At 36.3% G+C, this 144,179-nt stretch overlaps 3 protein-coding genes across 3 annotated transcripts in view; 1 reads left to right on the top strand and 2 right to left on the bottom strand.

Annotated features, from left to right (window-relative positions):
• Window positions 1–15,325: 15,325 nt before the first annotated feature.
• LOC131431343 (uroporphyrinogen-III synthase-like) lies at window positions 15,326–16,749 on the bottom strand. The gene has a single exon (XM_058596994.1). It carries the CDS (start codon window positions 16,642–16,644, stop codon window positions 15,889–15,891), a length of 756 nt encoding a protein of 251 aa, XP_058452977.1. The 5' UTR covers window positions 16,645–16,749; the 3' UTR covers window positions 15,326–15,888.
• A 7,406-nt stretch (window positions 16,750–24,155) lies between these two features.
• On the top strand, window positions 24,156–129,706 carry LOC131431341 (putative odorant-binding protein A10). The gene is made up of 2 exons (XM_058596993.1): window positions 24,156–24,828; window positions 129,147–129,706. The coding sequence occupies exons 1-2, from the start codon at window positions 24,630–24,632 to the stop codon at window positions 129,287–129,289; spliced, it is 342 nt and encodes a 113-aa protein (XP_058452976.1). The 5' UTR covers window positions 24,156–24,629; the 3' UTR covers window positions 129,290–129,706.
• A 14,069-nt stretch (window positions 129,707–143,775) lies between these two features.
• The window catches only part of LOC131431340 (chitinase-like protein Idgf4), a 1,865-nt gene continuing 1,461 nt past the window's right edge, over window positions 143,776–144,179 (bottom strand). Inside the window, exon 3 of the mRNA XM_058596992.1 lies at window positions 143,776–144,179. This exon is cut by the window's right edge and continues 193 nt beyond it. Within this exon, the coding sequence (XP_058452975.1) occupies window positions 143,898–144,179 (282 nt within the window). The 3' untranslated portion in view covers window positions 143,776–143,897.

Below are 144,179 nucleotides of genomic sequence, written 5' to 3'. Positions count from 1 at the left end.
TTAAGTAAGGTGACCAAACTAAGCTACAGTATTCTAGTACTGACCGAACATAGGCAATGTATAATGTTTTAATTGTATACGGATCGTGAAAACAGTAACAAAATCGCTTTATGAATCCTAGCATGTTATTGGCTCTGTTTATGATTGTATTATAATGGTCAGCAAAAGTCATTTTAGAATCTAGTATTAGTCCTAAGTCCCTAATTCTTTCGCATTTTTGAACTGTTTGACTTCCAAGAGTAAGTATCAAGTCAGGCGTATTTCGTTTTTTACTGAATGTTATTCTACTGCATTTTTTCACATTTAGTTGAAGAAGACTTTTGTTACACCATGTATAAAAAGAAAGAATTTCTTCTTGATAAACCTTGGCATCCTCACTTTTCTCTATTTCTAAAAATAGTTTTATATCGTCTGCGTATATTAGAATTTTTATTTTTTTTAAAAGAAAGGAAATGTCGTTAACAAACAAGATAAATAAAAGAGGACCTAAATGAGATCCCTGGGGGACCCCGGAACTGACGTGAATGGGGCTCGACTTTTTACCCTTAAATTTTACAATTTGTTGACGATTTGTTAGATAAGATTCCAACCAATTAAGAAAACCTGGTAAGATTCCCAATTTCTGTAATTTGAACATAAGCATGGGTATGTCAACACGATCGAATGCTTTGCTGAAATCTGTATAAAGAGCTTCAATGTAATTTCCCGTGTCCATAGCGGTCAGGGTATAGTGGACGAATTCAAGCAAATTAGTAGTAGTGGAACGTCCTTTGACAAATCCATGTTGCATGTGAGTAATTCTATTTTTTATTTGACTAAACAGTTTGTCATTAACGATCGTTTCAAAGAGCTTCGGAATGCAAGAAAGAATAGCAATCCCGCGATAGTTGCATATGTCTGCTTTTTTCCCATTTTTGAAAATTGGTATAAGGAAAGAGTTTTTCCACGTATCTGGAAAAACTCCCGACTGAAGCGAATTATTGAAAAGCCAGCACAAAGGGGTTGCAAGATCTAACGCTAATTTTTTCATAAATATGGTTGGAACCCCATCAGGTCCGGCAATTTTAGAGACATCCAATTTGTTTAGGGCATCTAGTATGTCTAGCACTTCGATTTGATTTACATTAATATCTTCAGTAAACTCTGGAAAGAAATTAAAATATTCACGATCGCGGTCATCTTCAGAAAACTTCGTGTAGATTTGTTGAAAAAATTTAGCGAAAGGATTACAAATTTCTTGTGAGTTATTACCAATGAATCCCTGAAGATACATTCTTGACGGAAAGTTTTCTGATTTCAATTACAACGACGATGGGACCCATCATCATCATTGCAGCGTACTGCCCTAAACAAACCAATCTTCGAGAATGTACGTGTGCATCATTGAAGCGAGATTTGGCTATGCTCACTCGACGACAGAACAAATTCATCATTGCTGGGGACCAGAATGCACGTCAACAAAAAAACAAAAGTGGGGAAACAAAAGACAGAATCGAAACGGATTCGTACTTGCCGAAGATTACGAAGCTGGACAGTACAACATCCTCGCTCCGGATCAACCAACGCGACTTCCCAGATCGGGAGTTCATTCCATTTTGGATATATTTATCAGCAACATCGCCATAGACTGTTCTCCGGTTGTCTTCAACAAGCAATCTTCCGACCACTTTCCAATAATATTGACGTTGGGATCTTCACCAGAAACAGTGCCTATTCAACCACGGAGGAACTATTATCGCACCGATTGGGTCCAATTTCAACAAATCGCCGACCAACTTATTAATATCGATTTGCCACTTGATTCCCCGATGGAAATCGATGCGGCCCTATCTTCCTTCCAGCATTCAATCACAGTCGCTCGTGATAGGACGGTTCCAGTACAACATATGCCGAGTTCCTCTCTTCAAATTGACAGTGTCACAAAGAAACTCATCCGACTTCGAAATATCTACCGGAGGCAGTATCAACGAACTGGCATCCTAGATAGGAAGACTTCTTATAACAACTTAACTAGGATAATCCAGGAAAGGATATCTGAGCTTCGCAACAGTAACTTCCAGCATAAGCTTCGAGAAATTCTCCCACATTCAAAGCCCTTCTGGTCCTTAACGAAGGTGCTTAAGAAAAAACCGAAGCCTATTCCTCCTCTGATGTCACCCCAGGACGCAGCTGAAGGAATACCTTTAATCACACCAGTAGAGAAGGCAAATGCGCTAGGCCAGCAGTTTGTGTGTTCTCACAATTTAGGACTCAACATTGTTAGTCCACATGAAAGAGCCGTTGCTGATAGCGTAGCTGAGGTTGACCAATCAGACAGCTTGGTTCATGAGGAAAGTAGAGTCACTGCGAATTAGCTGATGGCTATTGTGAAAAAATCCAAAAATATGAAGGCCCCCGGTTTCGACAACTCATTCAACATTGAGCTGAAACATTTGAGTATTCGCTCATTTGTCTTCTTAGCTAAAATTTTTAACAGGTGCTGGGAGCTTGGTTACTTCCCTTCAAAGTGGAAGTTAGCTAAAGTTATCCCAGTTTTGAAACCGGGGAAAGATCCTTCCCTTTCCAAGAGCTATCGGCCCATCAGCTTACTCTCTGCCCTAGCTGTTTGAAAAGTCAATACAAAGGCGAATTCTTGCTTTCGCAGATGAACAGGATATATTTCTGGAAGAACAGTTTGGGTTCCGGAAAGGAAGATCTACCATCCACCAACAAATCAGTGTCCAAAACGACTGCCATGGCAATATTGAATATTGAAAAGGCATTCGATAATGTGTGGCACGATGGACTGGTGTTCAAGCTGCATCGGTATAATTTTCCCATGTATCTTATTAAAATTATCAAAAATTATCTTGCAGATAGAGCTTTCCAGGTTTCTCTGAATAATGCAGTTTCAGAAAGATTTACTATTCCTGCTGGTGTACCCCAAGGAAGTATCCTAGGTCCCATTCTATACAACATTTTTACATCAGACATCCCACCTCATCCGGGTGGTGGTGTTCTGTCACAATTTGCTGATGATACTGCCATTCTTTACAAAGGTCGTGTCATTAATGCTCTGAAGAATAAACTACAGACAGGTCTGGACGCTCTAACTGAATATTTTACAAGCTGGAAAATTGTGATCAATGCAGCAAAAACTCAGGTCATCTTGTTTCCACATTCAATATCTCCAAAGCTTGTTCCATCAGACGAATGCCGAATACGATTCGGTGATGAAGTCATTCAATGGTCCGATGAAGTTACCTATCTAGGACTCACCTTGGACAGACATCTGATATTCAGGTCACATGTTGACAAAATCGTTCAAAAATGCAGCATACTCATTAGGTCTCTGTATCCGCTGATTTGTAGAACATCTAAACTGTGCCTGAAGAACCAGATGGCTGTATATAAACAAATCATCTACCCCGCAATTGAATACGCGGTCCCTATTTGGCGGGGCTGTGCACGAACACACAAACTTAGACTTCAGCGCATTCAAAGTAAGATCTTAAAGATGATTCTAAATCTACCCCCTTGGACAAGGACTAGTGAAGTACATGAGATGGCCTCCCTGGATATACTAGAACAAAAATTCGAACAATACTGCACGAAATTTGAAGAGAGGTGCTCAATCTCTGAAATACAAATAATTCAAAATTTGTACGTATTAGGTTAGGGATAGTTATAAGTAGGTAGATATATATTAATAATTAAAATAAATATTATGATTAAACATTAGTATGTAAAACAAGAGTAACTAAAACACCTATTATTAATAACGAATCGTATGAACAACAAAGATGAAAGGCCAAAGGGTCAAAACACTTGTACTGTTAAATGTTGATGTAATACACAAAAATAAGATTAATAAACAGATATTTTTGCAAAAAAAAAATTCCTACCATTTGCTGAGCAACTGTTCCCGAAACAAGACACACGAGAGCAACATCGAGGACCTGTCGTCTCACTCGGCCGTATGAATAAAACGTAGCATGCTTGAATTTCGGTAGTGAATGCTACGTGTGGATCACGTTCCTGTCAAAACATGCTACAAACTGTAGTATTTACTACAAGTTTTCTGTAGGTAGCTCTAGAGGATGCTACTCGTGTGTTTGCTGATAAAGTGAAGTACAAAAATTAAAAAAGTTACATTTTTACAGATGTAAGTAGGTTTCTTGCTTTGTGCATGCTTATGCCAGCTTTGCCGGCTCTGTGGAAGTAGCATTAACTACATGTTCGAACTTGTTTTTTATTCATACCAAAGCGCGTTATACTCTGTGGACTTTGTTTTTGAGAAGATACTACAAACAACATACTTTACTACATTTTATTCATTCGGCCCACTGTTACCCGTTCTGCGAACAGGAAAGGAATTTTAGCAAAGGGGCTGTCCGTACACCACTGCCAGTAGCAGGTATAAAATTAAATGTGATGTGAGAAATAGCGTCATTTAAGTTAAAGCAGCTACTCTGAACGCATGAGACACCGTCAGCACGATGATACCGAAAACCGGTAGAAAGGCAGCCAAAAAGTCTAGCAAGGCCCATTGAAAGCACTTTTAAGTGCTAAAGATCATCCTAAAGAACTAGTTGAATTTTGTAGCTTTCCAACCATTTTCTGAGCAACTGTTACCGAAACAAGACACACACGAGAACCATCTCAGATCTCAATATTTCCTACCAAAAGATTCATCAAGATGGAAATTAAAATAATTTGTACCGTCACTAACACATTCAATTACGAACGGTAAGGCGAAAGTTTAAGTGATGATGTTGAACACATCTTTATACTAGTATGGGGTCGTGTGAAAATATATCATGCGAAACAGGGTTGGCATATATATACAGATTAATCTTAATAATAATGATAATAATAAAAATAATAATAATAATAATAATAATAATAATAATAATAATAATAATAATAATAATAATTATAATAATAATAATAATAATAATAATAATAATAATAATAATAATTATTATCGACCCACCATGCAGCTTATCATCGAAAGAATTTTTGGACGACATCAAAGCACTGTGCAATGAAGCAATAATGAAGAAAGAGCAAGTCCCTCAAGCTCATCCATGTATTGCTGAAGAAATGGGAATCAGTGCCCAGTATGCTAAACCTTCGGAAGAAAAAGCTGACTTGAAAGTCACATCAGGCTGGCGCTTCATCGGCAGCAAAAAAATATGGAAATGCGACTGGAGCGAGTATGACAAAAAACAGCGCACTCGACGACTGCAAGAAAAACAAGCAGAAAAAGCAAACCTCAGACGAAAACATCGGAAGCGGAAACAGCAAAATAATACAAATTACAGTATACGCAGTAAAAACAACAACTACACCAACAACAGCAAACACGACAACAACAACAACAACAACAACAACAGCAGCAACAACAACAACAGCAGCAGCAGCAACAACAACAACAACAACAACAACAACAACAACAAAAACAACAACAACAACGACAATAATGTGCACTACAACAGCAACTTGAACACTAATAGTAACAATACCTGCCACAACAATAACAATAATGTGTCATTACAATATACCTTACCCTTGGACAAAGACTTACTAGCAGCTGCACGGGTTCAATTCTCCGGGAATCCAGGTGCAGATATTGCCTCAAAATTCATAAATTTTCAAAAAGGTGAAACAATCAACCCTTACAAAGGAACAAGAAGTATTCAAAACAACACTACTCCGGTCTTAGGAAGTAATGACATCGAAGCTGCACCATCCACTAACTATATGAACACATCTTCAATATCACAGAACATAAATACGTCTGCAATATAACAGGACATGAATACAGACAGCCAATTCGAAATTGATCCAATGCGTCCTCCAATTGTACGCCTTACCTCACAATCTGCAAATGGCGACGAACGCTTCTTAAAAGCAAGGCTTCGTGACCCGAAAATAATGCACGTCGTCCGTCTGTATTTGTCATACATGAAAAATCAACAACCTACAGTATGCATCGAGGGTATGACACCAACTAGTATAAAAATGCTATTAGCATCAGAAGGCCTTCCAACAACACCTGACCACCTCCTACGAATCTTCATCGAAGTGCATCAGGAATATGGAATGAAACCTAAGGAAGCGCTGGCCGACCTGGACTCTTATGGGAAATTTTTGACAAGTGAACGTACCCGCCGACTCCAACTAATCCGGGAAGCCGAACACAATTTTACAAGGCCGAATTTTCGGAAATAACGACGCCCTTTGACGAAGGAATAGAAACAGGAATTAGTAATGTAAGTATTCTAGAATTCTCAAAAACTTCTTCGCTTCACAGACAAAATGTGACTGAAATTTTGCTCTATTGCCAAAATTTCAACCGCATGAAAAGCCCGGCCAAAATGAAAGAAATTCACCAAAATTTAATAACCTCCTCTTTCGACGTAATCCTTGGAACTGAAAGCAGCTGGGATGAAAGTGTAAGAAGCGAAGAAGTATTTGGAAATAATTTTAACGTATTTCGGCACGACCGAAATTTATCTCTCTGTCAGAAAAAATCTGGAGGTGGAGTCCTTATAGCCATTAACTCTTGCTTTACTTCTGAAGAAATTATTACTCCTAAATATAAAGAATTTGAGCATGTATGGGCCAAAGTCTTAATATTGGGAGAAGAACATATTTACTGCTCTGTCTACTTCCCACCCGAAAATGCGAACAAATTCTCTTTTGAATTATTCTTTCAATCTTTAGACACAATTATTTCGAATATGGAACCTGAAGTAAAGCTTCATATTTTTGGCGACTTCAATCAACGAAATGCGGACTTCATTTCTGACATTGAAAATGAATCAATCTTACTTCCAGTCGTAGGAGAAAACGAAACATTGCACTACTTTTTCGACAAAATTTCTAATTTTGGCCTACATCAAGTAAACTCCGTAAAAAATCAACAAAACGCATATTTAGACCTTCTTTTCACAAATTGCACAGAAGACTTTTGTGTGAATGCATCAAATCTGCCATTATGGAAAAATGAAGCATTTCACACCGCAATTGAATATTCATTATTTACACACAATGCATCCCTTCCCTACGACTTGGAATATGAGGAAGTGCCGGAATACAATAAAATTGACTTTGAAGTAGTCAAGTGTAGACTAAGTATAATAAATTGGCGGAACATACTGAGTACAGAAGGAAATGTCGACGTCGAAGTAAACAAATTTTATCACATTATAAACAAAATATTAGCCGAAACTTTGCCTATGAAAAGAAGAAGAAAAAATCATAACAGCAAATTACCTGTACGGTTCAATTCACAACTAAAACATTTGAAAAATAGGAAACAAAAAGCACACAAAACTTACAAACAAGAAAAAAGTGACGCTCATCTTCAAAATTACTTAAATCTATGCAATCAACTTAAAATAGCCATTAACACAGCACATGAAGAATATAACCGCAAAATTGAAAACGAAATAAAGACTTGCCCTAAGAACTTTTTTAACTACACAAAAACTAAACTAAAAAGCAACAATTTTCCATCTCAAATGCACCTCGACGAACATGTAGGGAAAAATACTACAGAAATCTGCAATCACTTTGCAAATTTTTTCCAAGAAGTATATACATCTTATTCAGAAACTGACCGTGACCGTGAATACTTCTCTTTCATACCTGCATTTTCCAACTCCATCTCTGTAAACTATCTATCAGAACATGACATTTCGACAGCACTGAAAAACTTAGACGCCTCAAAAGGGCCTGGACCAGACAGTATACCACCAGTATTTTTAAAAAATCTTGCTGAAGAACTTACACTACCACTACAACTACTTTTTAACCTATCACTTAATAAATGTACTTTTCCTAAAGCATGGAAATCTTCCTTTCTTGTACCAATATTTAAATCTGGTGCAAAATCTAACATTCGGAACTACCGTGGAATAGCCATTATCTCATGCATTCCAAAATTATTTGAAAAAATTGTAAATGAAAAACTTTTTCATCAACTTAAAAATGTAATAACAAACAAACAACATGGCTTTTTTAAAGGCCGCTCAACTACAACAAATCTCTTAGAATTTATGACATTCACTCTGAATGCAATGGACGCCGGAAACTACGTAGAAACTCTTTACACTGACTTTAGCAAAGCCTTCGACCGTATTGACATACCATTACTTCTACACAAACTACAAAAATATGGCATAAAACATACTCTTCTGGAATGGCTCAAATCATACTTAACGAATCGTGTACAGGTAGTCCGCTTCCAAAACATTCTGTCTGAACAAATTAATGTAACTTCTGGCGTACCTCAGGGTTCTCACTTAGGGCCTCTCCTTTTCATTTTACATATAAACGACATTTCCTTCATACTCAAAAATCTGAAAGTGCTTATATATGCAGACGACATGAAACTCTTCATGGAAATCAAAAATATTAACGACGCTGTAATATTCCAGAACGAAATCAATCTATTCCACATTTAGTGCTGCAAAAGTCTACTCCAACTCAATGTAAAAAAATGTAACTCAATAACTTTCAGTAGGAAAAATGAAACTATACCTATAAACATACATCTAGGAAATCAACTTGTAGAAAAATGTAAAATTGTAAGAGATTTAGGCGTAATCTTAGACTCCAAGCTCACTTTTGTGGAACACTACAATACCATAATCAATAAAGCTAATAGCATGCTGGGCTTTATTAAACGCTTCAGTCATAACTTTCAGGACCCATACACAATAAAATTATTATACACTACATATGTCAGACCTATTTTGGAATATTGCAGCCTAGTATGGAATCCATACAATATTATTCACGAAGAACGCATCGAATCTATTCAAAAACAATTTCTTTTATATGCACTTCGTAAATTAAACTGGACAGCATTTCCTCTACCATCATATGAAGCACGCTGCATGCTCATCAATATACATACACTTAAAGAACGCCGCGACTTTGCAATGCTTTATTTTATCAGCGACATTATTTCTCAACGCATTCAATCAGCTCCATGATTATCGCAATTAAATTTTTATATACCTAGCCGTCAATTACGTTCCAGGAAATTATTTTTAGAAAAACAAGCTAGAACAAATTATGCAAAATTCAGTCCAGTCAATCGAATAATGCGCCATTACAATCAATACTGCGAACATCTTGACCTTACTATGTCTAAAAATCAAATCAAATCTCAGCTTTGTCGTAGAAATAATGCGTAGTATGTAAGTGAACATTGTAAACAATTTATATGTAGTCTACATTTGCTTGACGAAATAAATAAATAAATAAAATTATTATAATTTTTATTATTATTACTAAAGTTATTATTAAAATAACTCTACTCTTGCATACCAAAGATCGTCGATACATTTCAGACCAGGGCATCGCAATTGTCTCGTACTGAAATTTCGAGAAGAATCAGATATCTTCGAACTTCATAGCTTCAATACAAATAAACTACAAATTTGTCGTACCTAGCCTATATTAGCAAATTAAAAAGAAATTGTTTCGAGTTTGGACTATATAATTGTAGAATAGTAGCTGTTTAATGTAACTCATCTGTACCTTAATGTAGGTGCATCGCTTCAAACTCTATTAGTGAAAAATGGGAAATCTTGCACAATTCATACAATCAATCAACTAACTGATATTCGGAAAAGTGATGGGAGTGTGCCAGTTTTTTCGTATTCACGACATTCAGTTATGTCTCTGACATTACCCACCCGCCCTTTTCTGTAAGGTTATCTAGGGCCGGTGAAACATGTTAAGTCCGGGTGGGTAATTTTTTGTACAGGGAAGCACGACCCTGAATGGTGCAAGATAGATTTTTTTAATAATATTTAGTTTCGATACAACTTTACACGCGACGCTTAAATTCGAAGCTTAGAGCGTTCATTTTGAATATAAGGGCAGCATTCTGTGCCGTATAAACTTATTCGAAATTGCACTAAACTAAACTCGTGCATCTAGTACTGCATGATAGATCTTGTCGAGCTGAGTGGAATGGTACATAATACTAGTGGTCTCCGAAGTCCGATCAAAAGTTATGGAAGATTGAGTGAGCAACAGTTCTTTGTTGAAGAACGATAGTTCTCTAATTTTTTCAAAAGAAAGTGTATTAATTACTGTACGTCTTGAAACCGTTGCAGTTTTCACGAATGCATTAAAAATTGTATATATTAGTGACCTCTGAAAAAGTGCACAAAAGTGTACGATTGCTACTTAAAATTCATGCAAACAAATCGCTGCATTTCCATTTAAAAGTTTGTTACCAACGAAATATAATCATTTGCTCTCGTACGGTTTTTGCGGAAACATTTAAAATTTCTTGGAAACGGTGCAGAATATAGAAAAACCCACCTGAGAATGTCTTCAAAATTTAGTTGAGAATATTCTGTGAAATTTTCAGAATGATTCATTGAGTTTAGCGGTCGTGTTGTATTTTTTTCGAACTGAAAAACTGCTAAAAATTGGAACGCTCGGAAATGCATACCTCTACTTGTTCATCGAATATCTCGGCTTTGAAGGCTTGTATCATAAATCTACCGTGACAAAGTCTAGATAATTTAGTTTAGATGCGATTAGTACATAAAAACATATACGAGGTCTGTTCAAAAAGTACCCGGAATTCTCAATTTTCTAAAAAAATATTTATTTATTCGTCTACATCTATATGGTCCCCTTCAAAGTAATCCCCCCTAGATATAATACACTTATGCCAGCGTTTTTTCCAGTCTTCGAAACACCCCTGATAGTCACTTTTTGTAATGCTCTGTAGCACTCTCAGCGATTCTGCCTTTATCTCTTCAATCGATGAAAAACGCTGTCCTTTCATGGGTCTCTTCAACTTTGGGAACAGGAAAAAATCACACGGAGCGATATCTGGTGAATAAGGAGGTTTAACAGCTCCTGACCGATGGTAATGCGTTTGTTTTTTTGATCAAAATTCAGCAGTTTTGGAACGAATTTTGCTGCCACTCGTTTCATGCCCAAAACATGTGAAAAAATATGATGGCATGAGCAGTGCAGTAAAACTTCATTCAATTCAATTGAAACTGAATGTGGAACACATTGACGATCTCTCCACTGCAGTAAACTTCACTCTCTGACACACACAATGTTTGCTGACGGCCCGAACGAGCAGCATTCAGTTCATCACTCGTTTCTCTTCAATCGAGACTCAGTTTAATTACCGTCAGTTGATCTCTTGAAGTAAAAAAATATCTCTTTCAATAGTGTGAGAGCGGCCTTCAAATGAGGTTCACGTAAACATTCGAATTGGTTCAACATAATTGATGAAAGACTAATCAGATAGCTGAAATATCAATCACAGAATACACATAAATTAATTGTTTCCTCCTTCAGTTTTCATTTTTAATACTTTACTCCATTTATAATTCTATTCGTTCAAACTTGCTTACTACCAAGGGTGAAGGCAATGAAGGAGCTACACTACTTGGCACTCGAAACTGAGCAAGCAAAACTTCAAATGACTAGGTACGATTAATCAACTGACGATGAATTCCGGGAGCTTCACTTGAAAATGGCAGCAAAAGTCAAATGAATTAGTAGGGATATGCTGACGGTCAGCGGCCATAAATTTCATTTTCATCTTATATTATTCGATTGAAAATGAAATTTTACCGCACTGGGCATGAGTCAACTGATATGCCAAATTCATCAGCAACTTCTCTAATGGTGATTCGGCGATCATCCATAATCATTTTTTCCACTTTTCCCACATTTTCATCGATTATTGACGTGCTGGGTCGACCGGAGCGTTCGTCGTCTTCAACGTCTTCGCGGCCATCTTGGAAACGCTTATACCACTCGTAAACACTTGTTTTTTACCTTTTTTTATACATATAAAAAATAGGTATAGAATTCGCTCAAACTTTCGAAAATTTTTCCGAGGCCCGGAGGGCCGAATGACATATACCAATCGATTCAGCTCGACGAACTGAGCAAATGTCTGTGTGTGTGTGTGTGTATGTGTGTGTCTGTATGTGTGTTGTCAACTAAGAGGTCGAGATCTCAGAGATGGCTGGACTGATTTTGATCAAACTAGTCGCACGATAATACCTATTCAACAAGCCATAGATTGCTAAAATCCGTCCATTTTTAACGGAGATATCGAAATTTTTGTGTAAACGACTTTTCCCCCTATTCCAGCAGTAGGAGTTTTGAGCGCTGTATGACAAAGCAATGCTTGGGAGCAACGGAAAACACGATTTTTTATTCTATTACATACAATTGTTTCTAAGTACCAAAAAGACTGTGTACAGCATCCTTTTTCATGACAATTTGCCTCGGACCGATTTTAGCACGGCTCGTTTTTGGCAACATAATCGTTCGAATATGACATATATAAACCAGATGATGGCAGATTTTTTTTTAATTATATTGTTTTAAACTACTTACAGCAATAAATGCTAGAAGAACATAACATCAATATACCATTCGAATCAGTTCGTCGAGATCAGCAAATGCGTGTGTGACAAATAATTTCACTCAATTTTCTCTGAAAATTTCTTTTCTACAAATTCAAAAATATTGCAACTTATTTGTCATATGGCCATACGAATTGGTTTGGGTTATGCTGGTTCCTGAATACCGGCTCTGGAAGTACCTTAAATTACCGTAAACTCTAAAGTGGAACTTACATATCATGGCATGTTTAATCGATTATCACGCTTCTAGATTTAAATTCGATTGTATTTGCAGTTTCGACATTACAGAGTAATGAGTGATTACAATCTGAAAACTTAAACACCGAAGAATATTCATGCAAAAAACACATGCGGATTGATAAAAAAAGGTATCATCTCACTCCTAGGTGGATTAATCACGTTTTTCATAGCAGACTCACCGTAGGCTCTCTGTAACATTTCGCACACTTGGTTACACTTTATTTCATTTTTCACGCAAAATTTAATACAAATTCTTTGACTCTTCAATTATTCCATTGTTTAAACTAACAAAAATCGCTCAGCTCAAAAAAACACGTCTACACCAGCCGCTACAAGACGAAATGTAAACAATGAATACAGCTGAAAATTTCACTATACATTAGGGACATATGTACCAACACAATAAAAAAAATTTTGACCACCGGACTCTCCAGACGCGCGCAATTAAAAAATTCAGGGAACTTTTTGAACAGACCTCGTATGTTATCGCGATAAAAATAAAGTATTGGATTTTTCTGTGAAACAAAATCAGTTTCAATGCATCCGCCATTTTTTTCGCTTTGGTTTTCTGATACCATTCTGAAAAAGGAGAGAGAAATAAAATTGACTCGACAAGGCTGCCAAACACACAGACATTCAATCTTTGTGAAAGTTGAATATTTTTTCATTGTTCATTGGAATCCATATAATGTCCAACCCATACGATAGATTAATGTGATAAAACTTCTCATCAAAATAATAAAATGTATGCTGGCAACCCGGTACAGTTTGCTCTTATACGAGAGAGTACAAGAGAAATACGATGCGCAAAGGGAATTGAGCGAGCCACGTGGTCGATTTAAAACTCAACACGTGACCCTCTGTCCTCAGCAGAGATGGCATTTCACCAGAGTGATACACGCTAGAGTCAGATTTTTGTCACACCGAGGATGAAAAAAACGAAGCACCGCACAAAGAGGAAAGCGCACTTCTTCTCAGTGTCGAATAGACAGCATTTGAGTGTGTGCTTGTGGTTAAAGCAGCTGGCGCGAGTGAAACACATTCTCTTCGCATGAATCGCTCACACGCGCTCTCGTCTAAATACACCCAAGTGACCACTGGCGCGTGATGGTGAGCGAACACTTCTGTGAACTTCAATTAATAGAGAGTAGATCTGGCCTTGCTATGAAAAATTTGCAAGGAAAACAGAAAATTTTACGATAAATTGTTTTATTTTGCTGATTTTGCGTGTCCACGCTTCATCTACGAAAACCATACAGCAGAGTGCTCACCGGCGTGTACACCTCTGTGAAAGTATCTGCATCCACCTCAGAGAATTTATTAGCTAATGCTCTAGCACTTTGGTGCGATTCAGTGGAGGAGGTAAAAGGAAATAAACAAACGCACTCATGATGCGTGCACACTTTACACAACAGTGGTGTATAAATGTGAAAGAGAAGAGCTCTCGTTGAAATTGTCAGTGCGAGGGGAGAAATTTTACTTGCTCTTCGTCACACAGAGGAGATAGACATCTCTGGTCCTCAGACCTTAAATGAACTGTTTTGCCCATTTTAAAATGGAACACTGAATAAAATTCAGTGGCGTATTTGTTCTATTAGTAAGTCCTGTGTTCATTGGAGCCAGGACATCCTTTCAGTTGTATAATGTACTTCACTGCATGATGATGACAATCTACTAAACGTTCATTAGGCTAGTTATCTTTTATTATCAAGGGACGTGAATTTCGTTGGTAATGAACGGGTCTTTTGAGTTTTCGAAACGAAAGGTATGGTTAACAATATACGATTGCGTGTAGAAAAAAATTAACTGAAGAGATCGCGTAATAATACAAAAGCAAATATGCATTGCTACGTAGAGCTGGACATGTAATAAGAATGCCAGACAATAATATAGTGAACCGATAGGTACAGAAACAGGTCCAGTGAACAAAGTGGATTGGATCAATTGGGAGTGCAAGAAGGATTGGCGACCGAAGTGTCCAGATAGACTAGTTGAAATGGTTGATCGCGTTCAACGTTTAATTATGTATTAAATTTTACTTTCTGTTGATACTAAAACTATCGAACACCTACGAATTGAAATTATTATCCATGTTATTTATGTTTTGTATTAATACTACTACTATAAGTTAGTTTGAATGCAGTTGGAGACACTATTTTGGTAACTGAAAAACAAAATTGATAAATTACCTACCTTCAGCTCAAAATATAAGTCAAGAAATCCCCTCCCCCCACTTCCTCTCCTATTGAACTACTCTTCTTCCCTCGAATCCCACCCCCCCCTTGAACTCCCCTTTGAATGATTCCTGCGCACGGGCCTGAAAACATTTAATAACTCAAGGTGAAATACAAAAAAGGTCTAGTATAATCACAGAAAACATGAAATAAAATTTCGTTTCACATAACACAGTTACGATTGGATTTGAAATCATAAAAAAACTATAGAAAAACGGAAGCTTTAATGTTTTGGTACGGCTAAAACGAATGAAAATCGACCTAAAAAATTATCAAAACGCGGTTTATTTTAAGAATACTGAATGCTCAATTCCTCTATTGAAAGCACTCAACAGCACTACGGAAGTTCGGTGTTAAGTACAATTTTAAATATTATTTAAAAAATACATTTTCTACACACACAGTTTTCTGATTGAATAACACGTTACTTTATTGTTTATATGACTGATTATCTTAAAATATAGATAACATTTAATAGTTATAACTGAAAAAACTACTCGAAAATATATGTGAACCAAAACCAGGCTAATGCAAGATATTTATATTTTCTATTGGAAGCAGTTTGGGAAGATCATTCGGACGCTATTACACATTTATAAAATTTCAAACAAATCTAACACATCTCGTCTAAGGAAGTTTTGCAAACTTATACCAATTATATTGGAAAATTGTTCCTAAGTCACAATAGCAAAAGGATTAACACTGCTTGGTTTCTCGGAGAATGCACCAACACTTCAATATCAGTCATTAACCAACTCGAAACTGTTCTACTTCGTTTATTTTAATAGACGGCATTCATTGTTCGGCGTAAACCACGTTTCAATCTAAAACAACTTCCAACAACTATCATTTGAAGCCACTTGGCAAAATAGATTGGCTTTTTATCAGTTAATTTACAACACTTGGATGTACTCCTATAAGACTAAAAATATCATATATTTTAACAATAGGATTCATAATTTATGTTCTACAAACTACTCAACAAGTGGTTAGGAATCTAGTAAAGCACTAACGACATACTCGGGCGAGGGTTTCTCTGCAGTCCTGTGTACTGTGTAGCCTTTGTTTTCAATTGCCTTCTTGGTACTAGGCCCGATAGCTACAATCTTACAACCGCTGTGATTCAGTTTGTGTCGCTCAAAAATGGCCCCACAGTAGTCGATGCCAGAGGGACTGAAAAACAAGAGGAAATCTGGAGCGGCACTATCGCGAAATAAATTGATCAAACTGAGTTCCAGATCTTCATGGGGGATAGTTTCATACACTTCAACGCAATCTATCGAATAACCATATTCTGATAATTTGTTTTGCAAAACATCTTGTTTCAGGTTTCCACAAGGAAACAGAAACGGTAGTGTTATGGTTTTATTGTACAGGTCCGTTTTCATCACATCCGCTAGGTTACTGGCATTTCCCGAATGCTGCCCTTTAGTTTCCAGTTCCAGTGAGGTCAGAATAAGATCATGGGACGGTTCGCCGACACAGTAATTCTCCAACGTTTTCCAATCGTCTTTCAGTCTATGCCCTCCGAGCGCATCCCGTACCGCAGTTATGCTTCGAGGACTGGTGAAAATCAGCCCGGAGTATTTGTACGGCGACAACAATCGATCTCGCAGAATGTCGAGATTCTTAAAGCAAAAATCTAACGTTGGAATAAAAACGGGCTCGAAGCCGGCTTTCTGCAGCAGTGCGGTGTACACTTCACTGTTGTCGTTTTCGGACTTGAGAATCACAACTTTTTTCATGGCTAGATGCACTAATTGTTAAATATGTTGTATAGAAAACACGATGGAAAAATAATCCTCGTCGGACACTAGCAAAAATGTTTTTGTTTTCGAATTTGTTTTCAATCACCTTTCGTGTTCATGTGGGTGGTGTCAAATGCAGGCCGTGTTTCACTTGCTGTCAGTGTAGTTTTCAAAGTGAAGTGCAGATGGCAGGACGGCATTTATTTCTTTTGAAATGACCGGAGGGCAATGAGTCTACTGAAGAATCGCAACAAGAAAACACCAAGAGTATTCCAAGAGCATAAAGTCTTAATTGAAATTGATGATAGTCAAAAAATACAATGAAAATTAAATTCAATTACTACTTGAAAATTGGTAAACTCAAAAGTTCTGTTTTGTTTTTTTTTTGCATTTTTTTATTCTGCTTAAAGCACTTTATGAGTATAAATAGTTATTATTCGTTTCTGATTGTCCTACGGCTGATATAATAATTGGTTAAGTTGGTACAAGCCCGTAGAATTTTTCTATCAGTAAAAATAGAATGCAGTGTTCACACTCATTCACTTTCCAACAGTAGTCACAAACAAGATTGAAATATTCCATCTACGAATGTCTCATAGACGGTTTTTTCTTCCAGTTTCAACAATGTTTCAATCTAAAATCACAAAAAAAATTACAGGATCGCATATGAACTGTGTGGAAAAATTGCTCAATCAGTGTGGTGAATAATTGCCGATGTCGCCGCAATCGACGCTATTTTGGGTGCCGCTTTCACATGAGACACTATTTTGGGTGCTAAATTCACTCCACGTAAAATTTCTGTTTTGCGATTGGTTAAAATGTTAAGTTTGTCTGATTCAATATTTATGTCTGATTCAATTCTAGTGTAGGACATGGAAATGAAGTTATATTCTACATTTAGGGAGATCATGTGAGTAGTGTTCAAATCGTTGTAGTTGAAATTTTTAATAATCATCTCTTTTCTTAACACATATAATATATATTATAAATTCCTCGAAGGCTTGCGATTACTGTTTATGAAAATTTATGATTTGAGTTTCTTTCTGTCGAAAAACAAAATATGTGGACGAAACTGTTTCCAAATTCAGTATGCGGATGTTGCGTTATACAATGCGCTTTTCGTTGTATCACTCACGTACACCATGAGTCACCTACGATGACCAACTGACAACTTGCTATTTTTTTTTAAATTTAAGTAGAATTGAAGCAATTGTAGCTTTAAATGGTAAATTCTGGCCATAGTTCCGATGCTCTTGTGTACCGTCTTATCTTATTTCATGTGATACCGTTTCGCCGCGATTTTGGCCTTCGGTTGCGCCTGTAATACTTAGTAATACCAAAGACAAATAATAAAGACCTGAGTGTGACGAAGAACATTTGAAAATACTACTTTTATATGGACTACTTATTAGGAAACATGGTTCTTCGAAAGAAAGAGCGGAAATTGATTTACCGAACCAGATTATCGTCGAAAAAAAGAACGTCGAATGCTATATAAATTTAAGGTATTGTAAATTTACCAATTTTACAATTGAAACGACGCTTATGAGATAATTTTGACCATAATAATGGCCGTAGTTATCACAAGAGTGTTATCAAAACATTTCCAAAATGTTGGCAGCTTGTTAAGTTTTACATAGTTTTGACAGGTCGCTTGCTCGCTTGGAACAAACCTGTCATTCCAAACGACCAACTGTCGTCCCTCTGATATTACAGGTACTCTGAACCTGGAATAGAATTTTGAATCTGAATCTGGTTCTAGAGCTTAGCTTTGTATCTGGAACTGAGTACTGAGCCTGGACCTGAAAATGAATTTTCTTCTGTAATACTGCTTTATACCAAACATTTTAGAAAAAATTGATTTCAAGTTACTTGTGTTTATCTCATACAACTGAAAATTTTATCATAAATTGCTGACCATATACCCGATGACAAGGAACAAAAAATAAGTAGTTGTGTAAAGTACAACACGAGATAGTTCCGATTGAGTTCTACTCATTCTTGTACTGCAACATTTTTGAAAAAGCACCCCATATTAAGGGATCACTTTTTCTAAAACATTTTAAAAACCATTCAAACCGAAATCAAAACAAATCGTTCATCAATCAGGCATCCGAAGAGTGCACTTCGCTTTCCAATGGGTTTTACATAAAAAAAATTAATTAAAATCTCTACATTACGGGAGATTCAATTTTTAGATTTTCTTTGTCAAGTTTCACTCCAACAAAGACATCATATTAACAAGATATCCAGCTCTTACATTTCCCGAACAAATCATTGGCAACATCCTTTTTTGCGAGCATGTCGCCCCCAGACGAGCCCGCATCGAATCTTATACATAGAAGTAGAGGAGAAAAATGTCAAATTCGTGCGCGCCAAAATAGCAGGGTTGCGCACCTATACAATTGACATGATATGTTGAATGTGATGCCGTGCGATGGCGTTGCTGAACTGAAGATTGACTTCGCTCCAAGCTGACAGGGTCTGACTCCAAGAACAGCGTGATCGAAAGAACAACACCGGTTTCGTTAAATGTTTGCGTAAATATGGCGATCGGAACTCAGTAGCGCTTTCAGCTTAACGTCAGTGTAAACTGTCTATTGGACGACCGTGTTTTGCGACGTAAAATATTGTTGATGTCTAGTCTATGTTTTCGTTTATGGTAATACTGGATGTTCATGGCTTTCCCTTTTTGCGAGATAGATCATGAACAGTATGTCATGGCAATTCAAGGAATTTGATGCCATGATCTTTCTGGCTCATTGAGAACTCGAGCCGGATTCAGTCCGTTGCTGGCAATTTATTAAGTTTTCTGTAGTGTTTTGTCGTGAATACGACTTACTTTACTATGGGGTGCCTTTTCAAAATTTGCCCTCTGAGAGAGTGATAAGTTTTTGATCGTGAATATCTTTTGTTGTATCTAACGAATCAACATAATTTTTGCTACATGCCTTCGGAAATATGATCACAATTTTATGATAAAATATTCAGTTGTGTGACATAATCTCAAATAATTCAAAATTAAACTTTTCTGAAATGTTTAGTATAAACGAGTATGAAAGAGGATGATTTATAAGGCGCGTTTGCCTTTCTCGTATTTTTAAAGCTCATAGCTCAGTGATTTGTGAAAGGATTTATATAATCTAACTACCAATAGAATCGAAATTTTTCAACTTAAGCGTGTATTGAATTGAAGTATTTCAATAGTACACTATTGAAAAACCTGTCTCATTTGACCCATGTCAACACCAGCCAATCAGAACGCGTTCTGAGGAACAGAACAAAATATCTGCTGCTGTACAACAAATCGTTCGAGGAAAATGTTCCGAACAATGTTTAATATCGTAGTGAGTTCCACAACTTGGTTCTTCTGAAAGGCAGGAATGAATCCCGTACAGCATCCGGACAGTTTCTTTCAATGAAATGCAAATCCGAAAAGAAATAATCGACATTAAAATTCTGTATGCGGCTATTTTTATAGCCGTTAGGACCGCCCATTAGTGAAAAAGCTACAAACGAAATCAGGTAAAAACAAACCTCTCAATAAAAATTGGATCAGTTTGGATTCTATCGCCACTGCGAGCAGATGTATTTTGTGTCGTTTGCAAAGCTAGTTTCGCTTCCGACAAGAGCGATTACGTCACAGCTGCCAGTCATTTGCATTGGCGAAAAAGCAACGGTGGAGAGCATTACAAAAAATCAGCCGTTCTAATGGCTCTAAAAGTTTTCTAAAGAACTATTAGGATTTGTTGTTCGCAAATCGAAAGGAAATATCCTCAGTTTAGTGCAAATCTAGAACAGTTTGGTTAGATTTTTGCACTTTTCGCTGTGTGAAATTCACAGTAATCGAGATCAAGTGAAGCCTTCATTGTTTTTGCGAAAAATGTGGAGAAGGGGAATGCTTGCATAATTCATACAATTGATCAACTAATTGATATTCGGAAGTGTTAAGGAACATGTCAGGTGTTTTCGTATTCACGACATCCAGTTATGTCTCTGACATTACCCACCCGCCTTTTTTGCCCGAGGCGTAATCTGAAAGTGCACTAACTGCATAATATTTTTCCTAAATTTCTATTGTGTTCTTCGCCGTTTTACCGCTCAAAAATAACGCTTTACCTTTTTATAAATATAAATAATATGTATAACATTCACTCAAACTTTGGAAAACTTTTCTGAGGCGTGCGGAGTGCCAAGTGTAATATATCAATCGATTCAGCTCGACGAACTGAGCAAATGTCTGTTTGTGCAAAATTAAGAGGCGTGTTTCTCAGAGATTGCTGAACCCATTTCGACCAAACTGGTTGCAACTGGGAGGTCTTCCTAGAAGTATTCCCTATTGTTTATATTTTAGATCTTATATTAGAAATTGCTCATTATCTCATTATCTTGAAAATGATTGACTTCAGGAAGTGTACACAGGGTAAAATCCATTGCCGGTACCATGATTAAGAAGTTATAAAAATCATGAAACATGTATTTCTATGGGATCATGCCTATTATTGAAGATTCTATGAGCAAAATGATGAATTATTGCTCATGATATGAATCATTTTGCACATAGAATCATCAATAACAAACATGATCCCATAAAAAGACATGATTCATGATTTTCATAATTTCTTCATCATGGTACCGACAATGGTTTTGTATTCGTGTAGTACTGGACTGGAGTGCACATCCAAATATCGATGATTGCACGTACTAGTTTATTGGTTGTGTGATATTTGCAAACCTTTCAATGCGTTATTTGCATAATTGCAACGTTTCAGCCATCTAGAATTTCTAAATGTAAGTTGAAAATTAGTATGACATTAATTTCAAAAACCTACTTGTCAAACACGTTTCGAACACACAATTTACATAGCGACTTGAAGGAATATCTACAAACCGAATTTAGGAATTGTTAAATATTTAATATTGATATTCACTCATCAAGCGTGGACAAAATGTATCTATAATTCCTGCAAAAATTCATGAGAATGGTAGAGTATTATTCACTTATAAAGACTGTTCCAGAAAGTATGGACGCATTTTGATTTCGCTGTAAATAATTCACAAGTGTTAGATATTCAAATTTTATTCGATATACTGATAATATTAGACTACAGTATATTATTCTCAATATTTCCTACTTAGCCATTGTAGACTAGCTGGCACACCTTCTTGTGAACGTTCCTCATTAAATTCCGTACAGACTTCTTGGCGACAAGTTTTGACACTTTCTCCAATTTTTTTTTTCGAACTGTTGAATGATTTCGACTGCCGAGACATGTTTCCTAAGATGTGACTTCGTTAATGCCCAAAGTTCCTCAATTGATCGAAGTTGTGGGCAATTCATGTCTTTTGGGACGAAAGTGACATTTTTGGTAGTATACCATTCTACCGTTGATTTCGAGTAATGGCAAGAAGCAAGATCTGGCCAGAAGACAACAGGATCCTTGTGGCTTCGAATCATGGGTAGAAGTCGTTTTTGTAAACATTCCTCGATGTATATTTCGCGGTTCATTGAAGCAATGGTAATGAAGGTTTTCGAAATCTTACCGCAGCTACAAATTGCTTGTCAGACCATAGCTTTCTTATCAAATTTTTCGACTTCAATCGATGTCTCGGACTGGTTTAACACTTGCCCTTCTCGCACCGTATAATATTGTGGTCCCGGCAAGGATTTGTAATCGAGTTTCACGTAGGTTTCGTCGTCCATGATTATGCATTTCAAATTTCCAGCAAGAATCGTATTATACAGCTTTCGAACCCTCGGCCTGATCGATGCTTCTTGTTTCGGACTACGTTTTGGTTGTTTCTGCTTCTTATTGGTTCGAAGATTCAAACTTTATTTAGCACGAAGAACATTTGATTTCGAAGTGCCCATTTTTTTGGTCACATCCCGAACTGAAACCTCCTTCTTTTGCTCGAACGCCTTCAGTATACGTTTATCCAACTGAGGGTTAGCAGGACCTTTTTTTCGACCCGTTTTCGGCTTATCCTCAAAGGTGTTATCCTCACCGAACTTCCTGATTGCATTTCGCACGGCTTTTTCACTTACTCCTTCCATTTTTGCTATCTTTCTCAGTGACAGTCCGCGTTTTGTGCACCATTTGTACACAATTTTTCGACGTTGTTCTGCTGAGAGTCCACGCATTTCGAAACAAACTAATGAAAACGAATAAACAACTGCACACAGTTAGAGAAGAGTGTAAACAACAGGACGCAGCCATAAAAATTGACAGATTCTGAACCATTGCGAAATGGCAGCGGTTTTTGGTTGCGTCCATACTTTCTGGGACAGTCTTTACTGATATTGCTGATAATTCGAGCATTACGTACACGTTTAGAGAGGCCTATTTCTTCTAACTTGCTTTTCGGTCGAAACGGAATGTATGAAGTCAAACTCCTGTTCACATATGAGAATCAACAAGCCACACCCCAGTACTGTCAAAAACCTATCCACTTTGGTGAGCTTGGTAAAAATTTGGGGAAAATAACTCATATGACTATTGCTGATTGATATATGACAATCCCCCCTCTATCTTTGGTTTGAAGGTACTTGTGACGTGTGTTTGCTTCTTTCCTCCTAGCGAGAGACCAGCTGTGATTTTAGTACTAACATCGTAACCCTAGTCGGTAATTCAGAGTGTAAGGTACTGGTCAAGCAAGATAGATGGGGTACGTTTGAGCCCCGGTCCAAAAAGACTCTTAGAATCGGTAGCACTTCATACCACTTTGGAGATAATCTCAAATTTAGATAAGTGTTAAGAGGGGATGGAAACTGTCTTCTTCCGTTATGGGAAGTGGTGATTTATGTTTTATAAAAGCGTCGGTAGCCAGTTAGGAATTCATTCTACATACTGACAAAATCAAAGCTACGTTCAAAGTTGTTTGCATGAATGTATAAATCCCAGAAGCAAAGGCCATACCAGCAACAAGAAACAATGGGTTAAAAATCCCAAGAGCTTTTCTTTTAATTTTATTATCACTGTGCAGTTGGATCAGAGCTAAAATCCATTAGCAGGGATTAGTTACATATCAAGCATTTCACTGTATGCTTATACATAAAGAAAAAAAACTAACCGTAAGAGCACTACAATCATCCGAAAGATTACAGTTGATGGAAATAACTGCACGCTCATGAAATCCTTATATCCATTTAAGCATACATGGCAGAAGATTTCCCAAGTAGGGGGCAAATCTCTCCTGCAGTACCTTCGCCCAGCAGGCGAAGTGGGTGGCTATGGGTGAGGAACAACAAGTGACTGATTTGGACTGGCTATCACACTGAATTACAGTATATGACATAGACAGTCAGGCGGCGATATTCGAGCTGTTGCAGACATTTGTTTTGGAGTGCTAAATGTTACTGCACGTGATTCCAGTCGACCATGTGGTCCTGAAAGGAGAGATATTTCTCTCCTGTTTAAATAAACGTGGTCCTTGGCTCTCTGGTCTGTGCTCTCATTCTAAAGTACTTACTACCGAATCTCAAGAGAAAGCATAAAACATAACGCACCGTTGAATCAAACATCAGTCTACCATTGACCGTCGTGAGACTTGGACAGTCTTCCGAAAAAAACAGAGCTCAAGAATCCAGGAGGGAATTTCTCCGTACGATAATAACAATCATATCATTCGTGTTTCATATCACGTGAATAGTCACGACTCCGATATCAGCTGCTGTTAGTGCGGTTCAGTGAAGCCAACATCCGGCGTTGTTTTATTTTGCTAATCTAATCAACAGTGTGCCATCTGACGAAAAAAAAACGTGATCTAACTGTGCTAGTGGAGTTGAAAGTACGATATCATTCGCGACCAACAGCATAATTGGGTCTAATTCAATGCTCGCCTGAGGAGTATCACCGGCGGCCCTTGAGTGGATTGTGTATTCTCGGCTTAATAAGCGCGTAGCTTCTTGAATCCTCGGCCGGCTAACGAGAAGGCTTAATTCAATAATTGGTACAAATCAGTGGCGTTGGAGATTGAAAACGATGAGTTTGATAAAGCTGGTTATGCTGCCGACGGTGGGGATTATCATCGTGCTTATGCTGTTGGGGTGGCCTCAACCGACGGAGGCCAACGACAGTCAGAATCTCAACCGACTGCTGAACAACCAAGTCATCGTCAGCCGGCAGATAATGTGTGTTCTGGAAAAAAGCCCGTGCGATCAGTTGGGACGCCAGTTGAAAGGTGAGGCTAGTGTGATGCGTTTATTTAGGATAACAATCATTAAATTGTGATTTGATATCGTTGATGAGTTACAAATCAAGTTAGGGATATATTTCATTATTATTTTGTCCATGCAAACTATTGGAACTGGTGTACCTTTACTTAAATCATTGTTGCTTTGAAAATAAACGTTGCTGACTGCTGAGTTTAATCTCGAAAAAAAAAAACAATAGTTTGTGTATTTACCATTAAACTTATCAATTTTGAATCAACCTCAGAAATAAATAGAACAACAATCTGGCAAACACGAACGAAGCAGGTGCATAAAAATAACCCACATTTCAAAGGCGAAAACCCACAAAAACAGGCAGCATGGTTTACTCATGATTCTTCGCATATCTTCTCCGTTTTATTTTCGACATTTTGTTCTAATAAAATTTTTATCACAAGGCTCAAGGAAACAAATTACGAAGTAATGGCATTTCATATATTATCGATCGCGATACGATGAAGATTTTATGATGAATAACAACATTTTCGCCTTATGATCTCTAGAAATTTTACTCCAAAATGTGGCAGGCAGGAACATACAAAAATTCCAGTTGAGACACAAGGAATGCGTGATGCTCTCGGCTGCTTTGTTCAGTTAATCAGTCGGGCTAAATCTGCAATATAGGGAGTAGGACAAACATTGGAGCGTTAATTTTGTTTGTGTCTCACGTGAATTTTTAGATTAATCTTCGATTGTAAGGCCAAATTCAGCAGCTAGAAGTTCTATATTCTGGCATACGGCGCCGTTCTATTTTTTATATACTTGAAACACGAGTAATACACTTAATGGGGCTACCAGTTTTTCTTGTAATAAAATCCAGATTAAAATTTTAAAACTGACATAAATTATGCATCTAGAACTAGAACACTGCTAAATATGCCCTAAGAACCAGCGACTGACACTTCCGTTTTGTTCGAATATCCGAATTGAAAAGACGATGAGTTAATTTGAATGTCGCTTACTTCGATTGCACATTAGGTTCAGTATCCATGGATACAATCTTATGAAACTTTTTGAGCTATACCGCTATACCGTTGCTCCTGGTTCCCACATTATCAGATCCGAATGGATTCCGAATCGGCGAGAAATTTTCATTCGGAATTCCATGTGGAAATCATGTGGAATTCTGAATCAATTACAACTCCAGTGCAACAACCGATTCCGAATGAATTTCGCCTACAACCGGTTGATTCGGAAATCTGTCGGAATTTAGTGAGAAGATGCGGACTGAATTGTCAGTTCGTCTTTTTCTTCTTCTTTCCAGATTTTGCACGTTTTCGTGCTGATTTTCAGTTTTTTGTTAAATGAAAACATCACATAACTAAATATACAAATTTAAATCTTCATGTTTTTTCGGATATACACACACCAAAAAAATTTGAATAATACAGGTGACTTAATTCTTCATACGATGTAATTCATAAAGACCTAATCTGTCAAATGACGGAAAATCTTATTTGTAATGACTTAATGTTAGATGAGCTCTAATTTTACTGGTTTCGACTGTAACTTGCGTTCTGCTAGCAGGTGCGACTGTATGAATTTAAATGTTGTTTTTACCAGCCATGCAGATGTGTGCTTCTGTGGCTCAGTCGATTAACAGACGTACTTGCGATCCAAAGATTCTCGGTTCAAGTCGCAGCGGTTGCTCTTCAGTCTTCTTTTTTTATTTCAACGAATTTCATGTCATGGAGTTTTAGACACAATATTAAATGTTCTTCCACGTGAATTTGCGTGAACTGCGACGCTCCATTTATGTGCATCTAATAAGTTGTAAAATCACAGGGATTTTTTTAAGTGTGCAGAACTTATTTACTAACCAGGTCTTCTTAGAATTCCAACATAAACTGTTAAGGTTCGCTGGAAATTAACAAAACGGCCTACCTTAGTCAGCATCATCCATTCCTAACGCTCGTATCTGTACTGTATTTCACAGTATTGTACTGTATTTTCGACCCAAATACTGCGTACTGTTTTTCACTCTTATATGTACTGTATTTTAATCTGTACTGTATTTTTACACTGCAGAGTACTGTATTTTTCACAGTAAGAATTCAAACAGAATTTCAACTCAAAAAGCAAAACGTCAGAATGGCAGTGACAACACAGAGTGATTGTGAATGTGAATGTAAGTTCATGCAAACAACAATTTTTTCATTAATCATTCTTGTTCAGAGGGCGTCAAAACAATTTAACGAAATATTGATGATTAAAAAAAAGAAAAAAAAATTCAACCAAGAAGAATCATACGATTCTCAAAAAATGTTTGATAAATAATTCGTTCTATTTTTTTAGTTTCCGTCGAATTTAAAAATGCCCTAAAAGGAAAAAAAATATTGAGATTATGAAAATAAATCATTTGATAATTATTTGTTTTAAACGATTTGACTTGTGGAGGCGTAGAGCCAGATTGAGCTAGTTTTACATTTGATCAGTATCTAACGAAGAAGAGATTCAAAAAATGATATGCGAATACAACTATTTGATGAAAACCGCAAAAAATGCTACCGCATAAACGCGACTTGAACTCGTAGCTAGCTCCTATTCGAGGAAATCGTTTTTCCAGTTTAGCTACCCAGCATGTGAAACACGCGAAAAAACAGACTAATTGAGGGCTGGAACAACTGGCGTAAAAAAATGAACGAATATTCAATGACATTTATAATGCCACTGTCAATCTAGCACTGAACCGATCGAGCACTGAAAAATCATGCAGTCGAGTAAGAATTCATTGCGAATTCCGTCATTTCGATAATGTGGGTTTCTTCCTAAAGATTGTCTGGCAGGAGCCATACCATTTTCTATATATAACGACATTTTTTTCACAAATTGCACAAAACAAGTACCGTTCGATGCTTTGTAATTCATTAAAATTACATCATTTTCATACTTCCTAGAGTAATTAAAAGTTAGGGCTTTTTTTATCGAGCCAGATGGTATAAGCGAGCTATTACTATTCCCACTTTAGAAAAGAGTGAGGGTGGAGTCGATTTTTTATTTGTTGTTTTAATCGATATCTGAGAACAAAATTTTAAAGTTTGTTCTTTGAATTTTATTCTCAACTTTCTTTGCGTTTCGCCTTCGGCTCGTCAGTGCTTAAAGCAGTTCAAATTGAACTGCCATCTCGTGCCTAGCAGTTCAACTTAAACCGCTAAGCAGACGCAAAGTCCACACTACTTATGTGACCCTTTAAGGATATAACACTAGGTGCCATATCCTATCTGACGTCTCGGGCGTAAACGAATGACGACTGGCTACTGGTCGCCGCAGAGTTTGAACATTTAGGGGTTTTTTGTTTTGTGCAAAAAAGCACATATTTAGTTTCAACTTTCTTTGCGTTTCGCCTTCGGCTCGTCAGTGCTTAACGCAGTTCAAATTGAACTGCCATCTCGTGCCTAGCAGTTCAACTTAAACCGCTAAGCAGACGCAATTTTATTGTTCTTTGAAATTGCTTCACACGATATAAATCAAACTACTGATCCAATCGACATGAATCTTTTGGTCGCCGATGCCACTTACTTTACTACGAAGCGCCATTTCTAAATTTACCCCGTACAAGAATGGGTAGAACTTAATCGTGAATATATCTAGTCGCTTTTGAAAAATCATTTATTATTTCCTTTGTATTTTCTTGTAGTAAAACATTACAAGAATATTCTATGAAATGTTCACGCCTATCGGAACAAAACTGTGCTTAACTCATACTGCGAAGAAGTAAGAGCTCGGCACACAGGCCCAAGATTTCTATTTCGATCGACTTAAAAACTTGACCAAACATTCTTGAAATGTTTCATAATAACAAAATACAAAAGAAACAATGTGATTTTTTAAAAATGTTAGACCCTACAGGCTCCCTAGAGTAATACATTGTTTGCTTCGATTATATAGACAGAATCCGTGCAGTAAAACTTCTTTCAATTCATTTGAAACCGAATGAGAAACACACTGACGTTCTCTCTACTGCAGTAAACTTCACACTCTGACACACACACAACGTTCGCTGACCGTACCGAACCGGCAGCATTCAGTTCTTCAATCGATTTTCTTCAAATCAAAGCTCAGTTTAATCACCGTCAGTTGATCTCTTGAAGTAACAAAATATCTCTTTCAATAGTGTGAGAGCGGGTTTCAAACGAAACGTAAAGATAGTAAAGATAGCTGAGGTTTAATGAGGTTTATGGAAACATTCGAATTGGTTCAAGATAATAGATGAAAGATAAAACAGGTAGCTGAAATATCAATTACAGAATACACATAAATTAATAGTTTACTCCCTCAGTTTTCATTTTTGATACTTTACATCATTCATTATTCTATTCAGTGCTGGAAACTGCTGACATTTTTTTTTGAATATCTTGTGCTGGAAACTTTCACGTCTGCTACTATCCGGGCAGTCACACATGAATGCCGCGCGAACCATACAGATGAAAGTCGCATGTGACAGTCATGGGCGAGCGCTTCATGAATGTAGTGGTCTTACTCGTATTGGGCGATGAATGTGATGAAAAAATGACAGTCATCAATAGAATCGGCTGTATTTTGTTTTCGGTGTGAATTTCATTACTGGTAATAAAATTTCATGAAGAAATTCATAATGGCGTCAATAATGACGGTTTTCATCTCGATACTGTTCCATCAAATGGTTAAAATTCAAATTGCTGCTGTGGAGGCGATCAAATATCGTAGTTTTAAGCTTTGTCAAGATGCTTAGGGTTGTCAAAGAATGCACCGTTCCAAAACATTATTTTTTCTTCACAGAGAGTCTGAGTACAATTGAAGCCATTCGCTCAAACGCTGCTGGCAAAAATGAACCGTTTTTCTTGGGCGAAATAAAACAGTGCCTGAACGTGATATTGAATAATAATTATCAAATCACAATAGTTTGGGTCCCGGCTCATTACTGCACTCCAGGCAATGAAAGAGCCGATATTTTAGCCAAACGTGGTGCTATTGAGGGTGAAATTTATGAGAGACCGATTGCTTTCAACGAATTCTATAGCGCGTCTCGCCAAAGATCACTTGCCAGCTGGTAAGCTTCTTGGGATAAAGATGATCTGGGTCGGTGGATGCACTCAATTATTCCTAAAATATCGATAAAGGAATGGTTCAATGGTTGTCCAATCACTACATGTTAGATGCACATCTCCTTCAAATTGGACTTCCCGAGACTAATCATTGTGCTTGTGGCGAAGGTTATCGCGATATTGATCATATCGTTTAGGTGTCGTGCGTGGAGTATCGTGATGTCAGATCTCAACTAATAAATTCCTTCCGTACCCAAGGTAGACTATCCAATGTCAATGTGGAATAAAAGTGGTGAGCTGATACAAGCAAACCTGAAATAGTTATAAGATCATGTACAAAATAAATGTATTTTATTTAATGTATTTTATAATAGCAACTCGCTTGATAAAACAGTGTTTAGATTAACTAATGAATACCAACATACTAAAATGATATTCTAAATGTATTAGGTTTAAAGTACTATGTATTGTGGATGTCACGTTGAAGAGAAACTTTTGTGTATTGCCTATGAAATAAACGTGTTTATGAAAAAAAGTTAAAAATATATAGAATATGTTCAAACTAACGAAATTTTTTCCGAAGTGTGAAAAAGTATGTCATTTTTATTCGTGTTCATGTCATCTAGTTATGTGTCTGACATTACCCACCCGTAATTTTTTTTCAAATTAATTTTTCTAGATACCCAATCGATTTTTTATAATGTTTTCTTTAACACTATTGTATACAATCGACAGTATCTGAGTTACAAAGATTTGAAAACAGTGCGTTTGAAAAACACATTTATCTTATTGCAAAATAAGTTTCAGTTTGCCATACTGAAGACCGGCACAAAGTTTCATCCAAATCCGAGTATGTAAACACTGATGACTTGCTACCCATTTATGGAATTACTCACCTACTGCGTCGTCAATTTGTAAATGTCACTGATGATTTTCCGACGAAATTGCCACGCAATGCCGGTGATTATTCTGAAATTGAATTTCTCGAAGAAAGGACGGGTATTGCGTGATGGGTAAGCCATAGAGCCAGCAAGTGTTTCTGGCCTGAGAGGCGAATGACCACAAAACATACAATTTCTCAGATAATTTTGATTCAGCTCATGATTTATGGTTCCTGTAAGAAGGAATAGAAAATAATTCCTTCTCTGTAGCTACATACGAGCATCAAATCGTAAATCCATTCATTTGATCTCACACCGGAAATGGGAAAGAGGATGTCGAAAAAATCCGGTTACAAAAAAATAGTCAGAACATGAACAGGATTGAATCAAATATAATTTTCATATTTACGTCTCATTTATATATTTACTGAAAAATTTTAGCGTTCCGATGATTATTCAGTGCTCTTTTGCAACAGCTTCTACTGTGGAAAGAACAGAATTTCTAGGTTTCTTAATTTAACAATTAACGATTTTTTTTTCTATGAGGAAGCCCACCTACGATTGCCACTGGACAACCTTATGATAAAAAAAGAACCGGAATTTTAATTTTAAAATTCCCGCGCTTGTCCAATCGGTAAACTTTTATTCTCTCAACGTTGGCAACACTTTTATACACATTCTGTCAAATTTTGACGCATATCGTACGATTAGTTTTTGTTTGGCGTCTATACAAAGAAGGTTGAAAAATTTTTGTGTGGCGATTTTTATAATGGATGAAAATTTAGAACAGCTCGTCTTCAAAGCGCCATTCGGTCGATTGTTGTGCGGCTTCGACGTCATATTCATAGATCCACACCTCATCACCAGTTATGATGCATTCGATGAATGTCGGGTCACTATCTGCGTTGGAAATCATCTCTTTGGCCGCATCAACACGACGCTGTTTTCGAATGAAATTCAGCTTTTTTGGCACCAGCCGAGAAGCGACGCGTTTCAAACCCAAAACATCAGTTAAAATGTGTTCGGCTGATCCATAAGAGATTCCCAACAACACAGCAATCTCTCTAATCGGTACAGAACGATTTTGCAACACGATTTGCTTCGCCGATTCAATGTTTTCTTCAGTAACAGATGTTGCTTTGGGATCTCATCATGATCCAAGCTTGTACGACCACCTTTGAAGCGTTTATACCACTCGTATGCCTGTGTTTTTCCTAGACACTAACATTTTCAACGTTTCGGAACACTTAAATCCGTTTGCAACACAAAATTTTATGCACGCACGTTGTTCTAAATTTTCATCCATTATAAAAATCGTCCACGAAAATTTTTCAACTTCTTTGTATAGACGCCAAACAAAAACTAATCGTACGATATGCAAAATTTGACAGAATGTGTATAAAAGTGTTGCCAACGTTGAGAGAATAAAAGTTTACCGATTGGACAAGCGCGGGAATTTTAAAATGAAAATTCCGGTTCTTTTTTGATCATAAGGTATTTCTCGTTTAGTTTCATCACGCAGATTTTATGCGTATTTGTCACATAATGCAAATTGTGCAAAACAGCCCAAAAACACTTATAATCCGGCATAACAAGAATTCACTTTCGCGTCTAGTTTAAAACTTTCATAAGATATGGATGAGTAAATCAATTGAAATAACGGCACCGGATTTTTTTAAATTAGAAGCAATAAGAATCGTTAATGTAAACAGTAATATGTATAATGTTTTAGCCGGGATTCGCGGGTTCAAAACGCAGGGCACTGATTCTGTACGTCATTACAGAAATGCGCACACACAGATTAAAAAAAAAACAACATCTCTTGAGGGTGTATCGAAAATAAGCTATCCACAAACTTTTCTTTCAAATTATGATAAGAAACGATATTTTATTCAAACTAAAAATTGATCCATTATTGTACGAGGGTAAACTTGAGGATAATAAAAACCGGATGAAATTTAAGTTATTCTTTCACGAATTTCCGAACTTTTGATCGAACACTCTTCATTAAGTTCCAGACAAGTGTTAGCATCGCATTTTTTGGACACTTGAGCCCAAATTTTTGGAACTTCTGCATGTTCTCAGCTGCCTTACCAGTCTTCTTGAAGACCCTCTTCACGATTGCCCAGTAACGTTCGATGGGTCGAAGCTGAGGGCCAGTGCGGTAAAATTTCATTTTCAATCGAATAATATAAGATGAAAATGAAATTTATGGCAGCTGACCGTCAGCATATCCCTACTAATTCATTTGACTTTTGCTGCCATTTTCAAGTGAAGCTCCCGGAATTCACCGTCAGTTGATTAATCGTACCTAGTCATTTGAAGTTTTGTTTGCTCAGTTTCGAGTGCCAAGTAGTCTACCTGCTTCAACGCCTTCGCTCTTGGTAGTAAGCAAATTCGAACGAATAGAATTATAAATGGAGTAAAGTATTAAAAATGAAAACTAAAGGAGGAAACAATTAATTTATGTGTATTCTGTGATTGATATTTCAGCTATCTGGTTTGACTTTCATCTATTATCTTGAACCAATTCGAATGTTTACATGAACCTCATTTGAAGGCCGCTCTCACACTATTGAAAGAGATATTTTGTCACTTCAAGATATCAACTGACGGTGGTTAAGCTGAGCCTCGATTGAAGAGAAACGAGTGATGAATTGAATGCTGCCCGTTCGGACTGTCAGCAAACATTGTGTGTGTCAGAGAGTGAAGTTTACTGCATTAGAGAGATCGTCAATATGTTCCACATTCAGTTTCAATTGAATTGAATGAAATTTTACAGCACTGCTGAGGGCAATTTGGTGGATTGATATTTTTCTCATCGAAACTTATACCCTTTTCCGCAAGCCTATTGAAAGTGGTTTGGGATGGTTTTAACACTGAATTCCTTCGCTTCGCCAATTTTCGCATAGTAATACCCTTCTCACTTAGCCATGTGTTCAGAATCTTAATTTTCACTTCCTTTTCAATACGCGACACTTTGAAAATGCAGGATTTCAACCGGACAAAGAAGTTAACAAACGAAAGCTGACAGCCAAACGCACAGCATGCTGTGATCTGAGCATAAACAACCATCACAAATACATGCGTACAACAAATGTATGTGGATAGCTTATTTTCGATATACTCCTTATGACAAATTTTACGAGAAGTTGTTTTGCACAGAAAAGTTGTACTGGGTCTACTAATAGTAAATGATACTTTTATAAAAATCAACTTAAAATTGGAAAATATTAAGTTCAATACCTATATTATTACTATTACTATTATTATTATTATTATTATTATTATTATTATTATTATTATTATTATTATTATTATTATTATTATTATTATTATTATTATTATTATTATTATTATTATTATTATTATTATTATTATTATTATTATTATTATTATTATTATTATTATTACACGTCATAACTTTTATTAACAATTTTAAGCAGTATCTCATACCTGGTAAATAGAGTAATTCTTCAAACGACAAAAAATTCCAGCCATGTATTGACGAAATCAAATATGGTATCGAAAATACAAAAAAAATACTGAACGCTATCTCTTAGGTCGATTTTCACAATCGATGTTTTTTTTTTTGTGGCTAATACAAGTAATGCGTCTTTTCACTCTTCACGGTGAACACACAAAAATCGCATCATGTTAAAAGAAAAAAATGACAGGTGTCAGATCCGCCATATTTAAGTCGCAATATGTGAGTAAGTGTTTCATTGCAATACGGCTGAGTAATATAATTTTCAATGATTTCGGGAGAAGTGATGAGAATTGTTTGATATAAACATATTTTCGAAACCACATTCTTAGTTCTTTCGGGATTACGGAATTCAATAGATTATTGCCACTGTGCATAGATTCGAGAGATTAAATCAACATTATTGCATTAGTTTAGAATTTTAACGCCACTGTAACAGACATACAGAGCTCTAATTTAATAAAATTTGTTTTTTAGGCCTGATACAAGGATTTTGGGTCAGTTTAGTTGAAATCGGATGGGTTTCCCAAACTTTTCTGCTGATAATTTCAGGAATTGATGGATTAATGATAATCAATTGGAATATTAACAGCTTGAGTATTTACACGACCTTACTGAATTTTTTTTATGAACATTACAACTCACTTCAAGAAAAATTAATAAACACATTAATAAATTGTATTGAAAGTAGGAATGAAGCTTCTCAGAATATATTAAGCTTAGGAAATCAATAAATCAGACTTAAAATATAATTGAAAACATAAGGAGTGTATCGAAAATAAACTATCCACATTTATTTATTTATTTATTTATTATAATCGACAGAATATGGTCCTAATGATAATTTCTTGTAATATATACAAAATTTCCAAGTATCCTATTGCGTGATAGATTGAAGTCAAATCCTAATTAAACGCGATTGAATGATCTCTGCAAGCCAACAATAGCATTGTTAGCACCGTAGCTAGTTCGTCGTAAAGGAAGTCGAAGAAATGTACTGTTGCGAAGAGCACGGGATCGGACGTTGATATTAATTTCGCGGAGCAAAGCAGGGCAGTCAATCTTATTGGTCAAAACGTCTGATATCAATAAAGCACGTGCAACATCTCGACGAACTTGTAGTGTATCGAGACCGATTATTAACCCGCGACTTTCGTAGCTTGCTAGTTGGTGAGGATTGTTCCATGGTAAGCGCCGTAGAGCGAAGCGAATGAATCTGTGTTGTATCGATTCGATTCTATGAGCTCCGTTTATGTAGTGAGGGCTTTAGAAACGATATAGCTGATGTGTTGCTTGAATGTCAGTTGTTCATCGAGAAAGACAACATTGTCTTTAACACACGTCGTTCTGACTATTGGAGACCCATCCAGAAAGTAATAAAAATGAAAGGGCTCTTTCTTCTTCGAGAACGTGATGGTCGAGCATTTGTCAGGATTCAATTTCATACGGTTTACTTTACACCACTCGGCGAAGATCAACAACTGTCTATGATGAAAACCTGCATCTACTGGGCCTCGAATGTAATTGTAGATCTTAACGTCATCGGCAAACGATAGACGAGGGCCCTCTGGAGTAAAGTTGACGTCGTTGAATTACAGTAAAAATATTAAAGGCCCGAGATGGCTACCCTGCGGAATTCCGGACGAAGCGATAAACGCTTTGGAAACGTGATCGCCGATTTTCACTGCTAAACGACGATCTATAAGATATGACTGCAACCATCGAAGGATGTTAGAGCCGAATCCAAGTCTTTCCAATTTAGCGATTGTTATATTGTGGTTTATTATATCAAAGGCAGAAGAGAGATCGGTGTAAATAGCGTCTGTTTGTAAACTTTTTGACATACCATCAGTCACGTAGCACATGAATGACAATAGGTTGGTGGTTGTGGAGCGCTTAGGCATAAAGCCATGTTGAGTGTCGACAATATATTGCTTGCAGTGGTTGAAAATCGGTGTCAGAATAACCTTTTCAAACAGTTTAGGAGCTGCACTAAGCGATGTGATGCCACGGTAATTGATCACGTCTTTTTTGTCACCTTTGTTATACACTGGGAACATAAGTGATGTGATGTGATGTGAAGTGAAGCCACCATCAGTTCAAGGACTTGCCAGTGGATGCGGGTAGACTTACAGTAGCCCCGATATGACTCATCCATTCACCTTCTTACTATAGCTGTTACCGAAAAACGAACAAAAAGGGTTGGGCGGATACGTAAGTAGAGTCACTTACTCGTATTCCGCGGGAATAAAAGATGCTCTTCCAACCATAATATCCAGTGCATGGATGAAACATATCGCTATACATGCTTGAACCCGCCTGATGGTTTGTTTGAGAAGGGCGCGTCAGACTCATGTCAAACCTTCAGAAGGAAACAAGTTTCCTTCAAGTGACTTGGGCTGGCTATCCACAATCCCTCGTCCAGTCATCAATTCGTCCGATGTCCTGATGCTCCCTCCTCTTTACGCCCCCGTGCAAAATGTTTTATATTGATAAATACAATGAAACATAGTGTAATGAAATTAATATAACATAAAATGATATAATAGATTACAAAATAATATAATATAACATAATATAATATAATATATTTTAATTAATTATAATATAATACAATGTCATACAATATAATATAATATATTACAAAACATGATGTAAAATAACAGTTAATGTAGAGTGTCAGTTATGCTCTTCTATCTTCGCAATACTGCAGGAAGTAGCATATTTCTCTTCTAATAACAATAATAATATCTACATCTATAAAAATAATATATGTTATTATTATTGTTGACAAATTAATAATAATAACAATCAATATAATTATGAAAATAACAATAAAACCCTTCTTAATCCACCTAGTGGTGCGATAATGCCTTTCTCTTCTTTCATAACAGTCTCATGAAAATATGTTTCATACTTTTATTAAATAATTTTGGATACTAATTTTGACACCAATTGATTCAGATTGATTCGAGTAGGTCACAAAAGCATGCTTCAGAGTTTATGTCACACAGTCAGCATCATTTTTCCAAACTAGTGCTTGACATTTGCGTTGCCTATTTGTATAAGAACAGTGATGCTAATCTAAAAAAAGCCTTCTTAGTCCACTTAGTGGGATTTTCATATATCTTGAAAAATCACCATAGGGGGGAGTACATGAAATTTTCGAAATCGAAAAAAAATTTTTGATGCCAAACGGCTTAGAATTGCATGAAACGTCAAAATATAGTGTCATCTCGAAAAAAAAATTTTTTGAAAATATCGACTTTTTGGGACTTAGAAAAAATATGAAAATTTTTCTAAGTCCCAGAAAGTTGATTTTTTCAAAAAAATTTTTTTTTGAGATGACACTAAATTTCGATGTTTTATGCAGTTTTAAGAGTTTTGGCATCAAAAAAAATTTTCGATTTTGGAAATTTCATGTACTCCCCCCTATGGTGCTTTTTCAAGATCGATAATTGTCAAACCTTTACCACCGGGCAGCACCCCTTAAGCATGTCCGATTTAGGTCAAATTTTGCATGAAGGCTTTTTTCGAGGTGCTTAAACTTTTGAGCACTAGAACTTTACGAAAATAGAGTTGATCCCAAAATTTTGGCACCCTTATATATACAAGAGCGGTAAAAATCAACGTGTTTTGTCGGTTACGTCACTTATACCATCATATATCTGGAACCAAAAGTCACAACCATTTGATCTTCGAACTTGATCAACGGCCCGACAGTAGCTTTCAAACGAGCCCAAGTTTGTTAAAATCGGATCAGCCATCTCTGAGAAAATTGAGCGCGTTCAAATACAACGCTTTTTGTCGGTTACGTCACTTATACAATCATATCTCCGGAACCAAAAGTCACAACCATTTGATCTTCGAACTTGATCAATGGCCCGCCAGTAGCTTTCAAACGAGTCCAAGTTTGTTCAAATCGGTTCAGCCATCTCTGAGAAAATTGAGCGCGTTCAAATACAACGCTTTTTGTCGGTTACGTCACTTATACAATCATATCTCCGGAACCAAAAGTCACAGCCATTTTATCTTCGAACTTGATCAATGCCCCGATAGTAGCTTTCAAACGAGCCCAAGTTTGTTAAAATCGGTTGAGCCATCTCTGAGAAAATTGAGCGCGTTCAAATATCTTCGAAAAGTGCACACACATACACACATACACACATACACACACACACACACACACACACACACACAGACATTTTCCGATCTCGTCGAGCTGAGTCGAATGGTATATAACACTATGGGTCTCCGAGGCTCCGTTCGAAAGTCGGTTTTTCCAGCAATTCTAATACCTTTCTATAGAGAAAGGCAAAAACAATATAATATAGTACAATGAATTATATAATAAATAATAGAATAAATAAAATGATATGTTGCGATATGCTATGATATTATATTACTTGAATTTATATGTCATTTTTCATCCTCTCATTCTGCCATCAACGCATTCCATAGACCATTTGTCACCAGTGAGAACCAAGCTCACCTTGTGACGACCTTGATATTTAGTTGAAAGTTACTTTTGAAAATGATAACTTATAAGGAAAACAAATTTATATTTTGCGCAGAGGTACGTAGTACTACTCATAATAAACCCTATAATATAATATAATATAATATAATATAATATAATAAAATATATTATAATATAATACAATATAATGTGATATAATGCAATGCAGTATAATACCATACAACATAGTATATAATAACATAAAATAGTGCAAGACGATAATATATGAAATAATATGCTATGATACAATATAACAGTTAATGTCGCAGTGTCAGTTACGCTCTTCTAATAATAATAATAATAATAATACATGATGTAATAAACAACAGAATTATATGTTGTAATATACTATGATAAACACTGCATTTTAGGATGGGCTTCAACCTACAAACCATTTCGCACCCTCTCATTCTGCTACTAACGCAGAAGGCGATAGCACCCAGTCGACGCCGTTCTATTGACGAAATGTCATCATAGACGCTCGGGGAGGCATGAGATAGGGACTTGTGAGGACTAAGTTATCTCACCATTTGACGACCATTATACACTGGGAACATAAGTTGGGAAAAACTTCTTTAGAGAGTGACATCCGAAATAGTCGACAAAGGGGAGCAATTACACATACAAATACATACATTTGTGTTGTACGCATGTTTTTGTGGTGGTTTTTTATGCTCAGATCTCAGCATGCTGTGCGTTTGGCTGTTAGCTTTCGTTTGTTTACTTGTTTGAGCGGTTGAAAATCTGCGTTTTAAAAATGTCGCGTATTGAGTGGAAATTAAGGTTCTGGACACATGGCTAAGCGAGAAGGGTATTACTATGCGAAAATTGGCGAAGCGGTTTGGAATTAATCATGCCAGTGTTAAAACTATCATTAATAAGTTTGAAGAACACTATTCTATGGATGAGCTGCCAGGAAGAGGCAGAAAACCCGGTTCTTCCAACCTGAAACTGGACCAGAAAGTGGTATCTGTAATCATGAAGAACAAATCAATGTCAATGCATGATTTGGCCAAAAAAGCAGGAACGAGTGCCGGAATGATCCAACGGCGAAATCAAGAGGCGAAATCACCTGAAGACCTACAATAAGCAGAAAATCTCGAAAAAAAGTGTAGAACAGAAGAAGCGAGCAGCAACAAAAGCCCGGAAATTGTATTCGCGTCTTTTGCAGAGTCCGGATACATGGGTTTTGATGGACGATGAGTCTTATGTAAAGGAGAACTAAAAAACCCTTCCAAGTCTACAATACTTTACTGTCGTCGTTGGTGAGGGTTTGAGCATTGCGGACAGGTCGATTCAAGTGGAGAAATTCGGTCAAAAGGTACTGGTACGGCAAGCAATACGTTCCTGTGGTTTGAAGTGAACAATTTTTTACACTACCGGAACTATAGATGCAGAAATCTATCGATCTGAGTGTCTCCAGAAGAGATTGCTGCCTTTATTAAAGAAGCATAGTACACCTCCACTGTTTTGGCTGGATTTGGCGTCGGCTCACTATGCCAAAACCACTCTCAATTGGCTTGCGGAAAAGGGTATAAATTTCGTTGAGAAAAATATCAATCCTCCGAATCGCCCTCAGCTTCGACCCATCGAACGTTACTGGGCAATCGTGAAGAGGGTCTTCAAGAGGACTGATAAGGCAGCTGGTAACATGCAGGAGTTCAAAAAAATTTGGGCTCAAGCGTCCAAAAAATGCGATGCGAACACTTGTCCGGAACTTGATGAAGAACGTTCGATCAAAAGTTCGAAAATTCGTGAAGGAAAAACTTAAATTTCATCCGGTTTTCATTATGGTCAAGTTTAACCTCGTACAATAAAGGATAAATTTTTAGTGTGAATAAAATATCGGTTCTTATCATAATTTGAAAGAAAAATTTGTGGATAGCTTATTTTCGATACACTCCTTATTTTGTAACACTGAACAGCAAAATAAAACGGGTTTGCTATAAAAAATAAACTACCCATATGGTGAGATGCATTACCGAACACTCAATTCATAATGGATGCGCCTACTTTAATGAAATCACTGCCTACTTTAATTTAAATTACACGTGTCTTAGTTAAACAGAAAGGTCATTCTGTCTGAAAAAAAACTCATCACTTTGGCAGATTCAAGCTCTCCAGTTTCAGCACGGTACGTGGCTGGGAGTCTTGTTTCAAAGGACGCTCTGGGATGTACGAATCCTGGTAGCCAACTCCACATCCTGCCAGACTATATGTTGTTGATAACGTCATGTTCACGATGGCATCCGATTCGGACTGAATCACAGCACAGCAATCCAATGAAGGACTTACTGTTGATTGCACATCAAACGATCAACAACCATGTGTGAGTTCGGAATCGTCAATAGTGGCGAATTTATTTTTTGCTTCGATTATGGATGTTTCATCTTTATTCTTTGTGCCGATGTTGACAATCGTACCCAGTCTGGGTCGCATCACGTGGCAACGGCCCCCTCGCCTACTGCGATGTTCGCTCCCTCCATTCAACCATATTGACGCAATCGTTCGGTTCAACATTTTGTCTGTTTGTCTGCGCTTGGCATTTCTCAATACCTCCTAATAATACTAATCTCTTCTCAGTATCCTTCTGGAAGCCGGTCGGAAGATGTGACACTGTATTACGTGTCCTCGGTAACACCGAAATCACGTTGCTTGCGTAGTAAGCTTGGCACGCTGCTTTAAGCGCTCTTTGAAGTCATGCAGCCATCCGGTAGCAAAAGAGTGAAAGGAAATAGGTTAACAGCACCCAGAAGGAACGAGGCAATTTGAATGTACGGACGACGTCGAACCGCGCCGTTTTTATTCTTCCTTTGATGATTGCCATTCTATCACTAGCCAACGTCAGCAGGACCTAAAAGCAAGAACCTTTCGACTTCTGGCTGCCATCAGATCAGCCGAACGGGCGAGAAATTGGTTCGAGTGGTAACATCTTGAGGCGATGAACTTTTGCTCCATGGTTTGCAATACATTTGGAGGGATATTTTTTGTGAGGCAAAATGATACGCTGCTCGCTTTGCGATGCCAAATGGTTTCGAATAGAACAGTCGGTTACTGCACAAAGGAACTGTCGAGTAATTTTGTTTATTCAGTATTTATTTGAGGAGCTTTAGTCTGCTACCAGCCGGAGTGATCTCAATCTTTGTTATACAATCATATTCTATGATTGCATTATTACTTAACTGGTGGAAGAAATTAAAGTAGTTTTAGATTAGCAAAACATTCAATATTATCACTGCCAACGAGAAATAGACCGAGAAGGGAGGTAGTCTAATACAACCGTTGCCAAATCGTCAGACGAAGGATTCGAACCTACAAATTTCAGGCACAAATCTTCAAATAACTAGGGGAACGTGCCACTTGGGCCAATTAGTTCTGGTGCTGATAATGGAGAACAGAACAAGATGGATAAGAATTCGATTTTTTTAAATAGTCAGAGCGAGATTTCCGGTGTGAGATTAACAGCAGGTAGTATGTACAGTATGAACTTCAACCGACCCGTGCAAAGTATCATTCAACTGTTTCTCGCTACTTAATCGGGTTGCTTTCCGGAGCAGGCTTCCCAGCAGTACTGCTTTTCAATGACATCCGCCACGAGATAGCATGAACTGTCGGAGCGCAAAGTCGAAAGCCCAGTCTACAATATGTGTGAAGCATACGCCGAACTGTAATGGCAACAGCGCTCGCATGCCTAAATGAATGCTGTCACTGAGACAGTTTGTACTCGCTAGATTGATGAGAGTATTCTATCCGGAGAGTAGTCAAACCGAACGGGCTGTTTGTATCCTGTTTCTTTCTGTTCGCTCATTCGCATAAAATGTTACGGAGACAGCCTTTGAAAATCGAAGACATCCTTTGATTTTAAGGGCATTACTGTTACGAAGGGCTGTCGCAAGCCGGCTGTCTCATCAATGTCTCTTGAAGCAATGAACCGGCTGTTTCTGGAGACGAGCCGTGGGTCATAGTGCGCTCGCACTATTTCGGCTGCCTCAATGAAATGGTACTAGTACATACGATTGCGTTGTTGGGATTACCTTTGCAGGAAACTTTAGTAACGTTTCATTACAATACCATTGTGAAATAAAGAAATTGTTTTAGATTTATATATACTGTCGGCGAAGGCAATGAATTTTAATAACTAACGAATATTAAAAGATAAACACTGAGTTTTGTGTAACGGCTCATATGTATATATGAATTTCTAAAGTATTGATCCTTACTGCTTCCTTCTTATTCCTAAAGAAACAGATACACTTCCATTCATTAACAATACTCCGAAAATGTCTTATGCACCCTTATTCTGAATAATGACGTTTGATTTTTGGATCGAATCGTAGCTACTTTTCACAACTAATTAATTATGTAGTGTATTTAACGTTACTCCACCAATAGTCGGCACACTTTGGTACCCGTGCCTCACCGATTTCGTTGAAACTATAGAATATGATACTCTGAACCCAAATAAGATGTTTGGTGCACTTTGAATAGTTTTCGACCATAAAATTGAATGGGCAACTTTTATGTTTATATGTGAACATGTGCTTTCAGATTTTCGCTAAAAGTGTTTTAAAAAGAAAAATATAATGAAACCATTATTTTTCCCAAAAGCATCAAATTTTTTGGTTTACCCCAAACTTTGTTACAAATTTAGTATTCTCAATTGTTCTTTTCCACATAGGAATCAATCAACTAATAGCTTAAATTTATTTAAAATAGCTTAAATTTAGTTGTTCATTTAACATTCACATAGGTTTTGCCAGCAGTTGAAGGAATGAGAATATAAAAAACGTTGAGTTCTTAATTTGTTACTACCTTTGAGAACAGATCTTCAATAAACCTCTTTTGTTTTCATAAATATCACAAAACTAGAAAAATAAGTTTATAAGTTTTTTTATGGAATTCAGTGCCTATTAATATAGCTTCATTGCGGCTTAAATTGACTTTCCCTTTGCTCTCATTGCAAGTTTCTAAGTACTCCCCGGACCTTGTAATTGAGCTCTTTTTCGTTGAGGTGGTAGATCTTTTAGTACCATCTACACAAATACAGGGTCCGCAACCATGAAGTTGATTGGGGGAGCTCGCAGATAAAAAGTAGTTCAACAGATGGTTGTTTATGTGAAGAAAAGTTAAGAAGAAATTTTCATCGCAAATCATTTAATCATCGCAAATCATTTAATTAAAAGCCTTCCATTTAGTTTCATCCATATTCGACTTCTTGTTTCGAAATTAAGGGATGATCAGTACCAAAACTGGGAATTTAAAAATTTAATTTTTGAATTTTAAATAAATGAAAGACAAATTCGTGTCATATACAGCTCTTAAATTCTGTTTCTCCTAGGATAACTAAAACAATGAGTTTCTTAGGGTCGGAAATGACTGCTACAATATTATTATTATTATTATCATTATTATTATTATTATTATTATTATTATTATTATTATTATTATTATTATTATTATTATTATTATTATTATTATTATTATTATTATTATTTTCATTATATCTTTTATTTATTCCCGGTTTCAAACTTAATTGTTCACCGGGGATTTACACCTACATTTTTCAGAACATAATTTCTTTTTAGAAAGAAAACTGTTAAATATGTGCAAAGAACTCGGCTCTCAGAAAGTTTGACTATTTAGTTACAATATTTATAGTTCCAAACGTTTGATTTTTTTAAATGCAGACACAAGCTACTAAGGCAATTAGATTTTAGAAAATTTTCGACATTATTAGACTTTTAACTGCGGAAGTCGGATCCGAATTAAATTCAATAGTTCGCTTTGCTATTCACGAATAACTTTCCTTTTCCGTGAGGGCGTGAGAGTCGACTCAAACAGAAAACGAAAAATGTGTACGAGAATTGTAGCGAGCGCATATAAACTGGATGTGCTGTTTGAAATTTCAATGCACCGCATCTTCTTCTGCGTGCGGCTCGTGATTGCAACATCTACATTTCCAAAATTGGATTGAGCGTAAAAGCACATAAAGGAAATGATTGAGATACTTCTAGAAGTTTACATGAAATTGTCCTTTTAACTGTAGATATAAATTTGGGCCTCAGTTACTTTTATAGCAAGTATTGTGGTAAACAACGACATTAAGTTAAAGATTTCAAAATATACTGACACAAGCTTCTACTTGATGAAAGATACGCTTTAACCGAGTTTTAAATTTTACAATGTAAAGTGACAGTTTCAACGTGTGTAAAAGTCGCGAACTTCTGGTAGCTATGACCAAAATAATGTAATAGTTAATATGCTGTTTCTGGAAATAAGATAATTCTATGCATAACAGGAAGAAAATGATTCAGCAGATTATCAGCACAACCCTATATCATATAAGTAACCGTACTATATCCGATTTTTTTTTGGAATATATTCCAGGGTAATAGAAACACCATACTATTCATATATAGAAGAGAACTTGATATGTATGGAAAGCTTGAGACCACATTACTCAAGAAAGACATTATTACATAACTTGGGGAATTAAAACTTTTTTTCTAAATAAAACAAAATAAACATTCGAATCTGTTACGGGCAACCATGCTGCATTCCACGCTTGGAAACATATTTTTTTGAAGAACCGGAATTTTTCATTCAGTTTTTGCATTCAAAGCTTTGTTGTACGGTACCTGAAAATAAGATGTTTCTGGATGATTTTTGCCTTGCAAATTCCGACTCCAAATTTTTCACTCAAGGTTTTTATTCGATTGGTGGTTCAACGTATAACGAACTTAACGAGCCAGGTTTTGTATGTTTCATTCCTGACTTGAAAGAATTCTTAGTGTCCGTAGTATTGCAGCACTGGCCATGCAAAAATCCCGTAGACTTACAAGTCGACTGCAAAGCTAACGCTAACGAGTATCGAATACGGAATCTTTGATTTGAACATATCTTTCGCTACGAACATTTATTTACCGTTAACATATAAATCTAAAATCTGATTCAATTGGCTTTTACACTCTTATATAAGGAACGATTGCGCCTTTACTATCCTGAAGGAAGAGATAAAGAGGATGAAAATAATGCTCCACGCACATCAGTACGCGCATACACTATGAATGTTACAGCCCACAAACCGACCGCAAACTGCCTGAAAGGAGCACGCCGAACTGACTCAGCTATTAAAAAACATTGCTCTTTAATTAATCGATCTATCAATTCATAGAAGATCGACCAAAATATAAAAATTAACTTTCATTAAAACCAAAGTCCGTTCTTCAATCCGTTTCGTATTAGGAGTTTCGTATATTATTAATTATCAATTATATTGTTATCAATGCCCTACCAACGGTGATTGCTATGCGCAATGATCAACCGCTGCGCAAAGCAATCACCAAAGGCAAAACTAAAACCCACATGCTTGCCTCGAATCTTCATAGCAAACCAAGAGCAACAAATTTGAACCGCACCGGTTACTGTCGCAGACCTGGTCAAGGGAGAGTAATATTTTGCTCTCGACAGAAACAACGCAGTGACTGATACCCGAAGCTTACTGTCGCAACAGCGAGAACTTCATGCTTCTTCGGCTGTCGTGGACCATGACAAAATGTCTTACGATGGAATGAACTGTCGAACGAAGTGAATGACGGCAACGTTGGCTGTACAGAACTATTTGTCTAAGGGCTGTCGTGATGAAACCTATCACAAGGCTGTCATGGAAAGAGTAGCATGACATCCTCAATAATAATGTCGCGCGGCGGTACATTTGGGAAGCCTGTTCCGGAGTGTGTTTGTCCATCTGCAAGGCTAGCTTAGTTGGTTGAGCAGAAGGTTGCAAAGTAGAGTTTTCCCTCTGGTGATTCTTTTTCGCAGTATCAATCGAAATAGTTGAATCATTTAAAGTTATTTTTAGAGCACCAAAACCACAAACCATCAAATGAATTTGTATTCAATGTATCAAAAAACAAAATTGAAAATTAGGTATGGGCTTAATAGACACTTCGAATCAAAATGCTTTTAAGAGCGAGCTTTTTAAATGTAACAATCATAAGAGAAAAATGGAATATTTGAATATATGCAAGTAAATCTTGAGATTCTTTCGATGAAATGAAATAGTTGAGCAGTCAGAATAAAAGCCTTTTCTTACATTTTTGAGGAGAAAAATATCAACTACAATCCTTCTGTTTTAGTTTCGATGAAATTAGGTCTTTGCGGCATGGTAGAATACGTTTAAATATGTACTCTTTCTTGTATTCTCTTCATTTGATCCAAAAATAATGTAATTATTCATCCACCTCTGCAAATTGCTTGCCATATCAGAACTTTTCAAGGGAATCGTTCAACAAAAATGAGTTTATATTTTTGCGTGTCTTCTTTTCGAGCCACCAAACTTATCGTTATCCGAGATATCTAGGTTTGCTATAATTATACTCAATACTAATACGCTTACTGTGATAGTTTCGAACAGGAATCTCTCTCATGGAAACGTTAGAGGATACAGTACATAGTTGATTTATTAAAATACAACTTTCGAGAAATGAGACACACAAAAACTACAGTCGAAAATAGATTTTTTGTAAGTCAAAACACTTCCTGAAACACAAGAAAATCATTAGTTTGTTAAAATGAGTAGAATGTATTTATTCGAACCAAAACACATTGTGCCTCGTTTTCCGGCTTTTACAGGCTATTCGGTACACAAGTGGATGAGAAAGAAGGGCCAGTGTCATAAGCGTCTTGGCACGATGTGGATAAAAATATTTGCATTTTACTAACTTGCAGCAGCTTGTTGGAATGGTTGTCGAGATCATGAAAATTTCTGTTCATAAATTTATCATGGCCAACTAGTTAGGAAAAACCATATTACACAGTATCTCTAATCCTCAGTTGCTCAAACTCAATTGAAATAGTTATTTTGGTAATAAATGGATCAAAATTGTTCTGCAATCTATTTTCGGCTGTAGTTTTTGTGTGTCTTTTTTCTCGAAAGGACAATGTATGGAACATTTGTAGAACTAATTTGATACTATTATTTTTCTGAAGAAAGTATGTTGATACGATAACGCGTTTAAGAGTTATGCAATGTTTTTGAGTTTTTTGAAGGTATTTTTAAAACTAATTTAAATAAGTTAAAAAAATAACACCCTTCCAATTTTCTCTTAAATTTTTACTTTGACCTTTCAGAAACAGCATAGGATACATTTTTATCGATCTGGCATCTAATGAATATTGATATTTGAATCTTGGTTAGTTTTTGATAAAAAACCTGTTTTAATCCACCTAGTGGTGTAATGATGCCTTTCTCATGTACATATAATACTGTGGTATTCTATTTGTACTTCCGGAACCGGATACTGGGAACCAGCATAGCCGGAATTGGTTTGCTTAGTTGCCTACTGATAATGACTATCGATTTGTGTAGTTTTGAGACCAGATTAGAAATTTTTTTACGTTTTTTGTTTCGCCGGTTTAAGTGACGGTGTACAATATTGAACACACTTTACCCTATAACTCCGGAACCGGAAGTCGGATCCGGATGAAATTCAGGAATTCCATATGGGACCGGAAGACCTTTCATTTGAATCTAAGTTTGTGGAAATCGATCAAACCATCGCTGAGAAAAGTGAGTGAGATCCATTTTGGTATATATGACCACTATTTCCGGAACTTCCGGAACCGGATACCGGGAACCAGGATAGCCGGAATCGGTTTGTTTAGTTGCCTACTGATAATATCTATCGATTTGTGTAGTTTTGAGAACAGTTTAGGAAATTTTTTACGTTTTTTGTTTCGCCGGTTCAAGTGACGGTGTACAATATTGAACACACTTTACCCTATAACTCCGGAACCGGAAGTCGGATCCGGATGAAATTCAGGAATTCCGTATGGGACCACGAGACCTTTCATTTGAATCTAAGTTTGTCAATATTGGTTCAGCTCGACGAACTGAGTCGAATGGAATATGACACTTGGCCCTCCGGGCCAATTTTCACTAGTCGGTTTTTCAAGTGATTGCATAACCTTTCTATATGAGAAAGGCAAAAAACAATCATAACAATTTACTGGTAGCTCATATGAAAAGCTTGGTTGAACAAAATTATGCGCAATAATTAGTTCAATAACTCTTCTAAATACAACTTTTCGGTGGAACGTTTCACAAAAAAGTTAGAATAAAAAAATGATTTTTCAGGAACCACACTACTTTTACTTGGGAAAATTGATGTAACTCGATCAAATGAAGAGCTAGAGAGTTGCTAGCAATAAAATTTTCTACAACTTTATTGTACAACAAAATGATTTTTGAGTTCAATTAAGAAAGTTAGATTTCAGATTTCAATCTAAATGAGGATCACCCTAGTAACTTTTTTCATCAAAAGGAGCGCCATTTGATAACAAATAACTTTTGTGAAGACACCAACTACAAAAGACTAATATTTAATAGTGAAAACATTTTTGTCACGCTAATTTCCCGTTTCGGACCATAGTGCATTGTTTTTATAAATAAGCACCGATAATAATTTATTAAAAATTACCCTACCCGTCTGGAACCTGTTTTTCCGTGAGATTGTTGGCTCACTGACCCTCCTAAACTCGAACATGTTAGCTACGGCGATTGAAACTTCAAGATTACTCTGTTTCCGTACTGTATTAGATCAGTAGAACTTATCAAATTTCTGTTGAATCGACTCAACTGATAAGTTCCGTTAAATACTGACTAAGAGAGTTCTGAACGCCGCGGGTCGAAAATATTCAAACAATGCACCGGACAAATAAAACCAATAACGATGATTCCGCCAAGAACAGTGACACCGAACCAATGGACGGGATCGTTAATAGCGAACCACTGCTTCCCCTTCATTCGCTGGATAGCAAAGAAAATGCCTCTCCCCCAAGGAAGAAGATCACAACTAGATCCAGCAATCGGAAATATAATTTTGTTTTCTTCCATTGTCAAACAGACATGTTAAGTTTAACCTCATATGAGCCGAAATAAAAGAAACTTTATGAACAAAAAAAAACTAAGATCTCGGCTTCTTAAAAAATTATTCGTTCTCACAATAGACCTATTCAAACGCTGTTGGTTTCAGTTTTACTAGCACCGTTGGTTGCGTAAATGTAAGTTGCATAGATCTAATTATGATGAATTAATAAAACGTATAATCTGCATAGTAATAAAGGGTGTTCCGAAGAAGAACATTTTGAAATCGATTCGATTGATGCCAGATTCGGTAGAAACAGAACCGAGCAACTGTGTTGCGTAAAGAATGGCACAGACGATTTCTCAGGAACTGTACACAAATATCCTCATTGATAATCTCGGTTGTGTAGAAAATGTCGGTTTTCGAGCTACAGAAACAAATGGCCCGTCACAGAAGATATTTTTTTGCTTACTTCGATAGTAAAATTTGTTTATGTTACATATCGGGTAGAAGTGATTGCAAACCAATAGCAGGTTCTATTATTAAAGCCAAACATCTCAATGGAAGAAATTAACATTATTTAGTTTTAAATAAGAGTTAAAATATCAAAAATCATAACAAAGTCTGCATGGGAAAATAGCAACCAAATATCAAATTCTATCATTGTTATATCAAAGCATGAACAATATACTTATAAAAGATGTTTTTTCAGTTACTGAATATTCTAGCACCGCGAAAAGAATAATATCATAAGCATTTTTTTATCTGATTTTGATCCAGTTTTTTCAATTATATTCTATTTGAAGTTAGAACTACGGGATAAATTGTACTTAATTGAATTGAAATGCCTCATCAATTACTATATAAGATATATTTTGATAATTTTGACGCTTAACAGATATTGTACTACTTCTTGATTCCTTTGATTGAATATCAAGAAAATATCAAGTATCGCTATGACATCAAAGTATCCTCTTTTAGTTGTTCTATAGTCCTGCCCAGGAAGCTGTGTAAGGCCCGTAGGTCGCGTATAACCACGTGTCTCGCTCTGCGTATTACATTTCTCTCCATGCTCTCTCGCATATGCACAAAATTACTCTCGATGGGCCGGGTGACCAGAAATGTTTCAATATTTTCGATTACAAGTTTGCATAAAATGTGTCTGCACCCAATAAAGCTACCGCTTGTTTGGCAGCCTTCACTTCATTTTTATCGCGATAACATATATGTTTTTATGCACTAATCGCATCTAAATTAATTTATCTAGACATTGTAAGGATAGATTTTTGATCCATGCTTTTGAAGGCGAGATATTCAATGAACAAGTGGAAAGACGGCGTTTACAGCTATGCAATTCTTCCTTCAGAAAAAAGACTTTCCCGACCGCTAAAGTCAATGAATCATTCTGAAATTTTCACAGAATAATCTAAACTAATTTTCTAAGAAATTGTCAGTTGAGTTGATATTCGTTACCGTTTCTGAGAAAATCAGATTTGAAGTGTGAAAATAGATCTCTAAAACGCCCTAAACACACTGACCTTAAGGTCCGTTTTGTCGTAAATTTGATCATCCTATACCACACAATCAAACTTCGTCATGCATAGCTTGTAGTCTGACCCTTATTTTGCTTATCATCTTATCATCAAGCTGTTTCCACTTGAAAATATTTCTGGCAATCGATTCATGACTGCCGATAAACGCTTTTGTTGCATAGGTGAAAGTTAATTGGATCACATTCCCAAATTTTCCCCTCTTGGCGTGGAAGTAGCTAGGAATTTCGCAATGCACACGCCAAATCAACTAACCGCACTTTTTGCTGTCCGCTCAATTTTCTCGGAGATTCAATAATTGAAAGCTACTCTGTTGAGCAATTCTTGAAATGGGTAGCAAATCAATAGATTTGACATACTCCGATCTCGAGGAAACTTTGTCACTTTTTCGAGTAGTTGTAGCTCAAAACCTGTAATTGATATCCAAAAACAAATTTAAACAATTCAATAAGGGTTCTACTGAAAAAAAAAGTTGAACGCTTTTTTCAAGAGTTTTAAAACAAACCAAAAATAAAAAGGCATGACATTCATTTGATTATTGTCTTTTGTCGAAAATACGACTTACTTTACTGTAGGGCACCTTTTCGAAATTAACCCTCTGAGAGAGTGATAAGTTTATGATCGTTGTTGTATCTAACGAATCAACATAATTTTTGCTACATGCCATCGGAAATATGATCACAATTTTACGATAAAATTTTCAGTTATGTGACATAATCTCAAATAATTCAAAATTAAACTTTTCTGAAATATTTGGTATAAACGAGTATCAAAGAGGATAATTCAAAAGGCGAGTGCGCCTTTCTCGTATTTATAAAGCTCATATAGCTTTCACAGTGATCTTGGAGAGGATTTATATAATCTAACTACCAATAGAATCGTAACTTTTCAACTTGAACGTAGATTAGTACACTATTGAAAAACCTGTCTCATCTGACCCATGTCCACACCAGCCATTCAGAACGCGTTCTGAGGAAGAGAACAAAATTTCTGCTGCTGTACAACAAATCGTTCGAAAAAAATGTTCCGAACAGTGCTTAATATCGTAGTGAGTTCCACAATTTGGTCCTTCTGAAAGGCAGGAATGAATCTCGTACAGCATCCTGATAGTTTCTTTCAATGAAATGCAAATCCGAAATGAAATAATCGAAATTAAAATTCTGTATTTTATAGCCGTTAGGACCGATATTTTTATAGCCGTTACGACCGCCCATTAGTGAAAAAGCTACCAACGAAATTACGTAAAAAGAAACCTCTTAACAAAAATTGGATCAGTTTGGATTCTATCGCCACTGCGAGCAAATGTATTGTGTGTCGTTTGCAAAGCTAGTTTCGCTTCCGACAAGTGCGATTACGTCACAGCTGCTAGTCGTTTGAATTGGTGAAAAAATAACGAAAAGGGGGACAACGGTGGGGAGCATCACACAAAATCAGCCGTTCTAATGGCTCTAAAAGTTTTCTAAAGAACTATGAGGAATTCTTCTTCGCAAATCGAAGGTAAAAATCCTCAGTTTAGTGCAAATCTAGAACTGTTTGATTAGATTTGTACACTTTTCGCTGTGTGGAATTCACAGTAATCGAGATCAAGTGAAGCTTTCTTTGCTTTTGCGAAAAATGTGTAGAAGAGGAATGCTTACATAATTCATACAATTGATCAACTTGATATTCGGAAGCGTTAAGGAACATGTCAGTTGTTTTCGTATTCACGACATCCAGTTATGTCTCTAACATTACCCACCCGCCTTTTTTAAAAAACGAGAAGCTTACAGCTATAACAATTTAGAGGCTTTTTCAATAATTTGAATTGTTGTTAAAAAATTGTAATTTGAATGCTAGAATATGATAATACAGATCAAAAGGCAACGAATTGACTCATGGTAACCATTCACTTAAAAGCAACAGTTCCCGAGATAATAATAAATTCTGTTTTTTTTAAATTTGTTGTTTATTTTTTAATTCTTGAAAAATGCAAACATTTATTCTAAAGTGTATTGTTTGTTTTCATTTTCTAGAGTTTCCAATTAATTTTCGGTAACTTTTTCTTGGACACCACTCAGAAAAAAATTACGAATTTTACTGGTGACGATACATTTCATAGCTAAGGCAACGGCTCCCTATTTCATCTCATTTGTAAGGACGTTACCTCAAAAACCCGATTCAGCCACTAAAATCACTATAACTATGGTTCTATATTCGTCCTATCAATTAGCAATGGCGATAGCAATCAAAATAAAACATTAAACTATTACACTCTCAAAATCAAAATATCAATATTCTTTCTAAAAGGGCCGAATGCCAACTGTGAGAGAACACACAATATTTTTAAAACTAGTTTTGAATAATTTCGACTTTTTTGGGTCGTTTTCGTTTCCTTTCGTTTTACGTTTAAAATTTTACTATAAGTTTAATCTGGAATGGCCCTTTTAAATATATAAAAATATCAGATAAACAACCGATAAACACACACACACACTTAACAGCGTTATGTTGACATATATCGGAATGAAACCAGTGCTACTAGATTTGCCACAATGGTTATTTGATTAGTATTTAACATGTTCTTTCTGGTAATATTCGTGGAACCGAAACAGTTTTAAACAAAAAAACTTGATCAATGGCCCGACAGTAGCTTTCAAACGAGCCAAAGTTTGTTCAAATCGGTTCAGCCATCTCTGAGAAAATTGAGCGCGTTCAAATATCTTCGAAAAGTGCACACACATACACATACACACACACACACACACGCAATTCTAATACCTTTCTATAGAGAAAGGCAAAAAAACTTGTTGATGAGATTTAGAAGAAGAAAAACAAATTTCTGTTTTGTAACATTATGAGAAAACTTGGCAACCTTGCGATACTAAATGAGATGAAAACAAAGCGTAATCAAGTGAATTCAGAGAAAAATTTTCATTTCATATTTTTGAAGCCTTTTATTGCTTGTCGTGTAATTTCAGAAATTTTTATTTGTTAATTGCACAAGTTTTAATTGTTAATTACACAAGTTGCAAGTGAACATTACTATTTACGAAATCATCCAACATTCAATAGTGGTGTAATTATGTGAAATAGTGATAATGTTTTGTGCCGAATCGATTAGTAAATATTCAGAAACGTGACGAACTGTAAAACTTGAGACGAAAACGTTTCCTAAATTGAAAAGTAAGTTTATTTCACATGGAAAAAATGAACACTGAAGCATTTAAAACCTTTTTTTAATGGGAAAGTATGACAATAGCTTGAAGAAACATTTTGAAACATTTTACAGTTTGGTTCAGGCAGGGCCGGTGAAACATGTTAATCCCAGGTGGGTAATTTTTCGTACCGCGGGGAACGACCCACCATTTCTAAGAATTGTTGTATAAGTAAAAATTATATTTATCCTTTAAAAGGGAAAGTTCGATTTTTGAATTAAATTTTGTTTCGTTGTAACTTTGCATGAGACGCGAAAATTCGAAATCGGAAGCGTGCTTCGTCAGGCACTCTAACTAACCAGATCTTTTGCAGATTTCCCAGATTTTGTCTGATTTCCCAGTTCTTTATGGGTTTTAGCCTCTATACGATAGGTGGTGAGACCTTTTTTTTGCTCGCTGAAAATGAAGTCCGGTCAAAATTTCCTTGTATGTAGTAGATCCAGACAAATCCAGATAAATTTTTGAATCAGAGACAGATTTTTGAAAAAAATAAACTGGCAACTCTGGCCACCGGTGTTTTTCAATGGAAAACGCCATAAGAATCCTTCCAGGTCGGGACTCGAATGAAAGAGTCATCGTTGCAACTGAATCCTGTTTTGAGACCATGGACAATTCATCCAATAAGTAAGGTATCTAAAAGTTAGAAAAAACAAGAACGATTGCATTGAATTTAAAGGAGATTATGTTGATTAATAAAAAAAAACTTTGCACATGAATTGTTCCTAGTTAGTTCCTGGACTTTTAATAATAATACGGTAATATCGAACCGCACAGAGTGCAAGCCGATTCGATACTGAATCTTAATTTGTGTGAGTGATTTTCTTAAATGCGAGCGCGCTCATTGAAGAGCAGAAATCTTCTGGAAACCGTGAACTTGTGTATACGAAACAATGACAATGGTTTGGCAAACAGAGAAAATTAGACATGGTTCGTTATTAATTGAAGGTGTAATGATATCGAAAATCAGTTAAAAATGGTTGAGTACGGTTTCATTTCCATTGATGAGATGCTCAAGCTTGACTTCTCTTCTAGACGGTGAATGGTAAGTTACTAAACGACTTCTGTTTGCTCAAATGAACCTTGTCACATCTCACCTTACTGTTGTATATCTTCAAATCCTGACTCTAACTTGAGTACTAGCATTCTATAATTTTGATTTCATTTATTATTTAGAGTTACAATAAAAATATTCTTATTTGTATAAACAATACAAATATTACCATTGTTTTTCGCTTGAAACTTCAGGTGGGTAATTACCCACCTTTGGAATTTTCGGGTGGGTAGCAGTACCCACCGTACCCACCTCTTTCACCGGCCCTGGGTTCAGGTACGTTGTAAGATATGATTCATGTTTAAAGATTTGAGATGAAGGGATGAGATGAAAATAGGAGCTCAGATGAAATAAAGAGCCGTTACCCTACTTAACTTGTCAAACGACGCAATATTCCACTTGTACAGAATTTTATAGGCTATGGGTGTAATTTGCACTCGACTACCAAATGTCGCTGTATGGATTTATATGTATCAATTATTCACTAGACAGATATGTGCTTCTGTGGCTCAGTCGATTAACTGGAGTGCACAGTGGTTTGAATCGACAAAAACGTGAACTTAATTCTCTAGCTGCTAAACCGTTGATCCGATATACATAGTTTCTTTGGAGAACTCATTCACAAAAATATACCTCGTGATTTGATCACAATAAAAAATGTGCAAAGCCTACTACGATAAAAGTTCATTTCAACAACTTTATTCCCCTAAGAGATAGAAAAATGATGTCTTCTACAAAGTTTTAGAACTTCTAACGAGAAAAAACTTTGCCGAAGAAGCTAAAGGTCTAACGCATATAGTTTCGGATATATGAAGCGATTTCGTTTGAAACTACTTAAAATCAATTTTTTGTATTTAACTTTTTTGCAATTGCTTTCAGTGTCTACTATGTTCAAGACAATTACTTAAAACGTAAAATTACACATTTTTGTTGAAGACTGTGCACAGTTTGGCTTTTTCTCTAAAAAGTTATTCAACATTTAAACATATATATACACTAACTTTAACTACTAATAGGAAGCAGGGTCGCAGACCAAATGGCACATACTTATACTTTTTCTACAGTTTAAACCAAGTAATATAAAGTTACTAAGTGTGTAGCGTGGCCTTTTTAAATTGAGTGAATGAGAGAACAAAATATAGAGTGCTTTTTTGACCATTTTCTTAGGAAAAACGTACATCAATAAAATTGTTTATCTTCATATCACGCGTTATTTGTGACTCCTGCAAAGCTCTTTTTAATAAACTGAATCTCCTGCAAAGCTCTTTTTAATAAACCAAAAATAGACGTTTTAGTAAAAAAAGTGTTAAAACGAATGCTCTATTTTTTATACCTGGACTGCAATCGGTCGATATCACAAATAACGCGTGAAAAATTGAATCAATATGAAAAATTTTTGGATTCACCTAAACTGTAAAATAAAATAAATTCTTTTTCTAAAACTAACCACATCATATTCCATTGCAGCGAAAAATGTTATCAACACAAAATTACCTTTATCAAGGTTATTTAAAATATTAAATAATTTAGTTTATATTGCGTGTCACGAAGTAAAGTACAAATTTTTGTTCACTTCAAAAGCGAAAATTCATGCATTCTGGTTGCATGCTTCAATTCGTCAGCCCAAACCCGACTGTGTAGCAACGGAAATTGGCACATAGCCTGGCCAAACGGGAGCGGGTCATTGCGCCGAAAGCCATTTCGCCGAAAGTCGTTTCGCCGAAAGGGTCATTTCGCCGAAAGGGTCGTTTCGCCGAAAGGGAAATTTCGAATGCATAATTATTTTTTATGCCTCCTGTATAACTGATGTGCCGCAGCCACATAACCGAAGCCAAGATGGCTCGGCGGCATAAAGCCGCCGAGGCGACGCCGGCTGAGTTGGCCGCCGACCCGCCGTCGGAAGCGGCGGCCTCTTGCATACAAACCTGTAACCGCCTCGTTTGCCCGGTCTACTCAAAGCTAGGTTTCTTTGCTTTAGTTAGGTCCGAACGAGCGGTAGCGAGGTCAGACAGCACACGAATCAAATCGATGTGGCGAAGCCGCATTAAATATTTGTTTATTTAGTAAACGGAAAATACCACATACATTTGCTTGGTAGATACCTATGGAATTGCTTTGATGATTAGTAGTCAACAAGTTTCTTTGGGAACTCCGTTCTGAGGTTCATGAATCAATCTTTATTCAAGAAGTACAATTGTAGGTCAACAAAACGGGCGTCACGTTATTATCTTTAATTTGTCTTTATTTTGAATCGATTCCCATTACGATTTTAAGACATTTGTAGGAATCGGCGAAATGACCCTTTCGGCGAAATGGCTTTCGGCGAAATGACATTCGGCGAAGTGGCCCATTCGGCGAAATGACATTCGGCGAAATGACTTTCGTCGATATGGCATCTTGTTTAGGAAACCAGTGTCCCACCTGCCGAGCTCTAGACTCAGGCCATGAATTTGTGAACTTGACTTTTGGTTGCATCGACCGACCGTCGAATTACTTTTCTATAGAAGCCTGCAGGATGATAAATTGGAAATTTGCATGCATAGCTACACTACATCAATGCTTAGTTTTCATTGGAAAACTGGAAAATTTGTATCATCGATGTATCGCATGTGGAATTAGGAAATAAATGGGATAATAAATGATAGAAAATTTTCAATACAGACATGATTTGAATGCCGAATCGTGGAGCATCTAACTTTTAGATTTATATGCTCTGTAAGCTTTCTAATGGCTGCAATGGAATGGAAAAACAATCCTGTTTATATTCTGAATCCGTATCGTATCAATGTTCAATTGAAACATTGATTATCAGAGCATCTGAGAAACTAAGAAGCAATAAAAAAGCAATTGTCAGAACGATTATTCTTTTTCGAAAAAGTGCAACTTTTTGGTGGGTGGCAACAGTTTTTTCAGCTACTGCAAACTTCTGAGTGTCCATCGATTTCCTGTTTTTGATTTTTCAGATCCGGAAGAATTTTGCCTAAATTAAAGATGTTTTCAGCATTTCAAGCTGAAATTTCTCATCATTCTACCTTTGGAAGATTGTCTTTTCAGTGTTAAACTTTCCTAAATGTGGAACCATGAAAAAATCAATTCTGAGATTCTGAGAATTCTGTTTGTCATCAGGGGAGTTTTCGACCATTGCTGAAATAAAAGAATTTCCCGCATCATGTTTCAATACGATCCACAGGATAGCAAAGGAAAGAATTGATTATTGGTTTGACATCGAAATTTCAATTTAGAACATACTTCGGTTCGGTAAGGTTGGAATCAATCGACCGTGTAGAAACTGGAAGTGTAGAGAACCTGAACCCCACGGACTGTTCTTCAGATTCAACCCTTTTTGTTTTTGGTCCATTTTGGTCCGCTGGCTTGTAGCCTGTCCACATGCGATGTGTTGGGCAAGTAAAACCCGGTTCGCCTCGAACCTTGGTCAGCGAAAGCTGAAAGCATCGAAAATTCACTGTCCTTTGGTGGAGCTGGAAATTTGCAATTTTCTGTTTCATTTCCTCGTTACCATTACCACAGACCGTATGAGTTTTAATGCTGTGCAAAAACTCTGTTACCGAATTACGCTGTGATCTATGATGGAAATGCCGTGTGCCCATATCATGGGCAGAGTTTTAATGATCACATGCGGCTTCAGGTCATAAATTCCTGCTAATTTAGCACTGACGCGTGAAATGTGTTGCAGTTAATGTTAAATCATTCATTGGAAAATGGATACCGCATATGAAACGTATTTAAATGTTTGTCATGGTTTGTTATGAACCACAATTTAACATTCCAACACCATTTAACGTATGAACGAGTAAATCGTGTCTCCACGAAAAAAAAAACAAAACAAATATTTGCTGCATCATTCCAATGCTGAACTTGACCGCATATATTATGCACATATGTGCTTCAGACGTTTATTTTGGAGCTTTTAGGTTTTCAGAAGAATTTTTGTTTAGGAATGTGCGCGTCTTTTGATATAATCAATGTGTTCATCAATCCACCTAGAAGTGAGTTGAAAAAAATGTTTTGCACACATTACGAGATAGAGAGTTTATGTTTTATTATTTAAAAGATAAGGCCTATTTGCGTACAAGCTTTACGTGGCCGATTGAGCCGATTTTTTAAATAATTTTTTTTTAGTTGGATCTCGTTGTCACCCTTTTTCTAGTGGGAGAGGAGCTTCCATTTCCCTCCTGCGAGGATTGAGGGGCACTTCTATCGTGGTTCGTCTCGTCATCCATTGCCGCATCGATGGTATTGTTGTCGATTTCCGTCTTCTTTTCGTTGCAAGTTGCTGTAGATGCGCCTTGTTGTACATTGGTTGCAGTTGCTGGTTTCTTGGAGGGTAGGTTGGTATTTGCAGCTGGTGTACTTTGTTCTATAGGGGATGATGATGGATTCGTTGAAGGGTTGGTGGCTTCATTGTTATTGGTGGCTGTCACAGGTGTACTGGGGTTGCTTGGGGTTGGTGTGAAGGAAGCACCGTTGTCCTTTGGTGTAGTTGACTCCTTGTCCGGTTTATCACATGGCTTACCGTAGTGAACAGCTTTTTGGCAATATTGACATGTGGCCATCTGATTGTCATAGGTAACAAGTGATTTGCACGGTATTCTTGTATCCTGACCGAATGTCACATAAGAAGGTATAGGCCTCCTCAAGCTCATGAGTAACAAACGTACGCCATTTAGAATACCGGGGAAAAAATTCTTCCACTTTTATTTTTCGATAGAAAGAATCTCTCCGTATTGGGACATAGTTTTGCGAATATATGAATCGGTGACGCTTGAATGAAGATCATGCACACGCACTTCTTTAGCACAATCTTCCATATATACTGAAATGTTATACTTAATGTTCTCATGCTCCACATAGTGCACATTGTTATTGTCTTTAGCGAATTGAATTGCATCCAACTCTTTATTAAACTGGATGTAAACAACATTATTCGTCTTTTTGCATTGAAGTAAATGCACACGTTTAATGTCAAGATGCATTTGCTCCTTAAGCAAACCTTCAAGTTCTCGCATCGAAGGTCGAATTTCGCACTGTCTGAAGTCAACAACAATTGAATTCTTTCGTACCGGCGGTAGCTTTTGTTCGTTTGGTTCACTCATTTTCAAGGTCGTTCTATTGTTCACTACACAATACTGTACTTGGTTTCTTTCGTCCCGATGTAAGCGGTTTTGTTTTCTGGACTGACTTGGATGAGATGTGAAAGCGAACTGAGCATACATTTTATTATTTTGATGAGAAGTTTTATCACATTAATCTATCGTATGGGTTGGACATTACATGGTTTTCAATGAACAATGAAAAAATATTCAAGTTTCACAAAGATTGAATGTCTGTGTGTTTGGCAGCCTTGTCGAGCCAATTTTATTTCTCTCTTCTTTTTCAGAATGCTATTAGGAAACCAACGCGAAAAAAATGGTGGATGCATTGGAACTGACTTTGTTTCACATAAAAATACAAGTCTTTATTTTTTACGCGTTAATATATATGTTTTTATGTACTAGTCGCATCTAAACTAAATTATCTAGACTTTGTCACGGTAGATTTATGATGCAAGCCTTCAAAGCCGAGATATTTGATGAACAAGTAGAGGTATGCATTTCAGAGCGTTCCAATTTTCAGCAGTTCTTCAGTCAGAAAAAAATACAACACGACCGCTAAGATCAATGAATCATTCTGAAAATTTCATAGAATATTCTCATCTAAATTTCGAAGACATTGTCAGGTGGGTTTTTCTATATTCTGCACCGTTTCCAAGAAAATTTAATTTGAAACGGGAAAATAGCAAAAAACCTACCACTTGACGGTACTGTCCTCAGCCCTTAATGTTCTGGTGCTCCACATAGTGCACAAATCAGATTTTTTTTCTAGTTTTTCATTTTTCTCTTTTCGTCGTTTTGAACTTCTTATAGAGTTTGTTAAAACCAATTTTTTGGTAACTGGTAGCATTCAGGTAGCGTTTTCTGAACTGAAATTATGAACAAAACTAGTTCAAAAATAGGTTATTTTCAAACTGCTAAATCCAAGATTGAGGCAAACGAAAACAAAAATCTGTTTCTTGCATTTGATAGAAAATACTTTCAAAAATGTTTATAAAAAAATGGCGGAAGAGATATTTTTTTAAATTTTTTAAATTGTTTTCAAACTTTGTTTTTTTTTCATTAAAATATGCTCTCTCGTGTAACGCATCGATTAGTTATACATGAAAATAAGGTATTTTGGTCTTCTAAAGTGTTAAAACTAATTCAGCTGCATAATTGGGAAGATGAAGCTCACTCACGTTGGTTGTTATTCTATTTGATAATGCTATTATTGGATCTGACGTTCAAAGCAATCGTTTGAATACATCCTCCAGATTCACTGAACGATTGAATTTCCGCGAATGGATTTCCCTATACACCCAAACCTCCGTTTACATAAACTTTTTTTACATTACCTCTTTTTACGTAACTTTTTTTGCGCGAAAATACCAAATAACGTAATCTTTTCTTACGTTGAAAATTCCAAATAACGTAAACTTTTTTACGAACCTACTTCGTAAAAAGAGCTTTTTGCATACAATGAAAATTGTTTCCGGCTCATTTATATTTCATGAAAATTACTACAATATAGGTATTTTCGGAAAGGATTTGATGAGTAGATGTCGGAAAATGATGTTTTAGGTGGTTCTGAATTTCAAGATGGCGACTTCCGGTTTATTGATATTCCTTGAAAATCCTTATAATATGGGCTTTTTTGGATCGGATTTGATGAGTACATGTTGGAAAACGATGTTTGCGTGAAACGATATAAAGAGGAACTGTTAGTTGCTAATTCAGGTCTGTGAAAAAGTCACCAAAATCATTTTTAAATCTAATTGTTTGACTCATTAGTTTTTTGTGATTTACCGGAATGAAATTATGGGGAAACTAATCAACAGCTCAGAGATTGAAATAAGTCAACGAAAACGGAAATAACAGTTTTAACAGCAGTTAAAAACATGAATCTATTCAAATAAATCATATTTACTACAATACTGAAAATGAAATATTAATATTTCTTTCACCAAAGAATGAACCTTAAAATATTTACATCGAAGCATTTTCATCAATTTATGTGTTTATTTAACAATTCGATTGTAAGTGTCAAGCTAATATTTTGTTCCTGAAGTTTATTTGAAACAACTTTCTTTCTAATATTGACTCGTAAAATCCATTCCGGAAGTAACAATATTATAAAGTATTCGACAGTAAGTCATAATTACTCAAACAACGTTTACTAAGAATTGTTCTTTAAACATCATTCCGAAAACATTCGTTTTGCTACGGGTTTCGAGAAACACCATCTTGGATTTTGAAATGACTTTAATCATCATTTTCCGACATCTACTCATCAAATCCTAAAATACCCATCATGTAAGGGTTTTCAAGGAATATCAATAAACCGGAAGTCGCCATCTTGAAAATTGATGCTGCTTAGAACATCCTTTTCCTGTAAATACTCACAATTTTCGTTGCATAACTATCCAATATATTATACATATCTATACATATACATAAAGATAACTTTTTTCACGTTGAAAATTCTAAATAACGTAAAATTTTTCTACGTCATAATTCGATTTACGTAGTCCCGATTATTACGTAAATGGAGGTTTGGGTGTACTTCCGAGTGGATTTATTCCGACATTCTTGAAAGTATTTTCTATCAAATGCAAGAAACGGCATTTTTACGTTTGCCTCAATCTTACACGGAACGACCGAAATTAGCTCTGCGCCTAATTCGTTATCCTGTTTTTGAATTAGTTGATTTTAACAACAAACTTTTCAAAATAACTATGAAATTAGTGAAAATTGAGAATTTAATTTGCTGGAAAAAACTCTTATTTTTAGAGAATGTGTTTAGTTGGCGAATATCCTAGACAAAAACCAGCAATATTTCAATCCAACACCAAATTTTCATAGACAACTGATTTTGTTATTAAAATCAGAAAATTTGTTTCTATTTATCTATCATCACCATTACTGAAGGACAGCACAAAGAACACAAAAATTAAATTGGGTTTATTACACAAGTTTATTAGCTAAAAACTCATGAGAAGTGTCAAAGCAAAAACAATCCAGCTAAAAGGGACACTCTTGTTGAAACTGCTTGCAAATTGTTTTGATGTTTTTCGCATGCGTTACGAGATATCCATATATAAGTTTCTAAACCGATATGTAAATTTGTGAATTTGTGCGCATTTGAAGCGATTGTGCGTAATAATGTTTTTACGCGGAACAGTGAAGTGAGTTTCGAATGTTGCACTCTAATTGTATATGTCAAATGATGTTGTTTGTATTTTCCAACCTTCCGTACTACGCCGTCCGATGTACTATTTGAATTCGGTTTTTGTTTTCCGAGTGCTCAAAGTTTTCAGATTTCGTGAAGTCGAATGGAGAAAACAGCGTTTTAGAAGAAAAATTTTAAAAAGAAGTTTATGTTTCGTTTATGTCTTTTTCTCCAATACAACATCGTATTTATACCTGCCAATATAGAAAAATCAACCGCGACTGAAAATTTCTTTTCGTTAGTAGTGTGCCATCTAGTGGCTAGTAGACATTAAGGTGTTAACGTTTTTTCAGTGACAGAGCGCCATATAGCTGCAAATTGCAGAAACCAATTCAACCATTTATGTTGGTTGAAAACAACGTTTTATTTCTCCAATTCAACTAAAAAATTAGTTGAATGGAAATGAAGTGTGCCTTAGCTAAGAAATGACAGCTCGTTTAATTGCTGAATTCAACTAAAAAAATAGCTTTGCTCATAACTTCGGTTCAGAAAAAGCTATCTGAATGCTACCAGTTATCAAAAAATTGGTTTTAAAAAACTCTTAAAGAAATTCAAAATTACAATAAAAGAGAAAAAATAAGCTAGAGCAAAAAATCTTTTTAATTAGACACCCTAAGTTGCTCTTACCATCTGCAATTTTTTTGGTATCCGTGACATTAGTTTGATTGTATTATTGATATTTATATTTCGATAAATTCAGGCTTCGAATATTACTGGAGTGCTTGTTAAATACTAATGAAATAACCACTAAGGCAAATCTACTAGCACTGGTTTCATTCCGATATATCAGCTGTTTTTCAAAGAAGGTCGAAACTTACAAAAGTAAACAAATCGAGTTTCTCTCTCCTATCAATAAATGCTTCAAAATCCTACAATTTCCCCAAAAAATTCGGATTCCGCAAAAATCACAATTTTAGTAAGAACTATGAAGGGCGAAACTGTTATAGCATTTGTTTACGTAAGTTTCGTTCTCGGTGTTCCATGCAAACAAACAGGGCGATGCTATTTATTTTCTTTATTTTAGATGTTTTCCGAACTGGAAATAGTAAATGAGAATATTAAATTACCCGCAAATTTGTCTAAGTCGCGGAAACTAGCCAATTTTACGAAAAATGCGCAAGGGCGTAACTTCACAGTTCACACAGGAAGCATACAAGTAAACAACTCGAAAAAGGGCGAAAATCTTTTTATGTTGATTTATTCAGTTGATATATATGGAAAGTGGTAAAATTTGCATGCCTTTTAAAGGTAAACCAACAATTCGATACGATAATTTCTAAATAGGATTTGAAACCAAACTCGAAACATTCATCGATGTTTTTCTGCATTTGCTCGCCCTTCATTGAAAAACAGCTGATATTTCAACATACCGCGATTAAGTGTGTGTGTTTCATCGGTTTTGCATCTTATATTATCATATTTTTGAAAGGGTTAATCCAGATTAACCTTACAGTGAAATGTTAAAGGTGAAACGAAAACGATCCAATAATATTTAAAAGTCGAATTGGTTTCAAACTGGCTCTAAAAATATAGTGTGTTATTTCCAAGTCATCCTAAATAGCTACCGGCAACGCATTTATCACGAATTATTCTTGTAACTCGAAATTGTTACAGCTAAAACCATAAAATTTAATAAACTGAGTTTATTCTAAAATAGCGGCAATGAACAGTTGAGTAGCTCTAACTTCCTCTCTTGCATATTTTTGCATGGTCCTTATAGAAAATATTTAGAATTACTTTTCATATTTAAAAAAACTAAAAGTACTCCAACTTTAGTAGTTTTCTCGTTCTACGAGCGCATTGAAGCATCGAGTACTTTCAGATAAAATTAACAGCTTTTTTAAGTGAACCATAAATCGAATAAGATTCTTCCGCCGGCTGCCTACGTTGAAGCTTTCAAAATTGACAGTGCGTTACAGAATTTGATTTGCGTTTTACTTTCATCAGCAAAGTGAAAGTAGTTTTTCTTCTCATCTTCGCGAACAGCGAAGACGTTATTTCCATTGGAATATTCACTAGGGTGACACGAACTTTGGTTTCAGCGCAAGAAAACTTTTCGCACACCTTGCGGAGTTTATTGGAGTTATGCAAATGTTTGACCCCAATTGGTGGAAATATACATTCGCGTTTGTCGTTCAAAGTTTTTATGGGTTTCATTATGGAATACTTAATATTTATAAAACAAATCTAGAGGTCGTCTAACAGGCTTTTAGTATGAATCATTTCAATATTCAATATTATTCCGATTAATCAAAAGTTAGGAAATAAGGGATTGATTCAGCTTAAGAACTTTATGAAGTTGAAGAATAGCATTCTAAGTAGCTCGTTTTCAAGTCATCATGCACACTTAAAAGTTCACACACATTCAATTAAACGCCCTTCTAAACAGTAGTATGTTGACAGTTTCGCACCTAGTTTTAGGCCGCAAGTAGGTTTACGCGGAATTAGACTGAACTTTTTATAAAATTAGAAGGTGAATTTTTCAGATACTGGTTTGGTTGGGATGTTTTACCATACAACATTGTACCACCCTAATATTCACTTTAAATTGGATTGTACTGGTTGGGGATACTGAATCAGCACTAAAGTGACGGTTTAATATCTACCTTTATCCGGGCATCATTTGCCCGAAGATCGGGCTGGCATAGAAAATGAATGAAAATTTGAAGTAGTTAAAATAAAGAATGCTTTAGCCTTGCACCAAAATGTAGTGATATTTTGGTTATCATTTCATGTTTGAAAAACAATAATGATACAAAATATGGACTGTTCCAGAAAGTATGGACGCACTTTGATTTCGCTGTAAATAATTCACAAGTGTTAGATATTCTAACTTTATTCGATATACTGACAATATTAGACTACAACAACAGAATATTATTCTCAACATTTGCTACTTAGCCATTGTTGACTAGCTGGCGCACCTTCTTGCGAACGTTCCTCATTAAATTCCGTACAAACTTCTTGGCGACACTTTTTTCCAATCTTTTTCGAACTGTTGAATGGTTTCGGCTGCCGAGACATGTTTCCTAAGATATGCCTTCGTTAATGCCCAAGTTCCTCAATTGGTCGAAGTTTGAACGCAATTTGGTGGATTCATGTCTTTTGGGACGAAAGTGACATTTTTGGTAGTATACCATCCTACCGTTGATTTCGAGTAGTGGCAAGAAGCAAGATCTAGCCAGAAGAAAACAGGATCCTTGTGGCTTCGAATCATGGGTAGAAGTCGTTTTTGTAAACATTCCTTGATGTATATTTCGCTGTTCATTGAAGCAGTGATGATGAATGGTTTCGAAATCTTACCGCAGCTACAAATTGCTATCCACACCTTAGCTTTCTTATCAAATTTTTCGACTTCAATCGATGTCTCGGACTGGTTTAACACTTGTCCTTCTCGCACCGTATAATATTGTGGTCCCGGCAAGGATTTGTAATCGAGTTTCACGTAGGTTTCGTCGTCCATGATTATGCAGTTCAAATTTCCAGCAGAATCGTATTGTACAGCTTTCGAACCCTCGGCCTGATCGATGCTTCTTGTTTCGGACTACGTTTTGGTTGTTTCTGCTTCTTATAGGTTCGAAGATTCAAACGTTCTTTAGCACGAAGAACATTTAACTTCGAAGTGCCCACTTTTTTGGCCACATCCCGAACGGAAACCTCCTTCTTTTGCTCGAACGCCTTCAGTATACGTTTATCCAACTGAGGGTTAACAGGACCTTATTTTCGACCCGTTTTCGGTTTATTCTCAAAGGTGTTATCCTCACCAAACTTCCTAATTGCATTTCGCACGGTTTTTCCACTTACTCCTTCCATTTTTGCTATCTTTCTCAGTGACAGTACGCGTTCTGTGCACCATTTGTACACAATTTTTCGACGTTGTTCTGCTGAAAGTCCACGCATTTCGAAACAAACACGAATAAACAATTGCACAAGTGGTTAGAGAAGAGTGTAAACAGGACGCAGCCATAAAAATTGACAGATTCTGAACCATTGCGAAATGGCAGCGGTTTTTGGTTACGTCCATACTTTCTAGGAAAAAATTCTTTAAATTGTTTGATTAGTTCAATTAGTTACTATAGTTACTCAAACTTGTTTGGAACACATTCCACGCTCCCTTCGTGACGGTTCAAAAAATATTGCAACTATTTTTCACACTGCAAGTGATCTTTTGATTTCTAGGGTGAAGTATCCTGAAACCATTTTTACAACCCCATGTCGAAAAATATTTAATTTTTTAATCATTTCAACTGTGTATGTACTTCAAAAATGGGCCAAGAACCATTGACACAACGAAGCACATAAAGAAGCACTTTTTGTTAAATAAAAAAGTGTCAGTCTATCAATACTTGTCTTACTAAATAAAATGATCTTCATAATCGGTCTGAAATGCTAAAGTTTATACGCAATATTTGAAAACGTATTATTATTATTTGTATTATTTACTAACAATTGAAATGCAATTGCGTATTTCATCAACTTTTGATGATAATTTGAGGTAAACACTAAAATTGAATACTATTGAATATTATACTATAGATCTATGACTACTAATCTGTGGTTGATAAAAAAACTCAAGTGTGATTTATTTGAAAAATGTGTTTTATCCATTCAATTTTAAATAAATCATTGTATTTACGAATTACCAGGCAAGTCAATTGAGCCTACTTGTTCTGACTTGCAAATATAAAATATACACTTAGGTCTCTTTCTACGCGTAAGAAAAACATTGCAAAAAACCGCAAAACGAAAGAATTTTTTTAATGTCAAATGTCTTAAAAATGCATGAAACTTCCACATCTGGTGTAATCTCAAAACCAATTTTTTTTAATACATTTTTTTAAATCGACATCAAAACTTTAAAAAAATGAATTTTTATACCGAATGTCAGAAATGCATGAACGTTTAGATAGAAAAAAAATCACAAAAAAAAATAAATTTAATCACAAAAAAAGGAAAATAACAATTTTGGTACATAGAGAATTTGAGACTGCGTAACTTCGGAAATACGCGAAAAAAAAAACTGTTTTAGAAATGCATTAAACGTCGAGATCTGGTGTAATCCGAAGGATTTTTTTTAAAAAAGATTGAAAATTTTCTAGTAGACTTAAAAAATTTTTCGGGATAACATAAGATCTCGGCGTTTCATGCATTTCTAAGACAAAAGAAGAAAATCGCGTTACTTCTGAAATCCGCGTAAAAAACCACATAAAAACTGCGTAAAAAAGACCTCAGTGTATGTGAAATCATAAGTATTTAAACACTAATGTAACAATTCACTTTTCTTTTCGAATAAAATAGAATGAAGTTTAAAAATTTAGGTCCTAATTTTAGAGATATTCTATAACATCTTACTAAAAACTGGTGATTGCTTACGCAGAAAATAACAAAATACATTTGAGTAGAGCAGGCCCGTACCCAGGATTTCGTTTCGGGAGGGGCCCAAAGATAAAAAAATAATGTTACTGAAGATTGCTTATGTACCTAATTTTTGGTGTGCCTTTTACGGGTGTTTTAATAGACCTTACCTTACCTTACCTAACAGCTATAGGCCTGGGGTGTCCTTTGCTGTATCAAGCATACGTCTCCACAAAACTCGGTCAATGGCTGCTCGTCGCCAGCCACTCAAGGCACGGATGCTTCTGAGATCACCCTCCACTTGATCGATCCACCTTGCTCGCTGGCGAAATGCATATGTATCCAATTTTGGGTAGGTACACACTTCGAAAAAAGTCTGTGATTTAACATCTTATTAGATGCACATAAATGGAGCATCACTGTTCACGCAAATTTACGTGCAAGAACAGTCAATATTATGTTTAAAATTTCATGACATGAATTAATTGAAATAAAAAACATAATGGCAGCGACCGCCGTTATTTGAACCGAGAATCATTGGGTCACAAAGTACGACCATTAATCGACTAAGCCACAGAAACACACATCTGCTTGGCTGGATAAAGATGCCTTTAAATTCATCCAGTAGCACCCGCTATCCGAATACACATTACTGTCGAAACCAGTAAAATTCATGCTAATCCAACATTAAGTAAATAAAAATGAAATTTTTCGTCTTTTAACAAGTTAGGTCCTTATAAATTACATCGTATGGAGGATTAAGTCACCTGTAAAATTCAAATTTTTTTGGTGTGTATGTTTTTTTCGAAATCGGGTGACTTTTGACTCAATTTTGGGTATCCACAAATGAGCGTGTACATGGAAAAAATGACATTTATTAGACATGTAAATCAATAGTAATATAGAATTTGTAATATTTTACAGAAATTGATATCAGTTGAATTTGAAAATTTTAATGAGAATCATCATCGATGATAAATTAAACTTGGTTTCTCAATCTCAACTTAACTTACAGTTTGGTTTTGCTTTTAAAGTATATAGAAAAAAAAGAACTGTTAAGTAACATGAAGAAAATGCAATTTTACAAAACATTTTTATCTGCATAGAGAAAAATAATGAAACATGCAGAATAATCGGTGGTGATGTGAACAAGCTTATTACTTGAAAAAAGAATAGTATCGAAAATCACAGTCGATTTAAAGTTAAATTCGGTTGTCTTTATTTTTCAATTATTGAAGATGTAATTTCGAATGAATGAACTAATCTCAGAAGAGATTGAAATACCAACTGCACAGTGCATAGGTTAGTACGAAGAAAGAAAACTAAAGAAATTTCGAGTGTATTGTTTGCAAGATACCAAAGTTGATTTCAGAAGCATTTCTGGCAAAGCATCCCGCGTCACTGAATAGTACCACGATGAATGCATTTGATGAAATTAGTTTGTGGAAATTTCAAGTTAAGTTGCTCTCGGCGGAATACTCATCCATCCGGAAGTATTCCGTCGTTTTGGCAAGAGTCTGATGGGAACATCAAAAGCAAAAGCTCGCCAGCAGTCGACGACATCTTCGTCATCTCGGAATACTTTACCACACACAAATCCACCCACTTGGTTCCTCCCGCATTTAGGCGAAGTTTCTGAGCGGTACCCATCGCTTATCACTTTCGCATAAATATTTGATCAATCATAGAAGCACAGGGGGAGGGTAGCGAACGAAATTGTAATCCGCGGAGAGTCGAACTCAATTACCGAGCGATAAATTATTATTTCACGCTCCAACGAATCAGATTTGGATTTCTAGTTTTTCATGGGAGCGCCGACGGAGAGGGTAATGAAGTTGTGTTTGTCTTTGATTAAATATTTATGAATATATATATGTCTACCAGTTTGCTAATCATAATGCTAAGCGTCGTCTGGGAAAAGAATGAGAAAACGATATCCGAGCAGCACTGGATTAACGAGAGAAATCGGAAATGTTTTGATATGACGTGCGTCAATTCATCTATCCCGCATCAGCGAACATAACAAATTGGCCCAAGTGGCACGTTCCTCTGATTAGGTTCAAGTGTAGGCCTCTTCTCTCGAATTCATTACAGATAGAGATGTTTGGTAGATGTCGTTTTTTTTTTTAAATATTTAATTTAGATCTGATTTGTGTGAATTACTCAACGCTATACTACTAAATTGATTTTGTTTCTTGTTCAAAAGACTGTGCTTTCCTTGACTACCTATGAAAAACTCGTAATATTGCTACACCGGTTCGGAATTCGGAGCACAAACGTTAAGAGACACATCGAAAGTCCATGATCCTACCTCATAATCTGAAATACATCTCAGTCTTCCATGTTTTTGTTGTGAACTGTAAATTTGAACAGTTAAGACTGGTAGCGCTTTAATTTTATTCCTATTCTCAAGAATCTGGTTTTGACTCTGACATAACCCACCCACCGTCTAACGAACGTCACCGGGTTATAAACTATCGAAAAATAACGATTTTCAGGGTATTGATATTCTTTAAACACATCACAAAAGTTTCGAACGGTACGAGAAGCGATCGTAGAAAGATTGTGTTTGTAGTTATTTTTATGTTCAAGCTAATCCAATAAACTTCAAGTCCCATGACTGTTTGCAAAGAATAGTGAACTTTATCGATTTATGTTTATATTAATACTCATTGTTTCTAATTTTACTGCAATAGGGAATAGGATAATGAGAGAAAAAACAACAAGAGTCGCCTGTCTTTGACTGAGCATACTTCTACTTGGTGGACGATGATTTTAGTCAGTCTGTCAAGGTCATTCGACGTGACTGACAACTAGCAACTCTTGTTGATTTCGTTTGATGACGAAACTAACCCAGTTCCAGCCCCAACTGCTGTATTTTTTTTTTGTAAGTAGTCACAGTGTGTGCAGTCCCTTGCTTCGGTTCTACACTGGACCCTTGATAAGATTTGCTTCTATGAGGTTCTATTTTAAATCAACACACAGACGTTCCTAGGTTATGGTGCCCACTTGGTCACTGTTTTGTTTGTGCTGATTCAAATAGATTATATAAAATTGTCCTTATAATGTGTGGTTGTGTTTTATAGTTTAGTTGTTGTTTTTGTAATGACAATGGTCGTAGATCTGGTTTTGTGATAACGTAAATTGTGGTATGTGGTTCTTGTACAGGTGTGTATGGAATAATGTAGTGGTAATAATTGTAATAGTAATGTAATAATGGTAATAGTAATAACAATAATAATATTTTAAAAGGGTTTACCTGTTGGGTATTTGATGTATTTTCTTTTACATACTAATCTATACTCTTGCGTTATTTATTCGTTTCGTTTTTATATTTCTGGTATTCTGCATCATTCTTTTTCTTTTTGTCGTGAATACGACTTACTTTACTATGGGACGCCTTTCAAAAGTTTTTGATCGTGAATATCTCTTGTTGTATCTAACGTATCAACATAACTTTTGCTACATGCCATCGGAAATATGATCACAAGTTTATGATAAAAAGCTGTGTGACGTAATCTCAAATAATTCAAAATTAAACTTTTCGGAAATTTTTGGTATCAACGAGTTTGAAAGAGGAAAAAACATGACGCTTGTTTGCCTATCTCGTATTAGCTCATAGCTCAGTGATCTAAATACCAACCGATTCGAAATTTTTCAACTTGAACGTATATTGCAACTACGTTGAAGTTTTTCAATAGTACACTATTGAAAAACCTGTCTGATTTTATCTATTTCAGCACCATCCAATCAGAACGCGTTCTGAGGAAGAGAACTTTTTCACTTTTTCTATCATTTTGTGAGCAACGACTATAGAAACAAGACACACACGAGAGTAACATCGGGCCGAGCACACAGCGTTACTACACCAGAAGCCTGTCAGCTGAAGTCATCAGTCGTCAAGGAAGAGCTGCTCAGTTAGATTATGGGAGCAATATCGAAGACTTCAGACTGAAAAGCAGCGAGCGGTAGTCGCAGCCGGGCCGCGGTCACACAGCAAAACCATACCAGAAGCCTGTCAGCTGAAATTATCAGTGTACATGCAAAGAATCATCTCGAATCTAAATGCAGATCCTGTTGGTCGTGACAATTCAAAGCACTTTTCAGTGCTACAGTTCATCATAAAGAATTAATTGAATTATCTCTTTCGTACCAAAAGCATCAGATTTATCAAAATGGAAATAGACAAAGTTTGCACCGTCACTAACACATTCAATTACGACTCACGAAATGTGAAAATGAAAGTATTGACGTGAAACACATCTTTATACTAATATGGATGTCATTTGGAAATATGCCGTGCGAAACAGGGTGGCCACGTATACAGATTAATCTGTATTTTTATTATAAATAACTGTACTGGTTATTTCATAATATTTAATTGTGTTTCAGAATGTTTAATGTAACTAATCTGAACTTTAGTTTAGGTGCATCGTTTTAAATTCTAGTAGAGAAAAAGAGGAATGCTTGCATAACTAATACCATTGATCAACTAATTGATATTCGAAAGTGTTAAGGAACATGCCAGTTGTTTTCGTATTCACGACATCCAGTTATGTCTCTAACATTACCCACCCACCTTTTTTCTTTCTTCTTCTTTCTTCTTTTCCAAGTTAAAGAGCTTCTCTGAGTTCGATTTTCCAGTTTTCTCAGTGTGAATAAATTTCATATGGAATAGAAATGTTGTGTTAGTAATTATTTATACATGCAATTTACACATACATATACCTCTACATATGCACGCAAACATACTCACACACATACATACATACTATTATATTCTAATAGATTCTGACTATCCAATGTGTCCAATGTGCCAATAGTCATCTCATTAGTAGTGTCACCATGTTATTTAAGCGATTACTCGAATTTCAATTAATGCGTTGTGACAAAATGAATTGAATGAACATCGTTTGACAGCTATCAGTGGTTTGCTCATATGTTCATTCTGTATTATTTTATTCTATTTTAAAATATTCTATCTCATTCCACATTATTTCATGGTACACAAACCACCAATAAACGTCAAAGATGGACTGCATTTACCGTTCGTTTGATGTCATCGTGTGAAACCCAATTGGGATACGTTCACTCAATTTAATTTCCACTTCACTCTGGAATATAAAACAGAGCTCAGTTAAGCCCTACCGGCCTCTCAAACCCCGGATGTTTGGAGCGTAATGAAATCAACATCTTATTCAAGTCGTTCCGTATTTCATTCATTAAATTCAATAATTAAGCTAAAGCTGTAACATATATCTATATTGAATTCTAACTGTAATTGATTGTATCTGATGATGTTTGCAATACCGTCAAGCCCACCAACCACGGGAGGGATGACGAAACTAACCCAGTTCCAACCCCAACTGCAGTCAAATCCATACATTTGACAGCAGTTAGAGTCGAAACTGGGTTGGATGTTGCTTCAAGCGAAAACGCTATCTGATACCGTTTTCGTTTTATAACCTATACGCGGGCAACTCTGAATCCGAGTAAAACGAACACGTGTTACGCGCCCTAGACAACAACTCATATAAAAAAGAAAAAATAAACAAACTCGCATGGATGCGTGGTGCGACCCGAGAAAATTTTCAGAGCGAAACTACGCGATTGTAGTCCGATCTAGAGCGACACCAGGTTGCTAAAACAAACTCATCAAAAGTTGTTTTGGCGACTCTGGGTCAGCTCTCGGGCTGCTCTGATCAATAAACGAAAACGGTATGATTCCATCACTTTGAGACGTTTATGGCACGGCTTACTGAGTCACTTTTTCAATATGTTGACCATTTCTCCTGCACTTCAAAATTCTTCCAAGTCGAGTAACGCATCCAATTCGGTTTCCTAGAAAAACATTCTTTCTTCGAACACCATGTCAACGACGACACGACCTGCCACTCGACTATTAATACTGTATCGCAAATTTAACTACCCCTCAGTAACTGGTAATGTCAAAACGAAATCGTTGGAACTGGCAACACAAGTTGGTAAATTATTGATTTTGAATAACAGTTACCAGTAGCCTTGGTAACTACATAAGGAATGTAAACAAAAACAAGAGATTCTCACTTAAAACGAAACCACTAAGTGTAGTTGGCCCGCTGGCAGGTATTAAATTTATTATTTCAGAGAGTTTTGAGTCATTTTGGCTTATTTTTTTTAATTTGTATCGTTTTTTCAATGAACTGGAACAATTTCGTCGCTGCCACAGAGAGAAAGGTTTTTATCATTTCATATTCAGAAAGTTGTATTGTCGGGTGGTAGTGAATGATTTGCCTATGGGTACATTTATAGCGCGCAACTGTGTTTGGAACTCAAAATAATGCGAATTAGGAACATTAAAAAATTGTTTTATGCAACTATCGTAAATAATGTTTTTAATTGAATAAAGTTTACTCGTAGAAAAAGGACATACAAACGGATAACATGATATTGAAAGAATCGGTTGTCTTTTTCTGACAAAATCAAAATGAAAATAATTATTTAAAAGCAAAAGTTATTAAAGCATGAAATAAAAATACAGATATTTTGAAAATAATTCAAGAATATCTTAATTTTTTTATTACCACTAGCGTTTTTGAGAAGTCGAAAGTGTTTCTCACTGCAATTTATTGTTAATTTCGTTTGGTATTCCGTGGACATGTCTTACGATCGTTTTTCAGAAATGAAGTGAACAATCAACTAAATTATGTATATCTGGCTTAAATTAACATATTACTGTTCGTAGGAAACGAATAGAAAGATACTGGATCTTCTTCACGACTGAAACACCCAGCAACGCAACAATGTCTTCCCATTATCGAAAATGTTTTCCTGACCTATCAAACCTAATCATTGCATGCCGCCACTGTAATTATCTATGACTAACAAAATTCATATTTAAAAATGAAAGAAATGATCTGTAAAAACATGGTAACTATCACATAGCAATTATTTAACAAACCAGAAGCTACAAAAAGAATCATGAATATTCGGACTTCTGTGTATAATATCACAAGATCATTGTATAATTTAGAATATATAAATATATTTTCTACATAGATACGGTAATTACGATATACGATCAAAACCTACGTAGTAATTATTAATTGTATATAATAACAAAAACAGTGGAAGTAATCATCTTGGAACTGCAGAATAATGACTTGTTAAACTGCTCTATTTGTTTGCCCATGTCCAGAAGCATTTTCGAAGTCGGCGAAAGAATGTTAACTGCAAATAGAAAATTTTTATTTAATAATAAAACTCAAGCACTCACCTGCACTCAGCTTCATCATAATTTGCATCGATGATGATTAAAATTATTTAGTTGCTCTCCGGAATTCACAAAATAACCGGAAAAGACACAAAAATAAAATCGGTGGAATTATTCCACAACAATTTTAAACTGTTTGTTTATTTATTCTGGTGCTCCTTGGTAACTAGTTCATAGCAACCTAAACAGTGTTGCTCGAAAAGTTAGTTTTTGTCATTTTCAAGGGGTCGCTATATTTATGGTAACTGGTGGTAAATCGCTCACGAACACTTTTTATTCCGATTTTTCTTCGGAGTGTCTGGTCGTGTCGTCGATGTCAACGTCTTCATTTTTTCATCAGAAAACAGCCTCACTGTATGAATTCGGGAGCATTTGATGAGATTTAGTGGGACTTTCTTGGAAATCTCACAAGGAAAGCGAAACATCACATGTTTTGATGCGATGATCTTCAAGCTTTTCCGTGACGTTTTCTGTACGTTCTGGATGCTTTTAGAAATGGATTTTTATTGATTTAAATCTACTATTTGCATATTTTCAAATGTTCGAATTATGAAGATTTTTATACTGTCCTTCAACTCCGTCATCCAGCTTCTACTCGTCAAACGCTATCCAACTATTAATTTCATTTCAGTTAATTCCATTTATTCAGTAAAATCTTTGAGCAGTCAAACTGTCAATTGAAGCGTTTTGTTTAAGTCCTGAAAGCGCTTGTGGTCGTTATACTATCGACAAATGACTTTCCGCATTCTTTTATGGGAATAAAATGGTGGTACCATCATTTGCCGTTTTACGAAAAAAGGAAAGATAAACCGGAAGAGAGAAAGTAGGAAAAAACAAATACAACACAAAAAAGGTCAATCCGATAAAGTCGCTGCGGAGGTCGTAAATTCTTAACAGATTCTGTGAAACAATTTGTTCAAATCATACGAATCACGCTCACGAAGTCGAACTGAGAAGGAAAAAAAAAACTCCGATTTGTTCGCCTTAATCGAACTGTTGACTTTTAGGTCGGTCCGGGGATCAAAACTTCTGCGAAAGCAGTACAGTAGCACGGAATAAAAGAAAAACTTTTCTGCACTGGTGTGAACGGTTTTCCGGTTTCGTTTTCGCACCATCCGTAATCTCTTTCTGTTTGAGTGGGTGCGACAGGGAAGCAAATTGATTCAAACGAGCATAATAAATTCGCAAGGAAGCTTGAGAGACACGAGTGCTCCAGCAGTGTCCTCTGGGAAGGTCGGGGAAGAGCCTATTTTGGGTCACATAATTCTGTTAGTGAGGTATAAACCATCGTTACGGTTTATTGAACCGAATACCAGATTGAAAAGGGGCGGGTAGTGAGGAACAAAAGTGGGAGCCCTTTCACAGGAACTCCTTTGGTAATGGCTCGAGAAACACTTTTCTGTCATCTCGGTATACCATCATGTCAGGGAGGGGGGTGCTTTCCATTGGCTCTTGTGGTTTCAGCTGTCAAATGTAATGGTATGTAATGGGAAAAGTTGAACTTTCGCACTACAACATGTGTCACGGTTCGCGATTAATGGTTTTCTGTTCCCAATACGAAGTTTTGGTAGCAGCAAAAAGTAAACATTTTATAGCATTTTATAGTGTTTACAGAGCTAAACCGGAAAATGAAGAGAGATAGATATTTCGACTAATTCATAGATTGTGGTTTACAAAAGCGTCGTTGGAAAAGTTATCGATCATTTCATTACCACACAATACCATGATAATTGAAAAAGTTGTAATTTATAACTCAATTTGATGATTGTATAATTTGATTTGCGGTTGGGTAAATTTAATTTCAAAGGAGATGCCCAAATGATGATCACAATAAAGACTGTCCCAAAAAGTATGGACGCAACCAAAAACCGCTGCCATTTCGCAATGGTTCAGAATCTGTCAATTTTTATGGCTGCGTCCTGTTTACACTCTTCTCTAACCACTTGTGCAGTTGTTTATTCGTTTTCATTAGTTTGTTTCGAAATGCGTGGACTTTCAGCAGAACAACGACGAAAAATTGTGTACAAATGGTGCACAGAACGCGGACTGTCACTGTGAAAGAATGGAATGGAAGGAGTAAGTGAAAAAGCCGTGCGAAATGCAATCAGGAAGTTCGGTGAGGATAACACCTTTGAGGATAAACCGAAAACGGGTCGAAAAAAAGTCCCGCTAACCCTTAGTTGGATAAACGTATACTGAAGGCGTTCGAGCAAAAGAAGGAGGTTTCAGTTTGGGATGTGGCCAAAAAAGTGGGCACTTTGAAGTCAAATGTTCTTTGTGCTAAAGAACGTTTGAATCTTCGAATCTATAAGAAGCAGAAACAACCAAAACGTAGTCCGAAACAAAAAGCATTCGTCAGGCCGAGGGTTCGAAAGCTTTACAATACGATTCTTGCTGGAAATTTGAACTGCATAATCATGGACGACGAAACCTACGTGAAACTAGATTACAAATCATTGCCGGGACCACAATATTATACGGTGCGAGAAGGGCAAATGTTAAACCAGTCCGAGACATCGATTGAATCGAAGAATTTGGTAAGAAAGCTATGGTCTGGCAAGCAATTTGTAGCTGCGGTAAGATTTCGAAACCCCTCATCCCACTGCTTTAATGAACAGCGAAATATACATCAAGGAATGTTTACAAAAACGACTTCTACCCATGATTCGAAGCCACAAGGGTCCTGTTGTCTTTTGGCCAGATCTTGCTTCTTGCCACCACTCGAAATCAACGGTAGAATGGTATACTACCAAAAATGTCACTTTCGTCCTAAAAGACATGAGTCCACCAAATTGCCCAAAACTTCGACCAATTGAGGATTTTTGAGCATTAACGAAGACTCATCTTAAGAAACATGTCACGGCAGCCGAAAACATTCAACAGTTCGAAAAAGATTGGAAAAACGTTTCAAAACTTATCGCCAACACGTTTGTACAGAATTTAATGAGGAACGTTCGCAAGAAGGTGCGCCAGCTAGTCTACAATGGCTAAGTAGCAAATGTTGAGAATAATATTCTGTTGTTGTAGTCTATTATTATCAGTATACCGAATAAAATTTGAATATCTAACACTTGTGAATTATTTACAGCGAAATCAAAGTGCGTCCATACTTTCTGGGACAGTTTTTATGATATTACACAGCCATTCATTATTACTTTACTAGGTTAAAACCGGGGATAAATAAACGATATAATAATAATAATAATTATTATTACTTGAGAAACATCAATGCATTGAACTCAAAAGACTTGGACATTAAAAACGGCAGTTGCTTAAAAAATAAACGATTTCTTACAATAACCATTCTATTGTACTCAACTCGTTTTCATTTCAACACAAAGCCCAATGCTACATAAATTCGTGTCATTATTTGATATGTTATTTTTGCTCACGATAAAATGTCACCGTGCCCACCGTGAATTTGTCGCACCATCTCAATACGAAACAGCAGCGCGCAAGCAATAAAAAAATGCGGAAAAGTTTATGTAAACTTTTTCAAATTTCGATTGTTTTGGATAAAGTTTTATAATCTGGAGTTGCATTTTCAGATTCTTTGTGAAATTCTGCTACAAACACTATTTTTCAGTTTTAAAACCATCACCGTGGAACGGAACAATAACCGTTTATACATTTCAAAAACCAATTACGGTTTGACAAAGTAAAATTTCAAAATTCAAAGAATACTTAGTTGTGATCAGTTTCATTACGAAAACTTAAGTGTTTTTTAATTTTTTTCGAAAATCGGTCTAGCTTTGGAATAATTGACCAAAAAACGCGACGTGCGCATTGCGCTACATTTCATCTTAAGGTCTGAGGACAGAGGGTCGCGTGTTGAGTTTTAAATCGACCACGTGGCTCGCTCAATTCCCTTTGCGCATCGTATTTCTCTTGTACTCTCTCGTAAATGAGCAAACTGTACCGGGTTGCCAGCATACGTTTTATTATTTTGATGAGAAGTTTTATCACATTAATCTATCGTATGGGTTGAACATTACATGGATTCCAATGAACAATGAAAAAATATTCAACTTTCACAAAGATTGAATATCTGTGTGTTTGGCAGCCTTGTCGAACCAATTTTATTTCTCTCTTTTTTTTCAGAACGCTATCAGGAAACCAAAGCGAAAAAAATGGTGGATGCATTGAAACTGACTTTGTTTCACAGAAAAATACAAGACTTTATTTTTATCGCGATAACATATGTGTTTTTATGTACTAATCGCATCTAAACTAAATTATATAGACTTTGTCACGGTAGATTTATGATACAAGCCTTCAAAGCCGAGATATTCGATGAACAAGTAGAGGTATACATTTCCGAGCGTTCCAATTTTCAGCAGTTCTTCAGTCAGAAAAAAATACAACACGACCGCTTAACTCAATGAATCATTCTAAAAATTTCACAGAATATTCTCAACTAAATTTCGAAGACATTGTAAGGTGGGTTTTTCTATATTCTGCACCGTTTCCAAGAAAATTCAATTTAAAACGGAAAATTAGCAAAAAAAACCTACCACTTTACGGTACTGTCCTCACCCCTTAAACACCGCATCGTACTCCTAGTGATGCCATCTCTCTTTCGTCCTGATATGTACTTGAATATTATGCACAAACCCCTTATAAATAATGAAGTAAGTTCGGTTGAAAAGTGAATATTATTAATGGTCTTTGAAGAAAATAATTTTGGTTGATCAGAATTCAGTAAAATGATTAATAATTTCATTCATGACAACATCCTATGATTTTAAAATCATGTATCATGTTGAAGATTCGAATCGAGCACTATGAATCTTCTTGTTCAAATCGGTATTTGTATGAAAACTATAAAAATAACTGCATGTTTTTGAAACCGTTCAAACCATACGTGATACTTCTGAGAAAACAAATCTTCACTACATTCATGTAACACAAGATAAATTTAATGGGTTTTGCCAAACATTTCATCTGAGTGTACACCGTTCTAAGTACATATTTAGTAGGATAGTAAAACAACAGCATTCTTTTTCTCCTTTATGTTTTTGAATCTTTTATTCAGGTATACGTACGTATGAGCCACAGTACCAAACACAGCCCCGTTATTCGCTGACTGGTCTTGAGGGTGAATATAAATAAAAACAGCTCCAACTCACTCGGGCAACTTTTATATTCAGTGTCGACATACCGTACTCCAACCTCGTCCAATGTCTTTCCGTAACACAGGAAGATGAAACCTGACGTACAATGCCAGTGCCAGTAATATTTGTATTACATATGTCTTCGTTTGGCGGTGACATGCTTCTGCCTGGGGTCGACGAGCATTAACATTACATTAGAGAGTATGCCAGGGAGGTTTCAAGATAAGGTTTAGTTTACTGTAAAAGAATTTGAACGATTTGATTTTACTGACATTCGTCGTTCATTTCGAATAGTTCAACGAACGTTTTTATCACTGCTCGCTGGTTTTTTCGAACTTTGACATTGAAACGTGAGGTTCACCTATTTAAAAGCTTTGTTAAGCTTCTGGTGAAAAAAAAAATGCATTTCTGCTGAAGGCTCCTATAGAAATAATCGAATCGTAGCAAATTCATTTCAATGCGTACATTTATTGCCGATGGATATGTTATTTTTTTTTCTCGGAAGAGAAACTGATAGAATTGTTTCTGACTGATTGGCTTTCCGAAGCAATAACATTGTCGGATATCCAATCAGGATTGATTTTTATTGACCCTGGAGGGACCGACATTGCATCAGTTTCCTTTTGTTCCTGTACACGAACTCTGAACTGAACCGGCAAAACCGTATTCCGGCTTCTAGCGCTAGAGCACAAATTAAAGCAAAATCCTGAACCACAAAAATGCCTGCAGAGGGAGAGTTGTGAATCACTCGGTGTCAGCCCCGGAGGAATGCATTGTACTAGCAAAACTATTTTGCGTATATTGACAGGTGCCAACAGCAGTTGATTCCCAGATATACGTTATGACACTATGAAGGTTTTGCTAACCCGAAGTAAAGAATCTGATAATAACATTGAATCGTTGTTCAGATTTTAGGCTCGGTTCCCTTTCCGTGAGATACGAGCGGTGTTGAACATTTATTATTGAATAGATTATTAATAAAAAGATTTCTAATCGAAAAATCGATTTCCTGCATTCACATAGAATCGTTTTGAATTGATAAGCTTTTTGAAACAGCGACGCGTATTCTTATTCACTATTCAACCCAGTTCGTTGAAATGAAATAATGTAGAGGAGACCGGGACGGGTAGGACTAGTTTTGCCATCGGAGTTTCTGTATTCATTCTGGTTTGACTTTTCAATAAACGGTTTGCGTTGTCATCATGATACAATCGTATAGCGCATATGTGAATTTTTTCATTTTAGAAAAAAAAATTATGGGAAAAGTTGCTAACAATCAAATCCTGATCCCAGGGCTGGAGTTGGTTGGCCGAGCTAGCGGAAGTATATGAAAATCAAAATCAATGCATCAATGGAAAATGTTTATTTAAGAAAAAACCGAGTGGGTAATGTCAAAGGCGTAACCGGATCGACTTGAATACAAATAACAATAGCTCGCTGAAACTAAAACTTATGGAGCATGATATTAATCGGTCGAAAGGGAGCTGTATAAAACATATATTATAATAAAAATAATAAAGACTGTCCCAGAAAGTATGGACGCAACCAAAAATTGCTGTCATTTCGCAATGGTTCAGAATCTGTCAATTTTTATGGCTGCGTCCTGTTTTTCACACTCTTCTTTAACCACTTGTGCAGTTGTTTATTCGTTTTCATTAGTTTGTTTCGAAATGCGTGCAATCAGCAAGTTCGGTGAGGATAACACCTCTGAGGATAAACCGAAAACGGGTCGAAAAAAAGGTCCTGCTAAACCTCAGTTGGATAAACGCATACTGAAGGCGTTCGAGCAAAAGAAGGAGGTTTCACTTCGGGATGTGGCCAAAAAAGTGGGCACTTCGAAGTCAAATGTTCTTCGTGCTAAAAAACGTTTGAATCTTCGAACCTATAAGAAGCAGAAACAACCAAAACGTAGTCCGAAACAAGAAGCATTCGTCAGGCCGAGGGTTCGAAAGCTGTACAATACGATTCTTGCTGAAAATTTGAACTGCATAATCATGGACGACGAAACCTACGTGAAACTCGATTAAAAACCTTGCCGGGATCACAATATTATATGGTGCGAGAAGGGCAAGTGTTAAACCAGTCCGAGACATCGATTGAAGTCGAACAATTTGGTAAGAAAGCTATGGTCTGGCATGCAATCTGTAGCTGCGGTAAGACTTCGAAACCCTTCATCACCACTGCTTCAGTGAACAGCGAAATATACATCAAGGAATGTTTACAAAAACGACTTCTACCCATGATTCGAAGCCACAAGGATCCTGTTGTCTTCTGGCGGGATATTGTTTCTTGCCACTACTCAAAATTTACGGTAGAATGGTATACCACCAAAAATGTCACTTTCGTCCCAAAAGACATGAATTGAGGAATTTTGGGCAATAATGAAGGCACATCTTAGGAAACATGTCTCGGCAGCCGAAACCATTCAACAGTTCGAAAAAGATTGGAAAAAAGTGTCAAAACTTGTCGCCAAGAAGTCTGTACGGAATTTAATGAGGAACGTTCGCAAGGAGGTGCGCCAGCTAGTCTACAATGGCTAAGTAGCAAATGTAATAATATTCTGTTGTTGTAGTCTAATATTATCAGTATATCGAATAAAATTTGAATATCTTACACTTGTGAATTATTTACAGCGAAATCAAAGTCTGGGACAGTCTTTATGTACAGCTTTCGTCGGAAAATCAGATTCCACAATTCTCTAATAAGTTAGATTATACATCGACTGAAACATTGTTTGTTGATAATGAAAAGTTCAGCTCATTTAGGTGAAACAATGCGTATCTACCACGCATTGTGAAATTTCTAGTAATTAGATCTTCAGTTAGTTTTATACAATCCAAACAAAGTGAGAATAATAAGGTATAATTAGCACTCAGCTACGTCTCCAGCATCAGGTATTACAACTCAAGAGTTGCATGGTTTCATAAACCGGAAAGTTAAAAATCTTTTCCACCCAAATAAAATTGCTGTCGGGCGAGGGATGTATCCAATGTAGTAGCCATAAGCGCTAAAGGAATTTTACGGTTATGCTCATTGGTAGTTTGATTTAGGAAATATAAATAGCCAAAAGATTGAAAACCTCATTCAGTTCCAAAGCAAAGCTTTCAGGAACGGTTTATCTTATCGTATGTGTCCGAGGCCAAAACTCACCAATTCAAGCTTACAAACTTAACCGTTGTTATTCTTCAAAAAAAAAACACCCAGATAAAAAAAACATCGGATACGCCGCTACCTTTTTTCCCTGTGCAGTTTTCTATCTCCTGAACAAATCGACACGAGCATAATAAACCCTCTGGAAAAGGGTATCTTTTCGATGCTCCCCGGTAAGCCATGCACAAGTTTATCGCATAGTAAATTTGTTCGAATCTTGGGTCTGGAAACATTTTTTTTTTCAAGGGAAATGATGAGATTTTTCCCGCTCTGGTTATTTATTACATTCAGATAGAAATATGCGTTAAATTTGTAAACCATAATGCGGTGGCAAAGCATAAAGTCCATTTTTTGCGAATTTGAACATCATATTTAAACAGAGCAAATTCGCTTCGATGAATTGACTACGGTGAAGTTTGCTTAACACCACCACCCCAATGAATCACGTTGGAACACCACCCACAGTCTGCCACCCACAAGCGTGTTGGGAAGCTGCGTGTTTTTTTTTCTGGATGTATGGATGATAGAGTGAAACGCAATCGGTCTACCGCTTTCTGTGTGCAAATCAACCAGCAGATGGAAGCTGGATGTTTGTTAACGAAATTGCTCAAACTATGGAGTAGAACCTGCGATGACGGCTTGGCAGTCTGTGTGCAAAGGTTTACAGACCAAACAATGGTAAAATGGTGAAATTTATTTTACCGAATTGAGTAGAACTTAAACGAGTGTAACCATCGTGCATAAATTATAGTTTTCTGTTTGAACGGTGGTCGTATTTTTAATGCATAAATTTAATTAATTTTTTTTAAACAACAGATTCGATTTGAAATGTTTATTTTTTCTACTTTTTTCCACTAGATTGACAATTGTACTTTACAGATCCTTTATAAAAGGACCACTCTAACAATAAATTCGTGTGATCACAACGCAAGTACATACACGTACGTGCTCCATTTGTACTTACTCGTTTGAAAATTCGTGATATGTGCGAAAAAATCTACGATATTGAATTGATTGTTTTCGGATGGAACACGTGCTACAATTACTCGGTACGGTAGCGTAAAAAAAACATCAATCTAGATTTCAGTTGTTTGAATCTGTTGTGGCACTAGTTCCTAAACTACCTCCTATCGGATGTAAAGATTTGGATGCGGATTGGACCTAATTGGCATCGAGGGTCCAATATAGAATGATTGAAGTGTTACGAGCTTACAAAAACAGACCTAACGAAATAGCAAATAACGGACGGAGAAGAGTTGGAATACAGATGAAAATATTCTATTTACCATTCGGTTTATTCTTGAGCGAAAAGCTCACCCGAAAAAAAAACTAGGTATTTGATGAAGGACATTTGGCACGGTCCCGTGAGCACCTTTTCAATGGAGATCAAAGTCGACGAGGGGTAGCAATCATTCGCTCGGAAAAGCTATTTAACAAAGACATCCGATTTTGCTTTATTGTTTTCACACTGCCGTGAGAATGGGGAGCAGGTTGGTGACAATTGGAATCTCTATTAAGGGCATCAATTCCTTGCCTTCAATCAATATGATCTATGTCATTTCAGTTGAGATCTGCCTTTGTATTGATGATGATGATAGAAGCATCATTATATGATTTTCATTTTGCCACAACGTTTTATTGCAGTCTAATTGTATCCGTATATACTTATCTGACAGGTGTCACTTATCACTTTCAGATGCATATGGTAGTGACAACGTGAAAATGTACTATTCATCAAATCATACAGTAATTCAAATAACCACAGCTTTAATGTTTGCATTTTCAACCTGCATTTCTGTCTATCGTTTCAAAGAGATAAGTAGAGGTTTGAACATTGTGATCAATCGTCTTTCGAAGATAAATAAAACTTGTTGGCTGGGTGAAAAGCATCGACATCACGCTATACTTATTCCTGGCAAACAACATCATTTAAAAAAAGCAAGAAATGCAATAAATTGGTTCTTTTCAGAACCAATAAATTGTTTTGAAAGAGTTGTAGGCGAGGATGGCTTTCATCGTATCAAAGAACGCTCACTGGCAACTCTTCACATAATTGAATCAGTGCCATCAAAGAGAGTCGGATATCATCGCAACAATAAAAACCCGGCATGGCTAATTTAACATAGAATCGATACCAGTGCGAGAGCGAATTTCTCTCGATGACATTTCTGAGAATCAAAGGTTAGTGGGGATCCTCTCTGAAGCAACAAACGGTCGCTTATTCTCGTTTCGCGATCCGATTCTATACAGGCAGTTGATAATTGCGATAGAATCATTTTACTATTGCCGCTTATTCTAACTATGTGCATATAACCTTTGGATAAGTTGTGTCTATGAAAATGTCTGTGAATTCTCCACACAAGGGTTTTGAAATATTGCAACCTAGTATGAATCATCAAGTTGAATCATCGATTCGATTTTCTGCGATAATTGTCAACTTGCGATTCTCTCTTGGGAAATTCCACACAGCAACGATCATTATCAGACTGTAGGGCGTGAAATACTCAGAGTATGAAGTGGAGCGAAGAAATGTATAAAAATTTTCTCGCGGTTCATGCATTGAGAGACTCAAGTTCTTGTAGCATCTTCTACCGGATTGAAAATGTTGTATACAATATAGATAGCAATATAGCAGCTACTATATCGGCAATCACCAACATTGATTTATGTCAAATTGAATTTTCTTTATTTTGCATCGTCGCGCGATTGAAATTTTAGAAACACTTTACCCTAAAATTCCAGAACCGGAGGTCGGATCCGGATAAAATTCAATAGCAACCTATGGAACAATTAGAACTTTCATTTTAGCCTAAGTTTGTGAAAATCTGTAAAGCCATCTTCGAGAAAAAAGAGTAACATTTTGATGAAATGTGATGAATGACATAGGACACTTCCTAGCCAAGTGATTACATAACCGTGATTTTGTGATAGTACTAACAAATGTCCCGGGTTGGCGGTTCAAGGCATAGGTCTTACAAGTCAGTTGTCGTATGTTCGAGTTCCGACCTGGAAGGATTCTTAGTGTCAATAGGATCGTAGTACTAGCCATGCAATGACTCTGTACGCTAAGAATCGGCTAAGAAAGGCCAAGTTCCACAAAAGCAATGTAATGTCAGGACTTTGCTTTGCTTACTAACAAATGGGTACAAATTCAATAAAAGAGTATATCAAGAATGGTAACCACTACAAATGATTCCATCTGCTAATGACGGTATATCTATATTAATTACATTACTATAAACGCTACCTCTAAACAAAAAGTAGCTGACAATTTCCGATTCGATTTAATAACTTTTTCATTTCGTTGAGCTATAATTTCTTATCATTTTTATGTACAGATTTTCAATACTGAACTTTGATTTCCCGGAACAGATTTGCAGGTTTTTCTACTGAAAAATGTAGATCCAAATGTGGTAACCCTGCACGCTTTTCAATATTATCAATACAATCGCTGCGAACGCAGTAAAAGCGATGGTGTTTTCTTCTTCCGTACCAGTTTTGCATCGTCATTTTGTGTGACTGTTTTATAGTTTTGACACTCGTCGCCCTATAATTTTCGAACCAAATGTCTGATCTGGATAAAATTGCATAGTATCTTTTAATACAATGAGAGCATTAATTTGAATCAAGATTTGTGAAAATCGGTGTAACCGTTGCTCAGAAATCGAAGTGAGTTCCGTTTTTGGACCTTTTTTCTTCACTATTTTCGGTGCTTTCGAAAGAGGAAGTCGGGGAATAGTAGTCCCAAAGTAGGTTTATATATCTATTAACTAACAAGATCTGCCAACTAGATGACCAGTACACTTTATGAAAATTTGCACCTGGTTTCACCATTGAAACCAGAAGTCGGATATGGATCAACTTTTCAGAGACTTTTTTAAGCATTTTAAGACCTTTTATTTGTATCTTAGTTTAAGAAAATCGGTTAGGAAATATCCGAGAAAATCAAGTGTGCATTTTCTCATATACTTGCACATATTACCTTGTTTTTCCGGAACCGAAAGTCGGATAAGGATGAAATTCAACATACAGTGGGGTCTCGTACAACGCGGATTCGGTTTTGCCGGTATTCGTTGTTGCCGGATTCGTTATTGCCGGATAACCGCGATAAACGGGACCCAGAGCATATGGGATTTCGACTGATTGGGGCTGTGAACGATTATCTCGCTTCGGTCGACAGATAGAGCTATACAATCTTCGGCAAACTTGTTGTAGATACTTAGACCAACAATTTAGTGTAGTTTGACCGACAATTGGTTGAGAACTGCTCCGCCAGGGGCGCTTCGAAAAATGCTTGATATTAATCATTCGCTTAATACAGACAAAACGATTTGTAACTCGCAAATTATAGTATTTTGAAGAATGCGGGAATTCGGAAGTTTGTCAAACAGCAAAAGTATTAACTCGGACTTACTCCATCAGATGTAGCTAGTGTGCTTGAATACAAATATCAATTATCAGAATTATGTTCTTATAAAAAGAACTGAAAGATATAGAGCGGTTTTGTTTGTTGTAAAGTTGTTAGGAATGTTATAGTTTACATTATGAAAACTATGTTAGTTGAGAACCTTCCCACAGAATGGCGCTATTGTGATCACATAAAATTTATTATTTTATATCTCTAAAACCTGATGATATAGATTGGCGGTGTTTTCGGAAAGAAAGTAAAGGAGGTAAAAACAGATTAAATAGTGTGAACAGTTGTAAAAATTTTTCTCACTTGGTGACGTTGGTGTGCAATTCTGGGTTGGAAATTCCTGTAATCTTGATTATGTTGATTTATTAAGATCGTTTTTTCGAGGGTGTGTGTGAATTTGAGAGCAGTGTATCTTCCTCAACATTGCTTGGTTTATCAAAAAGTATTCGATAATGGGAACAGTAGTTTAGTATTCAAAAAAGGTTGCACTATTGCGATCATGATGACTTAGAAAGCTATTTTTTTGGAAAATTATATTTGTTTGTTTCGTGATTTATACTAGTTGCGGGAGAGATTTCTTCTACAATGCTTGTGTAGGAATTAATAGCTGTCTGGTCGTGGACAAACTTGATGAGAAATATGATTACTTTTATGAAATTTTGCAAGTTTCGAAATATGCGGTTTCTATATAGTTTTCTGAATTTTTCGGTTTGTTAAAATAGCTGTTATTTCGGAGGATTCGCAAAATTATGCGAACTCATGTGCTTCCCTAAGTCATAAAATGATTTTGTGTCATGCGATTCTCTAACAAATCTACTAAGCATACATCCTACGCGACGCTATCGTAACTGTGTTAGTGTGTTTCTGAAGAATTACTTTCTCGCATACATATACATACACAACTATATACTAGTTGAGTCGCGTTGAAAGCTAGAATATAAATACAACTACAGTGCAACGGAGAGAACGATCATAGATTCTTTCTTTCGTTTCATTTGGTTGTGTTAGAGACGTGAATATGTAATTTTTTCCTATATATATATACGTTGTAGCTAACTTTCTGAGCATCCAGTAGAAATTAAGCAGATAGGGCACGTGAAAAAAACCTGGAACGGGAAAAAAACGGTCTGCTACAAAATTTTTGATTCAATTTACGAACTTCACAAATTTCGTGGGTGTAAAATTTATTAGGATTCGTTGAAAAACAGTTGAGCTATGACAGATCGAAGTTACCGTTCCAACTTTTTTTCAGGCTTGATATTTGGAGTGTTAATAATGTACCAAATCACGTGCTTCAAAAAAATTTCAGCGTTCGAATCTCCCAGTAACCGGAGCAATAAAAAAGGCTTGATGAATCGAGAAATTTCCCAAGATTGAATGAAAAACTGTTTCATTCCCGAGTTAGAATAATTTTGCTTAAATCGCAACATCGGAATTGCTTTGATTGCATTCAATCAGTTTTAGTTCAAATTAAGTCATCAACGTTGAAAAATTTCTGGAAAAAAATACTTCCATCTTTTTTTTAACCTGGTACACAAATCGATGATATTAAGAACGGAAGAATAATGTCTGAAATTAAGGATTTCGGTGGAAAGATGGGTGCTGAACATCTTTCTCGTGAGGAAATTGATGACATCATTGCTGATAAATTGATTACGGCAGAAGAAATTGTCGCTGATGTTATGCAGATAAAGATGATATAGACGATATTATTATTTCACAACCAAGCGCTGAAGAAATCAACTCAAAAATTTTGTTACTCAACGAATTGGAGAACTTTTGTTGTTTGGATAACAACATCGATCGAACATTATTTAAATAAATTCTACCTTCTACAACAATTTCTAAAACTAACATTAGACAATGATTTTAAATTAATTAATCTTTTCAAAGTTCTGGGTAATACCAAATTCCCGCAGAAACAGTTCAATTTTCTTCTCCAATTGATGCGGTCTCAATAGAATGGTTTTATATGCATCAAAATAATTCGTAAATTCTTTCTATCGCAAACGCTCAACAGTCGTATTCGACCATATCGTTTCCCGTAGAGGATTTGAGAGTCCTGTTTTAATAAAATGAAACTATATGAGCAATATATGTAACATTTTATGTACTTAACAATATATAATTGTATAAGTAATCAAAACATTAAGTATGAAATTCTAGTTTTCACTCTATCAAGTTCCTCAGATTTCAGATGTCGATAGCTTATTCATCTTAATACTTTAGTAACATACTAACGCCTTCTAGAAAAACAGTTCAAAATCTGTCTCTCCATCATCAACTTATTCAAAAACAGATCGATAAGATCACTCTCATAAACAAGTATGGTATTCAGTTACAGAAGATCACATTGTAGATACAATAAGAACTGTTTCATCAATCATTCAATAGGTTGAGTTGCAGGAATTTCGAACGCTGAATGACACACAAGAGTCAGCCATGCGAAAAATTTCAATTACTGTTTACACCATTTGATCTTTTTTGACCTCCGGAACATTCTTTCCGAAAACACCGACACCACCGAAAGTAAAACATTCGCGATATTTTATGTTCAAACTGTTTTTCAATTGTGAACATGTGAATTGTTTCATGCTCTTTTCAAAGCGCCCCTGGCGGAGCAGTTCTCAACCAATTGTCGGTTAAACTACACTAAATTGTTGGTCTAAGTATCTACAACAAGTTTGCCGAAGATTGTATAGCTCTATCTGTCGACCGAAGCGAGATAATCGTTCACAGCCCCAATCAGTCGAAATCCCATATGCTCTGGGTCCCGTTTATCGCGGATTCGCATTTCACGCCCCCGGTGTACCGCGTTATACGAGACCCCTCTGTACTTCCATGCATATTCACACACAGATATTTTGGGAAATCGACGAACGGAGCCGATTTGTATGTAACACTCGGTCCTCCAGGTCTCCGTTCAAAATTCGGGTTCCATAGTGATTGTATACCCTTTCTATATGAGAAAGGTAAAAACTTACATTTTGTCAATTGAATGATAACAACTCTTGAAACCAATGATTTACATTGTCTTTTTTGTGTTGGGCTACTCTGTCTGAGGGTGGGAGTTACAAAATTTTTTCCTCTTCGATAAAAACACGAGTGACCCAAGGCTGCCCACTCTCCTCTATTTGACTCCATCATACGAGATCTTTGTAATAGTTGTATTGAGTGGTTAAATTGCTGGTAAAGGTCGGCCATTGTATCTGTTTTATCGATTTATCGCAATCAGTTAGGAGCATTCAGCATCAAGCCCTGAATCATATAGTTAAGAAATTTTTTTAAGGACTGGTCAGAAGGGGAAAGAACATTCAATTTTTGAACCTACGTGACGATTTTCGAAAAGATCGGAGGTTGAAAAAGAGAACCCTCAACGGCAAATTGACTTGGGAGGCTAATCAAGAAGTTCGAAGAGAGCGAAGACATTATAATACAAATAGAATTCTTGAAATAAAAAGGAAGAATTATTCTGTATAACACCACACTAAATTCATTACCTGTTAACCGATAGGCTTAAAAGGTAAATTGATAGAAGGAGAAAGAGATAGAAAAACATACAATCAAAACTAGTGTAAATGTGACATTGAAAAACAATATACACATGATGAATAAAGCGTGGAAGCAGCGTAAGCAGTTTCAGGTTTTGGTAGCGTGGAACGAGAAAAGTTAAAACGATATGGCGTCATAACATTTTAACTTTTCCAAGAAATTACACGGTCTGGCAGTACACGTTTTCAATTAAATGCGATTGAGATATGAGATTTCTGCCTTTTTTCCGCAGTCGAAAATTTAGTAACCGAACCACTGCATAAAAAAATCTCCCATCCTTTATCCATTACCCTGATCCACACGTACCGACACGACGATTCTAATAGTTAGTAGAGACGTAACATTCTGTCTGATACAAATCGCGATGTTTTATGCATACCCAATCATTGGAGTGGATAAGTTAGAGCTCCACGACTTACTGCTTTAACATATGCTCCAAGTCTTGCTTATTGTCGGCGGTTGGAGTCAATGATAACACTGTTGAAATGCACTGATCGAAAAGCCGCTGGTTTAACTATGTGTGGAACACTCATTTCTATAACGTCTCTTTGTTCGCGAATACAATGGAGCAGGATACATTATTTTTGTGTTTAATGTGTGCCTAGCACAGCAGGAGTCAAGTATGTAAGCCTGGTTTTTTCATTGCTGGCATTACAGTCAGTCACAAAATTGAGTGCGCACATATAGCTCCCCAAGTAATCTTTAGTTTATAGGGAATAAAAAGGAATCAAATGGCATTAATTACAGTTTGATAACAACTCTATTTTTCTCATTTCGGGTTTACATCTCATCCAAGTCAGTCGATAAAACAAAACCGCTTACGTTGGGGACAGAAGAAACCAAGTACAGTATTATGTAGTGAACAATAGACCTCGAAAATGAGTGAACCAAACGAACAAAAGCTACCGCTACCAATTATTGTTGACTTCAGACAGTGCAAAATACGACCTTCGATACGAGAACTTGAAGGTTTGCTTAAGGAGCAAATGCATCTTGACATTAAACGTGTGCATTTACTTCAATGCAATAAAACCAATAATGTTGTTTACATCCAGTTCTATAAAGAGTTGGATGCAATTCAATTCGCTAAAGACAATAATAATGTGCACTATGTGGAGCTTGAAGATATCAAGTACAACATTCCGGTATATATGGAAGATAGTGCTATAGAAGTGCGTGTGCATGATCTTCCCTCAAGCGTCATAGATCCCTATATTCGCGCAACTATGTCCCAATACGGAGAGATTCTTTCTATCGAAAAAGAAAAGTGGAAGAATTTTTTTCCCGGTATTCTAAATGGCGTACGTTTGTTACGCATGCGCTTGAGGAGGCCTATACCTTCTTATGTGACATTCGGTCAGAATACAAGAATACCGTGCAAATCACTTGTCACCTGTGACAATCAGATGGCAACATGTCAATATTGCCAGAAAGCACTACGGTAAGCTGGACAAGGAGACATCTATACCAAAGGACAACGGTGCTTCCTTCACATCAACCCCAAGCAACCCCAGTACACCTGTGACAGTCACCAACAACAGGGAAGTATCCCATTCAACGAAACCATCCAACGTAACCCCTATAGAACAAAGTACACCAGCTGCAGTTGACAGCTTACCATGCAACCAACCAGCAAATGCAAACAATGCATCTACAGCAACTAGCAACGGAATCAACAACAATACCACGGCAATGGATGACGAGACGAACCACGAACAAACTGCCCCTCAATCCTCGCAAGAGAAAAATGGAAGCTCCTCTCCCCCTAGAAAAAGGGTGACAACGAGATCCAATACAAAAAAAAAATTATCTAAAAACTCAGCTAAATCGGCCACGTAAAGCTTGTACGCAAATAGGCCTGAATAAAATATCTTTCAAATAAAAAAAAAATTCTATTTCTCTCTCATAAAATATAGTAATTGAATTCATAAAAACATCTTAAAAAGAAACAAAACCATTGATGTTCATCTTGTAAAATTGAGTGCACAGTCAACTTTTTGTTAATAAAACCTTGTTTAAATGGCACAAAACTATTATTTATCATTTCGTGTGTCTTTCTTTGACCTCCAGCACAGCTTGTTAGTGACGTGGCATCGACTCCACCACATTTTTTGTTACCGATGATAAATTATTCTTCCAAATATTTTAAATCGCCGTTTTCAGATTCTTTTTATTTGTTGGGTTAACATTTTTTAATCTGTGCTTAATATCACACCACAAATGTTCAATAGTATTTAAATCAGGTGATTAATGAAGAGTTTTAGACTGTTTCGGCACATTATAGAGCAACCACCCACGTACTACCTGGGAGATATGCTTGGTATCATTACTTTACTGAAAATAATAACCTTGCGGTAATCCCAATGCACAATGGTCCAAAACGGGAAATTAGCGAGACAAAAATATTTTCGCTATTAAATATTACTTTTTGTAGTCGGTGTCTTCACAATAATAAAATGGCGAATCTTTTGATGTAAAAAGTCATTAGGATGGCCCATGTTGGGATTGAAATCTGGAATCTAACTTTCTTATTTTAATTTAAAAATTATTGCGTTTTGCTACAAAGTTGTAGGAAATTTTATTTTGAGCAACTTTGCCCAAGAAGCCATCTTCCTAGCTCTTCATTTGATTGAGTTACATTAATTTTTCGGAGTGCAAGTAGGATGGCTCTTGAAAAATCACATTTTCAATCACATACTTATTTGTGAGCAGCTTTACTAGAAAATTGTCTTCCAAAGAGTTGTCAAGTTAATTGTTGTGCACAAATTTGCTCAACTAAGTTTTTCAATATATCCTACCATTCCGAAATTATGATTGTTTTTTCATCAAAAACTTGTCACCCTTAAAATATCAATTTTCAACAGATGATAGATCGACAAAAATTTACCTTCTACCAGTGCTTTCACCATTCATTCATCAATGCGAGAGACGAGCAACAAAAGCGTTCAACGCAGCTATAGCACTCATACCAACAGACTGAGTTACCGGCTTCGATGCTGAAAATATACACGAACAAACAGATTGGAGAACGAACCATTCCTAACATACTTGCCGACGAGCGTGCCCTATTACGTTTAATAGTATTGAACCTTCCTGAAAAATAGTATGCAGTATTCTCTTTTCTCTCAAATATAGGCAACTCGTTCAAACAATTCCTCTGTAGTATAAGTGATTCAAGCACACTATCGTTGGTGAACCATTCATCATCAAAGAATACTGTTGAATTTGAATGTAAAAATAATTTAAATCATTAATGTATTCAAGCATAAAAAAATTAAATGTAGAAGGTTCCACGCTGCTGTAGAATAGATTTTCCACATCATTTTTTTACTACCATTTCTACTACCAGCTATGATTAATGTTCATGTTTATGAGATCTTAACTGCAAGTAATGGCCAAACAGAGTGAAGAAGAAGAAGTTAGCTTCATCTGTGCTAAACGATTTCACTGCTCACTCGTTGGAAGAGATGAAGAGATTGTAATAATTTTCAAGAAATATCAATAAACCAAAAGTTACCATCTTGGATTTTGGGACGACCCCAAATAGCCATATGATTGGGGACTTCCACATTCATTACACAAAACTTTTTTTTTCAAAGTTAATTCCAAATAACGTAAACTTTATTTTAAAAAACTATCTCAACTTCTCTACGATATTAAAAACTTTTCGAACAGTCACGAAGCAGTCAAATGTTAGCTTTATTGGCGCTATATATATTTTTTCATAAAAACGGGATGTTACCAATAATCCTACACCTTCTTCGATTCGTTTCGTGAAAGAATTAGAGAAAATACTCAAACAAAGAAAAAATAATTAGAAATCAAATCTGGAGATCAAAATTGTGATATTTTGAAAATGTACCCAGGTGAGCAAAGTAAAGAAAGACGTAGTCCTACGTCAAGCACTAAATTGAAAGACCGTTAATATAATGTAATATTGTGATGTGTTCGATTGAATTATATAAAAACGTCTTGTTTAATGCCCGACGTTACGAGAAGTTTTTGGATTTGGTCTTCATCAAGGGAAATATCGTAAAATTTCTCGTCTGAAAATCGTATTCCACTAAAGATCAAGGTATCTTTAGGTAGTACAGGTGGTAAAATAGGCGTATGCAAAAATATAAATTATTTATTAACTTTTTATCTCATGGAAGATTGATGAGGTGCAGCCACATAACCGAAGCAAAGAGGCGATGTCGTGAGCTGGTCTATTGTATACAAACCAAAACTGCCAAATAGAAATCTGTGTCTCAAAATGAAAAATCTTTTTACCTTCTGTGACTCATAAAATATATCAAAATATGGGAGTTTCCTAGTGAAACATAAAAATCTATGATTTTTCCTGATATGACAAAAATCGGTGATCTGTGTAGCACTAAGGATTGAAAAAATTGTAGTTTTACAGAGCATTCTGTGAATATGGTCGCTCTAATACAAGCCTGTCACCAAGTCGTTTGCCTGTTCAACTAAAAGCAAGTTCTTTTTGTTTTAGTAAGGAACGAGCGGCAGCGTGGTCGGACAGCACCAGCATAAAACAATTGTGGCTCGTTAAAAAATGTGAATAAAGTGAACTAACTCTCTTGGATTTTTTTCTAGAAGGATCACAAATCACAATTCAATCCAGAGTATAGTCTTTCTGACAAAAAGCAAAATTGAGAAAAGATTTTATCCATTGTTAGTTGTTCTAAATATACGATCCATCAGAGCTATTTTAGATATACGATTGAGCCCGCATAACCGGTGTGAGTACTAATATATTTCATTTTCCATTATTTGAGATCAAACTCACTACGGTTTCGGTGGAATGACCATGCCTCCTTCGATTTAGATTGTTTGAATCAGGAATCGAAATACCAATCATAATAATAAACTTCTATATTCACAATACAACTAAAATAATTTGGTTGGTTGGTAATTTTTTTTGTTCATTTGTCAAAAATTGTAATGTTAAATTGAAGACCTTGGACTACAAGATATTGTCGGGGGCACAGTTTTACATTGCCAAGCGTCGGACGAATGTTTCGAATGCGAAGAAGTCGATTATTTATGCAAAGTTAGGGTAGAAAGTGATGGATTAGAATCATTTGTTTCTTTTAAATTGGAACTATTTTCTCACCTCACCCACTGCACAATTTCGTTCCACATTCCTTTCATCCTACCCTTCCCAACAGAGAAATGATGAGAATACATGGCAAAGCACAAATATCCAGATAATTAGAGCAACGCGTCACCTGAGCCAATTTGTTGATTCCTGATGGTTTAGCTAGCGATTTGCCAATGTAGTATGAACTCATCACCTATTTTTATGGTCGCGAATATAACTGCAAAACGTACCAAAAGGAAAGTCACTAGAAACGAATTATCCAAAAACATTAAGATCCGAAAACGATTTGGCCTGATTTTGCATCCTGCCACTATGCGCACACCTTCTTGTATATAGGAGATGAGTCCCACAAATAAGGCATATTCAAAGTATTTTGGGCATCCATGAAAGGAAAGCTGCGGGAGATAGATGGTATCTATGATTTTGAAATAGACTGAATGACAGTAACAGATCGGCTGAAAAGTTCGTATCGTTTCTATAAGAGGGCGTCGCTAGAATTAAATCCATACCATTTTCAGTTAGTACCAACCTTCAAAAGATACGTGTATACATTTGACAGCTGTCTGATTATTAGTTTGTGAGATATTGCATTTTGAGTGAAGCTACTTTTGTTATTGTGAAAAAAATGGAAAAAAAGGAATTTCGTGTGTTGATGAAACACTACTTTTTGATGAAAAAAAGTGCCGCCGATACCAAAAAATGGCTTGATGAGTGTTATCCAGACTCTGCACCGGGCGAAGCAACAATTCGTAAGTGGTTTGCAAAATTTCGTACTGGTCATATGAGCACCGAAGACGATGAACGCAGTGGACGTCCAAAAGAGGCTGTTACCGATGAAAACGTGAAAAAAATCCACAAAATGATTTTCAATGACCGTAAAGTGAAGTTGATCGAGATAGCTGACACCCTAAAGATATCAAAGGAACGTGTTGGACATATTATTCACGAATATTTGGATATGATAAAGCTTTGTGCAAAATGGGTGCCACGTGAGCTCACAATCACAATGTCACAAGTCGATGAAAACCATGCTGAAATTGAACGAATTGGGCTTCGAATTGCACCCTAATCCACCGTATTCTCCAGATTCGGCCCCCAGTGACTTTTTCCTGTTCTCAGACCTCAAGAGAATGCTCGCTGGTAAAAAATTTAGAAGCAATGAAGAGGTAATCGCTGAAACTGAGGCCTATTTTGAGGCCAAGGACAAATCGTACTACTAAAAATGGTATCGAAAAGTTGGAAGATCGCTATAATCGCTATATCGCCTCTGATGGCAATTATGTTGAATAATAAAAACGAATTTTGGCCAAAAATGTATGTTTCTATTAAACGATACGAACTTTTCAGCCGAACTGTTAGTGTTGTGAGATACATCGTGAATTTGTATAGTGACGTGATATACTTATAACAGAATTAAATGATAATATTAAAAAAATTATCCTTGCATCCTTGATTGCTACCCGTATGAGCAGATGTTCCGCAGGGTTCGAGCGTAGCTCCAATCTTGTATAATATTTCCACTTCTGAACTTCCAAATTTACACGTTGGTTGTCAGAAATCGCTATTCTTTGACGACACAAGTCTGTTAGCCACAGGTAGAAATCTAAGAGTGATCTGCAGTCGCCTACAAAGAAGTTTAAATAATTTAAGTGATTATCTGTCAAAATGGAAAATTAAACCAAATGCAGCAAAAACGCAATTAATTATCTTTCCTCATAAGCCAAGAGCTTCTTTTCTTAAACCAAACAATGAAATATAAATACTCAGGTTTAACTTATGACCAAAAACTCACTTTCAAGGATCACATTAAAGGAATCCAGGCAAAGTGTAATAAATATATTAAATGTTTATATCCTCTTAAAAACAGAAATTCTAAGCTCTGTCTAAAGAACAAATTGTTAATTTATAAACAAAATTTCGGTTCGCAATTTACCACCACTGTTTATATACCGGAAAATGAAAACCTGTATGCTGTTCATTTGGCGTCCATATTTAATTGAACATGTGATTCGAAATAAAAAAAACCGTGAATCAAGCAGGCTAAGTAAAAGATGAACCAAAATCAGCTCGTATGGCGTCAAACGATTTCATCAATAATCTAGAATTCATATTTTGCTCTCAAGCGGGCGAACATTGCACAACTCGATACGTGATTGTTTGCATCAAAGATCTAGCATGCATTGCAGTGAAAAATTTCCAATTCCATACAAAACAATTTTCTAGACTTCCTGCACTTTCCCGACGGATTTTCCTTATGTAATATAGCCTGAAACCTCCGCATAAACGTCACCTTTCGAACAAAAAGAATCATTTGCAGATCGGTCCACGCATACCAGAGAACATGAGTTTTAAAAAATTAATTTTTTCTTCTATTGCACAATAATCACAGAATCAAAATCGACTACAGCATTCGATATCCAAAAATCAACTGAACTGAAACTGAATGCCTTGGTTTTCTTGAGTGAGTCCTCAGGTGGTGGTTTCCTATTGCTTACGCTGCTATCCGATGCTGTTCATGCTGGTGGTTTGTTTCTGCTGACCGTTGTGGATCGATGATTCGATGCTTAGAATTTTGCTAATTTCAGTCTTAAAGCCATTTTTGTTTGCAGCTACACCAAACTCAATTGTGATTCAAAATGTTGAAGAATGTATGACAGTTAAAAATTTTCATCCGTTGGAATCGTCTTAGGAGATACAAGTCACGCCACTTTCGTCAAGCATTTTTGTTAGCACAGAATGACAGTAATCCCGCTTCCAGCAGCTAAAACTAATTAACATGTAAATATTCGTCGGTTCCAGAAAGCAAGCTGTTTAAACGTACCAGGAAAAGCATTCATTGTCCTCGGCTCTATTCGTTACATTTCACTGGAAAACGTGAATCAAGAAAAAATATTCTCCTTCAGTGTGAATGCGATGGATGAACACCCGGAGGACTCATCGAGATAACCGTTTGAAAGTTTCCATTCCTAACGAATGAATAAACACTAATTATACCAGCAGAATACCGAATTCGTGTCCTTTTCGACCGTCAACCGCCCCGTTCCAGGAAAAAAAACAGAAGATTGCACCGTTTGTTTGGTGAGTTGAAATTTTAAAACTGCAACCTTTCCGGTCATTTATCTCAATTAAAAGTTGAAATGCGAGATCAGTAACAAAAATTCATTAATTTTACTCCCATTGCCGCCAGGATATTCGATCTATATTTCACAGCCGGTGGTGCGGCTTGGCATGGTCGGTATTTAATGTACACCGTAATTGATATTAATGCATTATTTACAGACAATTAAATTGCATCGCTTTCAAACAAATAAACTTTAACAGGTGTACTGGTAAGAAACGATAACATTTGGTGTTCGGTGGCTCTCGTGACAGTAATGTTTCGCTTACAGTTTAGACTAATTGACAGGATTTTGCATTTTAAACGAAGCTCTGAAAAGTGGTTATAGCGGCGAACAGGAAACATTCAACTCATATAACCACTACTGCTATCCACATCCATTTTACCTTACATTTATTTCCTGTGTTGATGGAGAACTTTATCATGTGCTCGGAAAGCAAATTCTGGGAAAGCAAATTCCGGGAAAGCACGTCCCACCTGAGCAAAGACACGATTTTAGAGAGTTTTTCAGCAGAGTGCTACATCGACAACATTATTCCATTCAAAGGAAGCCCTTTTTTGTCTGGTAGACGGATACGTTAAGGTAACTTTTTACCAAATCGGGGAAGTTGAAGGCTAATTAGTCGATGTTCGGATGAAATCATGCTTTTGTGATACGAGTTTTCAAAAACATTTATCACATGAGTGTAGGTCTCTTTTCAGATGAGCATTGATTTCTCTACGTAAATATATCAATGAAAATAGCAGTTAGCTATTTTCATTCCACTAACAGAAATGCCCAAGTAGATAAACAACTGTTTTTACTGTTCTCTCGAGAAAGCTTATTTCATTTCCAACAGCTTCAGGGAAGTAAACAAACTTTCCCGAGACTTGTTATGAGTTGTTGGGTGGTATGTTCATTTTCTCTTTCACCCATATCACAGACGGTCCACGCCGGAAGGAAACGTGCAACCGGGCTCCCATTTCGCAAACGATGGATTTCCGTAAATCCCCAGTTGCACTGTTTATAGTTTATCATCGACTGTGACTGTGCTTCAAATACATGGCATGGCATGGTCGAAGTTGCCAGCATGATCCAAATTGACTGCATGAGACGATGAAGATAAAGTTTTAGAAAGGAATGGGTAAGAGAATCTACTGGTCCAACAATGGAAGTGACTTTGTATTTGCTTAGATGATTTCGTCCGTGAAAAAGAGTTAATCGAATAACGGCTTCCTTGATGGGGCCAAATGTTAGAAGCTACATTGCATGGGAGGATTTTGTAATTAACAATCGAAACCGAATTCAAACCATTCCCGGGATCACTTACCGGCCAATCCAAGTGAGGGAAAACTTTTTCGCTTTTCCACTCGTGTGAAGACGGAAACTATCCCCCGCTAAATAAAGTGCAGAATCCAGAACGAATGGGAAATTCATGGTGCCTGTCTAAAAACCGAGATTGCTTTTTCAGTTCCAGACGTAAGAAATAAATAATTGAATTAATCCGCTTTCTAGAGAGTTTCACCGAATCCTGTTCGACTTGATTTATAGCGCTAATCCCTTCAGTCGCACTTTTAGTGCAGCTAATAACGCGATACTGCACGACTGCAGATGATTTACTTTTATCGACGAACAATCGGAACAGAAGGAATAGATTTTCAATGACTGCACACACTGCATAATCTTCAATAGATTATGCCAAAAGATATAGGGTTATGATGTCAATGGTTGTCTCAGTTGGCACCGTTCATCTCATATATTGACTCCATTGGTTAAAGTGAGATTTTCTATCTCCATTGAATTCATTGTCTCCAAGAATAAGACGAAAATTGGAAAGTTCGCTTTTAATTTTCACGTCACTTTACTATAAGTATTGTACTTTTTTCACTCAAATTTCACTGTGATTCTTTTTGGGGCTCCAGCAATAAGGAGTGTATCGAAAATAAGCTATCCACATATATTTGTGTTGTACGCATTTTACCTTTTTTATATATATATATAAAAAATAGGTATAGAATTCGCTCAAAGTTTAGAAAAATTTTCCGAGGCCCGCAGGGCCGAGTGTTATATACCAATCGATTCAGCTCGACGAACTGAGCAAATGTCCGTGTGTGTATGTGTGTGTCTATATGTGTGTTGTCAACTAAGAGGTCGAGATCTCAGAGATGGCTGGACCGATTTTGACCAAACTAGTCGCAACTGAAAGGTCTCCCTGTCACCCTGAACGCTATTGCATGGTTTTGAGATATGATGTTTACTTTTTGAGTTACACAAAGTTTTATGTCAAAATTTTCAGTTTTTTGACAATATCTGTCACAATTGACCTTGAATATAAAAGATGTTTTCAGACTAAGATTCCGCACGGTAATAGCTATCCAACAAGCCATAGATTGTTAAAATTCGTCCATTTTTAACGGAAATATCGATATTTTTGTGTAAGCAACTTTTCGCCTTATTCCACCAGTATCAATTTTGAGTGGTGTATGACAACGCAATGCTGGGGAGCAACGTGAAACACGATTTTTTATACTGTAACACACAGTTGTTTCTAAGTACCAAAAAGACTGTGTACAGCATCTTTTTTCATGACTTTTTGCCTCGGACCGATTTTAGCACGGTTCGTTTTTGGTAACATAACCGTTCGAATATGACATATGTAAACCAGATAATGGCAGCATTTTCGAGTTGAAAGCAATTCCATAATTATATTGTTTTAAACTACTTACAGCAATAAATTCTGGAAGAACATAACACTCATATACCATTCGAATCAGTTCGTCGCGATCAGCAAATGCGTGTGATAAATAATTTCACTACATTTTCTCGGAGATGGTTCAACTGGTTTTTACAAACTCAGATTCATATGAAAAGTTGTATACACCCAAACCTCCGTTTACGAACACTTTTTATACGTTACCTCTTTTTACGTACCTCTTTTTACGAACCAAATCCCAAATAACGTAATCTTTTTTTACGAACCAAATCCCAAATAACGTAAACTTTTTTTACGAACCTGCTTCGTAAAAAGAGGTTTTGTCATTCATCGAAAGCGATTTCCATGGAAACTACTACAATATTAGTATTTTTGGAACGGGTTTAAAGAGTAGATTCCGGAAAATGATGTTTGAGGTATTTTGGAAATCCAAGATGGCGACTTCCGGTTGATTGATATTCCTTGAAAACCCTTGCAAAATGGGTATTTTCGGAACGGAATTGATGAGTAGATGTCGGAAAATGATGTTTGAAGTGGTTCTGAAATCCAAGATGGCGATTTCCAGGTTGTTGATATTCCTTGAAAACCCATACACTATAGGTATTTTCGGAACGGAATTGATGAGTAGATATCAGAAAACGATGTTTGAGGTAGTTTTGAAATTCAAGATGGCGACTTCCGGTTTGTTGATATTCCTCGAAAACCCTTACAAAATGGGTATTTTCGGAACGTGGTTAATGAGTAGATGTCGGAAAATGATGTTTGAAGTGGTTCTGAAATCCAAGATGGCGATTTCCAGGTTGTTGATATTCCTTGAAAACCCATACACTATAGGTATTTTCGGAACGGAATTGATGAGTAGATATCAGAAAACGATGTTTGAGGTAGTTTTGAAATTCAAGATGGCGACTTCCGGTTTGTTGATATTCCTCGAAAACCCTTACAAAATGGGTATTTTCGGAACGGGGTTAATGAGTAGATGTCGGAAAATGATGTTTGAGGTGGTTCTTAAATCCAAGATGTCGACTTCCGGTTTATCGATATTCCTTGAAAACACTTGCAATATGGGTATTTTCGGAACGGAATTGATGAGTAGATGTCGGAAAATGATGTTTGAAGTGGTTCTGAAATCCAAGATGGCGACTTCCGGTTTGTTGATATTTCTTGAGAACCCATACACTATAGGTATTTTCGGAACGGAATTGATGAGTAGATATCAGAAAACGATGTTTGAGGTAGTTTTGAAATTCAAGATGGCGACTTCCGGTTTGTTGATATTCCTCGAAAACCCTTACAAAATGGGTATTTTCGGAACGTGGTTAATGAGTAGATATCGGAAAACGATATTTAAGGTTGATCTTAAATCCAAGATGGCGACTTCCGGTTGATTGATATTCCTCGAAAACCCTTACAATATGGGTATTTTCGGAACGGAATTGATGAGTAGATGTCGGAAAATGATGTTTGAAGTGGTTCTGAAATCCAAGATGGCGACTTTTGGTTTGTTGATATTCCTTAAAAACCCATACAACATGGGTATTTTCGGAACAGGGTTAATGAGTATATGTCGGAAAATGATGTTTGAAGTGGATCTGAAATCCAAGATAGCGACTTACGGTTGATTGATATGCCTTGAAAACCCTTGCAAAATGGGTATTTTCGGAACGGAATTGATGAGTAGATGTCAGAAAACGATGTTTGAGGTAGTTTTGAAATCCAAGATGGCGACTTCCGGTTTGTTGATATTCCTTGAAAACCCTTACAATATGGATATTTTCGGAACGGTATAATGTTTTAAAGGAATACCAATTAAAAAAATATGGCAAAAATTTTCAAAAGATACTAATACACCGGAAGTCACTGTTTCGCATTTCAAAACAACCTCAAATATAATTTTCGACGTCTGCATTTAAATTCTTTCCAAAAGTACCCATATTGTAGGGGGTTTCAAGGAATATCAACAAATCGGAAGTCGCCATCATGGATTTCAGAACCACTTTAAACATCGTTTTCCGACATATACTCATCAATTCCGTTCCGAAGACACCCATATTGTCAAGGTTTTCAAGAAATATCAAGAAACCAGAAGTCACCATACTGGATGTCAAAACCACCTCAAAAATCGTTTTCTGATATCTACGCATCAATACCGTTCCGAAAATATCCATATTGTAAGGGTTTTCAAGGAATATCAACAAACCAAAAATAGTCATTTGAATTTCAAAACTACCTCAAACATCGTTTTCTGACATCTACTCATCAATCCCGTTCCGAAAATACCCATATTGTAAGGGTTTTCAAGAAATATTAAGAAACCGGAAGTCGCCATCTTGGCATTCAGAACTATCTCAAACATCGTTTTCTGATATCTACTCATCAATCCCGTTCCGAAAATACCCATTTTGCAAGGGTTTTCAAGGAATATCAACAAACCGGAAGTCGCCATCTTGAATTTCAAAACTACCTCAAACATCGTTTTCTGACATCTACTCATCAATCCCGTTCCGAAAATACCCATATTGTAAGGGTTTTCAAGGAATATCAACAAACCGGAAGTCGCCATCTTGAATTTAGAAACTACCTCAAAGATCGTTTTCTGACATCTACTTCACAATTCCGTGCCGAAGACACCCATATTGTAAAGGTTTTCAAGAAATATCAGGAAACCGGAAGTCACCATATTGGATGTCAGAACCACCTCAAACATCGTTTTCTGATATTTACTCATCAATTCCGTTCCGAAAATACCCATATTGTAAGGGTTTTCAAGAATATCAACAAACTGGAAGTCGCCAATTTGAATTTCAAAACTACCTCAAACATCGTTTTCTGACATCTACTCATCAATTCCGTTCCGAAAATAGCCATATTGTAAGGGTTTTCAAGGAATATCAACAAACCGAAAGTCGCCATCTTGAATTTCAAAACTACCTCAAACATCGTTTTCTGACATCTATTCATCAATTCCGTTCCGAAAATACCCATATTGTAAGGGTTTTCAAGGAATATCAACCAACCGGAAGTCGCCATCTTGAATTTCAAAACTACCTCAAACATCGTTTTCTGACATCTACTCATCAATTCCGTTCCGAAAATAGCCATATTGTGAGGGTTTTCAAGGAATATCAACAAACCGGAATTCGCCATCTTGAATTTCAAAACTACCTCAAATATCGTTTTCTGACATCTACTCATCAATCCCGTTCCGAAAATACCCATATTGTAAGGGTTTTCAAGGAATATCAACAAACCGGAAGTCGCTATCTTGAATTTCAAAACTACTTCAAACATCGTTTTCTGACATCTACTCATCAATTCCGTTCCAAAAATAGCCATATTGTAAGAGTTTTCGAGGAATATCAACAAACCGGAAGTCGCCATCTTGAATTTCAAAACTACCTCAAACATCGTTTTCTGACATCTATTCATCAATTCCGTTCCGAAAATACCCATATTGTAAGGGTTTTCAAGGAATATCAACCAACCGGAAGTCGCCATCTTGAATTTCAAAACTACCTCAAACATCGTTTTCTGACATCTACTCATCTATTCCGTTCCGAAAATAGCCATATTGTGAGGGTTTTCAAGGAATATCAACAAACCGGAATTCGCCATCTTGAATTTCAAAACTACCTCAAACATCGTTTTCTGACATCTACTCATCAATCCCGTTCCGAAAATACCCATATTGTAAGGGTTTTCAAGGAATATCAACAAACCGGAAGTCGCTATCTTGAATTTCAAAACTACTTCAAATATCGTTTTCTGACATCTACTCATCAATCCCGTTCCGAAAATACCCATATTGTAAGGGTTTTCAAGGAATATCAACCAACCGGAAGTCGCCATCTTGAATTTCAAAACTACCTCAAATATCGTTTTCTGACATCTACTCATCAATCCCGTTCCGAAAATACCCATATTGTAAGGGTTTTCAAGGAATATCAACAAACCGGAAGTCGCTATCTTGAATTTCAAAACTACTTCAAATATCGTTTTCTGACATCTACTCATCAATCCCGTTCCGAAAATACCCATATTGTAAGGGTTTTCAAGTAATATCAACAAACCGGAAGTCGCTATCTTGAATTTCAAAACTACTTCAAACATCGTTTTCTGACATCTACTCATCAATTCCGTTCCAAAAATAGCCATATTGTAAGAGTTTTCGAGGAATATCAACAAACCGGAAGTCGCCATCTTGAATTTCAAAACTACCTCAAACATCGTTTTCTGACATCTATTCATCAATTCCGTTCCGAAAATACCCATATTGTAAGGGTTTTCAAGGAATATCAACCAACCGGAAGTCGCCATCTTGAATTTCAAAACTACCTCAAACATCGTTTTCTGACATCTACTCATCAATTCCGTTCCGAAAATAGCCATATTGTGAGGGTTTTCAAGGAATATCAACAAACCGGAATTCGCCATCTTGAATTTCAAAACTACCTCAAATATCGTTTTCTGACATCTATTCATCAATCCCGTTCCGAAAATACCCATATTGTAAGGGTTTTCAAGGAATATCAACAAACCGGAAGTCGCTATCTTGAATTTCAAAACTACTTCAAACATCGTTTTCTGACATCTACTCATCAATTCCGTTCCAAAAATAGCCATATTGTAAGAGTTTTCGAGGAATATCAACAAACCGGAAGTCACCATCTTGAATTTCAAAACTACCTCAAACATCGTTTTCTGACATCTATTCATCAATTCCGTTCCGAAAATACCCATATTGTAAGGGTTTTCAAGGAATATCAACCAACCGGAAGTCGCCATCTTGAATTTCAAAACTACCTCAAACATCGTTTTCTGACATCTACTCATCAATTCCGTTCCGAAAATAGCCATATTGTAAGGGTTTTCAAGGAATATCAACAAACCGGAAGTCGCCATCTTGGATTTCAGAACCACTTCAAACATCATTTTCCGACATCTACTCATTAATTTCGTTCCGAAAATACCCATTTTGCAAGGGTTTTCAAGGAATATCAATCAACCGGAAGTCGCCATCTTGGATTTCAAAACTACCTCAAACAACGTTTTCTGACATCTACTCATCAATCCCGTTCCGAAAATACCCATATTGTAAGGGTTTTCAAGGAATATCAACAAACCGGAATTCGCCATCTTGAATTTCAAAACTACCTCAAATATCGTTTTCTGACATCTACTCATCAATCCCGTTCCGAAAATACCCATATTGTAAGGGTTTTCAAGGAATATCAACAAACCGGAAGTCGCTATCTTGAATTTCAAAACTACTTCAAATATCGTTTTCTGACATCTACTCATCAATCCCGTTCCGAAAATACCCATATTGTAAGGGTTTTCAAGGAATATCAACAAACCGGAAGTCGCTATCTTGAATTTCAAAACTACTTCAAACATCGTTTTCTGACATCTACTCATCAATTCCGTTCCAAAAATAGCCATATTGTAAGAGTTTTCGAGGAATATCAACAAACCGGAAGTCGCCATCTTGAATTTCAAAACTACCTCAAACATCGTTTTCTGACATCTATTCATCAATTCCGTTCCGAAAATACCCATATTGTAAGGGTTTTCAAGGAATATCAACCAACCGGAAGTCGCCATCTTGAATTTCAAAACTACCTCAAACATCGTTTTCTGACATCTACTCATCAATTCCGTTCCGAAAATAGCCATATTGTAAGGGTTTTCAAGGAATATCAACAAACCGGAAGTCGCCATCTTGGATTTCAGAACCACTTAAAACATCATTTTCCGACATCTACTCATTAATTTCGTTCCGAAAATACCCATTTTGCAAGGGTTTTCAAGGAATATCAATCAACCGGAAGTCGCCATCTTGGATTTCAAAACTACCTCAAACATCGTTTTCTGACATCTACTCATCAATCCCGTTCCGAAAATACCCATATTGTAAGGGTTTTCAAGGAATATCAACAAACCGGAATTCGCCATCTTGAATTTCAAAACTACCTCAAATATCGTTTTCTGACATCTACTCATCAATCCCGTTCCGAAAATACCCATATTGTAAGGGTTTTCAAGGAATATCAACAAACCGGAAGTCGCTATCTTGAATTTCAAAACTACCTCAAATATCGTTTTCTGACATCTACTCATCAATCCCGTTCCGAAAATACCCATATTGTAAGGGTTTTCAAGGAATATCAACAAACCGGAAGTCGCTATCTTGAATTTCAAAACTACTTCAAACATCGTTTTCTGACATCTACTCATCAATTCCGTTCCAAAAATAGCCATATTGTAAGAGTTTTCGAGGAATATCAACAAACCGGAAGTCGCCATCTTGAATTTCAAAACTACCTCAAACATCGTTTTCTGACATCTATTCATCAATTCCGTTCCGAAAATACCCATATTGTAAGGGTTTTCAAGGAATATCAACCAACCGGAAGTCGCCATCTTGAATTTCAAAACTACCTCAAACATCGTTTTCTGACATCTACTCATCAATTCCGTTCCGAAAATAGCCATATTGTGAGGGTTTTCAAGGAATATCAACAAACCGGAATTCGCCATCTTGAATTTCAAAACTACCTCAAATATCGTTTTCTGACATCTACTCATCAATCCCGTTCCGAAAATACCCATATTGTAAGGGTTTTCAAGGAATATCAACAAACCGGAAGTCGCTATCTTGAATTTCAAAACTACTTCAAACATCGTTTTCTGACATCTACTCATCAATTCCGTTCCAAAAATAGCCATATTGTAAGAGTTTTCGAGGAATATCAACAAACCGGAAGTCGCCATCTTGAATTTCAAAACTACCTCAAACATCGTTTTCTGACATCTATTCATCAATTCCGTTCCGAAAATACCCATATTGTAAGGGTTTTCAAGGAATATCAACCAACCGGAAGTCGCCATCTTGAATTTCAAAACTACCTCAAACATCGTTTTCTGACATCTACTCATCAATTCCGTTCCGAAAATAGCCATATTGTAAGGGTTTTCAAGGAATATCAACAAACCGGAAGTCGCAATCTTGGATTTCAGAACCACTTCAAACATCATTTTCCGACATCTACTCATTAATTCCGTTCCGAAAATACCCATTTTGCAAGGGTTTTCAAGGAATATCAATCAACCGGAAGTCGCCATCTTGGATTTCAAAACTACCTCAAACATCGTTTTCTGACATCTATTCATCAATTCCGTTCCGAAAATACCCATATTGTAAGGGTTTTCAAGGAATATCAACCAACCGGAAGTCGCCATCTTGAATTTCAAAACTACCTCAAACATCGTTTTCTGACATCTACTCATCAATTCCGTTCCGAAAATAGCCATATTGTAAGGGTTTTCAAGGAATATCAACCAACCGGAAGTCGCCATCTTGAATTTCAAAACTACCTCAAACATCGTTTTCTGACATCTACTCATCAATTCCGTTCCGAAAATAGCGATATTGTAAGGGTTTTCAAGGAATATCAACAAACCGGAAGTCGCCATCTTGGATTTCAGAACCACTTCAAACATCATTTTCCGACATCTACTCATTAATTCCGTTCCGAAAATACCCATTTTGCAAGGGTTTTCAAGGAATATCAATCAACCGGAAGTCGCCATCTTGGATTTAAGAACCACCTCAAACAACATTTTCCGACATCTACTCATTAACCCCGTTCCGAAAATACTCATATTGTAAGGGTTTTCAAGGAATATCAACAAACCGGAAGTCGCCATCTTGGATTTCAGAACCACTTCAAACATCATTTTCCGACATCTACTCATCAATTCCGTTCCGAAGATACCCATATTGTTAGGGGTTTCAGACAATCTCAATAAACCGGAAGCCGCCATCTTGGAGTTTGAAACGAGCCCAAACATCATTTTCTTGCACTTACTCTTCACATCCGTTCCAAATATAAACATATGATGCGCGGTTTCCACAATAATCACACAAAACTTTTTTTACGAACCAAATCCCAAATATCGTAAACTTTTTTTACGAACTACCTCTTTTTACGAACCCCCGTTTAGTTCGTAAATGGAGGTTTCGGTGTACTCCCAAACAAGGTTCCTAAATTACATTTGGACCCGACTTCTGGTTCCGGAACGACAGGATGATATCAGGGTGGCAAGTGATCAGGAAAATCGGGAAAACCGGGAAAAAGTCGGGAATTTTAATGCAAATCCGGGCCAAAATTTACCAACCCTGATCGTAGTAAATCATGAATTCCTGATTAAACAAATGAAAAGTTCTAGGCAATACTCCATTTTGTGTTTAAGTGAGAAGTTCAGTAAAAGTTTTGAAACATCGTATTGTCCCACACAGGTTTTATGGTACACAATCCATTGGAGATGGGGCCGACATCCCATGTTTCGTTCAACAATTGTGAGGGTTTGGCAGCGATTTATAGTGGATCAGGAAGCATTTCTTAGTTGTTATCAACAACAGCACATCGAACGGATGCTTTTGTAGGATTTCTGTTAAATTTCAGATTAAGTTTGCATAATATGATTGCAAAAGAAATATCAGTTAACATGTTTAATAAAATTATGAAAAATTCTTAGGAGCCTTCATATGTTTGAGTGGGCTAATAATTGTCCTAATTTCATCATAATTTGTCTCAGTAATGTCATCTAGAGACAATACTTGTGTTGCAACCTTGATATGCGGGTGTTGATGTCGACGAAGAATCAAACTTAGATCATCTCAGTCACTAGAGGCATAGATTGTTGTTGTTTTCCAAAAGCGACAAGACTCTTAGGATTCAAACCAGGAGTCTGGAATACACTCCTGGTTTGAATCCTAAGAGTCTTAAGAACTACTGATTTTCCAGATAGCCTTAATAAGACCTATTTAGTGGTAGTCTTACAAAATACTGAATAGTTCGGAAAATAACAATTAAATTTATAAGGCTTTAAATTTAATTCTTAATTATTTGGCTTTCAAATGACTTATGGTATTTCTGGCCACCTAGAAAACACTAACAATAATCGAATTTGGGGTAAAAGCTGCACTTAAGAGAAATGTGTTGATTTTTAGACAAAATTGCAAGAATGTTAATGCTGTACTTCCTTCGTGAAATGCAAGACTTATTACTTTCATCGATCGCTGGCTAGCTATGTTTCTTGTTTTAATCCTACTGTTACCTCGAACTAATTTGAAATAGTCAAAAAGATTGAGATTTTATCTTGAAGAGCTAATACATACGAATAGCATTAATAGCGAAGTAACAAACAAAATAAAGGTAGAATACATTGAGCTGGGTGGTACTGTTGGTTCTAAAGATGCATATTTGGACAAATTGTGGATCAGGTTTTTAAACGTCGTTCTAAGGATTATTTAAATCATAAATCTTCTATTAAGCAAATCCTCATACTTAAACAAAAACGTTTTGAAAGTCTTGTGGCTCAGCGTTTCGTTGATGATTCTATATTGAATGCTGGGAGCGTATTTAACAAAACAGCGCTCAAAATCATATAATCGATACAAGGAGGCTGTCGAACCGAAGAAACAGTTCCTAATCAAGATTAGAGCTTATATTTTCACTCTGCAGATCTCCATCTGTTCAACCTTTCCACAACCGAAAGTCGGATGAAATGCATATGGGACCACAAAAAATATCGGTTCAGCAATCTCTGAAAAAATTGATCGCTCAAAAACGTTACATACATACATACATACATACATACACAATTTTTGATCTTTACGAACAGATTCGAATGGTATATGACACTCAGCCCTCCGGACCTTGGTTCCAAAATCGGTTTTCGCAGTGATTGTATAACTTGTCTATATAAGAAAACCAAGAACGACTTCTTCCCATTGTTATGTGCACTTGGCATAATGAATATTTCCTATTTCTAAATCGAAATACCCAAAAAATACTTTATTTCTCAACTCTCGATGTTCTTTTGGACATGGGATTTCTAGAAATATTCAAAAAAAATACTGATCATAGGCGATTTGAGTCTGTTAAAAAAACCAGGAATTTTTTGTCTCGTGCACCAAATAAACCGGGAAAAAACCGGGAAATTGAAATCGGCAATTCACTTGCCACCCTATGATATGCGAAACTAAATTGTAACTCATTTTTCTCGCAAATGGCTGAACCGATCTAAGATTAAAATGAAAGGTCTTAAGATCCTATAAAACATCTTGCGTTTTAGTCATATCCGACTTCCGGTTTACACGCATCGGCTCACTATACCAAAACCACTCTCAATTGGCTTGCGGAAAAGGGTATAAATTTCGTTGCGAAAAATATCATTCCACCAAATTGCCCTCAGCTTCGACCCATCGAACGTTACTGGGCAATCGTGGTAAAAATCTTCAAGAGGACTGATAAGGCAGCTGGTAACATGCAGGAGTTAAAAAAAAATTGGGCTCAGGCGTCCAAAAAATGCGATGCAACACTTGCCCGGAGCTTGATGAAGAGCGTTCGATCAAAAGTTCGAAAATTCGTGAAGGAATAACTTGTATTTCATCCGGTTTTCATTATGCTCAAGTTTAACCTCGTACAATAAAGGATCAATTTTTAGTTTGAATAAAATATCGTTGTTTATCATAATTTGAAAGAAAAATTTGTGGATAGCTCATTTTCGATACACTCCTTATGCTAGGAACGATATCGTCTCAATCCGTAACTTGTAGGTTGAGTAATCTGTGAAATAAGCTTCTAGGTTAGAGATGAGATGGCTCTATATGCCATTTAGGCATTGAAAGCCATATTCCGTTGCGGAATATAACCTTCCGTTTAACCACTCTTTGCAGTTAATTCATAAAAGTACAGGACAATTCCATAACTGGTGTTACGATCCTACACAGTTTGGAAGAGACAATTCCTTTGAATCAACAGTAAGCATATAGCATATAGTTCCGGGCCTAACACAGAGAACACGATTATTTTGGTTCAAAATTAACTTCATTCATCAACGTAATTTCCATCAAGAGCAACGCAATCATTCCAGCGCCGCTCTAACATTTCAATGCCACTTTTGTAGAACGATTTATCTTTTGCCTCAAAGTAGGTCTCAGTTTTAGCGACGACCTCTTCATTTGTGAAAATTTATTACCGGCGAACATTTTTTTCAGGTCTGCGATCAGCCCAGTAGTCGCTGGGAGCCAAATCTGGCAAATACGGTGGATGTGGGAGCAATTCGAAACACGGTCATTTCTTTGCAATTTCAGCCTTCAAACGCTCCAATAACGCACGAGATTCACCAGTTGCTGTCCACTCAGATAACGATCGTTTTGATTCCGGAGTGAAGTGGTGAATCCGCGTTGCATACATTGTCACATATCGACGCAAAAATTCCGGTTTGCTACGTTTAAACATGACCAAACACTGCTCAGAATCATCAACACGTTCTCATTTTTGATTAACAGTGAGCAAACGCGGCATCTACTTTGAACAGAGCTTTCTCGTAGTCAAATTCTCATGCCATATAAAGCCAACACGTTCTTTTGATATCTTTACGATGTTGGCTAACTCACGCAATTTCACTTTTCGATCATTCAAAACGATTTTGTGAATTTTTTCATGTTTTCTTGTGTTGCGCCTCATTTGGACGTCCACTGCGTTCTGCATAAGGGGCTGTTCATAAAAGACGTCACGCCACAAGGGGGAGGGGGGTGTTTCATAAAACGTGACCTTTTGTGACAGGGGGGAGGGGGGGGAGGTTTTCGAAATGTGACGTCCAATATTTTCAATGAGCGCATTTTTGAAATACCTAATTATATTACTGCTTTGCCCTATTTCCTGAAAAAATCTCCACAATAAACGTTTACATTCTATAGGATAACATGTATTTGTAGATATAAAAGCTTTTTTTGTAAATTCGGAAATAAATGATGCAGGAAATCATTTCTGTTGTGATCAGCAAAAGTGCACGGAGGAGCGAGTAAATTAGCGAAATTTATAAATTTTGCCTAATATGAGTAAAAAAGAAAAAGATGCCTTCAAACAGTTTAACTTAAGATGTGCACTGACAATTTTTTCAGTAATTTGATTTTCTAGCAATGATAATAGTATATCATAAGAATTTCTCTTATCTGATTCTGATGCAGTTTATTCAATTATACTTAATTTGAAAAAGGGCGGGATATCAACGATTTCAGACGTAGAACATGTCATGTCTTATCTTGATCATATGTGATTTTACTCCACCAACATAAAAGCTTATCGAATCATCCAATGATTGAACTTTCACTGATCAACTAATAATGAAAAGATTCTCCGGCAGTGATCTCGTTTTGATGAGGTTTTGGTCTTTATTTTCTCAGCCCTGTAAGCTACACTACGGAAATATTATTCTTTACCTAAAACAATAATATATCTGTGTAGCCCTAGGAGGACTAAAACAGATGAATTAAATGTTTCATCAATTCCAACCAAATACTTTTGTTAATTTATATAATTGATATTAATAAAATAATTCCGATGATTTTGTAGATTTATGGATATTTTTTAATCTAATGACAGCATGTAATAAATCGATTTTTCCCTCATATTTGTAAGGTTTGTCATACATATTGAAAATTTATTGAGATGAATTTTATTAATTTTGAATTCGTGACACGAGACATAGGGGGGAAGGGGGGTCTTTGCTTCTGTGACAATTTGTGACAAAAGGGGGATGGGGAGTCAAAAATCGTCAAAAAAAGCGTGACGTCTTTTATGGACAGCCCCTAATAGCCTGTTCGCACTACACCGGGACGGGACCATCCGGGACTATCCGGGACGTTTTTTTCCTCATCGGCGATGACTGAGCTGCCGGCGTGTGCATGTATTGGAATCCCGGACCCGGGATAAAATCCATTTGGTTGCCACCGATATTACTCGTCGAGTTTTTTCCAGCGCCGACGGTGCAAAAAACTCGGCAAGAAATATCGGCGGCAATCAAATCCCGTGTCCGGGATTCTAATACATACACACGCCGGCTGCTCAGTCATCGCCGATGAGAAAAAAAACGTCCCGGATAGTCCCGGACGGTCCCGTCCCGGTCGTCCCGGTCGTCCCGGTCGTCCCGGTGTAGTGCGAACAGGCTATAATCGGTGTCTCTGCTTCGTTTGAACGGTATTTAATTCCATCAAGACACAGTGTAAAATTAAAACACGAAATTGTTTTTCATCCATTGTTCTGAAATGAAGAGAATATTAAATTTTATTAGCTGTCTTTTAAATATTAGTATTAACTGATGTGTTAGGCCCGGGACTTTTCAGCCCATGTGTTAGTACATTAGATAATTCCAAGACTCCAATTTAAAGTCAGGTTTTCCTGCAACTCTAAACACAGTAAAAACTAGTAGTAACAAGTCGTAATTGAGTTTTGAACCGACAATAATTAGATCACAAAGGCTACCTGTTTATCGACTGAGCCACAGAAACACATAACTGTATGAAAGGTAACTGGTAAACATAGATTCTGTATAAAATGTTCAAAACGACGAATGTAACAATGAGAGATTCTCTTTGTTTACTTTCTCTTTCGATTGTTGCGAAACATTCTTGCTTTTTTCGGTGATTTCTTCAATTCACAATCAAAGATGATAGCTTTAGTTATTATTATCGGTAAATAATTTGAGTGAAGGATTGCTATGAGTACCGTAATAATCGAAAGAGAAAGTAAACAAAGAGAATCTCTCATTGTTACATTCGTCGTTTTGAACATTTCATGCAGAATTGTAACAATTGCATCATATAGCCCAAGGATCGGCAACCTTCTGCTCGCTAACCATATGCGACTCTTTGATTCCATACAGAATCCATTATTTATTTTGTAATAAATACAAAATCGATTGAAGAGAATTTCTATCTCTCCGCTACATGACCCCGGTTTTCATCGAACCCTTTCTCCGCGAAACGTATCGTCAATGTCGTTTTTCATGGTTAAAAAAAATTGGTAAAATTACATCAACTTCCCTGCAAAAAAGTATTACTTTGTTCGTGAATGAATTAAATACGTTTCTCAATGGAATCAGTTCGATAATTGAATTGATAATATAGTGCAAGGTAATACAATTTTCGGCGATCTGTCAAAAAATACCAAACAGTTCTGTAAACTCTAATGTACAATTTGGTGGCTTCGTTGCTCAAAATTGCATAAAACCCTATGTGAGATGTTGAAAATTCGTAATGTAATCCAGATACACAACCGAAGTAAGTTTTTATAATTATATTGATATATTAAAAAAAACAAGATTTTACATCAAACATTTGTATCGATTGTATCCGATTATATCTACGATTATTTATATGTAAAATGTTATTGTTTTCTTTTCTTTCAGTAAGAGCGCGTACAATAATTATAATGTCACTGTAATGTTTAAAACACAAAATTCTGTGTTCCTAGTTTTATATATGCAGTAATACCATACGAAAAGACCGAAATCAAGAAATTAATTGATTTTCTGATTTTACTTAGTTATTTTTTAGGACTACTGAAAAAATATTACTTTTGGTAATATAGATTTTTTTTCATTCTCGTTTCCCTAATAATGAAAAAATATTCACTGAACTGGCAATTTTTTTAGTTGAATTTACCAATTAATCGTGCTGTCATTTCTTAGATACTCACACTAAAAGACTTAAACGAAACAAAACTTCTTTTTCATAAAATTTTTCTTCTAAATCACTGTTAGGTTAATTCGACTCCGCGAAATTAGTCGTAGAGCTAATTTCAGTAGTTCCGTGCAATTTTGACAGATCAAATTTCGGTACAATTTTAATGGAATTATCTACGGGTTGAAAAACTATACATCTAAAGAGCAAATTCAGCAGCTAGAAGTTCTATATGGAGGTCTATAATAGAGCAGAAACTAGAACAAACGTATCCCCAGCAAGCCGTTCTAGTTTTATTTATTCGACCAGTTCTTCTGTCAAATTTAAAACTGGTCTACGATGTCGTTCTATTTTTTGTACATTAGAAACACGGGTAAAACACTGCTGGGCAAGTTTTTCTTGTTATAAAATTCAGATTCAAATTTTGTAACTGACATAAATTATGCATCTAGAACTAGAACACTACTGAATATGCCCTAGTTATATGTCTTTTTGCCTTTCTGCCCTAGTTATATGTCTTTTTGCCTTTCTCATATAGGCAAAAATCACTGTGAAATCCTATGCAATCACTGTGAAATCCAATTTTTGAACGGAGGCCTGGAGGGCCGAGTGTCAAGTTCGTCAAGATCAGAAAATGTCTGTGTGTGCGTGTGTGTGTGCGTGCGTGTGTGTGTGCGTGTGTGTGCGTGTGTGTGTGTGCGTGTGTGTGGGTGCGTGCGTGTGCGTGCGTGTGTGTGTGTGTAGGTGTGTGTGTGTGTGTGTGTGTGTGTGTGTGTGTGTGTGTGTGTGTGTGTGTGTGTGTGTGTGTGTGTGTGTGTGTGTGTGTGTGTGTGTGTGTGTGTGTGAATGTATGTATATATTTGTGTATGTGACAAAAAATGTCACTCGATGGTTGAAACGATTTTCACAAAGTCATAGATTTTGAAGTTTATCCCGATCCGATTTCCTGTTTCGGAATTACAGGGATATATGTGCAAATTTATGAGTAAATGCGCATTAAATTTTCTCGGAAATTTCTTAACCGATTTTTACAAACTAAGAAGCAAATAAAAGACCTTGAAGTTCTTGAACACTCGACGATCAGTGAAAATTTTCAATTTCATAAATAGTTTTTCACAAGCGATTGCGAAACGAGATGCACATTTTTATAAAATTTCCTGCTAAATTCATCTAGTTGGCAGAACTTGTTAATTAGTGAATCAAACTACTTTGGAATTTGGAATGTTTAATCATTTAGTGCGACCATGCAAAATAAAGAAAAATTCTTATGAACTTGACGTAACTGTTTACAAGTTGAAAAGGTTATGTTAGTTTATACCCGAAGAAAGTTTCTTATTTTGATCAAGTTTAAAAAAAAATCTTTGACAACCTTTCCCTTTGCCTTGAGTCTCCTCTTCATGATTACCCAGAATTTCTCAATATTGCGGAACTGGGGGCAGTTGGGTGGGTTAAGGTTTTTCGGAACAAACTGGACCCCTTTCTCTGTATACTATTCTTGAACGACTTTGCTGCAATGACAGCTTGCCAAATCTGACCAAAACATTACGGGATGGTCGGGGGATCGAATAAACGGCAAAATTCGTTTTTAGAGACACTCTTTGTGGTATAGTTCCGATGTCATTGTCTTATTTGTAACGAAAACTTTTGTTTTTTTTTGCCACAGCTGCAAATGCCCTGTCAAATCATAAATTTTCTTGAAAATTTGTCGGCAAAAACAAATTTAAATTTGGCTGGAACATCCCCCCAAGCCGTTGCCAATATAAATTCAAAAGAAACGGGTAGTTAATGTCAGAGACATGACTGGATGACGTGAAAACGAATAAAACTGACATGCTTTTCTACACCTCAAAATTCTATACCTATTTATTATATATAGGTGAACAAACACCATAAAAATACATTTATGTCGTATCATACCAAAAATTCGGAATAATTGTTTTTTTCATGATACTAAGCACAATGATCGCGACGACCGACGTATAACATGTAAAAAAATCAAGTGAAACTAAATATTTTCAAATTAATACGTAACATATTCGTATTTTTCTATTTTCAGAGGTACCTTTTGGGAAACGTAACTATGCGCTATGAACTTATCAACCAAGTAAAAAATTCCTTTACGTGTTATAGATTTTCATAAACAGTTTTGTGATTTTCTCAACTGTTCTTTTGGCATTGTATTATTTTGAATCGCATATATGTTTTCAATAATTGATACGGCTCGATAAAATTCACTGGGTATATGCGACATACGCGACCTCAATTTTTATTTTAGTTGTAATTGTTTTATACTACTGAAAATTATAACATAAATTGCTGTTCATATTTCCGATCATATGGGGAAAAAAACTTCGTTGCTGCGTTCAATACAACAAGAGATATTCAAGATTAAATTCTACCCTTTCCTGTACAGGGGTATATTTTGAAAAGGCGCCCCGTTAGCAGCTCATTTTCTGAAGAAAAATCGTTCCGATATTAGCTCAAAATGGTTGAAATGTTAAAGCAAGCATCAATCCTCCCCATTGCTGTGCATGCCAAACTTACGATGCTCGATTTAATTCCATTAGAAGCACTCAATTAAGCTTGTCACGGCCCATTTAGCTCATTCTGCTGCCTACAATATCCTGTCGGCGGCAGTGAGTGAGTAGCACAGATGCGAACAGGAACCACAGCCATTGATTTCTTGTTTACGCTCGACTTTTTTTTCATTTTTCAACTATTACCTTATTTCCACTATTTTATAATTTTTTTAGTACAGCATTCCTTCGTGGGAATTGATATTTTGATTCAACAAACTTTGTTTCTGTTCTATCAGGTCCGATATCAACTTATGAAAATAGGTTTACGCTCGGAAGCACTATCCTTTACCTATTAAGAGCCAATAAATACTAACATTGTATCCAGTTTAGAGATGATTGATTATTTATGTATATAATCGAATGATTCCCGTTTGTAGTCAAAGTGCGCTTCGCATATTTTGTAAGTGCTTTGTTCAATAGCTAGAGCTCAATTTCCCTCTCTTGGTTTCATGCAGCGTCGCTGGATGATCATCTGATTCCGCAATAGGGGTGCAAAGCAATTTTCCACTCGCTTTGCACCATTATTTTCTTGGGGTAGTCCTGCATACAAGTATACAAAGATACAAGTAGTGAATTATTTTATGATTTTATGATTCCACTAGCCACCCTAGCAAAATCATTACAACAGAAGACGGGTGGCAGTGCAATTTGTGCACTCCCATTGGAAGAGAGTTTATATGCAGTAAATTAACTTCCACTGCGTTTCGCTGTGACCGGAAGCCGGCATATTAAAAAAAAATCGATATTCTCAGCCCTACCTAAGAATTATTATAATGGTATGCGAGGAATTGTAAACCTAATTAAAGATAAGCCAGCTCGATTTTAGATTCACCTTCTTAAACACGATTTTTAAACGTTGTGTTTAAGTTTAGACTTTAACAATATCCTGTAAAACGAAGAAAACATTCCAATGAATTAATCAACAGCAATTTTACGTGTTTGATACAACTTTAACATTCTCGTGTGACACGATTGAGAAAAAGTAATTATGAAGAAATCGTATGAAGAAAACTTTTCCGCTAATGAATATGAACTCGGTTATCCAACCGCAACGCATCCAAATTCTAAATCAATCCCCAAACTTTCCGCAGCTTCAATTAATCAGTTCCAAAGAAAGAGAACATGCAACACTTCTTCCACACCTTCGAAAATAAAGTCCTCACAAGACGGATCACGAACGGAGAATAATGTGAGTAATGAAAAAAGTTTTAAGACGGCTTGGGGAACACGATTTTGGATCATCACGTCGCACCGGGTCGTCAAGTTGCCGAGCAGTTAATTAATATTATCAGAAATTAAAACAAAGCATGAAAATACGCGTACAAGCCGTCCTTTTTAACTTTCTGTTTTTGTTTCAAATCATATTAATTAGCTTCACGTGACACGACCGGTCTGGCACGTAAGTCACAAATGAAAATCCCAAACACGAAAACAAGCAACCTTTCATTTTGAACTGCGCAATGTCGCAGTAGGCTACAGCTTCGTAAAAATGTCTTCTAATTGATTATGACTGTTTTGAAATTGTTTTCTCATAATAAAGAATAAAACATTTCTGGAGAAAAACCGGCGATAAACCGCATTTTCTTTTATCCGTTCAATATTGACAAAATATTTCGTTTACAGATCACGTTCAAACGGATTATGCGGAGAATAACAAGTGTGACGTAACAAGTTTATGACAAAATGCGATTTTCGTAGCAAATGCTGTTCCTAGTCTGTTCTCGTTTGTAGTTAAAATATTAAAATTTTCTTACAAGTATCAAAAAAAGGAATAGTTTTGGTACGACATGCGCATCGGGATATTGCCGAACAAGCGACGTAAGCGTTAAAGCACAGTTTTGTGGATATTCAATTGTGAAATTATAGGACTGTTCATAATTGGTCTCAGAGAAAAGCATTAAGGATTGAGAAGCGGTTTCAATAAATTAGATATACTGGAAGTGCTAGTAACAAACTCAGAATATTTTTAACTTTGAATTTAATTTAATTTTGAAATAGTCGTAATTAAAATTTGCTTTGTATATGTGTAATGACTGTATCGTTAACTATAAATGCTACTTGATTTAAAAAATGTTCAATTAGGCTACTTTATTTGAAAAGGTTCTATTAATTTTGCAATCCAAAGAAGTCCAAAATATAGAAACCAAATAAATTCTCATGGGTCTGTCCAGTTCTTTCACCTTTTTGCCTTTCTCATATAAAAAGGTTATGCAATCACTTGAAAAACCGACTAGTAAAAAGTAGTCATATACCTTTCGACTCAGTTCATCGAGCTGAGCAATGTTTGTGTATGTAAGTGTCACATAATCTCACTAGGTTTTCTCAAAGATGGCTTTTGACAAACTTAGATTCAAATGAAAGGTCTCACGGTCCCATGCGGAATTCCAGAACTTCATTTGGATCCGACTTCCGGTTCCGGAGTTATAGGGTAAAGTATGTTAAATATAGTACTCGGTCACTTAAACCGACGAAACAAAACACGCAAAACAAATTCTAAACTGGTCTCAAAACTGCACAAATCGATAGCCATTATCAGTAAGCAACTAAACATACCGATTCCGGCTATCCTGGTTTCCGGCCTCCAGTTCCGGAAGCACCGGAAGTAGTGGTCATATATTAAAAAATGAATCTCACTTACTTTTCTCAGCGATGGTTTGACCGATTTCCACAAACTTAAATTCAAATGAAAGGTCTCACGGTCCCATACGGAATTCCTGAATTTCAGTTGGATCCTAATTCCGGTTCCAGAGTTATAGGGTAAAGTATGTTAAATATTGTATACCGTCACTTAAACTGGTGAAACAAATACCGTAAAAAAAATTCTAAACTGGACTCAAAACCGTTTTTCCCAATTTTAGGGTCAAATGAAAGGTCTTGTGGTCATACCAAAAGTTACTGCATATTTTCGCATAGCACAAAAATTTAAATCGTCGTTTAGAGTACAATGCAAAATCGTATAAAACCTTCAAAGATTGATTGAAAACTAGTAGAGTTTGTACGTCATGTTAGTTGGTGGCCGTATGAGCCGAAGTCGATTATAGAGGTTCTCGGGTTCCGGTGCCGGAAGTACAGATAATAGTAACTTCGTTTCCTACGCGAGCAAAGCACTGTTTCATTCTGTAGGTTATACTAGTTAATGCACAAACAATCCCTTGGTTTCTTTCAAAAATCGAAGAGAAACATTTTGAATAGAATACCACAATTTGATATATGATAAAGGCACCATTACACCACTAGGTGAATTGAAACAGGTTTTTCTATATTTTTTCATGAGATTTGGGAAAATAGTCCCGTCAATGGTTTAGTTTAGCAGATCGGCTGAAAAGTTCGTATCGTTTCTATGAGAGGGCGCCACTAGAATTAAATCCATACCATTTTCAGTTAGTACCAACCTTCAAAAGATACGTGTATAAATTTGACAGCTGTCTGATTATTAGTTTGTGAGATATTGCATTTTGAGTGAAGCTACTTTTGTTATTGGGAAAAAAATGAAAACAAAAAGGAATTTCGTGTGTTGATGAAACACTACTTTTTGATGAAAAAAATTGCCGCCGAAACCAAAAAATGGCTTGATGAGTGTTATCCAGACTCTGCACCGAGCGAAGCAACAATTCGTAAGTGGTTTGCAAAATTTCGTACTGGTCATATGAGCACCGAAGACGATGAACGCAGTGGACGTCCAAAAGAGGCTGTTACCGATGAAAACGTGAAAAAAATCCACAAAATGATTTTCAATGACCGTAAAGTGAAGTTGATCGAGATAGATGACACCCTAAAGATATCAAAGGAACGTGTTGGACATATTATTCACGAATATTTGGATATGAGAAAGCTTTATGCAAAATCGGTGCCGCGTGAGCTCACAATCGATCAAAAACAACAACGAATTGATGATTCTGAGCAGTGTTTGGAGCTGTTATATCGAAATAAAACCGATTTTTTTCGTCGATATATAACAATGGACGAAACATGGCTCCATCACTTCGCTCCGGAGTCCAATCGACAGTCAGCTGAGTGGACTGCACGCGATGAACCGAACCCAAAGCGTGGAAAGACTCAACAATCGGCCGATAAGGTTATGGCGTCTGTATTTTGGGATTCGCATGGTATAATTTTCATCGACTACCTTGAAAAGGGAAAAACCATCAACAGTGACTATTATATAGCGTTATTAGAGCGTTTGAAGGACGAAATTTAAAAAAACGGCCTCATTTGAAGAAGAAAAATGTTTTGTTTCATCAAGACAATGCACCGTGTCCCAAGTCGATGAAAACCATGCCGAAATTGAACGAATTGGGCTTCGAATTCGTCCATCATCCACCGCATTCTCCAGATTTGGCCCCTGGTGACTTTTTCCTGTTCTCAGACCTCAAGAGAATGCTCGCTGGCAAAAAATTTAGAAGCAATGAAGAGGTAATCGCTGAAACTGAGGCCTATTTTGAGGCAAAGGACAAATCATACTGCAAAAATGGTATCGAAAAGTAGGAAGATCGCTGTATCGCCTCTGATGGCAATTATGTTGAATAATAATGTTGAATCCCCTACACACAGGGGACAGACAAACATAGAAAACACTTAACCTCTCCCTACCCTAAACAAATTAGATGATTTTTTCGAGGTATTTATACCTGTTGTAGGAATCTACCTACTTCCGTTTCATATAAAAGGAACAACATTGCAGCATTCTTTCAATAATTAAAAAACCGCTAATACACTGAAGATGAATATAAATTGTATTCGAAATACGTATATGTGATGTGACGTTCATTAGACATGATTTATAGTGTTGTGAGATACATAGTGAATTTGTATAGTGACGTGATATACTTATAACAGAATTAAATGGTAATATTAAAAAAATTATCCTTGTAAAATCATTCTGCTCAAACACTCAAACGAAAAGTTAATCAAGGATGGCTTTTATCGTATCAAAGAACGTTCACTAGCAACTCTTCACACGATTCAATCAGTGCCATCAAAGAGAGACATCGCAGTAACAAAAAAAACGGCATGGTTCATTTAATATAGGATAGACACAAGTGCGAGAGCGAATTTCTCTCGATGACCTGTCTGAGAGTCAAAGGTTAGCTCGCTGCTGTGGGGATTCTCTCTGAAGCAACAAATGGTCACTCATTCTCGTTTCGCGATCCGATTCTACAGGGTCCGGCACTCGAAGTGTAACCAATTAAAAAGGCCATAAATTCAGTTTGGAAAATTACTTTTACTTAATTCAAAGTACAAAATGTGTAAAAATAATACAAAATTCAGAATCAATTCACTTTTGCTCGATATGACCATCTTTTGCCATGACTTGATGACTTGAGAGAGCGAAGGAGTTGCTTCGTTTGGCCGAATGTGACTTGCAGGTATTTTGGCCCACTCGCGGACAATAACTTTTTTTAGCGCCTCGAGACTGGTGTATCTTTTAGTTCGGACTTTGCTCTCCAAAATGGCCCAAAGAGAATAATCCATTGGATTCGCATCTGGTGAATTCGAGAGCCATTGTGTGGACGTGATGAAGTTCGGAACGTTGTTTTTCAGCCATTCTTGGTTCACTCGAGCTTTGTGAGACGGTGCCGAGTCCTGCTGAAACGTCCATGGTCTGCCACCGAAATGTTTGTCTGCCCACGACTTCAAAGCAACCTCCAGAATACTTTCCCGATAATATGTCGCATTTACCTTGACGCCAGGCTCGATGAAAACGATTGGAGAGCGCCCATCTGCGGTTACAGCGGCCCAAACCATTATCTGTTGCGGGTGCTGCCTCCTGGTGGCCAATCGATGACTCAAATTCTCGTATGAACGGTCGGTCAAGTAAACCCTATCGTTTTGAGAGTTCATGAATTGCTCAATTGGAAAAATTTTCTCGTCAGAAAATACAATGTTCGGAAATTGACCGCTTTCGGCCAAACGAAGCAACTCCTTCGCTCTCTCAAGTCATCAAGTCAAGGCAAAAGGTGGTCATATCAAGCAAAAGTGAATTGATTCTGAATTTTGTATTATTTTTACACATTTTGTACTTTGAATTAAGTAAAAGTAATTTTTCAAACTGAATTTATGGCCTTTTTAATTGGTTACACTTCGAGTGCCGGACACTGTATATTCTAACTATTTCGAATTTTCATTTCGCAAAAAAGTAAACCTATGTTTAATTTCCTTTTGTAAATCCTTAACTATGTTTTTCATAGCAGGATCACGAGAACGTTGATATTGTCGTCGACGAACATTCTTCAACCGAATGAGCAGTTGAAGATTGTCATCGATGATAGAAGAATTTAATTTAGTTTGAGCTTTAGGAACTGAAAGATTTCTAGCTTCGATAATGTAATGATTCAAATTATCAATTGCCGTGTCGATGTCCGCAGAACTTTCTAAAATAGTTTCATGATCCACATGATTTTCAATGTGAGATCTGTAATCCAACCAATTGGCTCTATGATAGTTGAGTATAGAACTAATTGGATTAATTAAAGCTTCGTTGGAAAGCCTGAATGTTACAGGAAGATGATCTGAGTCAAAGTCCGCAGGTGTAATCGGTTCACTATAAATGTGACTTTGATCTGTTAGAACCAGATCAATTGTAGACGGTTTTTTTTCACCGAAGAGAAGCAAGTCGGATTACTGGGATGAAGAACTGTGAAGTAACCAGCTGCGATTTGATTATGAAGTATTTTACCATTACTGTTAATTTGCCTACAATTCCACTGGACATGCTTAGCATTTAAGTCCCCTATTACGAAAAAATTCGGTCGATATCTAATGAGTTTTTGCAAATCGCCTATAAATAAATTTAATTGTTCGCCGATGCATTGGAATGGCAAATATGCTCCAGCGATGAAATAAATTCCACGAATGGTTTCAACTTCGATTCCCAAGCTTTCAATAACTTTAGTATTGAAAGAAGGTAAAATTCGATGTTTAATTTGCCGTTGGACAAAAATGGCAACTCCACCACCCATTCCAGTAAACCTGTCAAATCGATGAACCACATAATGTGGATTACTTTTCAATTTGACATTTGGTTTAAGAAAAGTTTCTGTCACAATGTCAATATGAATTTTGTGAACTTTGAGAAAATTATAAAATTCATCTTCACTCGATTTCAAAGATCGAGCATTCCAATTTAAAATATTGAAATAATTATTTAACATCACTGTTAAATTTCCAATTCATTATAATATTATTTGCAAATTGCCATCCAATTTTGAAATGCTTCAAAAAGTGATGAAGTCGAATTCATTCGGATGATCATTTGAAAAAGTTGATCTTGAAGGAATATTGGTAGGTAGATGTCGAAGAAATGCATAGAGGAAATATACATACAGTATCTGCATATTCTACTCCATTTTTCCCGCAACTAATGGATGTCCTCGACTGCCTCGCCACTTCGTCGATTTTGGTGCTTTGAAATTACCCCTAGGAAATAAGTACCGCATAACTTCGAAAATTTGCATGCAAACCCAAAAATACGAAAATTTCAAAAGTTTTAGAGAGTTGATGTTTCGAGAGAGAGGACGTTTCGCGCATTTCTAAGACAAAACAAGAAAATCGAATAGCTTAAAATATTCGCAATTGGAAAAACATAATTCACAACAAAATGTTTAACTTTGAAAAAGTAAGTCACATTATATAAATCGCATTAAGTAAATGCCATAAGAAAAGACGAGTATAGACGCTTTTTCAAGTGTTCTTCGATGTAAATATAGGATTGGTCAAGTATGTGACCAATGGTTCCTAATTAAAGCCTCACCTGCAAATCGCTTGCCAAACCATGGCCTTCATAGCGAACTTGTCAGCAAGTTCGCTATGAAGGCCATCCCTTCATCCGACCGCGATATAAGGCTTTTCATCGGGATGCAGATTAAAATCAAGTTTGACGTTTGTTTCGTCATCGATCAAAATGCAGCCCTTGTGTTTTGTTAAAATAAACAGCTTTACAATGTTTTCTGCCTCGGATATGTATCCTTTTCTGACAAAGATCTTCCGTACTGATTGAATATAGCCGTTGTGCTTTAACTTGGACTTCAACGAACCTTAACACCTTGCTGCGAATAAGTGATTCTTTTCGAAATTTTCATTTCTATATTTTATCACCTTTTCGTATTAACGTCAAAAACTTTATACCGTTCAGGTATTTGTTCGTTCTCGGCTGATTAGGATGCCAGGGAAGGCAGACTGCAAGGTGGCATGTTGAATAATATAAAAGGATTTTTTTTGTTGGAAATCTACTTTCCAGAAGATTCCGTTTCGCATGCAGTCCCACAGGACTCAATTATGATTTTCGTTGGTGTCTTGTAGCATTTTTTCCCCGTAGCTTAGATGGCAGTGAAAAACCACCATAACCTGGTTCGCCAACTGCCATTCCGAGACAAGCGAAAGAAACCGGAGAGGCCAACTATGGCAGCGATCGAGCAAAGTACTAAACTCAACCTCTTAAATCTACTTTCGAGAACAAGTTACCCTCATAAATTGCTTCCATTTATCTAACCATTTTCTTATGTTCTCTTTTGCTTTTCCACAGCTGCCTTACCGGAGGTGATACAACGGAACTGCCGCAACTGTTCTCCCCAGCAGGCACAGAATGCTCAAAAATTAACCAATTTCCTGCAGACTCGCTATCCGGAAGTGTGGGCAATGTTGATACGCAAATACGGTGCCGTTTAAAAGTTTGCTGAATTTTGGCAGAGCTTTTTTCCGTTTTCTTTCGGTTTCGCAAAAAAACAAACATCAACGAAATGCATGCGGAAAGAGATCGTCTACAATAAGTGTCATGGGATAGAGACAGACAAATGTGATAATATCATATCCACTTTTGATTTTCGATGAGTTGTTCTGTCCGAATTTTATTACCTCTGCATTACCACTGTTTAGAAAGCTTATCGCTGTCACGTTGTGTTCGATAGTTTATTTAAGAAGGCAAACAATAATATTAGGTGGAATAAGCATTATCAAACGATTGAGATTGTGTAAATGTTACAATGCATCGTTTAGAAAGTGTACCGTTTCCAACAAACCAGGAAACAGATATCATTTTTATAACCTGAAAATAAACGGTAGATAAAAAAATTCCCTGCATTTATATAATGTGAAAGAATTTCTCGAAGAATGCCAGAACTAAACTAACCAAACTAAATCCTCTAAACCTAACTAATATGGCAGGCGATTTGCGGGTGTGATGAAATAAGCTCTCTCTTCATGACTTGCGGAATAATTAACTGTGCGATTTATACGGTAGGTTGCTTTAGGAAACGTTTCTTGCTATTCATAAGTGTTTTGGTTTGATCGGGCCTCCATAAACATAACTCATTAGCTGTTTTTCTTTCTCTGAAAAGTTAAAAAAAATATTGGTTATTATTATAGATTTAGTTTTGGTAAGTAAATATGTGTGTGCCTTTTTTCTAATAAACCTTGAGTGAAATATATATTAAAAAACGTTCTCATGTTTATTATAAAGACTACCAGAAATGATGGACGCAACCAAAAACCGCTGCCATTTCGCAATGGTTCAGAATTTGTCAATTTTTATGGTTTCGTCCTGTTGTTTACACTCTTCTCTAACCACTTGTGCAGTTGTTTATTCGTTTTCATTAGTTTGTTTCGAAATGCGTGGACTTTCAGCAGAACAACGTCGAAAAATTGTGTACAAATGGTGCACAGAAAGTGGACTGTCTTGTTATACGGTGCAAGAAGGGCAAGAGTTAAACCAGTCCGAGACACCGATTGAAGTCGAAAAATTTGGTAAGAAAGCTATGGTCTGGCAAGCAATTTGTAGCTGCGGTAAGATTTCGAAACCCTGCATCACCACTGCTTCAATGAACAGCGAAATATACATCAAGGGATGTCTACAAAAACGACCACAAGGATCCTGTTGTCTTCTGGCCAGATCTGGCTTCTTGCCACTACCTGAAATCAACGGTAGAATGGTATACTACCATAAATGTCACTTTCGTCCCAAAAGACATGAATCCACCAAATTGCACACAACTTCGACCAATTGAGGAATTTTGGGCATTAACGAAGGCACATTTTAGGAAACATGTCACGGCAGCCGAAACCTTTCAACAGTTCGGAAAAGATTGGAAAAAGTGTCAAAACTTGTCACCAAGAAGTTTGTACGGAATTTAATGAGGAACGTTCGCAAGAAGGTGCGCCAGCTAGTCTACAATGGCTAAGTAGCAAAAGTTGAGAATAAAATTCTGTTGTTGTAGTATAATATTATCAGTATAACGAATAAAATTTGAATATCTAACACTTGTGAATTATTTACAGCGAAATCAAAGAGAGTCCATACTTTCTGGGACAGTCTTCAGGTATGCAGTTAAGTTTGCTTCTTATTTGATTGATGAGATATCAGAAGAATACGACAAAAAAATTCATTGATAATACGAATACTATTATTTAAATTATGAAAAAAAAGGTATCAGACAGGGCTTAAAACAAAACATGTAATCACTTCCGTTCCTCACCTTAAACCGAACGTCTTGAACGAATGTGATTGATCTAGATCTTCGTATTCGTGGGACCGAACTCTTTCCTCAAATGTTCAAACCAAATGAACGAATCCATGATAAAAATTGTATTGACTTGTAGGGTAGACATATGAGATTTTATTCAAAAAACAAACGCAAAAAATTTGAGCAAATTGATGAATTCTGCATTTTGGAATCGATAAAACGATCAATATAACTTAACATTTGATTTCAAGCAAATGTTGGCCATGCGCAAGGTTCAATTTCTTTTTCCAACTTTGCCAGTGCCCATTCATTCAATCTTAGACATTGTTAGTCGATTCATGATTAAATTATAGACCAAACTGAACAAGCTCGACAATGACACAAGACACGATCCACGCGTGATTTGTCGAAAACAATATTGCTAAAAAGATACCAGCAAAAAATCACCCTATAGTATTGCATGCAACTGTTTTATACTATGTTCACACTATGGGTTAAAACGAGTTTTAACTCTGATATCATGTTTTAAGCGAAATAACATGTTTTACTTTTGCGTTATTTCATACTCAGAAACGTCACATTAAAACATGTTTTCCCTAAATAACAATTGTCAGTAAAGCACAACCCTGCTAGCATTTTCCGTCACTTTTCGACTATGTCAATTGACAAGCTGTTCAACAACAGAAGTTTTCCTTCAAAATAGCCGTGTAATCATAATAAAACAAAACTGGGAACTGGAACATTCATTTTTGTTTTTTGTACTAGGAGATAAATTTTTTGGTCATTTGCTGCTCAAAAGTATTTATTTCTCTTAAATGGCCAACGTTTTGAAGCAATGAACCTTCGAAACGTTGTCAACGTACTTTTTTCTTTTCTACCTACGACGTAGGCGTTTTTGCAGTTTGTTTATATGTGAACAAACTCCATAACAAGTAATATGTCATGCGTATGACGGTTCAACATAAACCGCTAGGCAGACGTAAAGATTGTGGTAAGTTTAAGAGGTGAAAACCTTTTTCCTCTTAAACTTATTACAATCTGTACGGCTCGAAAGCCGAAACTCGGTTCGTTCGGTACGTCAGTTTTATTATTACACTTAGATGTAATATCAAAGAAATGTTTTGCAAATAGCATTAACTTTACGTCTGCCTAGCGGTTTTTGTTGAACCGTCAGGTCGGAGGTAGCAGTTCAACATAAACTGCTACGCACTGATGAGTCTAAGACGAAACGTATAATCAAATGATAAATCACTATTAAAATGAAAACAAATCGAAATCTTATTAAATACTGACTGACCTCGTAGATTCGGAGGGTATTTCTTAACAGTAGTTAAGACTACACACCAAACAAAGGGTGTAGCCGGGTTTTCATATAAAAACTGCCCCCAAACAGAACAAAAATTGATAAACGCTGTTTGAAAGGGTTTATAGTGGAGATGATTTTCCCAAATTTCAAACCCTTTTGCCATATTAGTGGAGTTAGGGTGGTTCTTCTGATTTTCATTTTATTTATTTTTTTCAAAAACCTCTTAACCAAAAAAATTGAAAAAAATCAGGAATATTTTAGGAAATATGGGGAGCTTTTCTGATTTTTTCAGAATGTTTCAAAATGTATTTCATGTGAAAAAAATGTTCAAAATTTTTGATTTTTTTTTAATCGCACTTACAATGTTGGTACCACTCTAGATTTTACATCAAAAATAAATCATTTATGAGTACATTACGCTATATTTTTTCAGATTTTTAAAAAATGTGGACAGGTATAATATCAGACTTTTAAAAAATTAATCATTTGGAAAGCCATGCGTTTCCATCAAATTGTCATCATCCGATGGAGACGCATGGTATTTAGTTCTAAGACCATATATAGCATGCCCTTAGAACTAAATACCATGCGTTTCCATCTACAACTTGAGTTCAGGGCTTAAGAAAGAATTTTCATGGAAGGATCGGTGAGAGAAACATGAATCAGAACTAATAAATTGACAAATATTTAGGTTTCAATATACGGTTTAAAGTTTTTATTCATGAACTGATAAGTCATTTTACATTTATTTTACATTTATTGTATTCAAATCAAATAATAACTATATTTAGTAAAAATTTTAAAGGACAATTCAATTATAGTTCTTTTGCAAACAAAAGTATTCCTAGATACCAAGCGCAAAATCAAAAAATTAGAAACCAAGCGAAATCTTAATAAACTATCAGTTTTAAGGTAAAATGTTCGTCGAAGTTCTGTATCACATGGTATGAATAGCCAAGTTGCCTGAAATTGCTCAACAAGACTGCTGAAGTCAAACGGCTTAAGCTCATAAAGACGGATTAATCAAACTGAGATCGGACTGACAGTAAATCCGTCGAAACAAAATGTTTAAGAGAGAAAGGCTTTGAAATTTAACACCTTCCTACTCGAATAATAGTGCGTGGTGACGATATCGTGGTGGTTCATGAATTCATCATGTCATCAGGATAACAGACGGCAAACATTTGAAAATGGTTCTTGAATGTGATTCGGAAGGCTAAAGAAAAATAGAAGCATAGCGAGCAAGGTGGATCGATCAAATGGAGGCAAAGAGTGGTCATAGTCTGAGCTGTATGGAGACGACTTCTAGGTACATAATAAACGGGCTCGAGCTAATACGTGAGAAAAGTACTCCACGAAACACCAGAAAACGATCACTAAGTGCAAGTAAATTCGATGAACTATATTTGCGAAAGCGTTTGAAATTCAATTTTTACACATAGCTTAGTTTCTCATTCATTCTTAGTCGATAAATATTTCGATTGAAGCAATAAAACAATACGATTTTTCGAAACTGTTTAATAGAGGGGAAAGCCAAAAACTGGAAATATTAAGTTTAAAAGAACATTTTGTTTGTATAGAAAATCGACGATGCGAATTCATACGTTCTTTTGGGTCTTCGGGACTTACTGCAGGCGTTTCGACTTGATTTCTATTTGGGTTATAGTATTTCTTAGGACTGCTAATAGGTAACCTCGAAACCTACAGATTATATCGCAATATGTTAGAAATGAATTAAAACCGTCCACTGTCACACATGTTCACTAATGCATTCCCTACATCATTGCGTGGTAAACCGACCCAGACGTGCGGGTGTGTGTAAATAACATAAGAAATAAAATTCTTTTGTCATAATTAATTACGTCAATACTCAAGCCCTGAGCTCAAGTTGTAGATGGAAACGCATGATATTCAGTTCTAAGGGCATGTGATATTTGATCTTAGAACCAACTACCATGCGTCTCCATCGGATGATGACAATTTGATGGAGACGCATGGCTTTCCGAATGATTTATTTTTTCAAAGTCCGATGTTATACTTGTCCACATTGTTTAAAAATCTGAAAAAATACAGCGTAATGTACTCATAAATGATTTATTTTTGATGTAAAGTCTAAAGTTGTAAAAAAAATGTAAGTGCGATTAAAAAAAATTCGAAAATTTTGATAATTTTTTTTCACATGAAATACATTTTGAAAAATTCTGAAAAAAATCAGAAAGGTTCCCCATAATTCCTAAAATATTCCTAAATTTTTTCAATTTTTTTGCTAAAGAGGTTTTTGAAAAAATAAATAAATGAAAATCAGGAGAACCACCCTAACTCCACCAATATGGCAGTTAAAGGGTTAAAATTTTGAGAAAATCATCTCCAACACAAACCCTTTCAAACAGCGTATTTTTGTTCTGTTTGGGGGCAGTTTTTATATGGAAACCCGGCTACACCCTTTGATTCTTAAATGGGTTTATTTTATGTCGTTTATGCGAAGATTTCAATTTCAGGTTTTCTGTTAGTAATACTTTCTTACTTTTGTTAACCTGTTTTATGACAGGAACAGGCACTTGAGTAAGTACAGGAAACGCAAGAACTAGAACATATGGTACAGGAGCTCTGTTCTTGTTACTGTACTGAAACACAGGGAACAGGATCGAATGCAGGAATAGGCACAGAAAGTACAGGAACAGGAACATGTATAGAAGGTACATGAACAAGAACTGAAAGTACACTAAATATAGAGCCAGGTACAGAAAAAACAGGCAGAAGTGCAGTAATTAATACAGAAAGAACAGTTGCAGTAATCTGTAAATATAAAAGAATATAATAATAATCATAATAGAAACATTTGTAGAAGCTACAGAAAAAGATTCAGGAAGTTACCATCAATAAAGCTCAAAGACAATCGTCAGGAGTGTGTCGTGTGAATTTGGAATGTGTAGTGTTTACACAAGGACAATTGTATGTTGCTTGTTCGCATGTTGGTAAAGCATCGAAAATCGTAAAAAAATGTTGTTTGCATTTTTTTCCAATAAGAATTCAAATTGATTGGAAGTAGTTTTGTTTTACTCAAATCTGATAGTAATAGCTCAATACTGTGCGCAATTGGTTACGTAAATGTATACATGCACAAAATAATTCCCTTCAAGTTCACTGGAAACGGTCCACTTAAGAGTGTAACACCTCTCTCTTATCCAGGTTTCGTACTGGATATCTTTTGCATATTCGCTGTTCAGCTTCGGATATTAATTAAAGATTTGAAACTTGTATCAAACGTAGTGAGGTTGTGAATGTGAGCATAATCCGTAGTTAATCAGACCTCACAAATCAGTAAACTGAAATTATTTAAAAACTGACTTACCTGACTATTTCGCACTGATATGATTTAACGATAGAAGAGTTTTGAAACTGAATGTCCGGTTCATCTAGTGTTCATCGGTAACTGTTTCTAGGCACATATTCGCTTGTAGGGAAAAATAAGCCTACTTTTCCCAAAACCCATTTTAAACAGACCATAATGAATGAATTTTACGACTGCTCGTTAAATTCTTTTTTTCACGACTTGGTCCTCTTGGGATGACGTGAGTGAATTTTCGAAATGTCTGCTCATATTCCGAATGCATCAGCAATGTTATTTTCGGTTTTATTTGGTCGTCCTTTTTCCGACAGCCTGTTAAAGCTTAAATTGTTTTTTTCTTTATTTTCCGACCCGATCAATGAAATCGGGCACGGTTCAGTCGGTCTGTGTATGACCAAAAGAGGATTATATATATTTTCCTTCGCTTTCTTCAATTGGCTGGCGAGCCTGTTTGGTTCGCCAAAGTAAAAGCCACCCAATTCTAGGTATGACCAGAATAAAGATTTTGTGGTAGGAAATGTTTCCGAATAGATTGTTCCTCCTTCCGCCTGGTCCCATCGCCCGGTGAGTCGGTTGCATGCAACTAGCGATAGATACTTAGGCATGACGGGTGAGGAACAAAGGGGGGTTATGCAAAACAAAATGCTGACTTCCTCAATGTGTGTTCTTTCCCGTAGGGGAAATCGAACAGTAAAGGGTTTTACCCTAAGCTTTCGTTTAAATTGGTTCCGCTTATGTTATGCAACATTGAATTGTTATAGCTGTTGTCGATATCAAACCATAACCAATTTATTTTACTTACAGTAGATTACTTCGAATCGTTTTTATTGACCTGCAATTGCATCATTGTGAATATTTGATGGCACTGGGTAGGAATATCAAACGAGGATCGATACAGTTACTTGCTGTATGGAGCGTTTGTTTTTATAGTGTATCTGAAAAAAAAGTCAAGATGGGAATACAACCGGAAATAGTCGATATTTTCCTATACGACTGAAAAGGGTTAGTACAGAAAGCTTGGCACACATAAATGTAAATCGTTCAGCTCCTCAGGACGCGAACGATTTTAGTATTCAGTTATATAATATTTGTAATTTGAATTTAACACAAAAATCAGCATGAAAACGTGTAAAATCAAAGAAGAAGAAAAAAAAGGAATTCAGTTCGCTTTTTCCCACACAATGCCGACAGATTTCCGAACCAATCGGTTGGAGACGAAATTCACTGGGAATCGGTTATTGCACTGGTGTTCGTCCTGATTCGTAATTCAAGCTGAATTTCACATGGAATTCCGAATGAAAATTTTTCGCCAACTCGGATTTGATCCGGAATTCATTCTGAACGGATAATGTGGGAACTGTTGAAATCGGTTAGAAATCATCAAAAATGCATGGTTGGTATCGTCCATTCCTCTAACTCCCGCTTGTAAGGAATTCTGGCTACCGGCAGAAGCCTAGCAGCATTCCGGCTGCTGAAAAAGAAGCTACACTCAAAAAAATAATCACATCATAGTTACGTGAAAAGTTATTTGAATATTTTGTTCACTACTTTTCACCTAGTATTGAAAGGACTCACATTTAGTAGCAAGTCAGGTTAACTTCTATGATATTTTGCAGAAATCTAAAAAGACCGAACCAAAATATTTCACAAACTAAAATAACTTCAACACGCATAATCATGTATCGAATCCTAACAAACATCAATAGCAGTAGATAAGATCTTTACTTTGTAGCCTTTGAATTAATCATGATTTTAGTAAAGATTTTTCAAAAAATGTTTGAACTACGTAAACTTATCTCACAGTTCGCCATACAAACCAATTTTTTTACACTGGAAATTCACCCAGGAACTTATATGACACAAATTTATGGAACAAGTTGAAGACTTTGCAACGTGCATTATAACTGCTATGTAACCTGAAAAGCGTAAGACGCTGAGCTTGTGCGACTTACCAAGGGTTGCCAAACAACTTCTCAGTAAAGAATATTTGATTTGATTCACCGCGCACATTAGTCACAATGAAACAGGAAATATAAGTTTGTGTCAAGTTACAATTTGTTGACGTTTTTTCCCATTCAACATTTACGACCAAAAATTGCCATTCGATAATGAGAGCTAAAATATAAAACTCAATATTTATGGTGAAGTGCGCGCCTTCGATATTTTGGGTTTCAGAGCATCGACATACAAAATAATATTCATATTTTTATTCCCATCATATGAAATTCAAAGCTAAAAAGTCCCATCATATGAAATTCGAAGCTAAAAAGTCCCATCATATGAAATTCAAAGCTAAAAAAATGTGTTCAGTTAGAACTTTTTTATGATTAATATTAGTTTTTCATATACCAAAGTTAAAACAGTTGACCAATCGCAAAAATTAAAAATTGCACTTTTTTCAAATTTAATGAATATTTCATTCCCTGGTCATAATGGTAGCCATTGGCGTAAACTTTCCATGCATACACTGCCGTGACAAAGTGTAGAAATATTCTCTCTGGTAGTGCGAATGTACTTCGAAAAAAGAAACAAGTTTGCTTCGCACATGTACCGGCAAAAAATCTGCGTATAAGCTCAGATTTAACTTTAGCCAATTTTTTAAACTGAAGAAGTTTTTTACTTATTCTACTTTTTGATTTAGTATTATTGTCCGGGATAATGTACGGAAGCTTTCAACCGACACTGTAATTGTATTTCTTTGTTGCATCACAACGAATACGGTAACCGATATGAAACAATTACTTAACTTTGTCTTATAGTGTGTTACTTTTTCATTGTCACATTTTGTTACGGTGACCAGTTGGCTACTAAAAACAGTCAATGCGAGCACGTCGTAAAAGTTAGATTACCGAAAAGTTACGTTGGAACTTATTGTAACTTAGTATGATGAGATGTCAATTTGTAACATTATTTTGACTCCATTGTCACCTGTTTCATCGTGTTTGTCATGCGACATTATGCAGCATATGTTTTGTTTTTATTTTTTTATGAACAAGTTACATGTGCTACTTGGGACGTAGATTGTTTGACGTTTGAATTATTCACGTAAATATTATGTGATGGTTGTATACATTTTAGAAGATGTTCGTATAACATTCATATTCATCATTTGGGGAAATCCTCTGCCAGAAACGGTTTTTGCATTGGTAGCAGACTCTCGGCAGAATACGCAAAAAAATTCGTCGTCTGGGGTAAAATCTGCCCGCCGCGCACGAGCGTAATAAAATGACGTATGTCGCCTGACTTTTACACATTTCGATAGTCCCACGACAAAAGGGCCCAACTGCATATGAAAGCCTCTCTTTGTTTAATTTCTCTTTTGATTATTACGAAACCATTACTGCGATTTCTTGAAAGTTTTCAATATAAATCGAAAGCATCTGGTTTGACCTTGAAAGTTTTGCGAAGAGTAAGTCGCGTCGAATTTAAAATCAGTGCAGTAAAGGTAAACAAAGAGAAACTATCATTTGCAGTTCGGCCCTTTTGTCGTGAGACAGTCGATTCTCACACTTTTTTGAAGTGAGCGAAAACTCAATAACATTTAACACATGGGCTGAAAAGTCCCGGGCCTAACACATAGATGGCGCTAGTTTCATTGCAGTCACCTTTTTCTCAGTTAATACTAACCTTAACAAAACCGCTGTTAAAATTTCATGATACTCTATTCTATGGATCAAAAACAATTTCGTGTTTTAATTTTACACTACTTCTTGATGGGAAAAAAGGCTGATGGGTAATATCAGAGACATAATCGGATTGACGTGAATACGAAAAACATTGACTCGCTGACACATTTAAACTGTGCCCTTATAAAGCACGATATCAACTCCGGCGAACGGCAAATACTGGTTGAAAATGGGGTAAAAAAAAGACATATAATAATAATAGATCCAATATCAAATACAAAAACAAACATCGAAAGTATAGGAAATAATACAAATATTTGTTCATTATAACGCATGCGATATCCAAAATGATATATATTTAAACTAGAGTTGTTTTACAAATCAGTGGAGAAAATTATTCCTTGTATCTAGAACCTAGAATCGTGAACTATCTACAATTAATATAATTTTGTTAATGTTTGAATTACTGCATTTTTTGTCATCGCAATCGGTCGTGCCTTGTGCACAACCCTGTAATTGTTTTAATAGTATACTATGATTAAGACGACCGCTTGGTTAGATGTTTGTTAGCATCCATCAGTACCTCATAAACTAAAGTTCAAAGAACGTAGGGTATTTTCCAATTTTTGTCCAACACGGCAATGAAGATATTGTGTCAGTTGCAATTAGGTTTCAATCAGTTTTAATTTTCTAAATATACAGATTTTCATTTGTAATACTTGACATCCCTGTTCCGCTCCATATAAAGACATTTTCAAAGACTTTATCGTTAATTGATTACGCAATTTTCCGGAATCTCGGTTGTTTACAAATTTCTGATACAACGCAATATTTCATTATAAACTACAAAAGAACATTCTGAATACATGAACCGAGTATATTCCTCATTAAATTCTTTCCTTTGCGCGCGGCATATTTCTTTTTGGTAAGTCATAGGTGTTACGAACCGTTACATACGTTACTTTTTCGTATGTTATAAGTGTTATGAAGTGTTACATGCGTTACTTTTTGTAAGTTATAGGCGTTACATACATTTCTTTTTTGAGGTTAAGGTGTTATGAAGTGCTACATGCGTTACTGTTTAAGGTTAAGGTGTTATGAGGCATTGCATGCGTATTTTTTTGTAAATTATAAGCATTCCATGCAGGGCCGCTTTAACAGAGGGGCAATGCGGACATGTTGTGTATTTGTTAAATTGCCCAATTTAACAGATACATCGTCAGCCTAATATGTTAGTCTGAGAAAGTCACAAACGAGAACTTTTTTGTAAATTAACACATGGATCAATAAGTCCTGAGACTAACAATGGAAACAACATTTTTTGCAATTTTTTTTTATTCATCAACATAATCACCTTTTAGGGTGATGCAATGGTTCCAACGGTTTTCCAATTTTTCAATACCATGTTTATAAAAAACTTTATCTTTCCCTTCAAAATAAGCTTCAGTTTCAGCGATGACCTCCTCATTTGAGCCAAATCTTTTTCCCTGGAGCATTTTTTTAAGATCAGCAAAGAGCCAGTAGTCACTGGGGGCTAAATCTGGCAAGTATGGGGGGTGGGGAAGCAGATCAAAGCCCAATTAGTTCAATTTAAACTGCTTTCTGAATCATCGATTCGTTTCTGTTTTTGTTTCATCGAAAGCAATCGCGGCACCCACTTGGAAATAACCTTTTTCATGCTCAATTTTTCATGAAGGATAGTAAATACACTTCCATATGATATCTGTGTCATCTCAGCAATCTCACAGAGCTTCACTATACGATCTTTCATTATAATTTTTGTCACTTCACTCACATTTTCCGGTGTAACGGCTTCCACAGGTCTACCCGAGCGTTCCGCGTCATTTGTGTCGATACGACCACGTTTAAACTCGGCGAACCACCGACAAATCGTTGCTTTTGATGGACAAGAGTCCGGATAACATTTTCCAATCCATTGTTTCGCTTGCACGGTGTTTTTACCCATTAAAAAACAATGTTTTATCAAAACACGAAACTCGGTTTTTTCCATTTCTTAAACAAACTACAAAACGACTTTACTCCAACCTCGATAACTCAGCTGTTTCTGTTCGGATCGACTTAAAATTTTGACCCGTTTCAAGCAAAGGTTAGTACTCTAGAAAGACGTGGTTACTGGTTTACTACGAACGCCATCTCTGCTTTAGTCTCGGGACTTATTGATCCATGTGTTATTTATAGATTCGCGTGCTTCCAACAGTTTCGCTTTTGCATCAATTGACCAATCAGAGCGATGCTTTCCATTTGGTATATCGCTTACCCCTTCAAAACCGTCGGCTATGGCAGGGAAATCCGGTATGCCAAAGATTTTTAGCTGCCAAGTAGGACACTGCTCGCTACTAATCAAAATTTCAATCATATATAATTGAAAATACGTGGCTTGATACATTGAAATCTAAACGTAGAAATATTTCCTATCAAATGATGAAATAATATTAATAATTGACACAAAATAGACTGAGCTGTAAGTGTTTGAAACCAGACCACATTTCTACAAGTAGTTTTTCTTGAGTTTCTGATTTGCACCCCTATATAGAAAATAAAGATGTGTTACACATCAAAAACTATCTACAATGCATATATACTTATAAATATCTGCTTATTTACAGGTAGAGGCGTTAAAAGAATTCTATTTAGCCGTGAAGTTTTCTTTTGGAGTTTGCTAGTCTTTAATGTATGCTAGATTAAGATCAACATTACTAAAACACCCTCTTTTTTCCACCTTAGCTTTTATGATATTTATTTTATACAATAAAGAAGAGCAATTCTTTCTTTGTTCAATTACTGATAACTCGGCAATTCATGATCGCTTTTACCGAGCACTCAGCTGTACAAATCTCGGCTTTTTTCGCAGAAATTCAGTAATAAAATTCAAGTGTGCAGAATCAAGATTCAGGATCCAGGATCCGAGTTCTACTCCGAAGTTTTGTTAAGAATATAGGCCCAGAAGGCAGGTGCAAAGTATACGTGTAGAATTCAGACCCAAAATTCAGATCCAGAGAAAATTTCATAATTCATGTCCGAAATCCAGTTCCAGAATTCGTGTTCAAAATACATTTCCAGAATCCAAGTACTGCTGCAAAATCTAAAATTTGTGTCCAAAATTCAGCTCCTATACCTTTCCAGTACTCAGTTCTCAATTACAGGTCCAGAAATCAGATGCAGAATCCAGGTCCTGAATTAAAGCTCTGAACCCAGGTCTCGAATTCATTCCCAGACGCTAGAACCAGAATCCAGGTCTAAAATTCAGTTCCTGATCCAGAATTCATTTACAGAATCCTACTCCAGAATACAGAACTAAAATTCATGTCCAGAATTCAGATACAGAATACAGTCCGAGAATTCTTATCCAGAACCCAGACTGCTAATATGGGTCCATAATTCAAATCCAGAAATCGGAAGCAAAATCCAGGTCCTGAATAAAAGCTCAGATCTAAGGTCCAGCATTCATTCCCAGAACCAGAATACAGCTCCAGCATACGAATTTATAATTCAGATATATAATCAAATTCTATAATTATAGTGCAGAATCTAAAATTCAGGTCCAGAATCCAAGTCCAGAATGCATGATTGAGCCGACAGTTCAATATTAGGGCTTAGGCTTATAATTCATTTTCAGAATTCAGCTTTTCATTCGGGATTTTTGATGTAACACTCAAAAGAGCTACAAGTATTTACTAAAATTGAAAATGTTACTTGAGATAACCTTACAGGAAAATAAAATAATGTGTGTTCGTCTTTATGGCGTTTGTTTAAAAATTTGAGGGGGCGATTATTTTTTAGTTAGCCTCGGGCACCAGAAATGTTATCTACGGCTCTGCAACTTTTTAAATTATGTTTTGAATAGGAATCTTAGCGTCGTTTCTAACAGAGTACTTGTAGTTTTATACGGGAGGCATGCTTTCCGATTTAAAAGATCTAACCTATTCCATAATTTGAATATTGATGGTGGTAAATAAGAAATATGAAGTAATTCATATTTAATTGAAGTCAATTTGATATACGTAGATATGAATGGATTATCAATTTAACTAATCCTTAAATACGTATGCCTATTTGCTAGTAACAGATGCAAAAAGTTGCTTGTTTATTGTATCTAACTACAATGATAAAACTTATTATCGTAACAACTTTCTAAAATGAACATTCTAACGTTTATAACCGGAAAAATGGCATTTGTATTGATTAAAAATAATCAAACCAAAATGTAAGGCTTCGGCCGTGTTGAATTGCCATTTATACTCGCAACGAAATAAAACTGCTTTCCAACAATCTAAATGGTAGCTCAATTTCAATATAAGCGGAAACCATAAGGTATAAGTGAAATGCTTGACCTTTTCACATTTTGTCTGCATTTGGCATGATGGATGTTTCTCTCCGGAGAAAAACTGACGATATAATAGGGATTGATGAATATTTAATTAGCGACGTAGTTTCGTATTTAAAGAGTAGAACAATGTACAGTATTTCTTTTCCATTCGACTTTATTGGAATCGAAACTCCCAGTTACCTGAACATTTTACAACCGATACTTGGCAGCTCTCAGGATGGGGAACTTGTCGCCAGCGCAACTTCCCTTGAAATCGTCGTAACCCAAGTCGAAGATAGAAATTCCACCTAATCCCTTCGCTTTCACATAGGCAGCCTTGTTTCCGGCCGTGTCTGGATCTTCGTATGAAATCCACAGTCCATGTTCTTCATTTTCGTCCGGAACGCGGTACGCGTACACTCCAAACCTTCTCGTGGGATCACCAATCTTTCGTAGTGGAAAATCAGCACCTTTCAGATTAGCATTGCCCGG

The sequence above is a fragment of the Malaya genurostris genome, chromosome 2 (assembly GCF_030247185.1).
Source record: "Malaya genurostris strain Urasoe2022 chromosome 2, Malgen_1.1, whole genome shotgun sequence".
NCBI lineage: Eukaryota > Metazoa > Arthropoda > Insecta > Diptera > Culicidae > Malaya > Malaya genurostris.
The sequence above is the reverse complement of the archived record's forward strand: the minus strand, read 5'-3'. Positions and strand labels throughout refer to the sequence as shown.

Bases quoted from the DNA above. Each gene is read 5' to 3' on its own strand.
- LOC131431341 (XM_058596993.1), top strand. From the start codon at position 24,630: ATGAGTTTGATAAAGCTGGTTATGCTGCCGACGGTGGGGATTATCATC. The intron at 24,829-129,146 runs GTGAGGCTAGTG...GCTTTTCCACAG, and splicing joins GTTGGGACGCCAGTTGAAAG to CTGCCTTACCGGAGGTGATA.
- LOC131431343 (XM_058596994.1), bottom strand. From the start codon at position 16,644: ATGAAAAAAGTTGTGATTCTCAAGTCCGAAAACGACAACAGTGAAGTG.